Below are 144,179 nucleotides of genomic sequence, written 5' to 3' on the forward strand. Positions count from 1 at the left end.
AGTCCAGTGGCCCGTGAAGTCAGGCGCCGGTAAAATGTCAGTCTCCATTCCCATAGAGTCCTATAGGACACGGAAGCACCAGCACCGTTTCTAACAGTGCCGATGCTTCCTTGATCAGTCTGCCTACCATGGCCGCTGGGACCAGCAGGGTCAGACCTGTCGGGCACAGCGGTTCTGGCAGGCAGATTCATAGTTTGCCATTCCGGAAACAAGGGTGCCAGTGAGCTTATCGGCATCCTTGTTTCCAGACCGGCAAACTTATAATGAGGCCCTATGTTTAAAGACAGAATACGTCATGTATGTTCACGTAGTTCCGCTATTTTTACAATACAATAAATGCATAAAAATGTATCTGAAACAAAAATAAGATTGAATTCACCTAGAATTTGAGAAAAGCAGCAAAACTCCTGGAAGTGGAACGAAGCAGCACAGCGAAGAACACCTAGATTTGAAACATAGGAGTAGTATGTAAACACCTAGAACCCGGGGATTCACCCCTCTTCCAGGTTGGAGCAAGAGAGTAGTCTCCTCTGCTATTCCCATGTAATTGTATTAAGTTCCATTCTTTTAAAAACGAGAAATATATTTTGCCTTAGCAGACCATGCCCTTCTCCATTTCATTTGATCCATCTCTAAGTCCAAAATTAAATTTTACAATGTCAGAAAAGAAACAATTAAACCCTGCCCAGTAAAATATTATTCTCGTTTCCATCTAGAAATGCATTGATGAAAATATCACATAAATTGTTCAATACACCCTCCAGGACATATCTATTTGGATTGCATTACACATTACTTACTAATGTGGAACTACCGGCTAGACCACCAAACCTACTCAATTGTATTGACAAAAAGGAGTTTTATTTGGTTAGTAACTCTGCAGTGAAAATATTGCGATTTGTTGCAAATGCTTTTATTAACCGACCACCATGCCTTCCGAAGGGACCCTGCCGGGATGGTTTGCCAAATACATTGTACCCCTCCTTGAACCTTTGTGTCTTGGGAATGTACTTGCTTTTCCCTCATTACTGAAAGGTCTAAAGAGAAAGTAACAGAGCCTCTTCAATCTCTGCATGGTATTTTGCTACATGCAAACCGAACCGTTCATGTGCAAGGTATCGGACCATGAGCACATGCTGACACTTACAGATGTACCTAACTGTTTTAACGCAAAGCTATGCTGCTAAAGGCTTCATGGTCGTAGGAATGGTTGTTAAGTGGTTTGGCTGCTCACCCTTTGATTTGCTGGTTTTGTATTTCGATGCACAAAATCACTATATAACAGAGCTAGACACTAATGGGTTGTAGCTTTTGTCTGCTTGCAGCATGAATTAAACTCCCTACTTGGTAGGCAAGAGAATCTGTTGCCACCTCTGGAACAGTGATGAATACATTCAGGTTGTCCATCCATGGATCAAAGTTCCCAGGTTCAGAAATCCTTGAAAACCAATACCATTTTTTTTGTTCTAACAACATACTAATACATGGAAGTGTATGTTGTATTTGTTTTTAGAAACCTTTACTTTCAATGCCCTGCATTTTATATTGTGTATGTTAATTATTTAGGACTACATGTCCCATAATGTGTTTAGCAGAAACAAGAAAGCCTAAGTAGCTAATGTGTTTGTGATTTGCCAAGATGGCACTTAATGCATGGTGGCATTCAGGGCATTGTTAAATATTATGTACAATATGTACAATATGTGGTTGAGTGCCATGAAGTGCGGAAATGGGGTAGAAGACGGGATCACAAACAGTGTATAATGAATGGCCAACTAATAATCATTGGTACCATACTCTTTCCTCTCCAGCAGCACCCTGCCAGGCACCAAGCAGTGCATACTGTGTATTGTCTAGTGGAATTTCTTTCTATAATACGGGTCTTTTCTAATACTGACAAGGGGGCGCATCTCAAATGGTGCCGTCTTTTAACCTTCACAAAAGCTCCCTTACTTGAAGCTCGTGTCATCTGCCATTTTGTCTCTTGAAAAGGTGAGAATTTGCACATGTTCAAAGGCTGATATCTGTCTATGTAAGATACGTAGACTGCTTCTATTCCACTATATTTCCTGTGGTGGGTTTAGATCATTATGTAGGATGCAAACCTTATCAATACAGCACCAAGCAGTTACACATAAACCAGTCACACATTAAAAACACAATAATTCTGTGGGACCATTTAAGCACATCCCACACCATTAATATGATGTGGATCCCTAGGCCAGCGGTTTCTTTACAGCAAGATTATTGCGTTACAGGCCAAGCCAGGTTTACATGTAAAACAAAACTAATGATTACAGGCCTAGACATTGTTGTTTTATGATCTGCATTCTCCGATTTTGTGATGAGGTGCATGCTAAATTACGTACCATTAAAATACTATTACCCCGTGATGATATGCACAAAACAGTAAGATGCAACTTACTTTTCAATTTTTTCCGTTCCTTAACAATTACAAATTGAAGATGGCATCTGCCCTGGCCATCTTACCATCACATTTAGTGTAAGGATTCCTTTACTGACCGTGAAATACAGTACATTATATAGAACCCTCGTGATGAAAAGAAAATGAATACGTGTTGTCACATTGAAGATTCTCTTGTTCTTCTAACGATGTTGCAGAATTACCATGATTGACAATGACATCTATCACCCAGTGTTACTTTGGTAGATGACTACAAGACACCCGTTAGTTCTGCTAGCTCCAGAATGGAAATGGATGTATGGCTGCAGACCACACTCATTCTGGTAAGGCACACTCGAATTGTCAACTCTGACCACACTCTGTGTATTGTGCAATTATTATGGATGGGAACACTATGGGCCTCATTATGAGTCTGGCGGAAACCCTGCTGGTGCAATCAGCGGGTTGCCGCTGGATTCGTATAATGTTACTGGTGCCAGTCAAATGTAAGTTCACCTTCCCAGAGAATCACATCGGACTCTATGCGAGTAGGGACTCAGAAGTGCCTGCACCGTTGCTAACAATGCCATCGCTTACGCGAAGAGTCTGCATAATGTGGCCGCTGCATCCGGCAGGGTCAGACCTGCTCAATGCAGCAGCCACGGCAGGCAAACACGTAGTTTGCTGGTCCGAAAACAAGGGTGCCAGTGAGCTTATGGCACCCTTGTTTGTAGACCACACACTTGCAATGAGACCCAATTTGTGTGTTCTTTACATTTAGAGGACAGCACAGTAGGTGTGGGGCATTTACCTTTACTGTATTATGGTTTTTGAGTTATGAATGGATATGAAGTAGGGAACTGGAACTGTGAACATTGCGTTCTTTTCCAGGCTGCTGTAAACCACAGTTTCACTGTATTGTTCGCCTTTTGTACCACTGTCATCCAACCACACTGTTATATAATTTTGCTTTTATAAAGCTTAATACCAGAGATTGGTTTCTAAGTGAGGGATCGGGATTCAAACCTGTGCTTTCTTGCATGGAAGACAAACACGTTGCCCTTCATTGATGCTACTCACTGGGGTTGATGTGAATTGTGGGAGCTGTTAGAAAATTCCTTGATCTGAAACTCACATTCGACCTAACCAGCATAGTCAATGTAGTTGACAACGTCCGGGAAGGCACATGTTGCTAGTTCTGGATTGTGAGCTTTGTAGTGTGCTCCCCGATTAGTAGTGTTTAGAAATGTCAACTAATGCAAAGATGTTTGTGTTCCTACATACCTACCTTGACGTGCAGTATGGTATATTTTCCATCTTTATTTGTAGAGCATGGGCCTCATTACGAGAATGGAGGTAGCCATGGAGCTATTAGCTCCATGGCTGCATCCGTTCCAGGCTCCATTACCAGGTTCGTGCAATGGGGACTGACTGGGTTACTCCGACATAGGAGGACCCAGTAATTCATCCTTAGAGGAGCACATCCCCATTTCCATTTGAGCCCCCATAGGGCTCAATGGGAACGGGGAGGGAGGTAATAACCGGCAGATTACATCTGGCCCGTTATTGCCTCTCTCTTCCCCTCGCGGGACCCGGAAAGCCTGCCTTGTTTTACCAGGCGTGCGATCCGGGTCCCGCGATGGGAAGCTCGTAATCGGCACTCCCGTAATGAAGGGGCCCGGTCCCGTACCGGCCCCCTTCATTACGGGAACACCAGCCTTATAATGAGGACCCATGACTCCACAGGAACGCATAAATTAATTAATAAATATACACATAACACATACATAGATAAATAGATACATAGGTGATAAATACATTAACAAATGTCTCTCCATTCATCTGGGCGTTCATGTCAGGGAGAGATTGGGGTATGTCGGGATAATTGTTCAGCATTTAAGAATGTTGTGTCTTGGGCGAGGAGGATGAGAGGGTGTATTTCTTGACCAAGAATGCAGTTAAGATGGAAGAGGTGCTGACAAGGGCATTTGGAAATTGTATGTTGTATTTTTATATGTATTTATAAAGCACATTCACCAAAACCATTAAACAAAAATCAGCCAGTTAAATATGTTACGCGACATGTGGAATAATGACAATTAAAAAAATGGGTCCTCAAGAAGTTGCAGACAGAGAGATAAAATGGTCCTTTAACAGTGTTTGCATCATATTATCTCCTGTCAGTCGCCAAGTACCAATTAACAACTGCTCATGTGGTGTTGGCAGCTCAAAGATCCAGACATTTGAAGTAATGTATATAGCCAAGTTGTGATTTTTAGATTTAGAACTGCCACCCACCATAAAATACTCCTCTGCCATTCAGAATAATAATAATAATAATAATAATAATAATAATAATAATAATAATAATAATAATAATAATAATAATAATAATAATAATAATAATAATAATAATGCAGAAATGGTCCTGCCACTGTAGGCTGCATTGGTGATTAAACATCTGATGCCTTTAGATTGTTTCCACAAAGTATGACACAAGTTGGCAATGATTGCCTTTAGCACTCTGGCATATATGCAGGTGCGTTTATAGATTTTGCTGAATAAACTGCAAGCATAAAATGCGGTAGTGTGTGACCATAAAGATGGATGCCCTGGAAATGGAGAAGGCAGCTCACTGAGTCCCTTCATGTCATCTCCATGTTGATGAAAGAAGAACGGAATCGGGCAGCATTGTGCAACCAGTAAAATTGGGTGTGGGGGATGAATCTGTCCTGGAAAACTTGTTTTTTTACCAGTGAATAATACATCCAGTGTTCCTGGGCAATCCGATAGGAAGTACCCTCCCCTGTGCTAGCAAATTCTTGGCAATTCCAAAGATCCTGATGGCCCATGGGTTCCCACTATGATGTTGTGTGTCCTTGAGTGCCTTTGTCACTTAACCTCAGGGTCGGCATCAGGGCCTTTTGAACTTTTTTCATATTAAAGTGGCCTCAAAGACGCGTGGGCAGCAACAACCACTCCCAGGTTGCCAGTCAGCAGTCTTATAAAAAAGTACTATATCCCAAAGGATACAATAGTTTTCAAAAATGGATTAGGAGAGTTTTCTAATAAAAAATGTTCCTGATTAGCAAACAAACACATTTGATTAGCAATGGTATTTTAATATGTTTTATGTCACAAGAAGTTGTTTGAACTGAAGACATAAAACAAGCAAGAATGCCAGATTTTTGTGTACCACTGAAGTAAGACATTAGTGACAAAGGGACAAAGTGAGGCCTTGCAAATTCTTTACAATTCCACAAGACCTGTAATAACTTAGTTTACCTACTCGATCTAAGAGAAATGAACTCGAACCTTGGCAACTGATGCCAATAAATGTAAATGCGCTTTCTGGAAAATGGTGCATTTCACTGAAAACCCACTTTGTTTGGCACGCTGCTGCCACCCAGAGGCTAGCCATACACAGTGAAACTTATTTGACATTTACTGCAAACAAAGTAAATATTAAATACAAGTTTCAAACGTCCCCTGAAAATGGCAATCGTCCTTCATAAAATCTACTCAAATATGTGAGTGGGCGAGCAGATTTTGCGTGCCGTGGATGAGTGTCTGTAAAAGGTTAGCTGCATGAATGGACACAAATAGATACAATAAAAAGGCTCTGAAAACAGTGTGGCTGCCTCTCTCATGTTTGTCATATTATACACGGCAATCATAATCGTAGAGGAAAGTGAGCTCTGGGAGGCTAACTATGGTCGAAGGTATTGCAGCAGATCTGTAGATGTACAAGCTGGATGGAACTATCACTACTTTGTGTAGTTTTGTGTAATCATTATGTGAGAGGAAGCAAAGTAAGAGACTAAGAAAACTGGACGTCATAGCAGGGAGAGAACTGGACAAACAGTCTGCAAAATTGTACTTTGTTGCAATCTCACTTCCAGGGTAGCTAGTATAAAGCAGGGTGATATGATAGAGTTACCAGGAGTATGGGTTCAGCTCATGGGTTGAGCACCGGTTGCAGACGTATGCAACCAGTAGGTCGGTCACAAAACTAGGTTTGCCATGAAAAGTATTTGGCCGGGTAATCATGTATATTTTTAAAAGTGTTCCCTTGTCAATATGATGCATCTTCCCCAATAAAATGAAATCTAGGTGGCACAGAGATTCAGATATACTAACCTCCACTTTACTGTAAAGCAAGGAGACAGTGCCTTTTTTACAGTAGGAATACTGCAATTATGCAAGAAATGGAATTGCATGACTGTCTTTTAAAAAAAAACATAAAGTTAACAAATACTGGTCTTTGCCATACAGGATATAGTTTGCTTAACAAAAGCATCATCCTAATTACTTCTGGCTTGCAATTATTTGAGGATAAAAACTCTTCACTAAGACTCTCACACAGGCCTTTGGCATGTAAGAATGGAAGAGATGATTACTGCAGTGAACAGAGGAAAAAAAGGGCATAGAGAGGCGTGAGGGCAAGAGAGAAATAGAGGGTAAGTTGTGCTTTCTATGAACATGGTAACTTAAATAGCTATCTTTGCTACATAAGTGTGCATTTGCACACCTAGAGAATTGCACACTTGTGTACAGGTGTGTTATAAATGACTTATAATATAATATATCATATCTATACAACACTGCTTATTGTATGCCTTGTATCCCTTTATATATTTCATCCTGGGCCTTTTAATGTGCACTTGCAAGCTGCTTTTGCTGGAGCCCTCACTTCCCTCGGGGAATAGATCATTGTTATCACCTTGTTGCCTTTGGTGACTCAATATAACCCACTTGCTGACAAAGGAGGCTTTATAACTTTCCAGTGGGCATTTAGTGTTTCACCTCCCTGCTGGCTGGCCGTCTCGTGATAATCGGCAGCTATTAACCTTTTCTCTGTCACCATTATAATGTATGCACAACACGGGTGCCTCAGACCATTTTCGCTATAAGCAAGGGGGGAGGGCACCAACCATCATGTTTAAATTGGCCTGCACACATCTTAAGCCAGGCCTGCTTAACCGCCTTGCTGGAGTCTGCTTCTACCATTGCTCTACTACTCGGGCTGTCTTGCTATATTCTGTCTTGGCTCCGGGTCGCTTTGATAGCATTCCATACACACCCCTCTTTCCAGGAGCCAGATTCGAACTGAGGCATAAAATTGTTTCAGGCAACAATTAAAAATTGTCCCGAAGTTCCAAATGGCAATTAATTCCTTTCGAGACAGACTGTTTGAGTAGTACCCAAAGGGGAGGTTTTTGATAAAATGTGATGTAAGTTGTGCATTTAAAAGAATATTTATTTAGTTACACGGGTCAAAACTACTATCCACAATGTGAAATAATTCATCAAACTGGCGTATGTGGGACAAAAAAGTAGCCCACTTTGAGTAAAAAGACTGGCCCAAACTAGCATTTTGGGTTTTTGGTTCGTGCATTGCCCTATAGACCTATACAAGCCAGCGGCCTGTTCTAAATGTATATATATTACACAGCCACAGTAGTGGCTGTGTAGTTATGGTTAAGTTGCTGTTTCCATAGGAAGAGCCCTTTTTGGGTGGCTTATAACTTCGCTCTCCCTGGACGTATCATTACCAAACCTTGCAAAAAAAGTATGTGGATCACTCTGCAAAAGTTTGGTGAGGTTTGGTCCAGGGGGGCAAAGTTATTGAGGGTTCCCAAAACTTCTTTTTTTCCCATAGACTGAATGGGGAAAAAACTTTGCTCACGCCTACAGCCCAAACCGCTCAAATTTGGTGAAAATCCGTCCAGTAGTTTTTGTTTAAATGACCAAAAAAGTAGGTCACCAAAAATTAGTGATATCTATGTTCGGTCCACGGACACACTTCCCTGTTCGCTCCGCGAACAGTGTCCTGATTGGCCAACCGGCTTGCGTCATGTCTCCGGACATGCAACGTGTTCGCTGTTTGGACAGTGAAGAGCGTGAAGCGTGTCAGATTTTCGGGAACGCCCGCCATCTTGGATTTGCAGACGTCCGCGGACAGCGCAGTGAAACCTGGTGGAAAAATACTATTAGTAGAGTTTGTTGGTGTGTAAAACTGTTTGGGGAGAGTGGGGGAGTAAGAGATGGGTTAAATGTTGTATTTATTTAGGTGGTAGACCCTCCTGTTGTGTTTGCTTTGTCCGCGGACAACACAGATGTCCTGAAATGTTCTAAATAAACAAAATGGGGGTGTCCTGAGGACACTACGCCTGTATGTATGGTTCGTAGGCAAGTTGAAACTGTTCTAAGAACACATGCGGTGTCCTGAAATGTTCGAAAATAAACAAAATGAGTGTGTCCGGAGGACAGTAAGCCTGTCCGTTTTGTTCGCAGGCAAGTTGAATCTGTTCTAAGAACACATCAAGTGTCCTGGGATGTTCATCAATAAACAAAATGGGGGTGTCCTGAGGACAGTGGATGTTCATCAATAAACAAAATGGGGGTGTCCTGAGGACGGTATGCCTGTCCGTACTGTTCGCAAGCAAGTTCAAATTGTTCTAAGAACACATGAAGTGTCCTGGTATGTTTGTAAATAAACAAAATGGGGGTGTTCTGAGGACACTACGCCTGTATGTATTGTTCACAAGCAAGCTGAAACTGTTCTAAGAACACTTGCGGTGTCCTGAAATGTTCGAAAATAAATGAAATGGGTGTGTCCTGAGGACGCTGTCTTTATTGTTCGCTGGCAAGTTGAAATTGTTCTAATAACACATCATGTGTCCTGGGATGTTCATAAATAAACAAAATGGGGGTGTCGTGAGTACGCTATACCTGTCCGTACTGTGTCCTAAGAACGCACGCGGTGTCCTGAAATGTTTGAAAAAAAATGAAATGGGGGTGTCCTGAGGACGCTGTCTGAATTGTTCGCTGGCAAGATTAAAGTATTTTAAGAACACATCATGTGTCCTGGGATGTTCGTAAATAAACAAAATGGGGGTGTCCTGAGGACGCTATGCCTGTCTGTACTGTTTGTAGGCAAGAACACTCATCATGTCTGCGGACATTAAAAGTGCCCATATGGCATAGTTAAAATGTTTGACTCTATGGGTGTGATATGCTGTGGAGGTTGTGGCCAGGGCAAAGAGTCTTGGGTTCATGGCCGTATGGCTATGCACCCAAGACTCTATGCCCTGGCCACAACCACCGCGCATATCACACCCAAGGTGGCTTATAACTTTGGGATCCAAGAACACCTTTATACGCAACAAAGCTATAAGCCACTATGGGTGTTATATGCTGTGGTGGTTGTACTTATTATAATATACTTACTGTTTGGTTTAGTAACTGGAGAACATGTATTTCTTGTTCATTTCTGTGATAAAAGAAAAGATCATGTTAGTATTGGTATTTTGTAACGACTTATAACATTGAATAATCATTTTTTTTTGTTAATCTCATATTTAGTAGATTACAAACCAGTGTACTGTGCAATTTGCTATGTTTTTGTGTTTGTTGCTAAAATCATTGGGTCTGTGGGAGAAAAAGAAAATCATGTTGGATTAAAAAAAAAAAAACTTTTTTTGTATGCAAAATTTGTTTGTTTGTTTTCAGTGTTCACTTCTTGTTTCTGGCTAATACTCTATATATTGGTTTGTTTTGGAGCAGTTAGATACCTGTTGACATATTCTAATAGATCTATTTTTTGTTATAATGAAGTGGTATTGATTTATCTGTTTGGATATTGTAAAATTTTGTGGCAGTTAGAAACCAGTTGGCGTATTCTAACTGTCTATTTTTTTGTTGTAATGTAGTGGTATTGATTTATCTGTTTGGTTATTGACAATCTAGGGGTAGTTAGATACCAGTTGGGGTATTCTAACTGTTTATTGTTTGATATAACTTAGTAGTATTCATGTATCTGTTTAGTTGTTGTAGAATCTCGGGGCAGTTAGATAGCTGTTGGCATATTGTAACAGTGTATAGTATTTTAATAGAGGTTTAGTTAATGTTTAAGTACAGTTTAGTTAATAAATGTTGGTTTTAAGAACATTATATAAGTGTTTGTAAGATTTGCAGGTAATCTCTGCTTTAGAGTAATGGTACTATCATTACATTTGAACCATCCACATTTTTTTTATATATATGCAGTATAGTGACCTGCATTGGTTGTGGCTTCTGTGTGGTAGATTATACCTATTGTTGTGAAGGTTTTCTTACCAAGTGATACTTGACCATGTGTGAATCCAGTCAGCTTGCAGTTGTTTTTGGTACCATCTGCATTGTAACATAGAAGCATTAGTATTACATATTTACTATGTGTTTGTATTAGTAACGTGGAGCGATTATCCGAATTGCAGGTAGTACATAATGTGCCATAGTTTGCATTTTGTACAAGATGCTGAAATGGAATGGATTCACAATTAGGTATTGATACATACACACAGTGCTCATTGGGGATTTGTTCTTGTGTCACATTGTTGCAGAGAGTGCATGCATGTTTCCACATGTATGAAAGCTGGAATATTTCATTTATAGGTATGTTTTTGTATTCCAGTACTTGTAGTAAGTACATTAGAAATTCTTGTGGATCTTCCTGTAAGTTTATAGTGAATTTCACCATTCCAGCACAGTAGTCCAATTGTTGTCGTATTCCATAAACACTATACTTGGTGTCAGGATTGTTTGTTGCGTTTCTATAAAGTACTAACATTTGCAAACACAATTGGTCTGTACTGTGTAAGTAAATGTTGTCAACAATTGGTAGTAATAGAAATAGAATATTCATTGCTACATTTGCGTAGCAACTTACACCAATTACATTTGAAAGTTTAAATGGACCAGGTAGTTCTGTATCTGAGTGCTTTTTTTTTAGTTTGTCTTCCTTCTTTGAAGAAGTATCTGGTTTACTTTGTCTAATAGGTTCTTTTTTGATTGTGGTACTTGATGAAGTATTAGTTTCTTTTAATCTCTTTGGAGGATTTGCAATGACATCCTGTTCCATTTCTGTTTGATTTAGTTTTCTTTTAGAACATTTTACTTTTTGTGGAACAGGATATGTTTTTAGATGTGGGGTGTATAGTGAGCCAAGTCGATTGTATTCTAAAGTGCAAGGAATATCAGTGTTTACTTTACTTGTGTCAAAGTTGATTAGAAATAGACCGTCAAGTGTACGTAAGCTTGATAGTGCTACGTAGCTCATGCCCTCTTAAAGACTGTGTTACCAATGTCTATCAATGCTTTGTCTAGGATAAGACCTTGTGATTTATGAATAGTGACTGCGTATGCAAGAGTTAGAGAAAATTGTTCTCTGCGTACATACATGTCTTTGAAGAGAAGGAATCGAGGTGTTGAGCATCCTATCCTTTTCACTTCTGAAAGTTTGTCATAGAGAATATTGACAAACTGAATGTTGTTGTCACGTGGGTATGTTTGAAAGCCAACAACTGTACCCAGTGCTCCATTAACTAGTCCTTGATCCACGTCAAGGTTACGTTTAAGCATTATTCTGCAATTTAAGGATAATTTTAATATTTTTTCAAATCCAGCTGTGTTGGAGATTGAATTTTCTAAACTATTTAGTCTTGTTGTGGCTTGTTCACACATGGGTAGTGTCATACCATGCATGTCTAGTTTGTCTGTGGCGCTAATTTCAGTTATTGGTTGCATTTCTTTTTTTAACATTGGTTCATTGAATTTGAAACAGCTTGCAAGAATTGGCATTAATGCCATAAAATTGATATTTTTGTGGGCTAATTGTTCCATAACATCCGTAGCACATGCATTATCGCCATAAAGTGCATGAATGTGCCGAGTTTTCAATATTGCTTGTGCTTCTTGAGATAATATACCAACTCTAATACTTTTTAAGATGTTGGCATAAGGGAGATCTGCAGATTGCCGCATGTTTTCTGTTAATTCTCTGTATTGGAAATGTTGCCAAAGATTGAAATTTCCAATGCTGCCAACAGTTTTATGGCAGAGTTTGTGTTTAAAAATAGGCTCTTCTTTCACTGGTGTCAATTGAAGATCTCTGAAAATAATAATGTGTTTTCCTCCAAGGAGGTCTTTGTAGTTTGTTTTGAGTACTTCTTGTAATCTGAGGTGAATCAAAGCCAACATTAGGTTGGAGACCATGCTCACTTCATCTATTAGTAGCATTTTCATTTGTTTTAATACTCTGCATAATTCCATTGCAGCTTCTGTAGAAAGCTTGTAATAGTCTAATTAGTTTTGGTGTTCTACTGGCAGGAGTAGTAATCGGTACAAAGAGACACCGACTATGTTGTAGGCAGCTAAACCTGTGGGGGCAGTGACAACAGCTGACAGTTTGTTGTTTTTCAATTGTTGATGGAATTAACTGATGATTTTGATTAAGAATGTTTTGCCAGAACCAGCTTCACCACTGACGTACAGTAGTATAGGTTTGTAATTTTGGCAGGTGCATTCTTTGTTTTCATGTTGTACACCATGTGCAATTTCTTTTGTTACTTCTTCAAAAATGCTATGTTGCTCATTGTTTAGTTTTGATTGTATATAGTTAAGTCTTCTTTATCTTCATACTGACACATGGTGTTTTCTACTTCCATCATAGCCAATTCTGCCTCATTTGTTATTAGTGGCTCTACCAGTGGTTCTTGGCTTCCTGTTACAGAAGGTTGACTACTGTCAGGAGTGTCCTTGTCTAGTTGGGCCTGGTGTTCTTCTTCCTGTTGCTGTTCATTGTGCAACATTGTTTTGTACTGTGTAAAGTTTACATTGGTTATAGTGCTTTCATTTGCTTTGAAAGTGTCTTCATAGGAGTCATAGTTATCTTGTATTTCTTCTTCTTTTCCCCATGGTTTAACGAGTTGTAGCAGGGAGATGTAATATAGTTCTTTATGTTGAGGAGTCTTTAATGGCAATGTGTTATGATTAATTAAATTTGGTTTGGTGACTTTTACTAAGCTGCCTTCAAAATTTGACACTCTGTATTTACCTTTTTTTTCATCAGGTTTTATATTATTTTTGTATGTGAAGTTTTGGGCTATGTGGTATAGACATATGGTTTCCAAAGTGGTACTTCTGTTTGGGTAGTATGTGTCCAGTAAATAGTTTTTTAAAATGTCTTGGCTGTTGGGATCATGTTTGGCTATTGTTTCTATATCTTCATATGATTTTAGAACTCTAGATTTAGCAGGACCAAGACTTAGCCATACTATATTTTCAGATTTTCCATACAAAGCAGTACCAGTTAAATGATCTGCTGCATCATAGGAGCCACATTCTCTATGGGAGAGCATTTTTATGCCCAAGCTGTATAATTTCTGAGACAGTGTTTTGTCTGATGACAGGTCATTCCAGAGGTCTTGGAGCTCTGTTTTTTCTGCTTTGGTTAAGTATGCTGTAACATATCGTGCAACTGCAGTGGAGTTGTCTGCAATGTACTGCACATCTATGTTTGCACTCGATAAGTGGGCAATGGTTGCATTGTAATCATTGGTATATTTTTCTTTTTTTTTATGTAATATGTTTTTAGGTGATTTACCTTTAACACTATGTCTACCTGAAGACATGAAGTTGTTCACTTGACCTGTTTTTGTAACCGGTCTAGGAAAACCAAAGCAGCATTTGGTGTAGTATTTCCCTTTGTTTTTGTATTTGCGACAAGAACATTTGCCACATTTGTGTCTTTGAAATTGTAAAATTTGTGCATGAACATCACTATTTGTTATTTCCGAGGGAATTTCACAAGTGACATATTTTCCGATAAACTGTAAAACAGTGGCATCACTGTCTTGACCAAATTTAGGAGCATCTTTAACCCATAAAAGCATGTGGATATGTGGTGCTCCTCTAGCTTGGTATTATTTTCTTCAAAAGTAGTATTGCACTTCTCTGAGGAGAGGAACAGTTTTATTACAAATAAAGTGTAGCATAGCAATGAAGCGATGGTGAAAATATCTTGAAACATTAACAGGATCTAGAGAACAACCTTCTCTAGGTGTTAATATATCTATGTTTGTTTTGTTTTTGTTTGATATGCATAGAAAATCATGTAAATCTTCCCATGCATATTCTGCACAACTTAATGTAACAAACCAAGTGGGTGGGCCAAGGTTTCTTATCATACAACGTACATCTCCATGACGTTGAAACCAGTACTCTTTAGTACCACGCATGTTTGCTAATAGATTTGTAATATTTGATTGTAAAACCTCATCTTTTGTTTGCACTTTTTGTAATAATTGCGTAGCTGACATATTTTGAAAGTGGGATCCTGATTTTAATGTGTGTGCAACTCTGTAACATAAAGTTGCTAGTTCACTTTCAAAGAGTAGGTGGAATATGTATTCCACATTATGTCTAAATCTGGGATCTTCAGAGTACATCCTCAATGAGCAGTATTCTGATGCTGTTATTTGAATAGGTCTATTATCGTACCTTCCTCCTTTGCCAGTAGGAAAGAGTAGAGGAAAACCACATGCTTCTTTCCTTTTTTCCCATATGCTGATTGGTGATCCTTTTGTTTGTCGCATTTGGTACGTTTCTAGTGCATCTTCTACGGTGTCCTTAGAGTGCAATGGATGAATTGTATAATGGTCTAAAGTATTGGATACTGTAGCAGGATCTAGGAGCTCAAATTGACCAGCTTCTTGTGACTCTTGAATTATTTCAGTGGTATCCTTCAAGTTTTCTTCAATATTAATTTCTTTGTAGTATTCATTATTGTCTTTTAGATATTGCAAGGCTTGTCTAACTTTATGTAAATCTACCAGTTGTTGCCAATTTTTTTTTATCTTTTGTAGGTACACCATTTACTAAGATAATTAAAGATTGATCCATTGGACTTTGCACTCCTAGAGTGTGCACATTTTGTTTTTAGATCTAATGGTAAATACACTACTTTTCCACGAATACCTTTCACTAATTGAGAGGGAGGTAATTTTGCTGTTTTTGGTTGAAGGCGTATTATTGTTTGAAAGCGGTGCACTGTTTGAATTATGATGCTCTCATATAAATTGAGTTGTTGTAGGGGTTTTGGTAGTGGAAATAATTCCAAATTATTTGTGATAGTACGTGAAGGAGTTTGGTTGTTGTCAAGTTTTGTAGTGCAGTAACTGCAAAGTATTAGGAGGTCAGTTATTTCATATTTGATTTCTGCTATAAGGTAGAGAACTAATTCAAACCCTTTAGAATCTTCATTGTCTTCTATTTTGTATGTTAGGTTTACAGTTTTTGTGTTACTTTTATAAAATGTTCTGCGGCAACACACACACACATGGTTTGGTACTTCAGCAGATGTACTTTTAAATTTCAGTATTTCTTTTTTGTATGTGTGTAGTAGAAGGTTGCCATGCATAGAATTGCTGCTAATTTGCTTTAAAGCTATTTCATTCTGTAAGTGGCTTTCACTTCCAAAATATTTCTTCTGGATATAGTCGATTTCTTCAAGTAGGTCTTTTGCTGTACCATGTAGAAGAATGTTATTTAAATTGGCTAGTGCTAAAGCAGGACTTTTATCACAGTACAGTTTATAGACTAGATTTCTTAAAGTTGAATGATGTATTGATATAATTGTGATGTAATGGAAGGTAGTTTTGCAAGTAGGTCCCGAAATGCAGGCCAATGAATGTCCTTGTAGTCCTGTGTACTTGCGCACTGGACAGGTATCCATATTTTGCAGTAGTTTAATTTTGATGTTGTCTTTGCCTTTCACATATTGATTGAGGAATTGGCGTAAAGACTTGAAAGAGTTTTTGGAAATGTTACACATTGACGTGCATGGCCATTTGTATACTAAACTTTTTGATTCAGTTGAATGGAGAGGTAATTCTAAGTTTTCTGGGGATATTTTTGTAAGCAGTATTTCTTGTTCCATTATGGTATTATTAACATTTTCATAACCTCGTCCACTGCTATGTATGGCAATTGTATTTGTTTGCTTTTGTTTGTATGCTTCTTCATTAAAATATGGTTCTGTGCTTGTAGTGTGACCCCACTCACCTCCACAGATATTTAAGAAGTTATTCCTGTTGACATTTCGTTTATTGAGAAGTCTTTTTTGTAATTTAGTCATTGGTTTTGTTAGTGGTTTCATTTTGTTTAACACTAAAATAAATACATTTCTTTTGAGAGGGATTGCACTGTCTATCAACGCTTCTAAGATTAATTTCCTACGATAGGTTTTAAGGGTTGTGCCTGATTTCTCTCCTGTTTTTATAAGATTTTGAAGGACTCTGTGACGGTAACATTTTTGCTAAAATACTTTTTTTTGGTATGCTTACTTGGCACTATATCAAGATTTATAGGAGCAGTTTTATCTGTAGTGGTAGCTGAATTTTTGGTAATTGTTTTCTGGTTCATTTTACATTTTGATAGAGGAGGCACAGTTTCTGTACTTGAAGCTTGTTTTGTTTTGCTAAATGACTGTATTAGCTATTTTGTTTGCACTTTTTTTTTCAAATTCTGCTAGAGATGGATGCTTACTTTGGACACTTCTATTTTCATTTGCTCTGCTTCTGCGTTGCTTTCTACGGACTTGATTTTCGGTAGGCATTCTTTAGGGTCTGTTGAAAAAAATAAAGAAGGTATGGGTTGGGGTGTTCTGAAATGTATGTGTGCAGTGTGCATGAATGTCTGAGTATGATGATAAAGATGTATGTGATGGTGTGTGATTGTGCATTGGGCAAATACAACGAGTTGGGATGGGTATTCTTGAATTTATGTGCTACTAAACTGGGGTTCAGATGACAGTAGAAAGTAAGCTAGTGGTGTGGAGAAGTACAAATAGTAAATCTAATGGTACACAATTAAAACAGTTGTTTGTTCTATAATATAAAAATTCTAGGGGCTGAGTTCGGTCATTTGTGTGCTAAAAAAAAGGAATTTGTGCGCCATTCTGCCTGTAAATCTCTCTTTAAGAAATGGGGGTTTCTGGACAGAATGGTGCACAATCTCTATTTTTAGGCACAGAAATAGCATGATTTAACCTTCCAGTGTGTTTGAGTAATAGTACAAATATGATGGTGGTATTTAACTTACTTTTCTTCTGGAATGAACAGGTTCCTTCTTAGTTGTTCTTTGTACTTCAAATGTGGCTGCTTCTTTTCAGGAGAGTGGTCTTCACTGCAATTGTAAAGGAAACAAATCAATAATTTTGTTTGTATATAGCACTGATTTTAATTTAGACATTGATTTTTTATGTTTTTGTACAAGTATTGTTGTTTGATATTTGAACATACTGTGTGCATGAAATTTTGATTGAGTATGTTAACTCTTTATATTGTACTTTAAATATGTTAGTTCAACATGCTTTGCAAATGTGTGTGTAAAAAGAAATTAAACAGCAGATAGGTTTGGAAGTGAAAGCTGATTTTTGGAGATGAAAAAAATGACAGTACGTTCATTTTATAGGTTATACAAGCTAAAAGTCAGTTAATCTGTTTATATAAATCTATAAGAATTGTACATCTACTATACAGAAAATGTGCATACCTGTAGTTTGTGTTCATGGATATGCATGCAGCTGCAAGTAGAAATTTTGGAGACTTGTACAGTATTTCCTGTAGAAGGTGCTTTCCAATAATATGACACTTGTACTCAGAAAGATTAACAGTACATTTGAAGTGCTGATCTATGATGATGCAGTTAGATGTAGCGGTCTTGGATGTGATTGGTGGATGGTTGTGTGACTGCTTAGCTATATCCAATGAGGGAATGGCACAGAAAGTGAAATGGAAATGGTAGAAGGACTGTCCATGTTACGATATGTCCGCGGACATGGCGGTAGTCCGCGGACATCGCGTGTTACATCCGGGGATTTTGGGGTTGGGAGGCATGCAAATGAGAATGAGCAGAGCAAGGGATTGGTCAGTAAAGTTTAGTGGGTGTGTTGTGCCAGGAGAGAGTTTCTCAGATACTCTTTTTGCTAAGAGAAGAACAGATAGCTATGGCTGTGTGTTTCAGAAAACAGATTGTTTGGATTTTGGGAGACTCGTGGATAAATTGGTTGAAGGTGCATGCAGAAAGATGTGGAGTAGCTGTAGTTCTTGGATTCGCACATGTGGTAGTGCACTGGCATGGAGTACGTGGAATGAAGTGGTTGGACTTGCTACCTCTCTGTGCTACTTTGGCGACAGAGCAGCATCCAGACGTAATTTTAATTCATTGTGGAGGGAACAGTTTAGGACATGTGTCTGGAATATCTTTGCAATTTGCAATGAAAGAAGGACTTGGGAAGGTAATGAACATGTTTCCAGATTCTCAAGTAATTTTTTCACGGATTGCGCAGAGACAAATGTGGCTTCGTTCTTCTTCATTTGGTCCACAAATGGAGAAAGCAAGGCGCAATGTCAATAAGGCTGTTTGTGCCTTTCTAATAGATGTTGACATGTCCTCTTTTCACAATGAAAATATTATGTTTTGTAGCACATAGATTTTTCGCAGAGATGGGGTCCATCTTACTTCTGCTGGTAATCAGATTTTTCTGAGAAATGTACAAAATGCAGTGTGACCTTTTTTGGAATTACAGCATCCATTTTGTAGTAGGTGTTGAGCATTTCAGATTTTTCAAACACAAACAAACACCACCAAAAGGCTCTTTTCAGAACCACCACTTCCTCCCAGACAGAACTGCAATGGTTATGATAGGGCAGCACCTCAAAATTTTAGATGTTCGCGGACTGTCCGCTGACTTCTACAAAACACACTGAGCCCTACTTCATTTATTTTCACTTCTATTTTTAAACTGTGAAAGGCGGCTCTGAAAAGAGCCTTTTTTTATTTTTGTTGTTTTATATTGTTTTGGTTTTTTTATACACGACACACTAGGAGAGGAGGGAAAAGGAGGGTAAAGGGGGACACCAACCATGGGGATAAGGGCGGGTGGAGAGAGGAAGATGTAGAGTGGGTCTTACTTGGTTAGTGAGCAGATCTTTCCGTGCTCTGCGACCAGAGCCTAAAAAGCACTTTGAAGAATCTCCCCCCTGCAGAGTACTGCATTGCAGTACATACACACAACTGTGACCCTCAAAAGGTAAGGGTCATCAGTATTGTGTATGGCTTGTGAGGCAGTTTGAGGAATACGCTGTCCCACAGGAGTGTTCCTTGTGGTGACAGGATCAGAAATGGAGGATGTAGTAGAGGAAGTCAACCTACTACGTCCTCGCAAGGTACAACCTTGCGAATGGCCCCAGTGTGGAATTACTTTAGGTGTCGCTTCATGGTAGTTGTCCCAAAGCTGTATTAACCAGGCCTTCTATGACTGAGTACCATTTTGCACTTGTTGCAGGTGACTCGGTTTGCACATGCCTTAGGTACATTACCATGAATGGTAAATACCCGCCACACCCAAGACTCACGCCGAGTGCTGGTAGTAGGGAGTTCCTCTACCTCATTCTCGTCATCCTCTTCATTCTCCTCTGCATCCTCACTCCTGTTCCCCTCTTCAGGCCCTTGGGGAGGTGGTGGTGGTGGAGGGGGTGGAGGTGGTGCTGAGGCAGATGTAGCACCAGGTGGCAGTACTGCAGCCATGGATGCCATCAGGTTTCAGATGAAAATCTGGAAAACTAGCAGCAAAATGCACTGTGTTCTGTAAGATAGCCAGAAACACAAAGAGAATGAGCTCTAGGGTGTGGCCTTTTATAGGGGTGCTTGTGTGCGGTTCGCGGACAAGTGCGGTGTCCGCGGACAGATCGAACACCAAAATAAGATTCAAAAAGTCCCAAAAAGTATTTAGAAACTCAGGATTACTATGTGGGACTTGTGCTATGGTGAGTTATAAATTGTTCGGGGACACAAACAGTGTTTGCAGTCAGAACACACGCTCAGCGTGTGTGCGGTCATATGATAGCTTCGCGAACATGTCCGCGAAAGGAGCGGGTGTCCGCATGACATCAAATGCACTGAAACTGTTTTGCGCATTCGCGTTGGTGTTCTACGGACACTGTTCGTGTCCTGAAACTAATTAAAAGTACGTCACAAGTGAAACGAACAGTTATGAACAGGCGTTTGTTCTTAGAACAGTTTCAACTCGCTTGCGAACAATACAGACAAGCATAGAATCCTCAGGACACCCCCATTTTGTTTATTTGCGAACATCCCGGGACACTTGATGTGTTCTTAGAACAGTTTGAACATGCTTACGAACAGCACAAACAGGTCTAGCTTCCTCAGGACAACCACATTTTGTTTGTTTACGAATATTTTAGGACACTGTGTGTGTTCTTAGGACAGTTTCAGCTTGCCTCGGAACAATACGGACAGGTATAGTCTCCTCAGGACACCCCCACTTTGTTTATTTACGAACATTTCAGGATACTGCCTGTGTTCTTAGAACAGTTTCAACTCACCTGCAAAGAATACGGACAGGTCTAGGGTCCTCAGGACACTCCCGTTTTGTTTATTTACGAACATTTCAGGACACAGCGTTTGTTCTTAGGACAGTTTCAGTTTGCCTCTGAACAATACAGACAGGCATAGCGTCCTCAGGACACACCCATTTTGGTTATTTACGAACATTTCAGGACACAGCGTGTGTTCCTAGAACAGTTTCAGCTTGCCTCCGAACAATACGGACAGGTCTAGCGTCCTTAGGACACCCCCATTTTGTTTATTGACGAACATTTCAGGACACTGCATGTGGTAGTTTGATTGCAGACACCCCGAACACCAGCTGTGTTCTTAGAACAGTTTCAACTTGCATGCGAACAGTACGGACAGATATAGTGTCCTTAGGATGCCCCCATTTTCGTTTCTTTATGGACATTCCGTACTGCTTTTTTAAAAAAAGACAAGAAATGAATTAGGACACAATATAATAATTTTACTTTATATTATTTGGATGTTAAATTTATGACAGAGAAGCTGAGGCAGAAACTGAAACAAAAACAGGAGAATTGGGGGTTTCAATAGGATTTATATGAGGTGAAGAAGGGATGGAAGTCTCATCAAAACGTTTTGGTTCATGGAGAGGGTTTGGGGATAATTGACTGGGATATGGTGAGGGGGGACAGGTACATGTGGGACAATGGTATGTAGTTTTTTGTTTCAAGTGATCCTCCACAAAGTTTTTTAAATTGTTGAAATTTGCCATGAATAGGTCAATTTTTTCTTCCATGTTCTGGAGAGTCTTATCCAATAACTCTTTTTCTTTATTATTTAAAAAAAAAATGTATATGTTAAATGTATATAAAATAATATTTATTATTTGGTTTATATAGTAAAGTGTCTACCATTAGGTTCACTATCTTCAGACATTTCCTCACATGGGAAATGCTACTCTAGCCACTCCAGTGTACTAGACATTTCTGTGAGAAAAAAAAACATATCACTTTTTTTGTATCTAATACAGAAAGTTAAGAAATATATGAGCAAAATGCAGTACACTTACTAGCTTCTGGTAAGGTGTGTTCTTACTGGTCTGTAGATCTGCTCTTGCTCTTAGTGTGGAGTTTCTGTGAGGTAATCATGTTGGAAGACTATCTTTCTTCTTTTGATATGTTCCATTTTAGAACATATTGTATTTAAATTAATGGTTAATGTGTTATATATATGGGTTACACTTCTTATTTATTACTACATATAATGTGTATTTGTGCTTGTTTGTGAATTTGTAAAATGTTCATATGTTATGATATAACAATTAAACATACCCCCTAGACTTTTTGGGTAGTGGTGCTGTTGTCCGCGGACATTTGAAGAGTTTGCGGATATCAAATTTAGTATAGGGGGTTCAGTATGTTCCATGTTACATGTACATAAAGTCAGAGATATTATTGTTAAGTTGCGCTACTAAAAACCTATGAAATTCAGTAAACAACTTTGCTAAAGGAACGTTATGGTTAAGTTGCGCTACTAAAAACCTATGAAATTCAGTAAAAAAACTTTTTTTAAAGGGACGTTATGGTTCCAAGTAAAACCGAAAAACCCCTGAAATTCGCCAGTTATGGTAAGTTAAACAACCATAACTCGCGCCACCACTGTGCACTGCTAAGACTACCACCCAGGACATCAAAGATGACATTACAAATGTCATTGATGACATCACTGATGACATCACATGTCTGGCTCCTTTTTTCCTTTAGTGATATACCTTAGCCAGTAATACTTAGGAACAAAAAAAGTACTATATTTGTAGACTTATACTTCAAATATGTTCTTACAGTAATTCATTTGGGGTTCACACACAGCATATGAAACATATATATAGGGAGAATACACACTTGAAAGATAGCAATGCTTTCTGTGTATCAAGAAAATCAGTAAGGTTATCAACACGTTCTTATTGTTCTGCTGTTTTTTTATTACTGTACTTTCTCTGGATATGCCCATATTTGTATTCACATTACTTTCTTTAGGGTGCAGTCACATCATGTGAGTTATGGGGAAGTAGCACGTTTGAAGCAGAACAATATTTTCTGTGCGTAGAGATAATGAGGAAGGTTATGAACACCTGCTGGTTCTACTGCTGCTTGTTTGCGCACGTCAATTTCCCTGTATATACTCATATTTGTATGTGTTGTTGTGTCTTTATGTTTTGTATGTAATAATAAAATTATATAGGAAGTGGGTTTCATTAGCTACTTATTACATGTTGCACAGTACACAAAACTCTAATAAGAAAGCATTTACAATGTCACTATTCAACATGGGAAGATTATGAATATTGCACCTCCATCATGTATGCTGCACACAATGCTTATGTTTATACATGAGTAGATTATTATACTGTGAAGAACTTCATAATAGAATGCTACTTATATCAATGCATTGCTTAATGCACTACATAGCTTCTCACATCTATTCCACTGATCCTTGACACTTTTTTGTCAACATTATAATAAGAATCCCTTGTACAGACTTTTCATGAAAAGTACATGCACATGTGAAGTCATCAGTGATGTCATCAATGGCATTTTTGATATCATCTTTGATGTCCTGGGTGTTAGTCTTAGCAATGCACGGTGGTGGCGCGAGTTATGGTTGCTTAGCTTACCATAACCAGCGAATTTCAGGGGGTTTTCGGTTTTACTTGGAGCCATAACGTCCTTTTAACCAAGTTTTTTTACTGAATTTCATGGGTTTTTAGTAGTGCAACTTAACCATAATGACCCTTTAACAAAGTTTTTTTACTGAATTTCATAGGTTTTAATAGTGCTACTTAACCATAACCTCCCTTTATCAAAGTTTTTTTTTACTGAATATACATATTCATAATGTGAATTTGACAGATGTTTACTAGGATTCTATTACTATATATACATGTAACATAGAATATACTGAACCCCCTGCTAGTGATTTGATGTCCGCGGACTGTGCGTTTGTCTGTGGACCGGCGGGGACAACATCAACACTAACCAAAAACTCAGGGGATATGTTAAATTGTTCTATCATACCATATAAACACTGAACAAGTTCAAAAAGCAGCACATAAACACATTATATGTAATAATAAATAAGAAGTGGAACCTATATATGTAACACATCAGCCGTCCATTTAAATAGCATATGTATTAAAATGGAATATACCAAAACAACAATATTAACTCACAGAAACTGTACAGCAAGAAGCAACAGCAGATCTACACAACAGTAACAATAAAATGTACTAGAAACTAGTAAGTAAACTTCATTTTTCTTATATATTTCTAAACTTTCTGTATTAGGTATTGTAAAAGTAATATATATATATATATTTTACACAGAAATGTCCAGTACTTTGGAATGGCTTGAAGAAAATTTCCCACGTGAGGAAATGACTGACGACAGTGATACTAATGGTAGACATTTCTCTATATAAGCACATTAATAATCATTACTTTATGTGTACTTAACATATATTTTTTTTTTTAACAGACACATACAAACATTGAAAATAATATAGCAAAAGAGACATTAGAAAATATTCTGCAGCACATGGAACAAAAAATGTTTATGCTTATGGAAAATTTCAATCTTTTAAAACATTTTGTGGAGGACCACATAAAAGAAAAAAATAAATATCACCATCCCACATGCACCTGTTCCCCCTCTCCATGTCCCAGTCAACTATCCCCAAACCCTCAGTACCTAGAAAAACATTATGATGAGACTTACATCCCTTCATCCCCTCCCATACATTCTCTCCAAACCCCTAATTCCCCTGTATTTGTGTCAGTTTCTGCTTCCGCCTCTCTTTCAGAAATTTTATATCTGTATATAATAAAAAATATATTATGTGTTTTTTAATTTAGTCCTTTGTGTCTTATTTATTTTTAAAAAAGGCTGTTAGGGTGTCTGCAGACAGTGCCGATGTCCGTTATGTCTGCAATTAACCAAAATGGGGGTGTCCTAAGGACACTATACCTGTCCGTACTGTCCGCAAGCAAAATGGAACTGTTCTTAGAACACACTTGGTGTCCGGAATGTTCGCAATTACCCAAAATGGAGGTGCCTAAGGATACTATACCTGTCCGTACTGTCCGCAAGCAAGATGGAACTGTTCTTAGAACATACTCGGTGTCCGGAATGTCCGCAATTAAACAAAATGCAGGTGTCCTAAGGACACTATACCTGTCCGTACTGTTCGCAAGCAAGATGGAACTGTTCTTAGAACACACTCGGTGTCTGGAATGTCTGCAATTACACAAAATGGCGTTGTCCTAAGGACACTATACCTGTCCGTACTGTCCGCAAGCAAGATGGAACTGTTCTTAGAACACACTCGGTGTCTGGAATGTCCTCAATTAAACAAAATGGAGGTGTCCTAAGGACACTATACCTGTCCGTAATGTCCGCAAGCAAGATCAAACTGTTCTTAGAACACACTCAGTGTCCAGAATGTCCGCAATTAACCAAAATGGAGGTGTCCTAAGGACACTATACCTGTCCATACTGTCTGTAGAACATCTACGCACATGCGCACCACACCATAGGTCCTTTGAACATCGCGCCTGTCCGTAACTGTCCATCTCACATGTGTCGCACTTTTAATTAGTTTGAGGACCTGAACACTGTCCGTAGAACACCCGCGCGCATGCGCACAACCGTTCCTGCGCATTTACACCCGTCCCATTCGCGGACGTGTTTGCGACGTCATCATGTGACCGCACCCATGCTGAGCATGTGCCCTGATTTGCGGAAAGTACTTTTTTTGGACAATCCAAAGTATTTTACAGTAAAAAAATTCACCATTGCACATGTCCCAGACAATATCCTTGGCATTCTACATACTTTCTGGAACTTTTTGAGCCTTTTTTGAGTGTCTGATCAGTCCATGGACAGGGCGGCTGTCCGCGGAGCGCGCACCTGCACCCCTATAAAAGGCCACACCCCAGAGCTCATCTTCATTCCGTCTTTCTACTATTGAAGATTGACCTGCTTTGCTGCCTTTGCTGCTCTTGCTGTGATTGCTACATCAAACCTGATGGCATCCATGGTTGCTGCTGTTCCCAGCTGGTGCTACTTCTGCCTCAGCACCACCCCCACCCCCTCCACCACCACCACCTCCCAATGGCCTGCAGAGGGGAACAGGCATGAGGATGTAGAATAGGAGGATGAAGAGGATGAGGTAGTGGAAGTCTGGTTGTTTACCACTCTTGGTGGAGTGTCAAAAGCATGTGCGAATGAGGTCACCTGCAATCAGTGCCACATGGTGCTGAGTCGTTGAAGGCCTGGTTCGTACAGCTTTGGTACGACATCAATGAAGCAACACCTAAAGTCGTTCAAAGGTGGGGCTATTCGCAAGGTTGTACCTTGTGATAAACGTAGTAGGTTGAGTTCCTCTACAACATCCTCCGTTTCCGCTCCTGTCACCACAAGAGACTCCTGTGGGACTGTGTATCTCTCCAGCTGCCTCACAGGCCATTCAAATTCCATAATTCAGCCCCTAGAATGTTAGTATTGCATAACAAAGAACTGTTTTAATTGTATACCATTAGATATAGTATTAGTGCTTCTCCTCACCACTAGCTTACTTTCTACTGTCATCTGAACCCCAGTATAGTAACACACAAATAGAAAAATATCCGCCCAACTAGTTGTAGCTGCCCAATGCACAATCACACACCACCACATACATCCTTACCATCATACTCAGAGACTCATGCACACAGCAAACATGCATTGCAGAACAGCCCAACCCATACCTTCTTTTTTTTTCAACAGACCCCAAAGAATGACTACCAAAAAGGAAGTCCGTAGAAAACAACACAGAAGTAGAGCAAATGAAAATAAAAGTGTCCAAAATAAGCATTCATCTCTAGCAGAATTTGTACAAAAAGTTCAAACAAAAGTTCTAATAGAGTCATTAAGCGAAACAAAACAAGCTTCCAGTACAAAAATGTTGCCTCCTCTTTCAAAATGTAAAACAAATCAGAAACTGATTAACAAGAATTCAGCTAGCACTACTGCTAACACTGTTCCTATAAATCTTGATGTAGTGGCAAGTAACCAAAGCAAAAAAAGTATTTTACAAAAAATGTTCTGCCACAGAGTCTTTCACAATCTTATAAAAACAGAAGAGAAATCATGCACAACCCTTAAAACCTACCGTAGAAAATTAATCTTAGAATCTCTCATATACTCTGTCAAGTCTAATGAGGGATGAAAGGGTTTCAACACCCACTCCTGAACCACAGAAGCCGAATAGATCGACCCTCCCACCGTGGTAGGCACAGGTGTCTGGATGTAAATACACAAATAACCACGTGGCAGCCAATGGGGGGAAGACAGAGTCAAGGAAAAGTGGTGGAATGACAAAGGGAAGGTAGGGAAGAGAGAACATGCATATATATATATAGACACCTAATACTAAAACTCCTGCCTTGCCTGTCCAACTCCTGAGTACACCTAAGTAGGGATTAGGGTTCTTAATTACCCTACACCATACCCTTGACCCCGACCAAGTGAGTCTCATATATATCAGACATGAAGCAACACAAACTGTATGGCACATACAAGAGAATCTTCCCTACATGAATTCAAAATGACACATGGGCTCGTGGGCTGACAGTTAACATGAGCAAATGGAAGCAAAAACATAAACTCGTGACTTTCCTGTCGTGATAGGACCGAACAACCTTGTCCCTTCCCATTAGTAAAGATTCCTCTCTTTACAGCGAGTATTGCCTCATACTCCGGGTATTACCGATGCTACTCACACCGGTTTACCTAACATCAATAACTCATGAATTCTCTCAAAATGTAACACATAACATAATGCTCGCAAAATTCACATGAATACTTGGATTTACTTATCTTAGGGTCCAGGTGCCTCGGGTTACCCAAACTGAGAACGAGTTGGGGAAACTTTGGGATGAGTACGCTCGTACACATGATAAGGCCATACTAGCTGGAATACAACAATACCTCCAGGAATTTGGCAGACTTGCTGCTAGGGAAGTACAGTATATGGCGGCCCCGGTCCAAGCCGGTAAATATGGGGAAGGTAACAAAGCGGGTAGGACGCTGTCTAAATTACTGAAACAGGACAGGCACCCTAATCGAATATACAAATAATATACAAACGCCTGGCGGGGAGGTTGTGCTGAATGAGAGTGGGATAAATGCTGAGTTTGCAAAATTTTACCAACAACTGTATAGTAACAGAGACACTAAGACGATCAGGGAAATCAGGGCATATTTGGAGACGCTGACAATACCGAAACTCCCTGAAGAGACCCTCCTGGCAATGGACCAACCTCTCACTACTGACGAGCTCACTGAGGCGATTAAGCACTTGGCATCCAATGAAGCCCCAGGGCTAGACGGCCTGGGAGCCGAGTTTTACAAGGAGTTTAGTGCGGAACTTGTTCCATTGTTATTAGGGGTTTGGGAGGAATCCCTCCAATGCAAAATACTGCCCCCCTCCATGAGAGAGGCCCTTATAACTGTTCTCCCCAAACCACAGCACCCGCCCCAGGACATGTCGTCATATAGGCCACTATCTCTGATCAACACAGATGCTAAAATATTCACCAAAGTACTGGCCAGTAGGCTTTTGCCGGCAGTTCCTAAACTTGTACACCCCGACCAGAATGGGTTTATCCCCACTAGATCTACGGCTCTTAACCTCCGTAGGCTCTTTGGTATTATGGCCCAAATAGACCCGGGCAGAAGCGCTGTGGCTGTATCATTAGACGCGGAAAAGGCCTTCGATTCTGTGTCATGGGCTTACTTGCTGGCAGTGCTGGAGGTGTTTGGTGTTGGTCCTAACTTCATTAGCTATGTGAAATTACTCAACACGGAACCTGGGGCGCGGGTATTGACCAACCAGTCAATTTCGGATTTGTTCTTATTGGAAAGGGGCACCGGGCAAGGCTGCCCGTTCTCGCCCATACTATTTGCCTTGACAATAGAGCCAATGCTATAGCTATCCGACTGCAACATTCTAACAGGGGCATCAACCTTAAGGGGGCTACCCATCTTATCTCACTATATGTGGACGACGCGCTTTTATATATTCGTGAACCAGAAAACAGTTTGGCACCCATTATGGCTGAGATGCAACAGTTCACCGCACACTCAGGATACTCTATAAACAGAGACAAGTCGGAGGTTTTCCCCCTCACACCGTCAACCTGCAGTCCCGACTCCTTGTGTGGTTTGAAGTGGTCTGGGGTGTCCATACGATATGTGGGGATACTTGTCTCACGGGGGAAACACACGTTGTACATAGACAACTACGATGCCACACTGCAGGCCTTGAAGACCAAGTTGCTATTATGGGACCGCTTGCCGATGTCTCTGCATGGTAGGGTAGCAGTCCTAAAAATGATAGTCCTGCTCAAATTGCTATACTTATTCTTGAACATCCCGATATGGCCAGGGAGACTCTTCTTTAATAACCTCAAATCCATGGCGACGACCTTTCTTTGGAATGGGAAGACTCCAAGAATAGGGTGGGAAAAACTGACTGAACTGTACTCCACAGGCGTCTTAGCAGTACCCAACTTTGAACTTTACTATTATGTGTCCCAGGCCCAGTTTTCGAAATATTGGTATTCCAAGGATGAGGGTCCCCCACATGTGGAGGTAGAGGAGCTCGCAACTTCCCCCACAAACATACAGTCTGTAATCTTTGATGCAAACTACAGGGACTAATGCGACTTCAATCCGGTGAGCTGTACAATTGGCACATGGAAGGCTATATTTAAAAGACTGGGAGTACTGGCCCCATACAACCCCAAGGTTTCCCTCTGGAACTACCCTGACATGACACCAACACATGACACCAGCCCACGAGAGGCCTGGGATTCCATGGGAGAAATGAGACTGGGAGATATGTTTATAGATGGGAAGTTTGCGACCCTTCAGCTGATCATGGGGGCTCTTGGTGGAGGCCCTCTTAGGACACTACAGTACTATCTTATGAGATCGGCCTTCCAGAAATGCTGGGTGTCCTTCCCTGATGAACCCCCTACTCACCCATGCGTACAGATGATAACAACGGGCGACAAACTGGGGGTGGCCAGTCTTTACAATGCAAAACAGGCACACACACCCTCGACCAACCTGATCAAAGGAAAATAGGAGAATGACCTACAAATCCCCATAGACGATAAGACCTGGGAAAGGTACTGTTCCCTTACCAAGAGGGTTTCCCTGAACGCTGGGCTACGCCTTATACAATTCAAAATTATAAACAGATTGCATTACACTCCGGCCAAGATAGCAACGTTTTTTCCGGACAGTCCAGGCAAATGTCCCAAATGTAATGCCAATCAGGCTGGTTCATTCCACATGTACTGGGGCTGTCCGGTGGTGACTGGCTTCTGGAGGGAGGTGGCAGAGTTCCTTGAGGAGGTTACACAAATCTCCCCGGCATTGACCCCAAAGAAATATTTATTCGGAGATATAGGCAAGTGCTCTGAAAAAAACAGAAGATTATTCAATGTCTCGTGCGCAGTTGCCAAAAAAGGTATACTACAACAATGGAAAAGTGCTGCGCCACCCACTGTGAAGCAGTTCCTCCGGGAATTGACATACGTGAATGAGGCTGAAGAACAATTTGTCCTCTCCCGCCCATCGGCTAGTAGACCTAAAGATATTTGGGGACCCTTCAGAATGTTTCTATGCGATATGATCTCTGATGAAGATGAAGCTATGTAAGCGTACCACCTTGATGAGATGTATGATGTCTGTACCGATTTTCTTTTTGTCATGTTTATTGCTAACTTTAAGGCAAAGCTGTAGCTGTGTTATGTATCTTCTGGACCACTAATAAAAAAGAGTGTTAAAAAAAAATAACAATCTTCTACATGGTACAGCAAAAGACCTAATCGAAGAAATAGAGCATATCCAGAAAAAATATTTTGGAAGTGAAAGCCACTTACAAAATGCAATAGCTTTACAACAGACTAGGAACAATTCTACAAATGACAACCTTCTACTACACACATACAACAAAGAAATACTAACATTTAAAAGTACATCCGCTGAAGTACCAATCCATGTGTGTGTTGCCACAGACTTTTTTTTATAAAAGTAGCACAAAAACTGTAGACATAACATACAAAATAGAAGACAATGAAGATTCCAAATGGTTTGAATTAGTTCTCTACCTTATAGCAGAAAACAAACATGAAATAAATCACCCCTTAATTCTTTGCAGTCACTGCACTGCAAAACTTGACAATTACTTTGAATTATTCCCACTACCAAAACCCTTGCCACAACTCAATGTATATGAGAGCATCATCATTCAAACAGTGCATACTTTTCAAGCAATAATACAGCTTTAACCAAAAACAGTGAAATTACCTCCCCCAGAATTAGTGAAAGACATTTGTGGCAAAGTAGTTTATTTACCATTAGATCTGAAAGAAAATGTACACACTTTAGGAGTGCAACAGCAACATCCAATAGAACAATCTTTAATTGTCTTAGGGAATGGTGTACCTACAAAAGACAAAATAGTGTGGCAACATCTCGTAGACTTACATAAAGTTAGTCAAGCCATGCAATATCTAAAAGACAATAATGAATACTACAAAGAAATTAATATTGAAGAACCTGAGGGAAACCACTGAAATAATTCAAGAGTCACCAGAAACTGGTCAATTTGAACTTCTAGATCCTGCTACAATATCCAATCTTTAAGACCATTATAAAATTCATCCATTGCACTCTAAAGACACCATAGATGATGCACTAGAAACATACCAAATGCGACAAACCAAAGGATCACCAATCAGCATATGGGAAAAAAGTATAGACGCACATGCTTTTCCTCTACTCTTTCCTACTGGGAAAGGAGGAAGGTACGATGATAGACCCACTCAGATAACAGCATCAGAATTCTGCTTTTTACAAATGTGTTCTGAATATCCCAGATTTAGACAAAATGTGGAATATATATTCCACCTACTCTTTGAAAGTGATCTAGCAACTCTATGCTATGGAGTTGCACACACATTGAAAACAGGTACCCGTTTTCAAAACATGTCAGCTACACAATTACTACAAAAAGTGCTAGAAAAAGATGAGGTTTTACAATCAAGCATTACAAATCTGTTAGAGAACATGTGTGGTACTAAAGAATACTGGTTCTGATGTCACAGAGACGTACATTGTATGATAAGAAACCTTGGCCCACCCACTTGGTTTGTTACATTACGTTGTACAGAATATGCATGGGGAGATTTACATGATTTCCTACTTATATCAAACAAAAACAAAACAAACATAGATATACTTCCACCTGGAGAACTTTGCTCTCTAGATCCTGTTGATGTTTCAAGATATTTCCATCATCGCTTCATTGCTATGCTGCACTTTATTTGTAATAAAACTGTCCCTCCCCTTGGAGAAGTGCAACCACATGATTTTATGGATTAAAGATGGTCCTAAATTTGGTCAAGACAGTGATGCCACTGTTTTACAGTTTATCGAAAAATATGTCACTTGTGAAATTCCTTCAGAAGCAACAAATAGTGATCTTCATGCACACATTTTACAATTTCAAAGACACAAATGTGGGAAATATTGTCATTGCAAATACAAAAACAAAGGGAAATACTACAAATGCTGCTTTGGTTTCCCTAGACCAGTTACAACAACAGGTCAGTAAACAACTTCATGTCTTCAGGTAGACATAGTGTTAAAGGTAAATCACCTAAAAATACATATTACATAAAAAGAACAGAAGAAGCAAAATATATCAATGATTACAATGCAATCATTGCCCTCTTATGGAATGCAAACATAGATGTGCAGTACATTGCAGACGATTCCACTTCAGTTGCACGATATGTTACAGCCTACGTAACCAGAGCAGAAAAAACGGAGCTTCAAGACCTCTGGGATGACCTATCATCAGAAAAACATGTCTCAGAAATTGTACAGTTTAGGCATAAAAATGCTCTCTCATAGAGAATGTGGCTCCTATGAAGCTGCAGACTGTTTAACCGGTACTGCTTTATATGGAACTCTGAAAATATAGTATGGCTAAGTCTCGGTCCTGCTAAATCTAGAAAAAGAGTTCTCAAATCATATGACAACATAGAAACAATAGACAAAAATGATCCCAACAGCCAAGACATTTTGAAAAACATACTAGACACATACTACCCAAACAGGCGTACCACTTTGGAAACCATGTGTCTATACCACATAGCGCAAAACTTCACATACAAAAATAATATAAAACCAGATGAAAACAAAGGTAGATACAGAGTGACAAATTGTGAAGGCAGCTTAGTGAAACTTTCCAAACAAAGCTTAATTAATAATATAAAATTGTCATTAAAAACTGCTCAACATAAAGAACTATATTACATGTCCCTGCTCCAACTTTTTGAAACCATGGAAAAAAAAGAAGAGTTACTAAATATCTATGAATCCTATGAAGATGCTTTCAAAGCAAATGAAAGCACTATAACCAATGTAAACTTTACACAGTATCAAACAATGTTGCACAATGAACAGAAACACGAAGAAGAACTTCATGCCCAACTAGATAAGGACACTCCCGATAGTAATCAACCTTCTGTAACAGGAATCCAAGAACCACGGGGACAGCCACTAATAGCAAATGAGGTAGAATTAGCTATGGCAAAAGTATAAAACACCATGTGTCACGATGAAGAAGATACAGAAGACTTAACTGTACTGAACAATGAGCAGCGTAGCATTTATCAAGAAGTAACACAAGAAATTGAACATGGTGTGAAACATGAAAATAAAGAATGTACCTGCCAAAATTACAAACCTATACTACTATACGTCAAGCTGGTTCAGACAAAACATCTTAATCAAAATCATTAGCAAGTTCCTTCAACAATTGACAAACGACAAAATGTCAGTTGTTGTAACTGCCCCCACAGGTTTAGCTGCTTACAACATAGGCAGTTCACTTTACAGCAATTACGACTCCTTCCAGTAGAACACCAAAACAAATCAGAATATTACAAACTTTCTTCAGGAGCTGCAATGGAACTACGCAGAGAGTTAAAACAAAAAAAATGCTACTAATAGATGAAGTGAGCATGGTCTCCAACCTAATGTTGGCTTTGATTCACCTCAGATTACAAGAAGTACTCAAAACCAAACTACGAAGAGCTCTTGAAGGTAAACACATTATTGTTTTCGGAGATCTTATTCAATTGACACCAGTGAACGATGAACCTATTTTTAAAACCTTAGAATACAAACTCTGCCATAAAACTGTTGGCAGCATAGGAAATGTCAACCTTCGGCAACATTTCCAATACAGAGAATTAACATAAAACATGCACCAGTCTGTAGACCTCACATACGCCAACTTTTAAAAAAGTATTAGAGTTGGTTTACTACCTCAAGAAGCACAATCAATATTAAAAACCCAGGCCAACCATGCACTGTATGGCCATTACTCATGTGCTACTGATGTCATGGAAAAATTAGCACACAAAAATGTCAATTGTATGTCCTTGATGCCAACTCTGGCAAGCTGTTCAAAATTCAATGAAACAATGTTGAAAAATGAAATGCATCCAATAATTGAAATGTTCTCCACATACAAACTGGACGTACATGGTATGACACTACCCATGTGTCAACAAGCCACAACAAGATTAAATACTTTAGACAACTATATCTCCAAATCAGCTGGTTTGGAGAAAATATTAAAATTATCTTTAAACTGTAGAGTAATGCTTAAACATAATCTTGATGTGGAGCAAGGACTAGTTAATGGAGCACTTGGTACAGTTGTTGGCTTTCAAACATACCCACGTGACAACAACATTCATTTTGTCAATATTCTCCTTGACAAACTATCAGACGTAAAAAGGATAGGATGCTCAACAGCTCGATTCCTTTCTTTTCAAAGACATGTATGTACGCAGAGAGCAATTTTCTCTAAGTCTAGCATATGCAGTCACCATTCACAAATCACAAGGTCTTACACTAGATAAAGCATTGATAGATATTGGGAACACAGTCTTTAAAGAAGGCATGAGCTACATAGCACTATCACGCTTACGTACAGTTGACGATCTTTTTCTAATCAACTTTGATGCAAGTAAAATAAACACTGATATTCCTTGCATTTTAGAATACAATAGACTATGTTCACTGTACACAACCATCTAAAAACCTATCCTGTTCCACAAAAAGCAAAACGTTTTAAAAGAAAACTACTTCAAAAAGAAATGCAACAGGATCTCACTGCAAATACTCCAAAGAGAGTAAAAGAAGCTAGTACTTCATCAATTATTACAACCAAAGAAGAATCTACTGCTCAAAGTAACTCAGGTACTTCTTCAAAGAAGCAACACACACTCCGAAGAAATGACTTGGACACAGAACTATCTCTTCCATTCAAATTTTCAAATATAACTGATGTAAATTGCTACACAAATGTAGTAATGAATATTCCATTCCAATTGCCACCAATTGTTGACAACATTTACTTACACAATACAGACCAATTGTGTTTGCAAACGTTAGTCCTTCTTAGAAATGCAAGCAACGATCCAGACAACACATACAGTGTTCATGGAATAAGACGAGAATTGGACTACTGTGCTGGAATGGAGAAATTCACTATAAACTTACAAGAAGATCCACAAGAATTTCTAATGTACTTACTACAAGTACTGGAAAACAAAAACATACCTATAAATGAAATCTTTCCAATTTCATACATGTGGAAACATACATGCGCTCTCTATAACATTGTGGCACAGGAACAAATCCCTGATGAACGGTTCATGTATGTATCCATATCTAACTGTGAATCCGTTCCATTTCAGCAACTTGTACAAAATGCAAACCATGGCAGATTATGTACTACCTGCAATTCAGATAATCGCTCCACCTTACAAATACAAACACATAGTAAATACGTAATACTAATGCTTCTACGTTACAATGCAGATGCTACCAAAAACAACTTCAAGCTGACTGGATTCACACATGGTCAAGTATCACTTGGTAAGAAAACCTTCACAACAATAGGTATAATCTACCACACAGGAGCCACAACCAATGCAGATCACTACACTGCATATATAAAAATGAATTGTGGATGGTTTGAATGTAATGATAGTACCATTACTCTAAAGCAGAGATTACCAGCAAATCTTATAAACGCTTATTTAATATTCTTAAAACCAAAATTTAATAAGTAATCTGTTCATAAACATTAATGAAACTTCAATTAGAAAACTATAAAGAGTTAAAATACGCCAACGGGTATATAACTGGCCCAAGATTCTGCAACAACCAAACAGATAAAACAATAACACTACATTATAAGAAGAAATAAACAGTTAGAATACGCCAGCAGGTATCTAACTGCCCCAAGATTTTGCAACAACCAAACAGATAAATCAATACCACTAACATATAAGAAGAAAGAAACAGTTAGAATACACCAACATGTATCTAACTACCCCACAAATCTGCAACAACCCAGCAGATAGATGAGTAACTTGAAAATATAAATAGAAAACTATAACCAGTTAAAATACACCAACTGATATCTAACTGCCCCAAGATCTTGCAACAACCAAACAGATAAATCAATACCACTAAAATATAAGAAGAAATAAATATTAAAATACACCAACAGATATCTAACAATCTGCAACAAGCCAACAGATAGAACATTAGCCAGAAACAACACTGAAAACAAAGAAAGAAGTGTATTGTACCATAACAAAAAAAGTTTTTTTTTAATCGAACATGCATTTTCTTTTCCACAGGCCCAATGATTTAAGAACCAAATACAGAAACTGAGCAAATTGCACAGTACACTGGTTTGTAAACTACTAAATATGAGGATCAAAATAATGCAGAAAAGTCTATTATGCAATGCAATAACTCTTTATGAACTACCTACACTAACATGATCTTTTCTTTTATCACAGAAATTGAAAAAGAATATCTGCTCCAGATACCCAAGTCATGAACAAAATATATCCAATCACACAAAATCAAACAGTAAGTATATTATAATACAACTCAGAAATACTGCTCCATATCACAACCATTGAAGCAAACATCTAACCATACACCACAATCCAAAATGTTACTTCCATGGATATGTTATACTGCAGTGCGCTTTACCAAACTCTACAATCTTAATTACATGACGAAGCCAAAACCTCACATACAAACTATGCAAATCAAACAGTACACAAACTGTAGATTTGTGGATATTTGATGGATGTTTGATTCTATGGGTGTGTAAGAGATGGGTGAAATGCTGTATTTGTTTGGGTGGCAGGCGCCCCTGATGTGTTTTTCATTTGTGATGTCATCTTTGATGTCCTGGGTGTTAGTGTTAGCAGTGCACGGTGGCACGAGTTATGGTTGCTTATCTTACCATAACTGCCGAATTTCAGGGGTTTTTCGGTTTTACTTTGAACCATAACGTCCCTTTATCAAAGTTTTTTCACTGAATTTCATAGGTTTTTAGTAGCACAACTTAACCATAACGTCCCTTTAACAAAGTTTTTTTTACTGAATTTCATAGGTTTTTAGTAGCGAAAATTAACCATAACGTCCCTTTAACAAAGTTTTTTTACTGAATTTCATAGGTTTTTAGTAACCATAACATCCCTGTTAACGTAACCATAATATCCCTGACTTTAAATACATCTAACATAGAACATACTGAGCCCCTAGCTAGTGATTTCGATGTCCGCGGACTACCGCCATGTCCGCGGACATATCGAAAATCTGAGCGTGGTGAATGTAAATTTAAATAGTGTGCCCCATTTCCCCTTTGAGATTGGCTCTGAAAAGAGACGTTTTTTTTGCAGATGCTTGACAGACACCTGTTATTTTGTATTTTTTTTTCTTTTTTCTTACTTTACTCCTAAAATCTTCACATAACCTTCTCCAAAGCAACCCTTACATTCCAAAACAGCATGGCATTTCCCATAAAAGATAAGGAAATGCCATCTTCTTTAAAATAAACAGTATTACTGGAATCAATATTCTCATTATTACAGAAGAACATAGCAGCTCTAAGCATGAAGGCACACATGCCTCGGTTGATTACACACCTAGCATTGTTTTGCTGAGGACAAAAAACGGAACTATTGTCCCATATTGCCCTAGGTAGTAATCCAGAAAAAATTACTTTGGCATTTGGAAGGATGATCATTACTGCTTGAACCAAGTGTTCCAAATCTGCCAACAAAGTAGGGGCACTGACATAGCCCAAACGGAAAGCACCATAGTGCAAAACTACCACATGGGGACTGTTGATCTTGCCCATATCTTCAAAAACTTGTACAATTCCCTGTACATTGCAATCAGGCACAGTGCTCCACACGACGTCCACTCCTTTAACATCAAAATTGTTTGCAACATGCCTGCAATGAGCATACTGTTGTAAACCATGCACAAACATATCTCCGAGTACCAACACCCTGACTTTCTCCACTTCTGCCAACTTCACTACACACAGTCTCTTTCAACACAAATCCACAACCCCAACATCTGATTGGCTGATCCCTACAGTCTTCTTTCCATGCTGGATTTGCTGGAAAACCCCGGATGTAGCACGCCCTCTCCAAGGACAGCCGCGGTGTCTGCGGACCGCGTAACTCTTGGACAGCCCTTCAACCATTTCCACTTCACTCTCTGTGCCGTTCCCTCATTGCATGCAGCTAAGCAGTCACACAATACGGAGAACGTCCTCAGAACACCCCCATTGTGTTTATTTCGAACATTTCAAGACACCACGAGTGTTCTTATAACACATGCAACTTGCCAGCGAACAATACGGACAACGTCCTCAGAACACCCCCATTTTCTTTATGTACGAACATTTCAGGACACCGCAAGTGTTCTTCTGGCTCACTCTTTTTTCTTTTGCTGACATATCTAGTCCAAATGGTTTTCTTCAGTAACAGTCAGAAACTAAAAATTGTATTTTATTTGTAGACGTATCCTACAAGTAGGTTCTTATAGTAATTGCCTTAGAGTCCAGTCACATCATATGAAACATATACATAGGGGAAGACACTAGCTTTAAAGACAGCATTATTTTCAAGCAAATAAATGATGATTTATCTGTTTCAAAGCTGCTATTTACCCTATGTATATGTATATTGGTATGTGTTCTTGTCTCTTTGTGTTTTCTCTATAGTAATGCAATTATGTAAATCATGGGTTTTATTAGCTACTTATTACATATTTCACAGTACACAAAAATCTATTAAGAAAACAATTATCTTTTCATTATTCAACATATTAACATTACGAATATTATACCTTCATCTTGTACGCTGCACACAATGCTATTTTTCTGCATTAGTAGCTTAGTATACTAGATAGAACCCCATAATAGAATGCTATTTATATCAATGCATCGTTCAAAGCACTAATTAGGGTATGATATTTATTGCAATGATCCTTGACACTTTTTTCGCAACATTATAATAAGAATCCCTTGTACACATATTTCATGAAAAGTACATACACATGTGATGTCATCAGTGATGCCATCAATGACATTTGTGATGTCATCTTTGATGTTGTGGGTGTTAGTCTTAGCAGTGCACAGTGGTGGCGCGAGTTATGGTTGCTTAGCTTACCATAACTGGCGAATTTCAAGGGTTTTTCGGTTTTAATTGGAACCATAACGTCCCTTTAACATAGTTTTTTTGTTAGCACACAAACAAAATACAAAGATGGAGTGTAAAAAGCAATTTCTCAGAGATGGCTGTACACAGAATGTTGCAAACTAAGAATTTATGGTCGTTTACAGTGAAGGTCAGCTGCTTCCATTTTTTGCTCGTGTGCCGGAGAGGCCCACGACTCGCACTATAAGGTTCTATTGTTTTTTGACCTTGACAGACAGGGATTGTGCTAAAAGACTTCTTTTGAAGGAGTGTTGCAAAAACGTAAGACACGATAAGGATGAAATTTCTGAAACGAAACCACTTTTATATATTATATCACTATGAGAAAGATCGTTGGCACAGACAGAGTCGTATTTTGGGACTACACTACGCTTAGACAATGGAAAATGCCAATATAATGTAAGTAACCCTTTAGATTATTTTATACCGAAATATAATAACACTAGCGTGGCGTTAAAGCCCGGTTAAGTTGTACTTGTTCGTTCAATGTGGCATAGTGTTTTCTACCGCGCACTATCACCGCCGAATTGGTCCCCTGTCGCTTAGAGGGCTCTGAAAAAGGCTGAGGACAGAGGGTGGGTTAATGGGAATAAGTTAACATACTCCGTTGCACTATCCTCGCTCGCAATTAGTTTCACACCCTAATAAATAAAATGAATATTTTTAATGAAGATCGGCTGGTGAGACTAATTTATGTTTTTTAAAACAGGTACGTCCTTCCATACTGTCAATGCCACGATTTTCAGACCCCGGCAGACGGATTTTTTAACTGCCAGGTGCAGCTACTTCTAAACAACTTCATAACCCTCACCATTTTATGGGACAATCGCCAAGGACCAATATGCACTTACGCGGTACTAGCGGCTAGAAGCAACATACCAACCATTATGGTGGTCTAATGCCTCGTCTTTGGAACAGCCTTCCGATTATCAGTGCGACCATAGTGCTTCTTTTATCATAAACCAACACCCTGTGTACCGCAAAGGAACAGCGCGTGACTCAAGATGAACTTTTGCGGATCGACAGCAAAGACAAATGCAAATCGCTGAATATTCTCTAAACATTTGATGTGAAATAAATGTTCTCCAGCATGGGGTCTGGCATGGATTCACATGCTCATGAATATTCCCCGTCGTCAGGCTGGGAATCCTCGGTAAAGAAAAAACCAGTATCAGTTTTGTTTCTGATCTGTCTTTCGTAGTAATAACCAATCACTGATCTCTGCGTCATACTGACCACAGCCAATGACAAACGTGCGCCGAAAATCCATGTGCAAGCAGGCGCAAGGGAGCACAAGCGTGAGAAACGCAGCGCATGCGCACTCGTGCGATTCAAGGAAGACGCTGCGCGTGTTTCCCGCTGTCCATGCGCCCAATCCAGCCATGGCACACGCAGGCATACATGGCGTGCGCTACGCGCACAGCAAAAGCGCACACAACCAATGTGGGCGGAACAGTGGGTGTAACACGCGGAATGGGGAACAACGCGTGAAAAAGAAGGCGTAACTGGGGAAGTACTGCAGGGAACTACACGGAACGCCCACACGCACGTGAACAACCCGTATTCATGGATCCGAATACGGGAAACCCGCGCACCGCAAAAGACGCACACAGGCGTCAACGCGTCCGCCACACGAAGGCAGGCGGAAGCGTCCCAGCGCACAGTACAAAAGTGCACGCAAACAACAAACACGTATATACAGCTACGATGAATGCTCCATTTGTCGCAGCACTGATCGTGGGACACCGCAGGAGGAGGAGAATAGCCAGGGCACGCATTTTCGCACCACGGGCAAGCCTTTTTGGGATGCCTGACGACCAGGTCTATGGCAGGTATAGGTTTCCACCCCACATCATCCTAGACCTGGTCAGGGAGTGGGAAGATGACCTTACATCCCCCACCCTTTGCTCCCAAGCATTGAGCCCCTTGGAGAAGGTGCTCAATGTCCTGCATTTTTTGTCCACTGGGTCATTTCAGCGGACTACTGCCATAGTGGGGGGTCTCACAGGCCACGCAGTCACGCTGCCTACACCAGGTACTGGCAATCATGACAGCGCGCCCCACAGTCCGCAGGCACATATACATGCCCAGAACACCCGCAGAAAGGCAGGCCGTTGTCCTGGATTTTTTCAGGGTGGCACACTTCCCCAAAGTGCTCGGTGCCATAGATTGCACCCATGTGGCCCTACGTCCACCTAGGGCCACTGAGCACATCTACCGAAACTGCAAGCACTGGCATTCCATCAATGTACAGGTGGTATGCGATGCAAAGGGAATCATCACCTCTGTCTATGCAAACTACCCTGGCTCCACCCATGACAGTTTCATATACAGAATGTCCGCCCTGAGCCGGGCCCTGGAAGCTGGGCAGCATGGCGACACATGGCTCCTAGGTGAGTACAAATACCCTTGCACATGCATGCAAGTCACACACAGACAAATACCCAAGCCCTAATAATCTCAACTATTATCACCTCCCCAGGGGACAGTGCCTACCCTCTGAGCAACCACATGATGACGCCAATCCGGAACCCCACCACACCACCCCAGGTAAGATACAACGCTGCCCATATTGCAACCAGGCCATAGTGGAGCGCACATTCGGAGTGCTCAAGTCACGTTTCCGCTCCCTTGACCGCTCTGGCAGGCAACTACTCTATGCACCACCAGTAGTGTGCAAGATCATTGTGGCAGCATGTGTCCTGCACAATGTTGCAACACGGCAGGGCGTCCCGGTGGACATGGTGGTGCCCCCACATCCCAAACCACAGGCACAGGCGCTGCCCATGGGAGGGGACAGGGCACGTGGCGAGGAAGCCCGGACCCAGCTTGTGGCCACATTTTTCACCTAAACTCCCACCCCTGCGGAGTGCACACAGGCCTGGCACATACCAGGTGACAATCGATGATGACAAAGAGACAGTCAACTGTCACAACCCTACCACCCTGAGATAGTTGCCATGGAAGTGCTACATCGTCTGCATCCCTAGCTACTTAAACACAAGCTATCCTGTGTGACCAAAAGGCACACATATGACATATGACAAGATATGGGCCATACAAAAGTATTCCAAGGCGCAATGAGGCAGGGAGGCGGGAACAAGGGAACACAGAGAACGGTACTACTAGGCCAGGTGTCACCACCATTACAATGTCAGGGTTCCCATCACACTGCAGGGCAAGGCAACTATCAACAACAACCCCCCCCCTCCCTCACAAATGACCATGACCCACTGAACAACTGCACCTGGGTCATGGAGCCTTCAACCCTCAATTCCACCTGGCCACAGGATCACCTTTCCCCTTCGCCACCATCTCCCACCTTGTGTGTAAAAAGGTGCCTGCACCCTCAGAATCCACACTCATTTCCAAAATCACAAAATCCAAGCCATAAAAACGAACCAGAACACCCTCCAGTAGATGACTTGACGTAGCAGTACCTCACAAAGGCCAAGTACTACCACAATGATGCAACAACCAAGGTAGCACAGTAAAACAATGTCACAACAGGATGTGAACCATGTGTGGTACATAACATAGGATGATGCACCATGAACGGATGTGTTCTGTCACAGGTCCCGTGTACAGGGACGGGAGTGTCATGAAACAACCACCCCCACCGTGTCCCTGGTGCCTGCAAGGTCAAACTCACACAGGCCCCTGAGACCCTGGTGGGGAAGGAGGTTCAGGGATATGCAGTCGGGACAGGTGTTGGCACACTGGATAACTGGAATGAGTGGCAGGAGAGGGGAGGAGGAATGACACATGAAAGTAGGGAATGCACGAAAATGTACTACCTGCATGAACACATGCACAATCCAAACAAACTTGGACATCATTGTCATGGCCTTCTGTAGTCCAGGCTTAGGAGTGGTACAAACCAACCACTCCCTCTAGGGTTTTGGCGCCTGCAAGTTCGGGGCTTACACAGGCATCCGTAACCCCAGCGGGGAAAGAGGGTTAGGGAACGTTGCTTGGATAGGTACGGGAAGCAGGAACACCGGGTAGAGGGTACAGGGTTCAAAATTGCATAGGGTTCCGGGTGATTAGGGGGAAATAAACATACCAAATTGAATCACACATACATCCATGCATTAGTGCACCCCCCAGCAAGCCTATGCAGAGCAGTTTGAAAAAAAAACAACAAGACAATTAGCTCTGGTTTTGAGTGCTAGCCTCCTGCCTGCGCACTCTCAGGTCCGGTTACAGGAGCACTGCAATGCTGCAAAGAGAGCCACAGTCAACAACCTGTACGTGCCAATTACACAAAAACACACCACCAAACATGCCCCATAGCAACAAACTACTCTACAAACAGACAATCTGGTGTAGATGCTTTGTACCCATATATAACATTACCCCTCTGACGGGTCATACACAGTCAATGCAGTAAGTCAGCCGCCGGTGGGTGCGTGGCAAATGGAACACCAATGTGTCACAATTCACACAACATGTAATGTTCCCTGGGTAAGCAGACAGACCCATATAGCAAGCCATGACTTCAGAGCAAGTTGCGTACCACCATGACCGAAACAAAGTTGGCAGTGCATTTATCATAAAATACATGGAAATGAAATGCACTGCACCCGAGTATGTCCCTTGCTGTATGTCCCTGTGAGCTGCCCCTTTCCATGTCTCGGAAGGCTACATGGTTGATACAAGTGCCTCAATGGACCTTGGTGTACTGGAGGGTATGTGCCACTGCCCCTGCAGGTGTGCCAGACAACCTTACAATCAACAGCCATCAGTCCACCAACACATCTGAGCTGCAATGTGTGCTGCAACACCAATATTCGTCCAAGCTCACCCTCAGTGCTATGGCTAAGCCTGCATGTGCAACTCGCCTGGTGCAAGCTTTGCTGTGTTGTGGCCACCCTGTGCTGCTCACCTTGCCTGGAGTTCCTTGGAACACGTCAGCAGTTCTAGGATTTAGGTCTGCAATCCCTGTGCCTCTGCTTGTGCACACATGTGCATGTGGGCACCAACAAACGTGTTCAGAATTCCATCGTCCAATGGGCCATGTCTGCTGGCAAAGGTGCTCTGGAGGCTCATCCCCCTGCAGAAAGGGCATGAAACACATGATTAATGCTTCAAAGTCATCTGTGTGTGTCTCTTCAGGCATCTCATTACTTGACCATGTCAGAGAGTCACATCATAAATCACACCATCAGTCCGTCTTTCACATCCAAAGTGTGGAACACTATCTACAGCATGAATTGCAACAAGCACGTGTACACTAAAGATAAGAAACATACTACACAATGCATAGCAATGAATGTACACATTAATCATGAAACACCCCATCTAGCAAAAGCTGAACAGTGGGCAATAACACCAAAATCATGCCTACTAGGGGTGTAAACACAAGTCACACAGCACCAGACATGCCACAGATATGACAGTCCAAAGCCCTTGTGTAAAAGTTTGTGTAACCGAACCATCCTTGCGAGCCCATGGATAAGGGAGGCAGGAGTGGCATATGTGAGTCAAGGACCCCGAGCAGCAAACACATACACAAGACAAGCCTGAAGGGCCCAGCTGGAACAGACAGTGGATGCCTTCAAAAGCCACAAAGCACCACACTGTCACATGAAAGCACAATAGACAAGCAATTTTAAACTATATTAACTATTAACTAATTACACTAACTATGGAAAACCTACATTACCTAATTAAACTAACTATCAAACAGAAACTTAACTAACTAAACTAAAAGAAAAATCAAAAATGGCCTGAAGGGCCCAGCTGGAACAGACAGTGGATGCCTTCAAAAGCCACAAAGCACCACACTGTCACATGAAAGCACAATAGACAAGCAATTTTAAACTATATTAACTATTAACTAATTACACTAACTATGGAAAACCTACATTACCTAATTAAACTAACTATCAAACAGAAACTTAACTAACTAAACTAAAAGAAAAATCAAAAATGGCCACATACGACCTGGGGGGCAGGGGAGGTACGCAGGAGGGGCAAGGTACAGGGTGCTGCTCAACATCCACATGCGATGATGCTGAGCCAAAAAAAAAACCTCCATGGGCTCAACACCTGCACAGCCCGACCCTCTGTGGGAGATAGATAGTCGTCCGAGTCTGGCTCATCCTGTAAAGGAGGACGTGGCACAGTAGCCTGGCCACTCCTAGCCGCAGCTTTCCCCTCGTCGGCAGCAAGTCTGCCGGACGGGTGAGCCTGGTTCTGTGTGGCGATGTGATGTAGGTCTGCATGCAGAACCTCACGTGATACACGTGCTTCCTCTTGCAAGGTAGCACGTGTAACACGGAGTTCCTCCTGCAAGGCCTGGCTGGACAACCGCTGCACCTCCCGGCAAGCCTGTAGCTCAGCCGAGATGGTACGCTCAAGCTGTGCAAACCTCTCCTCTGCCTGCTGCCTCTGGGACATCATAAGAACACCCAGAGTGGATCTGAGGGAAGCATACTCCTCCCTCGGGGCATCCATGTGCGCCTCTGCGTGAGCAGCAATTGCTTGATGCAGAGACGACATTTCAGCCTGGCGTGCCCTGTCTGAGGCCACCATGCCCAGCCTGAGCGAGCGGGCCGTGGACCGTGCCGCCTGCTGCTGGAGAAGCACCTGCCTAGCAGGGGGAGCACAGATCGGGCCACACGCTCCATGCTCTCAGCGATGTTCTCCATTGCTGCCCCTGCCGTTCTGAATTGGCAGTCATGTCTTGCTCCCACTCAGTATACTGCGGTTGCGCGCGGCGACCGCCTTGCCGGGCTTCACCCCTGTGGGACCCAAGGACCGGGGGTCCTCGCTGTGTTGGCACCGCCCGCAGCTGCACGACTACATGCCCCCGTCGACGTGATGTCCAAGGCACATCAGTGACTAGTGTGGAGGGTGACCCTGCGTCCCGATCCACCACGGGCGGAGGAACCAAGACTGTCTGATCCCTCAGTGCAGGTGTCGCAGACAGAGGAGTGTCCACATCAGAATCACTCACCCCTGACACATGGACTTGATGCTCATCCAACTCAACATGGACGTCAGAGTCGTCATCAAGGCTGGACTCATAGGCAGCCAGAGACAAGATGGACTGTAGCACTTGGGGGTTTTCGTGGCCTACCACCCCATGACCCCCACTAGTGCCGTGTTGAAGTAGTGGTAACAACCCTGTGTCTGGCATGACAACACCATCCTCCGCCTCCATTGCGTCATCACCTGAAAAATAGAGAGAAAAAAGGTCACTACACATGTCAGAAGCACACAACACACACACACTGACAGCAAACGCATCAGGCAGACATGTGACACACAACATATAACCTGGCATGCATGCTGGGTCAACTTTGAATTGCTTCTGTGATCAGACCTGTTGAAAGATGGCAGTTTCCATGGAAGTGGGTCTATGCAGTGCAGAAAATGTGTACGCCACTCACTACCTACATGTACAAGGACTCCATGGTGTGTGCCAGGAAATGTGAAGGCAGTGCAATGTCAAATTCAGACATCACGTGCATTGTGCATTGTGCATTCAATGTGTACCATATCTAGAAGCCAAGCACCCCTCCACCCCAGTACCAAAGCAGGGATGCCTAGCATGGTATCAAAAGGCTGACCATACACCTGTGTATTGACAGGCAGTGTTGACTGGCATTAACAGCTTAATGTGATTCAAGTGACAACACTGCAAATGATGCTGGGACAGTAAGCAGGACACATGATGAAAACTCTGAATCCCGCCCATGTGTGAAGAAGACACAACAACAGTTGGACAGAGTCATTGGCCATTGAACAGGCAGAGGCCTGTGAGCCACACAGATTGTCAGACCCTAAACATGTGTGCAACGCAGGACTTAGCCACAGTTGACATGGGAAGGCTGATGAGATGGCAGGCAATGTATGTAACCAAGGACTTGTATTACAGTGATCATCCAGTCAAGGACACATAGGGGCATACGTGCAATGCACATGGAGCATGAATGGGCACTCATGTCCCTGCGGGACATCTTACCTATGCACAGTACAAGTGAGATACCCTGCATCAAGTACTAAGGCTGTACCACACGGCATATGTTTGGCAGATTCTACGCTGGAAGTTAGCATCTACACAGGACGCATGAACAGGAAAGTACACATTGGCAAGATTGAAGAGCACCAGTGCAAAGGTGGAACTGGGGTGCAGAGTGGCGGAGGAGGGGCAAGGGAGCATGCCTACATGGAGTCCCCGCATGCAGGCAGAGGAGACATGCATGACGGAAGCATTGCATTACTTACACATCAGAACCATGTACACGTCACATGTAGCGGCAATCATGCACAACACATTCCACAAGTGAAACACACGTCCTCAACAAACACGCATCAACACTCACTGGACTGGGCAGTCCAGGATCTCTCCCACTCCTTCGGTGGTATGAACTCCGCAACGAGTGCCTCATGCGGAGTGAGCTCTTCCTCCTCTGGTGCAGGCCCACCGCCAGTCACCAGAGTCAAGTTGTAATTAGAGGCACGCTTAGCCTTAGTGCTGCGTTTGATGTCATTCCAACGCTTTTTGCACTCTTGCGCCGTGTGCACCTCATGGCCGAATGAACTGACATGTTCCGCAACATGCTTCCAATGGGTGTCACGTTGGGCAGCCGTAGTCTGACTATTGGCACCCACTAGCATGTCACGGCTGTGGCCCCGCACGTAGTCCACGAGGAAGTCCAGTTCCTGCTTACAGAAAGGCTTCTTCCTCGACGTGCAGGAGGTCGTGGCTGTGTGTGGGGTCCCAGCTTGTGCGGCAGGTGCAACCTTCCTCCTCTTGGACTGTGGCGCAGACCCTGGCTGGCTAATGCCGCCCTGACCAGTATGGCCAGTGGGTTCAGTGGATTGAGCCAAGGGAGTGGCAGGTGGAGGGATGACCAAAGGCCTGACTTGTGTCAGTGGCAGCTGGGTGCCCACTAATGGACCCTGCGCAGCAACATCAGCTGTGGCAGGGTCATTGACCGCAACGGTCCTGGTTGGCAGACTCACAACCGGGGTGCTGTTGGGTGCATCTGCCCTGCACTTGCCAACACCCGGCTGTTCGGGGCAGCAGATGACATGACTGCCCCAGGGACACGTGTCTTGGTCTGAGCAGCCCGGCCTGCCCCTATGGTTTCCCCCTGGCCTGTTGGAGATCTACCAAGGGCTCTTCAAGTGCCAACGCAGCCTGCGCTGGCAGACCCCGAGCCTGGACTGGAAGACTGCTGGGTCCCACGGGCGCCAGTGCCATATGCAGAAGCTGCATCCCCCGGAACCACAGGGGGTGGTGCCATGACTGCACCGACACATGGCACAACATTGTGCTCAAGTGGCGCACCCCTGCCTCTTCCCCCTCTGTGGCCGCCCTGGACACCCTGGAGTCCCCCTACTCCCTGGTCACCACGGCCACGTCCCCGACCACGCCCGCCACGAGGAGTACGCCCAGCTGAGGCGCCCCTCACCTTTGGTGGCCTCCCAACCATGGCACAGATGTAGTAGTGCCGGCACAGATGGAGTGGTGCCAATGGGAGGTGTACACCACAATTGACCTGGACAATTGGGGTGAAGGGGGTGGGAAGCAAGATATTAACAGCCCCCCTGCACCTGCAAGGCTGTATGTGACCCCGGTGATGTAGTGACAGGTCACGCAATGCTCAGGCGCCCCAAAACTGCAGTAAAACTGTGCACGCAACCCTGCAGCCTACGTGCGTGGATTCAACCTCCTGCAGTACGTGGTGGCACCCAGTAACACGAATAACGCGTACGCGTGGGACACGCAGGCTACTATGACATCGAAAATGTGTGCGATACACAGGGGCACCCGCAGTGGGAAAAAGAGCGTGTGCGACTCACCGTCTGACTAGCGCGATGCAGAATAACACGCGTAGCCAATACCCCCGCCAAAAGAAGAGATATGTCCTTGATAGCTGTGAAGTTGTGATAGCGCGCGAAACAACAGGAAGCAGCAACACACGTCGGTCTCCATGAAAGGCACGTACCGCGAACTGCTGGGCCTGCTCACCTTTAACCCATGCTGAGGGAAAGGTGTCACTTACGCGCATGGGCCCTTTCCTCATATTACACGCTGACGTGCCGAATTTTCACGTGCCAAATCACTCCGTATCAAGCTAGCCACGCGTAAGCACACGGAAGACCAGGCTCCTGCCCAGAAGGCTGAACTACTGCCCCCCAGAGCCCCGAGCACGCTCCCACCTGCCATCTGCTGCTGCCTGACTGCCTGCTGCCCACGTGCCCTGCCATTTGCTGCCTGCACATCAGCCAGGGGTGCTGTTGCTGTGACCACCCCTGCTGGAACCGAAGACTCCCGACTGGGATTCCATCGCTCCACAGCCCAGCCCCAGGACCCAGTTGCCCACCCACTCCTGCCTCTGGGGTTGTCATGTCGGGCACTGCAACATCTGGCACCACTGACAACCCCCGACGGAGAGGCAGAGGGGCACTAGCTTCAGTGCCAGGGAAGTTGGTGTCCTGGTGGAGCTAGTCCTGGGGCAATATGATGCCCTCTTCGGAGGTTCCCGCGCCGACAAGGAAGGACAGACTCGGATCTGGACTGACATCGTGACTGCCATCAACGCGGAGGGGGTGGCAGTCTGCGACTTCCAACATGTCAAGAAGCGCTGGGAGGACTTCAGGTCCAGGACCATGAACAAGGCCCGGCGCCTCTTGAAGGCAGCGGATGCCAAGGGGCGCCAAGGCCACTTGTCGGAAGATCAGATGAGGGTCCTGGAACGCATATCCCCAGCGCTCGACGTCCTGGTGCTTGAGAGGCAGACCCGTCTGGAGTCGAGCGGTAAGTGTACATGCATCTTGATTGTGAGCTGTGCGTGTGGTGATGTTTCAGTAGTGTGCAGGTTGCACATCTGTTTGTATGGGGTCGAGTATGGGTGGGGGTGTACAGGGCCGTGAGGCTAACACATGCGAGGGATGTAATGTGTGAGACATGGATGGTGCTTGTGTGTTTAGGCTTGCATGCCAAATGCAGTTTGGATGAATGTTTATGTAAGTAGACATGTTCGTGATGTCACGCATGTATGTTGTTTTCAGCTGCATGTATCAGCACTGTGTACATGTGCATTTGTGTGTATTTGACAAGGGTGCAACAGTGATGCAACATGGATGCATGTGACAGCGGGATGTGGAAGCCTGATTGGCAGATGTGACATGGATGCCCATCTGAACACTGCGACACTTGGTAGAGGTGTACACATGCATGCAAGTGTGGTGGTGTGTGGACATGTGTGGTGCACTTCCTGTGTTGCATGTGATGTCTGGCTCAGCTGTGCCTGCTCATGCTGTTGTATGTGTATGGATGGTGCTGGCAGTTTCAATATGGCTGTGGTATGGCTCATGTGTGCTAGTTGAAATGACATGTGTGTTGGGGATTGTGATGGCATGTCTGAGGTTTGCCAATGCCACTCATGTACAACTGTCATGTGTGTATGTGTCCATTGTACAGTGCCCTGATGCCTATGTTTTATTTCTCCCTGTCTGCAGCGTCAACTGATGAAGAGGGCAGAGAAGGTGCTGTGGAGCACAGCAGCGGGGATCCCACCGCCAGCCGGAGACGCAATGCCCGGCTCCCCTCCCATGTTGTCATCGCGTCGGGGAGTGAGGAGTCCGGTGCCGCGTCCCAGGCCGCAGCTGCCGGGGGGAGGTCCATGAGGCGGAGGTTGGAGTTGGACTCCTCGGCAGCAGAAGGGGCAGCTGGGACCCCACAGGGCCCAAAGGGGGAAGATGGCACGGAGTCATCCAGGTTGGTGGGGGGTTTGGTGGAGGAGGAGGCCGTGGAAGCAACAGAGACGGGGTCTGGAGGTGGGGATCCCACTGGTGCTAGTGGTGCAGTGCAGGACCAGGGACAGGAGGCAGCACAGGCTGCCGCGGAGGTGCCTGTGTGCAATCCTGTCCCTGATCCTGTCCCTGCATCATCTTGCACCAGCAGGGATGCCTACGTCCAGACCCGTTTTCACGCAGGGGATGAGCTCACGACAACTGGCCTTCCTCTGCCTGCGGACGTGGCTATCCGGGTCCGGGTTGAGCCTGTCCTGACTGGTGTGGCGTTGGGTCAACGGGCCATGCGAGGTGACCTGCAGTATTTTCATGAGGAGACTGCACGTCATCTCGAATGGCTCGTTGACCACGTCAGCCTACTGGGACAGGTCACCCAGGCCGGATTCCTCCGTTTGGTGGGGCTTGCTACGACCCCCTCCTCAACTGAACCCCCTACGTGCCAGTCGTCCTCCGTGCCATCTTCCCACCCATCAGTCACCTGAGTGCCCTGTGGAGCTGCCTCTGACGGTGCGGCCAGGCTGAGGAGGAGGCATCCCTGCCACAGTCGGGAGTCGGACGTCCAGCAGGGGTGGCCACATCAACGACTGCACCCCAGCCGGCGGAGGATGTGCAGGCAGCAGGAGGCAGTGCACGGGCAGAGGCACAGCAGCAGCAGCAACGTGGTGGGAGCCATGAAGGCTCTTCAACATCGGAGGGGCAGGCATCGGCCGGAGGGCAGGAGGACCCAGGACAGAGAGTTTCTTTCGTGTGGCAGCAGTTGGGCCACGCCATAGATGCGGAGCAGCAGCGGGCGGAAGAGGCACGGCTCACAATGGTCAGGGCGGAGAACTCCATGCGGAGGGTCCTGAGGCGGGCCAAGTGCCTCGAGGCAATCCGCAGGGGGTTGGAGGTGGACACGTCGACGGCCCTGTGGACCCTCGGGGCCATGGAGGAGGACCGCCTCCGGGACATTGAGCAGGAGTTCGATGATGCCCTGGGCCGGGACATCCAAAAGTGAGCCGTCAGACTAGCCCGCTGCCCTTGTACATAGTTATCTAGTTAGTGTTAGGTTTCCTTTGTTTTTGGATGTATTTTGGACCTTTTGGACATTGGCCACATTTTTGTATATAGTTTATTTTATTAGTTAGTGTTGTTAGATAGGTTTCATTTCTTTTGTTGGGATAATGGACCCTGGCTTGTTCGTCTGTACATAGTTCACTGTTGGATTTTATTTTTCTTTCACAATTTACCCATGGAGCAATGGCTTTCAATTATTATTTCCCATTGGATTTTCTTTTGTGGACTGTGACTTTGGACACCATTCCTTTGGAATATGATTTTTGGATTTGCTTTTTTTCACGGATATGCTTCTTTTCATTTTTGTACATTCCCATTTCCGTTTCTTTATTTTTGAATCTATTTATGTTTCCTTTAATACATATTTTTTGATCAAACTTCAATGTGTAGTATCATCTCATTGGTTTCATGCATATCATGATATGGGTTTTGAGATTCACTGACACCCATTGGGTGTATGTGAGGGACATGTGTTTGTTTCGAAATTTGCAATTGATGTTCTGTCATGTAATTGCCATTTCTGAGTGGGTGGATGCAATACTCGGGTGGGTGTTTTGCATTTGGAGGCTGACCATAGGGACCAAGGATCTAGATTGTGATGACATGTTGGCTGGGGAACATGAGCTGGAGCCTGCTGGCAGGTGCCCCACAGTGCTGGGTGGTGGGGGTGGTGGGGAACATGAGTTGGACATGGGTGGGTGCCTGCTGGCAGGTGCCCCACAGTGCTGGGGGGTAGGGGTGGCGGGGAACATGAGTTGGACATGGGTGGGGGCCTGCTGGCAGGTGCCCCACAGTGCTAGGGGGTGGGGGTGGTGGGGAACATGAGTTGGACATGGGTGGGTGCTTGGTGGAGGGTGCCCCTGCACTGCTGGGGGGCGGGGGTGGTGGGGAACATGAGTTGGACATGGGTGGGGGCCTGCTGGCAGGTGCCCCACAGTGCTGGGTGGTGGGGGTGGTGGGGAACATGAGTTGGACATGGGTGGGGGCCTGGTGGAGGCTGCCCCTGCACTGCTGGGGGGTCGGAGTGGTGGTGAACATGAGTTGGACATGGGTGGGGGCCTGGTGGAGGCTGCCCCTGCACTGCTGGGGGGTGGGGGTGGTGGTGAACATGGGTTGGACATGGGTGGGGGCCTGCTGGCAGGTGCCCCACAGTGCTGGGGGGTGAGGGTGGTGGGGACATGAATTGGACATGGGTGGGGGCCTGGTGGAGGCTGCCCCTGCACTGCTGGGGGGTGGGGGTGGTGAGGAACATGAGTTGGACATGGGTGGGGGTCTGCTGGCAGGTGCCCCACAGTGCTGGGGGGTGGGGGTGGTGGGGAACATGAGTTGGACATGGGTGGGGGCCTGGTGGAGGCTGCCCCTGCACTGCTGAGGGGTGGGGGTGGTGGGAGACATGGGTGGGGGCCTGGTGGAGGGTGCCCCTGCACTGCTGGGGGGTGGGGGTGGTGGGGAATATGAGTTGGACATGGGTGGGGGCCTGCTGGCAGGTACCCCACAGTGCTGGGGGGTGGGGGTGGTGGGGAACATGAGTTGGACATGGGTGGGGGCCTGGTGCAGGCTGCCCCTGCACTGCTGGGGGGTGGGGGTGGTGGTGAACATGAGTTGGACATGGGTGGGGGCCTGCTGGCAGGTGCCCCACAGTGCTGGGGGTGGGGGTGGTGGGGACATGAGTTGGACATGGGTGGGGGCCTGTTGGAGGCTTCCCCTGCACTGCTGGGGGGTGGGGGTGGTGGGAGACATGGGTGGGGGCCTGGTGGAGGCTGCTCCTGCACTGCTGGGGGGTGGGGGTGGTGGCTGACATGGGTGGGGGCCTGGTGGAGGGTGCCCCTGCACTGCTGGGGGGTGGGGGTGGTGGGAGACATGGGTGGGGGCCTGGTGGAGGGTGCCCCTGCACTGCTGGGGAGTGGGGGTGGTGGGGAACATGAGTTGGACATGGGTGGGGGCCTGCTGGCAGGTGCCCCACAGTGCTGGGGGGTGGGGGTGGTGGGGAACATGAGTTGTACATGGGTGGGGGCCTGCTGGCAGGTGCCCCACAGTGCTGGGGGTGGGGGTGGTGGGGAACATGAGTTGGACATGGGTGGAGGCCTGGTGGAGGCTGCCCCTGCACTGCTGGGGGGTGGGGGTGGTGGTGAACATGAGTTGGACATGGGTGGGGGCCTGCTGGCAGGTGCCCCACAGTGCTGGGGGTGGGGGTGGTGGGGACATGAGTTGGACATGGGTGGGGGCCTGATCGAGGCTGCCCCTGCACTGCTGGGGGGTGGGGTGGTGGGAGACATGGGTGGGGGCCTGGTGGAGGCTGTTCCTGCACTGCTTGGGGGTGGTGGGAGACATGGGTGAGGGCCTGGTGGAGGGTGCCCCTGCACTGCTGGGGGGTGGTGGGAGACATGGGTGGGGGCCTGGTAGAGGGTGCCCCTGTACTGCTGGGGGTGGGGGTGGTGGGGAACATGAGTTGGACATGGGTGGGGGCCTGCTGGCAGGTGCCCCACAGTGCTGGGGGGTGGGGGTGGTGGGGAACATGAGTTGGACATGGGTGGGGGCCTGCTAGCAGGTGCCCCACAGTGCTGGGGGGTGGGGGTGGTGGGGAACATGAGTTGGACATGGGTGGGGGCCTGCTGGCAGGTGCCCCACAGTGCTGGGGGGTGGGGGTGGTGGGGCACATGAGTTGGACATGGGTGGGGGCCTGGTGGAGGCTGCCCCTGCACTGCTGGGGGGTAGGGATGGTGGGGAACATAAGTTGGTCATGGGTGGGGGCCTGCTGGCAGGTGCGGCACAGTGCTGGGGGGTGGGGGTGGTGGGGAACATGAGTTGGACATGGGTGGGGGCCTGCTGGCAGGTGCCCCACAGTGCTGGGGGTGGTGGGGAACATGAGTTGGACATGGGTGGGGGCCTGGTGGAGGCTGCCCCTGCACTGCTGGGGGGTAGGGATGGTGGGGAACATAAGTTGGTCATGGGTGGGGGCCTGCTGGCAGGTGCGGCACGGTGCTGGGGGGTGGGGGTGGTGGGGAACATGAGTTGGACATGGTTGGGGACCTGCTGGCAGGTGCCCCACAGTGCTGGGGGGTGGGGGTGGTGGGGAACATGAGTTGGACATGGGTGGGGGCCTGGTGGAGGCTGCCCCTGCACTGCTGGGGGGTGGGGGTGGTGGGGAACATGTGTTGGACATGGGTGGAGGCCTGCAGGGGGGGGTGGTGGGGAACATGAGTTGGACATGGGTGGGGGTCTGGGGGAGGCTGCCCCTGCACTGCTGGGGGGTGGGGGTGGTGGGGAACATGAGTTGGACATGGGTGGGCGCCTGCTGGCAGGTGCCCCACAGTGGTGGGGGGTGGGGGTGGTGGGGAACATGAGTTGGACATGGGTGGGGGCCTGGTGGAGGCTGCCCCTGCACTGCTGGGGGGTGGGGGTGGTGGGAGACATGGGTGGGGGCCTGGTGGAGGGTGCCCCTGCACTGCTGGGGGGTGGGGGTGGTGGGGAACATGAGTTGGACATGGGTGGGGGCCTGCTGGTAGGTGCCCCACAGTGCTGGGGGGTGAGGGTGGTGGGGAACATGAGTTGGACATGGGTGGGGGCCTGGTGGAGGCTGCCCCTGCACTGCTGGGGGGTGGGGGTGGTGGTGAACATGAGTTGGACATGGGTGGGGTCCTGCTGGAAGGTGCCCCACAGTGCTGGGGGGTGGGGGTGGTGGGGGCATGAGTTGGTCATGGGTGGGGGCCTGGTGGAGGGTGCCCCTGCACTTCTGGGGGTTGGAGGTGGTGGGGAACATGAGTTGGAAATGGGTGGGGGCCTGCTGGCAGGTGCCCCACAGTGCTGGGGGGTGGGGGTGGTGGGGAACATGAGTTGGACATGGGTGTGGGCCTGGTGGTGGCTGCCCCTGCACTGCTGGGGGGTGGGGGTGGTGGGGAACATGAGTTGGACATGGGTGGGGGCCTGCTGGCAGGTGCCCCACAGTACTGGGGGGTGGTGGTGGTGGGGATCATGAGTTGGACATGGGTGGGGGCCTGCTGGCAGGCGCCCCACAGTGCTGGGGGTGGGGGTGGTGGGGAACATGAGTTGGACATGGGTTGGGGCCTGGTGGAGGCTGCCCCTGCACTGCTGGGGGGTGGGGGTGGTGGGGAACATGAGTTGGACATGGATGGGGGCCTGCTGGCAGGTGCCCCACAGTGCTGGGGGATGTTGGTGGTGGGGAACATGAGCTGGACATGGGTGGGGGCCTGCTGGCAGGTGCCCCACAGTGCTGGGGGGTGGGGGTGGTGGGGGACATGAGTTGGACATGGGTGGGGGCCTTCTGGCAGGTGCCCCACAGTGCTGGGGGGTGGGGGTGGTGGGGACATGAGTTGGACATGGGTGGAGGCCTGGTGGAGGCTGCCCCTGCACGGCTGGGGGGTGGGGGTGATGGGAGACATGGGTGGGGTCCTGGTGGAGGCTGCTCCTGCACTGCTGGGGGGTGGGGGTGGTGGGAGACATGGGTGGGGGCCTGGTGGAGGCTGCCCCTGGTGGCGGGGGGTGGAGGGGGACATGCGTTGGTGGGCAGTAGTGCAAGTTGACATGTGGGTTGGCTGGGGGGCATGGCCATGGTGGATGGGGTGCCTGCAGGACATGTGCAGGGTAGGCCCCTGTGGTGTGAGCTACCTGCAGGGGCCGTGGAGGGTGTAGAGGGAACACCTGGGAGGACCCACACGTGCAATTCGCGTGTGATACTTTCCGCGCACCCCTGATATACACGTACCCTGCTGATATTGCGTGTGAAACTTCCCGCGCACCCCGAAATACACGTAGCCAGGACATTCGCGTGTGGAACTTCCCGCGCACCCCTGATATACATGTACCCTGCTGACTTCGCGTGTGAAACTTCCCACGCACCCCAAGATACACGTAGCCAGGAGATTTGCGTGTGTAACTTCCCGCACACCCCTGATATACATGTACCCTGCTGACTTCGCGTGTGAAACTTCCCACACACCCCAAGATACATGTAGCCAGGAGATCCGCGTGTGTAACTTCCCGCGCACCCCGAAATACACGTAGCCAGGAGATTCGCGTGTGGAACGTCCCGCGCACCCCGAAATACACGTAGCCAGGTCATTCGCGTGTGGAACTTCCCGCGCACCCCTGGAATACACGTACCCTGCTGATATCGCGTGTGAAACTTCCCGCGCACCCCGAAATACGCGTAGCCTGGACATTCGCGTGTGGAACTTCCCGCGCACCCCTGGAATACACGTGCCCTGCTGATATCTCGTGTGAAACTTCCCACGCACCCCGAAATACACGTAGCCAGGACATTCGCTTGTGGAACTTCCCGCGCACCCCTGATATACACGTACCCTGCTGAATTCACGTGTGAAAATTCCCGCGCACCCCTGATGTACACGTACCCTGATGGAATTGCGTGTGGAACTTCAAGCGCACCCCTGTAATACACATACCCTGCTGAAATTGCATGTGGAACTTCCCGCGCACCCCTGAAATACACGTACCCTGCTGAAATTGCGTGTGGAACTTCCTGCGCACCCCTGAAATACACGTACCCTGATGGAATCGCGTGTGAAACTTCCCGCGCACCCCTGAAATGCACGTACCCAGCTGAAATGACGTGAGGTACTTTCCGCGCACCCCAGTGATACACGTAGCTCGCTTGCCGTGCTGGTACAGGGTTAGCGCAGCCCTTTGCTCTGGATTGGGGATTTTGATGGCTTTTCCCTGCGCGAGAGGCGTTCTTGGGGGCGTAACTGGCGCTGCTGCAGGGTCGCTGCGCCACTGTGCGCCACTGCTGGTTTTGGTAGCTGGAATCCATGAATACGCTGTGCGCGGAAATGGGTTTTGGCGCACGTGGCTGGCACAGGGATTCGCACGCGCACACTGTGCACCAGCCGCGTGCGCCACTTGTGCGCTGAATTCTATGAATTACCCCCTTGATGTCAAATAAAAGTACTTTACGAAATGTACAATCTTGCTGTTTGCTTTTAAATCACAGTTTCATATTCCGAATTGTGGCGCGCTGTGTTGTGAGATGATCTGTGTTGTTTTCCGGGTTCTGTGTAAAGTCGCGTAGGACTGGAGATGACTGGGCGTTACGCGGTACTAGCAGCTAGAAGCAACATACCAACCATTATGGTGATCTAATGCCTTGTTGTTGGAACAGCCTTCCGATTATCAGTGCGACCATAGTGCTTCTTTTATCATAAACCAACACCCTGTGTACCGCAAAGGAACAGCGCGTGACTCAAGATGAACTTTTGCGGATCGACAGCAAAGACAAATGCAAATCGCTGAATAGTCTCTAAACATTTGATGTCAAATAAAAGTACTTTACGAAATGTACAATCTTGCAGTTTGCTTTTAAATCACAGTTTCATATTCCGAATTGTGGCACGCTGTGTTGTGAGATGATCTGTGTTGTTTTCCGGGTTCTGTGTAAAGTCGCGTAGGACTGGAGACGACTGGGCCTTACGCGGTACTAGCGGCTAGAAGCAACATACCAACCATTATGGCGATCTAATGCCTCGTTGTTGGAACAGCCTTCCGATTATCAGTGTGACCATAGTGCTTCTTTTATCATAAACCAACACCCTGTGTACCGCAAAGGAACAGCGCGTGACTCAAGATGAACTTTTGCGGATCGACAGCAAAGACAAATGCAAGTCGCTGAAAATTCTCTAAACATTTGATGTCAAATAAAAGTAATTTACGAAATGTACAATCTTGCTGTTTGCTTTTAAATCACATTTTCATATTCCGAATTGTTGCGCACTGTATTGTGAGATGATCTGTGTTGTTCTCTGGGTTCTGTGTAAAGTCGCGTAGGACTGGAGACGACTGGGCGCGTTTGGCTACGCACCCTGTACCGTCACGGAGAGAGACGGGGAATATGAATGCTTTGATAATGTCAGGCTTAGGGGCGGGAGATATAATTTAGTGTCACAAAAGCAGGTCAGCCAGGTTGATGGGGCAAGTGATAGGATTATCACATAATGTCGGCGCACAGCAGCCTGATTTATCATTTGTTTAGTGGACAAAAAGTCGGGTAAGGCCCATAGGAAATTTTAATGTCAATGGACATAAGGAGGGTTCTTAGAACACTTTCAACCTGACAACGAACAATACGAACAGCGTTCTCAGAACACCCCATTTTGTTTAATTGCAAACATTACCTCCACGTCCACTCTTCCTCGTCCCAGTACTTACTTCATGAGGCCCCTGCCTCCGACACAGGACCTTCTTCTATTTCTTTAAATTCCTATAACTCCTCCCCCACATCCACATCACTCAGTTTCATAATACCAAGCCAGAGCATGGGACCTTGCCCGCAGGGAGGGTGAGGAGGGACGTCAGTACTGTGACGAGGAAGAGTAGGACTAGGAATAATGATGATTACTGGTAAGTAATCAGAGCATTTCAGGACACTGCGAGTGTTCTTAGAACACATTCAACTTGCCAGAGTACAATACGGACAGCGTCCTCAGGACACCCCCATTTTTTTATGTATGAACATTTAAGGACACCGCAAGTGTTCTTAGCTCAATTTTGGCTTGCTTGCGAACAAAACGGACACATACTCCATCCTCAGAACACCCCACTATTTAGTTTATATAGAACATTTCGGAACAGCCGTGGTGTCCGCAGACAAATCGAACACAACAAAACTGTATAGCATATAAAAAAAACAGAACATTGAACCTATCTCATACTCCCCCACCCCCCCCAAACACTCTTACACACCAACACACTCCACTAAATACAATTTTTAATCCATGTTTCACCGCGCTGTCCGCGGTCGTCCGCGAATGCAAGATGGCGGGCGCCACAGAAAATCTGACGCGCTTCACGCACCAAGCCATCCAATCACCGAACACGTCGCATGTCCGTGGACATCACGCAAGCCGCTCGGCCAATCAGGGCACTGTCCGCGGAGCGAACCGGGAAGTCCGTCCGCGGAGCAAACAGAGATATCACTAGTTTTTTTTCCTTACATTTTGGTCATTTAAAAAAAAAACTACTGGATGGATTTACACCAAATCTGCAAAAGCACGCTTTCGGGACCAAGCCCCCGCTCCTGCCTCAAATTTGGTGTAAATCCGTCCAGCGGTTTTGGCTGTAGGCGTGCGCAAAGGTTTTTTCCCATTATGTCTATGGGAAAAAACAAACGTTTTGGGACCCCCCCTATAACTTTGCCCCCCTGGACCAAACCTCTCCAAACTTTGCAAAACAATTCAGAGTGGGCCATATACTTTTTTTGCAAAGTTTGGTGAGGATTCGTCCAGAGGGAGCGAAGTTGTAGGCCACCCACAAATGCTCTTCCTATGGAAACACCAACTTAACCATAACTACATGGATGCTTCTGCGTCCATGTAATATTATATATATATATATATATATATATATTTATTTATTTTTTCTTCCCCAGCACTTTAGGGGCACCTACTTGAAAGGCATTGCAAGCTGCTGACGAACATCAGCATTTCGTTGCTTGCACCTTAACTGCTCTCGCTTTGCAAGGGGAAATGATCTAGGTTTGTAGTTAATTAAGAGCTGCTACTGCCTGCAAAGCATACCATGGAAACCTCTTTCTGCATCAGGAAGATGGGCTAGCATGGGGGAAGTGCTCGAAAAACAGTACTCATTACCTGATCGAAACTTTTTCTGTTTGGTTTGCTAAGCTTCATATGAACCAAACCAGCATTGGCAATGCCAATGTGGGCTTTAATGTAGGCATGGGAAGGCATTTGCCATAGTGGTATTTAGCTGGCCAATGATGGAAACTAGTGCAAAATGGTACAAATAGTGCCTGGCAAATGAATAATACTTGCACACAAGCCAAAACTGCTGGCTTTGCCAATGCTTGTTTTTTCTAGCTTTCAAGTGACAAACCATTTCTAATGTGTTGTTTGAAGCAACCCATAGTGCCCACCCACATTTAGAATCATATTACTTTTATAAATTAATTATGCATCCTAATGAGGGTGAAAAATATACTGAGAGATGTCTGTCTTGGGTTGAACATACTATAGCTCATACAGATACAATTCCCTTCAGTGGAAGGCTTGCATTTGAGCTAATGTGTATCCCCACAATCTATGTGTCCTTTGGTTATGAACTAGAGGTGAATTTCCAGTGATTGCTACCTGGTGGCACTGTGTGACTTAGTTGAAATGGTTTATTCTGCTTTCACGTTTCAGGCTTCCAATAATTTACAAAGCAACCATAATTGTATAGGTATTTGCCAAACACACCTCAATGCTCAACCACTAGGATGTCAAGCTATGCTACTTTTATGATCTCTAGTAACGGCGAAACATACATTCATTTCCCGGAATCTTTGGAAGCTCCCTGCTTTGGGATACACTTCGTTGATTAAAATATCTACTTTTCTGGATTTAAAGGATTTCTATACCGACTATGCATTGCTCATGTAGTTCAGAAATGGAGATAAACTTCCCTTGATGGTTACTAGATGGCATTGTGTTTTGTGTGACTCATCTGAAATGACTTATCCCACTTCCTGCATTCTAAAATAAATAAACATGATTCTAGAAAACCACACATTGCCAGGACTGAGTTATTTTTCCAATGTATGACCAATAACCCCAAATGTAGGGCAAGACATAGGTTCTAAACTGCCAAACAACATCCTTTAGGTAACATGTCTTAAGCACCTATAAATTCAGCAATGATTTGAACATAATTCTGGCTGGTCTTCTCGGAATATCCACCTCTGATAATGTCATGCTGTAGCATGGCCATGTCCTCTTTTGTACATTAAACCCCATATATCAGAATTGTTTAAAAAAAAAAAGTTAGGTCGCTTCTTCTTTTAGTTTCTTTTTCTATCATAACTTGCCAGACCTGGATGTGAAAAGGCATTTCCTATCTCTGTATATTTGAGGTTGGGATATGTAAAGAGTGGGAAATAAATATGATGTATTTAATGTCATCGGGTTACAGTTGTTTTGGGAGAGGTTAAAATGGGTTCTATGTGTACAAGTATCTTGTGCCAGTATCTTACTCAGCAACTGTTTCTTCTCTCAGAAGCATAATGTGAGAGGAATTGTATTGCAGGAGGGTGTTTGTGTCTAGTGAACGTGAATTATATATGAGGTGACATGTGTTGTTCCTGTCAGGAACTGCGTGTTTCTTCTGGTGGCAGTGTTGTCGGCAGTTTTATATTTGATCTGCACTTGTCATCTTTCTCATTGGGATTTGTGTTGAGTTGTTAAGTCATATTAATTAATATATCTGGAGAAGAACACTTAAAAGAAAGTCATGAGTGATGTTAGTGTAACCGTGAATGGCACAGACTGTATTCCTGCATAGGAAAGCAGCGGGGTGGACATCCATTGAAGAATCAGTTGAAAAATATTTAATTGCTGATTGATTGGTCAGATCCTTCCTGAGTTAGCACGTTCATGTGCCCCCTTCTTCTGTCCAGAATACCATATTGAGCTGATAAAAAATATTGGAGGAACATATCAACAATGAGGGTTGATTTGAATCGGGAGGCATTTCCTTACCTTGTTTGGTACCAGAGGCTACTAGGTTTAGAGTTGGTTAAAGATTGATTGTAGAAGACACTATGATGGTTAATATTCAAATCTTATTTTTAGCAGTTTGTCAGATAGATGTGTGAGACCAAGAGAAGCGACTAAATATTGATTATCAATGTAATATGGGAACTTGGAAGAAAAGTGCCACAGTAAGGATAGATTACATAAAGTAACAAAGTGTCAGGTTTAGAGCTGTGCCTGGTCCTCACTGGGCCTCTTCATACATTTTCTTATCTTTCAAGTCCTCCTGGGATCATCAGCTCAAACACAGTTCACTCACCCGTTTTGGCTGCCCCAAATGTTTAAAGTGTCTAAATTGATAATGTAGTATTCTCATGGCTATGCAAACCTGGTACAAAGTATTTACCTAGTTGTGGGCTTCCAATGACTTATACCTCTCTATCCATTATAGGTGAGTTCATGCACAGGCCAACGGAGGAAGGCACTTTGTGATTGGTGCAGAATCTGATGAAGAGAGCTCTTTGTCAGTCTTCCTGATTCTGTTCTTTTTTCAAGCAATCTCCTGTTACATCATGACTCTTCAATAACCTACATGACCTGCTGTTGTGCCTCCCTCTGCAATTTTGTCCTGTCTATGCACGAGTTGGCTTGGTGGAAACTACTGGTGCAAACGTTTGATGACCCCTCTTCTTTCCAGTAACTGTTCCCACCACAAAGCCTGGTCCTACTTTGTTGCCTAAAAATAGGTTGTCTACACAAATCTCCAATCATCCCTGCTGCCACCACCTTAAGGCATTCTTTAAATTCCTTCTCCCCTTCTGACTCTTCACATCAACTTTCAATCATTGATATTGGATTTCAAATCACCTTAGCCAATTCCCTTAACCCCATTGGTGCCTTTCCTCTGATATTGCTCTTGTAGGGTTTTGTTCTAAGTGGCACCCCATTCCCTAGTTTAGCTACTCTCTCGTTCAACCTTGAGACCATCCTTCCTTATATTTACCAACTTCCTCCATCAAATGTTTTCCAACCTTCCCTTCAAAATATTTCCTTTCTATTTGATAAGTACATTCCCTTCAATATCTTCATCTGGCTCTTTCATATTCACACTTGACTCCATCTTGCAAACTCCTCCTAATATAACTACAACCTTCTCCATATTCATGCCATGCCCCTCTGATTTAACAACCTCCTCATACTCCATACCACCGCTCCTGATTTGAACACCCCTCCTCCTACTTAACCACACCTCATCCTCCAAATACAAACTTCCCCTGTCTTCACCCTTCTTAACAGCACAACCTCCTCCCAATATAACATAATCTACCAATCTCTTCTAACCCCTCAACTCATCTGTTTCTCCAGTCCCCTCTGTCTCTCCTGCTTTAGCTCTTCAAAAATCGTTGTGCCAATTTGAGGCTTGAAGCTCATACCTCATGCTCAAGCATCCCACACTCAGTGACTGTGGGGTAAACCTTTTATAGTGATTCAGACTGGCACATGTACACAGTGCTGTAGTCCATGTCACCAAATTGAAGTTTGAGCAAGTGGCAACACTTTTGTTACAGGTATGGAAAGAGGATTTGACTGGCTATGGCATTTTAACTCACTTGAGTTCAGTTGAAGCAGAGGGAGTGGCCTAAACCTATATCAGGGCTGTTGGCCATTTTGAATGTTCTGTGTGAGTCACAAGGATCTGGCAGAGCTATGTGTGGGAGGAACACGTTTGTGCCCTGTCACCCTGGGAAAGTCAAATCTGGGTGTTTTGTATTGTGCTGTGCTAAAACATGTGCCTTTTTCCCCCTTTTGGGTAAACTGAATCTGGGTATTTTCACATTCCAGTAACTTTGCCAGGGTTGCTGGTTCTCTTCAGGTCCCCACATAGATCCCCCCAAAAAGGCGTGACATTCATTGTTGTCAGTTACTTGTTCTCCTCATGTGTCTTCCTTTGTTGTGACCCTGTCCCTCCTCCTCCCCTGTGCATTCTAAATTGTGTGCCACAGGACTGTGTTTCTCTCTGTCTACTTTCACCTCTTTCTGCTACACCTACTTCCTTTGCCCCTTCTATTGTTCTCTCTGTCTCTCCCTACTTCTGTAACTGCTACTCTATCTCTTACACTATCCCTCTCATTGAGTCTGGAAGGAAGAAGTTCATGAACAACATCCAGTTCTCCAATCTAGCCTCCCTATCACTGATAAATGCACCAGTGTTTCCTCCAGACAGACTCTCACTGGCATGCTCTTTGTTGTACCCTCTCCAGACCTATGGGCCCTTCATATGGTTTCCCTTCTCTCTCCTTTCTCCTGCTCTCCCACTAATGATGGCATTAGGTGGGAGGACCTCTTGGCCCCCTTCCACTCCTCCAACAACCATCATTAATGTCTATCTGAACGGCACCATCTTGGTTAAGGGCCCTCAGCCCAATCTCCTTTTCGATAGGCGTTTCCCGCATCTTATCAACTTCCTGGATGATCCTGCTACTCCTTCCACCACCTCTCTGACACCCTCATCTTCTTTTCTTCCTATGCCACCCTCAGGCCCCTCTATCACCTCTGCATGGTGTACCAAAAGCCTGAACCCATCCACTGAGGATTTTCAAATGTGGCAACCTGCTCCACGTCACTACTCTCAACTCACATTCTGCTGTCAAACACGACTCTGACATATGGTTTTCGGCAAGTTCCGTCTGTCCTTCCTGTGGTCTACAAGATCCTCTCCAAACCCAAAACCAACCATTGTGGAGGTGGAGTAGCCCTGATATTTCTGGAGTGGGTCCAGGCCTCTGTCATCCTAGTGCTGGCCTACACCTCCTTTGAATGTCTGGTCTGCAGGCTGTATATCTCTCCTGAGCTTTCTCTAACTGTGGCCATTGACAGGTCACCTGGCCAGGTCACCCTCTTTCTCGCTGAATGGGCCAACCTCTCCTCTTCTCTTCCGCAATGTCTGCAACATTCTCTCTCTTTACATTCTTCCCTCTGGCTCGACACACTCTGCCGGACATACTTTGGGTGCACCGCCTCAATGGGACTCTTCCTTTTCTCACTTTCCCCCAGAAGCTCACTTTCTCCAGAGACCTGGTTCTTTCTAGGCTGAACTACTGCAGCAGCCTCTTTCTCAATCTACCTTCCTCTATTCTACGCCCTCTGGAAATAGTCCAGAGCAGGACTGCAAGGCTTATCCTTGCCTCAAGCCCAGGGACTGTTTCTCTCCAGCCCTGAAATCTCTCCATTGGCTTCCAATGGCTGCAAGGATCAAGTTCAAGACCCTTTGTATAGTCTACAAGGCCCACACTACATCTTGCGCTCACTTCCAAAATACCTTCTTTCTTGAGTCCTTCACTCAGCTACCTCCAACTCTCTAAGGCAGCGAGTGGAGGAGAGAGATCTACCCCCCAGGTTCTTCCCTCTGGAATGGCCTCCCTTCCCCTCTCAAACTTGAGCCAGACAACCTGAAATTCCGGAAGTAGCTCAAAGCGTTCATTTTCATCTCTGCTTTCTCTCTCTCCCTCCCCTGCTGACTTACCTGACCTACCTGTCTACCTGTCTGCTGTACCGACTGGTTGCTTGGCTACCCTGAGATTCTCACTGGGTACCAGAATCTTTCTTGATCAGTCACCCTTGCACTGCCTCCGGCCTAACATGCACTTAGGGTATAACTGGAGGGACAGCCCCAACAAGTGGGAGGACTATGGGATAGGTAGAATTTAAATAAAAGAGTGTGTGTCCTGCCACATAGAATCACGTATTAACTAACATTTATGTAAATAATACTCATGTAGTCATGTTTTAAACTTAACAGGAATAACACTGTGTCTAATATTATCATCATGAAAAGTAGAGGAGTACAATACTGAATTGAGTTCACACAGCTTTTATTATTTGGCTAGTGAAACTGTTTTTTTTGTCTTTTTCAAAACATTTCTTTTTTTCTCTCATGAAGAATATTTTCTAATTACTATTCAAATCTGTCTTTATCAGATCTTAGACAGTGCATATAGTAGTGCATCAACATAAATGTACAGACAGCAAATGATATAACACAAATCTCAAAAACAGCTGTGTGTTTAACAAGAACAAAAACATAAAAATCATTACACATAGAGCATACAAAATCGAGGCTTTTGTTTGATTAGGTGTTATGCTCTTTTCTCTGGACCTTTATATGGTCAAATATGTCAGACGGAAGGGTGATTTAGCCATCGGTCTACGTCTAGAGGTGAATCAACAGCAATTGTTATTGTGAGGGGAATGCTATAACACTCTAAGTGTATCGTCCTCTGACGTTTCGGCTGGTTGGTCAATTAGCCTTCTTCCTGGGCACATATAAAGGAACTCAATTAGTGGGCGGCTCTACTAAAGTGCACTTGGGTGCCACAATGTAAAAACTGTAAAAAATATATAAAGTTGAAAACTGTAGACTGAGAAACAAGAGTTATTATCTTTTTCTCAGAAGCATGACAGCAATTCACTGACCTTGGCTGTATCGCTCTATGGGGCTCTCTCTGATGCAAGAGGCTTCTAAGTCTCTATTTGTGTCTTCCTCAGGGCTCCCACCATGAGATACTAATATGGAGTACTGGGTGAGAGAAGGGTGAGCATTAACATACAATCTAATGTCTCTCAGGGTTGTAGTTGCCAGATTAACATAGTATACAGCTTTTACTGTATCAAATAACAGAATGGCCTTTACCTGCTCATCCTATGTGCAACGTCTGTTCACATAAGAGGTAAATCTGGAATAAGGACCTCTAATTACTCTGGGTTATTGAATGCGGCGGCTCCCTGCATGAGTGAAATGGCAGTATTATTGCTTGGGTTATGGTAGAAGTAACAAACTATATCCATGTGCAGTAAGGAGCCCAACAACTAAGGTTGAATGATAGGCGGGATCCTGCAATGCAGCCTACCTGAATCGCAGGCCATCAAATGGATCTCTGACCAGAGCCAGTGAATGGCATCTGTTGTCTCCTCAGTAGCACCACCATGAGCAGGCTCGACGTATCCAAGCTGTTTATTGTGCCCAATGCGCATTCGTGGAGGAGCAGTGTCTCTTCGGGTCGCGCAAGTGGCTCGTCCAGGGCATCCAGTTGCCCGCAGTAACCTGTATCCTCTGCGGTGGAAAGATTGTGGAGCACGGGGGCAGCTGGGACCTGGGTGAATGCCTGTGAGAATTGCTCATAGGCTCAAAAAGAAAGAAGAGAGACCTACACTAGAACCCTAGTGGTGTGTTGGTGCTTTGTCATTGCTGGATCAGCAGTGACTTGAGACGCTGGCAACAGAACACAGAGTGAGGTAAAATTGCTGCTTAGTTGAGTTGTTAGAGTACGTTATCTTGGCTAAAGATGGTGTTAATGTCTATAACCTTTACATTAGGGCTTGGCTTAAGATGTAAGATGGGAAATGAGATGCAGTCAATGCTGGAATCAAGTAAGGCTGTCCCAAAGGCATGGGATCTACGGACTGCGCTCCTAGGGTGTCATCTAATATACAGTTTTATGTCATCTTTACAGGTGGTGTAAGATGACAAATGAATTGAGCGGGGAGCAGGTATGGATATGAATATGCATACTGGGTGTGCGTAGGCTAGGGTATCCAAGTCTGTGAATGAAGAACTGGACTGTGGGCCTCATTACGAGTCTGGCGGTAACCGTGCCTGAAAATTCGGCAGGTTACTGCCAGACTCGTATTAGCATTCCACCTCAGTGATTCCTGGAATTACCGGGGCATTACGACCCCAGTGACCCGGGAATTCCGGAGGCGGAATTCGGTAAATCCCAATTCCGATTCAGTCGCATAGGATTCAATGGGAAAGGGGAAGTGGAAACAATCGCACCATCTCGTGATGGTGCCGGAGTTTCCACTTCCGCCTTCAGGCGGGTGGTGTTAAACCCGCCAATCAGACCTGGCGGGAATGACACCTCCGCCTGCAGGACTCGAGATCACCCGGTATGGAAGCAACGGTGGCGGCGGCTTTACCGCCACCTTTATTTCCATACCGGGTGACTCGTAGTGAGGCCCTATGTGTTCCTAGGTATACACATGATGTATCAATTGTGTATGGGGTTCAAAAATTGGTGTTAAGACCTATCATGTTCTTGCATTAAGTGTAGTACTTGTAGTATTTCTAATGGTGATCAAAGGGTAGTGCTTCAGTGAGGCGCTTGGTAGTGGTAGTTGATTTGAGTTTAAAAATCCACCAGGATTCTTTGTGGTTTAATGCGCTTGTGGCATTGGTGGTATTGAGAACTTTGTCTACTACCCACCAAAGCATATCATCCGGGCCATGTAGGTAGTGGGAGACTAAAGGGGCAGATTGTGTTCTGCATCTAATGCGGGATCTATGTTCCCCATTTCTTTTGTTTACTTGCCTCCTGGTCTGACCCACATACCGTAGGCCACATGGACATTCAATTATGTAGACCACAATTGATGTTTTACAATTGGAGAAATGCTTGATGTGCCATTCCTTTTTTTCTTCCATAAAGGAAGTAGTTTTCTTCGTCAGTCTGCATACATTGCATTGGTGGTGCCCTCTAATCTCTCTCATGTTCCATATTTCGGTTCTTCTGGTTTTCTTGTTTATTTTGGCTTGAGTAAGGACATCTTTGAGGTTTTTTGCATGTTTAAATGGCATTCTGGATAGAGGTTCTTCCGGAAGGCTCAATTGTATGAGGGGCCATAATTTTTTAATCAGTCCATTTAGTTTAGTCATGGTTGGTCCAAAGGTAGTCACACAGGTCATCATTTGTTCTTTTACTGTGTTATGTACTTTCGTTGTAAGTAGAGATTCCCTGGGTGTGTAACAGGTTCTCTTTCTGGTGTTCTTCACAAGCTTTTTAGGATATCTCCTAGTTTGGAGTTTTGTCTGTAGATCATTGGCATGTTTTTTATACTGTTCTAGTTCTATGCAATGTCTGCGTATCCAAAGGATCTGGCCATATGGTAAATTGAACCTTATGTTTTTGGGGTGGTTGCTCCTGTAATGCATGAGGATGTTGCGATCAGGTTTTTCTTATACAATGAACAAGATAATGTATTCTCTTGGACCAATGGAGAGGTCTAGAAAGTTGATTTCCAAGTTGCTCTGGTTTAATGTGAATTTAATTTCCTGGGTCTGTTGGTTAATCCAGTTAAGGAAGTTGTCCAAGGTTGCACTGTCATCTTTCCAAATAAAGATAATATCATCTACGTACCAGAAAAATTGGGAGATTTTGTCCAAAAAGGGATTGTTGATGTTCAAGACAAATGTCTGCTTGTACTCTGACAGGTAGATCACTGCCATACTCAGCGCAAAACCTTCCCCCATGGGGATGCCACATATGTGTGTTGGTAAAAAACATCATCAAATGTGAACACGTTTTTGGTCAGTGCCAGTTCCAGGAGTTCCACAATGAAGTTAGTTGGGAACCTTTTCTGTGTCATGTGATGTGTTAGGTGGTGGCGTATGCACTGCTGAATCTTGCAGTATGCTAGTGTATAGACTTGTTATGTCCATTGTACCCAACATTTCTTCAGCTTGAATGAATGGTTGTTTTTCAGATATCGCTATTGTGGCCATTGTGTCCCTTAGGTAGGTATGTGTCTGTTGGCTAAGCGGTTTAAGAAAATAGTCTACACATTTGCAAATAGGTTCTAGCATTGACCCACAACCCGAGACTATGGGTCTTCCTGGTGGATTGGATCTATTCTAATTCAACTTCCGGAGGGCATAGAAAGCTGGGGGTGTACCTTCTGAGGTGTTGAGAAAGAGTTCTTCTTTCTCTGTAATCCAGTTACATCCGAAGGCGAATCTCATTATCTCCTGAATCTTCACCTTAATTCCTTCTGTTGGATCTTTTTTCCATTTCTTGTAGTTCAGTTCCTCATTGAGAAGGCTCATGACCATATCTTTTTATTGGTTGAGGTTTTGAACAACAATGCCTCCACCTTTTTCCGCTGTTTTGATGACAATTTGTTTATTAGCTGCCAGATTTTTTAAGGCTCTTCGCTCTTCCGACGTTAAGTTGTGTCTCAGTTTCTGTGGTGTTTCTTGCAGTTTACTCATTTCTTTTCTAATTAATTTTTCGAGGGAGACTATAGAGGGTGGTACTTCGTTCTCGTTGGGGTTAAAGTTGGATTTGACCCTCAGGCCTGAGTCTTCTTCCTGAGTCGGTGGTTCACTCTCTTTAAAGTATGATTTAAGTTGTATTGTTCTAAAGATATTAGATAGTTCCTGGTCAAGCTTGTACCAGTCAGTAAAATTGGTGGGCACAAAAGAAAGTCCTTTTGCCAGTATGGATATCTCTTCTTTGGTCATCTTGATTCAGGGAAAGGTTGAAGATAGGAATGTTGTTCAATATCTCCATTGGTTCTGTCGTTTACTGTAGGGTTGCCTCCATTGTTGGTAGTTGTAGAGGGTCATGGTTGCCGTGGGGGTGGTGGTGGGCCTCAGTACCCTCCTCTGGGGCCCTCTCTCCCTAAAAAAGGAACCTGAGGTGTTGGTGGCTGGTACTGTCCCTGGTGTGGGTATCTTCCTCGATTTTGGGACTGGTCGTTGGAGGAGCCCGAACTTGATGCATCTGAAAATGACACCCATTTACGTCTATTCCTTTTAGGGTCTGTCTGGCTAGCTGCCCTCTCCTTCTATTTATTGTCTTTATATTCTGGTGCCACATATCGGTATACATGCTCTATCTTGAAGTTTTTTATATCTTTAGCAAGTTTTTTAAATATTTTTTCTACCATGCACCTAGGGGATGTAACTGTAACCCAACAGTCTCTTATTCTCAGTGCACTACCCAGAGCCATGCTAACCTGGCTGCACTTTCTCAGAGCATTGCTGCCCTGTTTTCTGTCCCCTTCAGTCCCCTCACCCTAGCACTTCCCCACTCCCTTTCCCCTTGGACGTCTTGTTCTCACACTTACACGATCTGAATAACACCAGGCCTATTAAGATTGTTTGTGTTGTCCTCCCTCTGTCTTCCCCCACTTGTCTTGTTGTGCCTAGAAACACTTGTATACAGGCATGTTATAAATTACTTATCATATCATCTCATGCAGATAGGTAAGGTTTAAGAGGAGTTAATGATGTTCTCAGCATTAGTTTACTGTTTCCCAGGGTGCATGTGGGTGTTGTGCATGTCTACGGGGATTTCAGAGGTTTTTGCAGGTGAGCTTGTGGTCAAGGCAGCCAAAGTGGATAAGGGAAAAAGGTGGTCTCACTAGTCACCTCCTTGGAGGTTATAAGAACATTGGAGGTGTGTTTGACTTCCTGACATGGATAAGGGATCTTGTGGGTTAAAATTGGTGGTTCCCAGCAAGGCAAACCTTAGGGGCGGTATGATGCTTGGTTACTAACCCTTTTCATGTGAAGGGACCATGTAAGGGCAGCCAGGGTATCCTCCCCAACCATCCCTGTCCCTGTGACTATGATCCACTCATTCAGGAAGTACCCAGGTCCTTGAGACATACCTTTCATGGGTGTGAGGATTAGCCACCTGGAAAGGGTGCAAAGCACTGGCTTTTACATTTATTTTTAGTACATACAATGATGCAGGTGATTCCTTCTCGAAAGTGGTAATCTGCTATCCAGACCCACCTTTGTTGCAACTCCATGCCAAAAGCATATTGAACTTGTACACTAATGCATCAGTAACTTGATCTGCAGCCCCTGCTCTGCTCATGGCACAGAGCAGGATCAAAGGTCACAATATGACTACTTAACTGCCACAGGGACATCAATGTCACTGCAGCACAGTGGTGACTTTTATGATATGACCTCTGTACACAAACTAGGATGATCATGAGTATCCCCATGCCGGTGGCAGGGTAATCTCTAAGAAAGAAGTTGTGCCTGAGTTAAGGCATAGTGCATGGCGATACTTATGATCATGGCCACCACATCCCAATTGATATTGCTCATGTGTCAGCTCCTGTGAGTCAGCTGCGCTGTTTAGGGTTATGTGTATTCTGGTCAGACTGGCTGATAGGGCCAAAATGGTGGGACAGAAACCCAGAGTACCCATTTTCTCTTTGATTATCCTTGCGAGGGCTGGTAACCCACTCCCCCAGAGACAGCCGCAGAGCAGGCAGCTGTCCTGGGCCCAGGTATCACAGGAGCACACCCATTCTCGAGGAGTAGCCTCACATCAAGGTGCTGCATATCCAAAGGTCTTGGTTCCAAGTAGGAGGGAATGTGTGGGAGTAGAATAGGCAGGAGTGTTCGGACACTGGAGGAAGCCTTCCCCCATCTTTATTCTCACTGTATCGCTTTCCCCTTACTGTCACCTCCACTTTCTCTGGAGCAAAGCAGTTTGGGTGCATGATCAAGAGGGAAACGTCCACTCCAGCCAGGAGAGGGATTAGGGATTAGTACCATAAAGCAGGCTAGCTTTAGAGCAATCACCTGAGGATTTGTGCCCTTAAAAGATAGAGGAGTTCAGTTGAAGCAGAGGGAGTGGCCTAAACCTATATCAGGGCTGTTATCAGGGCTGTTGGCCATTTTGAATGTTCTGTGTGAGTCACAAGGATCTGGCAGAGCTATGTGTGGGAGGAACACGTTTGTGCCCTGTCACCCTGGGAAAGTCAAATCTGGGTGTTTTGTATTGTGCTGTGCTAAAACATGTGCCTTTTCCCCCCTTTTGGGTAAACTGAATCTGGGTATTTTCACATTCCAGTAACTTTGCCAAGGTTGCTGGTTCTCTTCAGGTCCCCACATAGATCCCCCCAAAAAGGCGTGACATTCATTGTTGTCAGTTACTTGTTCTCCTCATGTGTCTTCCTTTGTTGTGACCCTGTCCCTCCTCCTCCCCTGTGCATTCTAAATTGTGTGCCACAGGACTGTGTTTCTCTCTGTCTACTTTCACCTCTTTCTGCTACACCTACTTCCTTTGCCCCTTCTATTGTTCTCTCTGTCTCTCCCTACTTCTCTAACTGCTACTCTATCTCTTACACTATCCCTCTCATTGAGTCTGGAAGGAAGAAGTTCATGAACAACATCCAGTTCTCCAATCTAGCCTCCCTATCACTGATAAATGCACCAGTGTTTCCTCCAGACAGACTCTCACTGGCATGCTCTTTGTTGTACCCTCTCCAGACCTATGGGCCCTTCATATGGTTTCCCTTCTCTCTCCTTTCTCCTGCTCTCCCACTAATGATGGCATTAGGTGGGAGGACCTCTTGGCCCCTTCCACTCCTCCAACAACCATCATTAATGTCTATCTGAACGGCACCATCTTGGTTAAGGGCCCTCAGCCCAATCTCCTTTTCGATAGGCGTTTCCCGCATCTTATCAACTTCCTGGATGATCCTGCTACTCCTTCCACCACCTCTCTGACACCCTCATCTTCTTTTCTTCCTATGCCACCCTCAGGCCCCTCTATCACCTCTGCATGGTGTACCAAAAGCCTGTACCCATCCACTGAGGATTTTCAAATGTGGCAACCTGCTCCACGTCACTACTCTCAACTCACATACTGCTGTCAAACACGACTCTGACATATGGTTTTCGGCAAGTTCCGTCTGTCCTTCCTGTGGTCTACAAGATCCTCTCCAAACCCAAAACCAACCATTGTGGAGGTGGAGTAGCCCTGATATTTCTGGAGTGGGTCCAGGCCTCTGTCATCCTAGTGCTGGCCTACACCTCCTTTGAATGTCTGGTCTGCAGGCTGTATATCTCTCCTGAGCTTTCTCTAACTGTGGCCATTGACAGGTCACCTGGCCAGGTCACCCTCTTTCTCGCTGAATGGGCCAACCTCTCCTCTTCTCTTCCGCAATGTCTGCAACATTCTCTCTCTTTACATTCTTCCCTCTGGCTCGACACACTCTGCCGGACATACTTTGGGTGCACCGCCTCAATGGGACTCTTCCTTTTCTCACTTTCCCCCAGAAGCTCACTTTCTCCAGAGACCTGGTTCTTTCTAGGCTGAACTACTGCAGCAGCCTCTTTCTCAATCTACCTTCCTCTATTCTACGCCCTCTGGAAATAGTCCAGAGCAGGACTGCAAGGCTTATCCTTGCCTCAAGCCCAGGGACTGTTTCTCTCCAGCCCTGAAATCTCTCCATTGGCTTCCAATGGCTGCAAGGATCAAGTTCAAGACCCTTTGTATAGTCTACAAGGCCCACACTACATCTTGCGCTCACTTCCAAAATACCTTCTTTCTTGAGTCCTTCACTCAGCTACCTCCAACTCTCTAAGGCAGCGAGTGGAGGAGAGAGATCTACCCCCCAGGTTCTTCCCTCTGGAATGGCCTCCCTTCCCCTCTCAAACTTGAGCCAGACAACCTGAAATTCCGGAAGTAGCTCAAAGCGTTCATTTTCATCTCTGCTTTCTCTCTCTCCCTCCCCTGCTGACTTACCTGACCTACCTGTCTACCTGTCGGCTGTACCGACTGGTTGCTTGGCTACCCTGAGATTCTCACTGGGTACCAGAATCTTTCTTGATCAGTCACCCTTGCACTGCCTCCGGCCTAACATGCACTTAGGGTATAACTGGAGGGACAGCCCCAACAAGTGGGAGGACTATGGGATAGGTAGAATTGAAATAAAAGAGTGTGTGTCCTGCCACATACAATCACGTATTTACTAACATTTATGTAAATAATACTCATGTAGTCATGTTTTAAACTTAACAGGAATAACACTGTGTCTAATATTATCATCATGAAAAGTAGAGGAGTACAATACTGAATTGAGTTCACACAGCTTTTATTATTTGGCTAGTGAAACTGTTTTTTTTGTCTTTTTCAAAACATTTCTTTTTTTCTCTCATGAAGAATATTTTCTAATTACTATTCAAATCTGTCTTTATCAGATCTTAGACAGTGCATATAGTAGTGCATCAACATAAATGTACAGACAGCAAATGATATAACACAAATCTCAAAAACAGCTGTGTGTTTAACAAGAACAAAAACATAAAAATCATTACACATAGAGCATACAAAATCGAGGCTTTTGTTTGATTAGGTGTTATGCTCTTTTCTCTGGACCTTTATATGGTCAAATATGTCAGACGGAAGGGTGATTTAGCCATCGGTCTACGTCTAGAGGTGAATCAACAGCAATTGTTATTGTGAGGGGAATGCTATAACACTCTAAGTGTATCGTCCTCTGACGTTTCGGCTGGTTGGTCAATTAGCCTTCTTCCTGGGCACATATAAAGGAACTCAATTAGTAGGCGGCTCTACTAAAGTGCACTTGGGTGCCACAATGTAAAAACAGTAAAAAATATATAAAGTTGAAAACTGTAGACTGAGAAACAAGAGTTATTATCTTTTTCTCAGAAGCATGACAGCAATTCACTGACCTTGGCTGTATCACTCTATGGGGCTCTCTCTGATGCAAGAGGCTTCTAAATCTCTATTTGTGTCTTCCTCAGGGCTCCCACCATGAGATACTAATATGGAGTACTGGGTGAGAGAAGGGTGAGCATTAACATACAATCTAATGTCTCTCAGGGTTGTAGTTGCCAGATTAACATAGTATACAGCTTTTACTGTATCAAATAACAGAATTGCCTTTACCTGCTCATCCTATGTGCAACGTCTGTTCACATAAGAGGTAAATCTGGAATAAGGACCTCTAATTACTCTGGGTTATTGAATGCGGCGGCTCCCTGCATGAGTGAAATGGCAGTATTATTGCTTGGGTTATGGTAGAAGTAACAAACTATATCCATGTGCAGTAAGGAGCCCAACAACTAAGGTTGAATGATAGGCGGGATCCTGCAATGCAGCCTACCTGAATCGCAGGCCATCAAATGGATCTCTGACCAGAGCCAGTGAATGGCATCTGTTGTCTCCTCAGTAGCACCACCATGAGCAGGCTCGACGTATCCAAGCTGTTTATTGTGCCCAATGCGCATTCGTGGAGGAGCAGTGTCTCTTCGGGTCGCGCAAGTGGCTCGTCCAGGGCATCCAGTTGCCCGCAGTAACCTGTATCCTCTGCGGTGGAAAGATTGTGGAGCACGGGGGCAGCTGGTACCTGGGTGAATGCCTGTGAGAATTGCTCATAGGCTCAAAAAGAAAGAAGAGAGACCTACACTAGAACCCTAGTGGTGTGTTGGTGCTTTGTCATTGCTGGATCAGCAGTGACTTGAGACGCTGGCAACAGAACACAGAGTGAGGTAAAATTGCTGCTTAGTTGAGTTGTTAGAGTACGTTATCTTGGCTAAAGATGGTGTTAATGTCTATAACCTTTACATTAGGGCTTGGCTTAAGATGTAAGATGGGAAATGAGATGCAGTCAATGCTGGAATCAAGTAAGGCTGTCCCAAAGGCATGGGATCTACGGACTGCGCTCCTAGGGTGTCATCTAATATACAGTTTTATGTCATCTTTACAGGTGGTGTAAGATGACAAATGAATTGAGCGGGGAGCTGGTATGGATATGAATATGCATACTGGGTGTGCGTAGGCTAGGGTATCCAAGTCTGTGAATGAAGAACTGGACTGTGGGCCTCATTACGAGTCTGGCGGTAACCGTGCCTGAAAATTCGGCAGGTTACTGCCAGACTCGTATTAGCATTCCACCTCAGTGATTCCTGGAATTACCGGGGCATTACGACCCCAGTGACCCGGGAATTCCGGAGGCGGAATTCGGTAAATCCCAATTCCGATTCAGTCGCATAGGATTCAATGGGAAAGGGGAAGTGGAAACAATCGCACCATCTCGTGATGGTGCCGGAGTTTCCACTTCCGCCTTCAGGCGGGTGGTGTTAAACCCGCCAATCAGACCTGGCGGGAATGACACCTCCGCCTGCAGGAATCGAGATCACCCGGTATGGAAGCAACGGTGGCGGCGGCTTTACCGCCACCTTTATTTCCATACCGGGTGACTCGTAGTGAGGCCCTATGTGTTCCTAGGTATACACATGATGTATCAATTGTGTATGGGGTTCAAAAATTGGTGTTAAGACCTATCATGTTCTTGCATTAAGTGTAGTACTTGTAGTATTTCTAATGGTGATCAAAGGGTAGTGCTTCAGTGAGGCGCTTGGTAGTGGTAGTTGATTTGAGTTTAAAAATCCACCAGGATTCTTTGTGGTTTAATGCGCTTGTGGCATTGGTGGTATTGAGAACTTTGTCTACTACCCACCAAAGCATATCATCCGGGCCATGTAGGTAGTGGGAGACTAAAGGGGCAGATTGTGTTCTGCATCTAATGCGGGATCTATGTTCCCCATTTCTTTTGTTTACTTGCCTCCTGGTCTGACCCACATACCGTAGGCCACATGGACATTCAATTATGTAGACCACAATTGATGTTTTACAATTGGAGAAATGCTTGATGTGCCATTCCTTTTTTTCTTCCATAAAGGAAGTAGTTTTCTTCGTCAGTCTGCATACATTGCATTGGTGGTGCCCTCTAATCTCTCTCATGTTCCATATTTCGGTTCTTCTGGTTTTCTTGTTTATTTTGGCTTGAGTAAGGACATCTTTGAGGTTTTTTGCATGTTTAAATGGCATTCTGGATAGAGGTTCTTCCGGAAGGCTCAATTGTATGAGGGGCCATAATTTTTTAATCAGTCCATTTAGTTTAGTCATGGTTGGTCCAAAGGTAGTCACACAGGTCATCATTTGTTCTTTTACTGTGTTATGTACTTTCGTTGTAAGTAGAGATTCCCTGGGTGTGTAACAGGTTCTCTTTCTGGTGTTCTTCACAAGCTTTTTAGGATATCTCCTAGTTTGGAGTTTTGTCTGTAGATCATTGGCATGTTTTTTATACTGTTCTAGTTCTATGCAATGTCTGCGCATCCAAAGGATCTGGCCATATGGTAAATTGAACCTTATGTTTTTGGGGTGGTTGCTCCTGTAATGCATGAGGATGTTGCGATCAGTGTTTTTCTTATACAATGAACAAGATAATGTATTCTCTTGGACCAATGGAGAGGTCTAGAAAGTTGATTTCCAAGTTGCTCTGGTTTAATGTGAATTTAATTTCCTGGGTCTGTTGGTTAATCCAGTTAAGGAAGTTGTCCAAGGTTGCACTGTCATCTTTCCAAATAAAGATAATATCATCTACGTACCAGAAAAATTGGGAGATTTTGTCCAAAAAGGGATTGTTGATGTTCAAGACAAATGTCTGCTTGTACTCTGACAGGTAGATCACTGCCATACTCAGCGCAAAACCTTCCCCCATGGGGATGCCACATATGTGTGTTGGTAAAAAACATCATCAAATGTGAACACGTTTTTGGTCAGTGCCAGTTCCAGGAGTTCCACAATGAAGTTAGTTGGGAACCTTTTCTGTGCCATGTGATGTGTTAGGTGGTGGCGTATGCACTGCTGAATCTTGCAGTATGCTAGTGTATAGACTTGTTATGTCCATTGTACCCAACATTTCTTCAGCTTGAATGAATGGTTGTTTTTCAGATATCGCTATTGTGGCCATTGTGTCCCTTAGGTAGGTATGTGTCTGTTGGCTAAGCGGTTTAAGAAAATAGTCTACACATTTGCAAATAGGTTCTAGCATTGACCCACAACCCGAGACTATGGGTATTCCTGGTGGGTTGGATCTATTCTAATTCAACTTCCGGAGGGCATAGAAAGCTGGGGGTGTACCTTCTGAGGTGTTGAGAAAGAGTTCTTCTTTCTCTGTAATCCAGTTACATCCGAAGGCGAATCTCATTATCTCCTGAATCTTCACCTTAATTCCTTCTGTTGGATCTTTTTTCCATTTCTTGTAGTTCAGTTCCTCATTGAGAAGGCTCATGACCATATCTTTTTATTGGTTGAGGTTTTGAACAACAATGCCTCCACCTTTTTCCGCTGTTTTGATGACAATTTGTTTATTAGCTGCCAGATTTTTTAAGGCTCTTCGCTCTTCCGACGTTAAGTTGTGTCTCAGTTTCTGTGGTGTTTCTTGCAGTTTACTCATTTCTTTTCTAATTAATTTTTCGAGGGAGACTATAGAGGGTGGTACTTCGTTCTCGTTGGGGTTAAAGTTGGATTTGACCCTCAGGCCTGAGTCTTCTTCCTGAGTCGGTGGTTCACTCTCTTTAAAGTATGATTTAAGTTGTATTGTTCTAAAGATATTAGATAGTTCCTGGTCAAGCTTGTACCAGTCAGTAAAATTGGTGGGCACAAAAGAAAGTCCTTTTGCCAGTATGGATATCTCTTCTTTGGTCATCTTGATTCAGGGAAAGGTTGAAGATAGGAATGTTGTTCAATATCTCCATTGGTTCTGTCGTTTACTGTAGGGTTGCCTCCATTGTTGGTAGTTGTAGAGGGTCATGGTTGCCGTGGGGGTGGTGGTGGGCCTCAGTACCCTCCTCTGGGGCCCACTCTCCCTAAAAAAGGAACCTGAGGTGTTGGTGGCTGGTACTGTCCCTGGTGTGGGTATCTTCCTCGATTTTGGGACTGGTCGTTGGAGGAGCCCGAACTTGATGCATCTGAAAATGACACCCATTTACGTCTATTCCTTTTAGGGTCTGTCTGGCTAGCTGCTCTCTCCTTCTATTTATTGTCTTTATATTCTGGTGCCACATATCGGTATACATGCTCTATCTTGAAGTTTTTTATATCTTTAGCAAGTTTTTTAAATATTTTTTCTACCATGCACCTAGGGGCTGTAACTGTAACCCAACAGTCTCTTATTCTCAGTGCACTACCCAGAGCCATGCTGCCCTGGCTGCACTTTCTCAGAGCATTGCTGCCCTGTTTTCTGTCCCCTTCAGTCCCCTCACCCTAGCACTTCCCCACTCCCTTTCCCCTTGGACGTCTTGTTCTCACACTTACATGATCTGAATAACACCAGGCCTATTAAGATTGTTTGTGTTGTCCTCCCTCTGTCTTCCCCCACTTGTCTTGTTGTGCCTAGAAACACTTGTATACAGGCATGTTATAAATTACTTATCATATCATCTCATGCAGATAGGTAAGGTTTAAGAGGAGTTAATGATGTTCTCAGCATTAGTTTACTGTTTCCCAGGGTGCATGTGGGTGTTGTGCATGTCTACGGGGATTTCAGAGGTTTTTGCAGGTGAGCTTGTGGTCAAGGCAGCCAAAGTGGATAAGGGAAAAAGGTGGTCTCACTAGTCACCTCCTTGGAGGTTATAAGAACATTGGAGGTGTGTTTGACTTCCTGACATGGATAAGGGATCTTGTGGGTTAAAATTGGTGGTTCCCAGCAAGGCAAACCTTAGGGGCGGTATGATGCTTGGTTACTAACCCTTTTCATGTGAAGGGACCATGTAAGGGCAGCCAGGGTATCCTCCCCAACCATCCCTGTCCCTGTGACTATGATCCACTCATTCAGGAAGTACCCAGGTCCTTGAGACATACCTTTCATGGGTGTGAGGATTAGCCACCTGGAAAGGGTGCAAAGCACTGGCTTTTACATTTATTTTTAGTACATACAATGATGCAGGTGATTCCTTCTCGAAAGTGGTAATCTGCTATCCAGACCCACCTTTGTTGCAACTCCATGCCAAAAGCATATTGAACTTGTACACTAATGCATCAGTAACCTGATCTGCAGCCCCTGCTCTGCTCATGGCACAGAGCAGGATCAAAGGTCACAATATGACTACTTAACTGCCACAGGGACATCAATGTCACTGCAGCACAGTGGTGACTTTTATGATATGACCTCTGTACACAAACTAGGATGATCATGAGTATCCCCATGCCGGTGGCAGGGTAATCTCTAAGAAATAAGTTGTGCCTGAGTTAAGGCATAGTGCATGGCGATACTTATGATCATGGCCACCACATCCCAATTGATATTGCTCATGTGTCAGCTCCTGTGAGTCAGCTGCGCTGTTTAGGGTTATGTGTATTCTGGTCAGACTGGCTGATAGGGCCAAACGGTGGGACAGAAACCCAGAGTACCCATTTTCTCTTTGATTATCCTTGCGAGGGCTGGTAACCCACTCCCCCAGAGACAGCCGCAGAGCAGGCAGCTGTCCTGGGCCCAGGTATCACAGGAGCACACCCATTCTCGAGGAGTAGCCTCACATCAAGGTGCTGCATATCCAAAGGTCTTGGTTCCAAGTAGGAGGGAATGTGTGGGAGTAGAATAGGCAGGAGTGTTCGGACACTGGAGGAAGCCTTCCCCCATCTTTATTCTCACTGTATCGCTTTCCCCTTCCTGTCACCTCCACTTTCTCTGGAGCAAAGCAGTTTGGGTGCATGATCAAGAGGGAGACGTCCACTCCAGCCAGGAGAGGGATTAGTACCATAAAGCAGGCTAGCTTTAGAGCAATCACCTGAGGATTTGTGCCCTTAAAAGATAGAGGGGGTCATTACAACCCAGGCGCTAATTGCGCCAACTTTACCACCATGGTGTAAACTACGTTTACACCATGGTGGATGGCGGATTTACCGCCCCATTCCAAGGTGAGTGGGGCGGTAAATCCCCATTTCCCATTTTCCATTCCCCATTCCCATTCTTTCCCCATAGGGCATAATGGGAGTTTGGAAGGCGCTAATTACGCCACCGTAAATTACAGTGGCGTAATTAGCATCATGGCAGGTTAGCGCCATGGATTTTAACGGCTGCTAAAAGCAGCCGTTAAAATCAAAATAGGCGTTAAGGGTTAACGACGGCGTTAACCCTTAACGCCTGGGTCGTAATGAGGCCCAGAGTCTCATACCCCTTCATCAGAATTTCCTCAGTTTCTCAAGGATCCTTTAAGGTCAAAGAGACGTTCTGAACATTCTCACCTCAAATTCCTTTGGGACAGTTTAACTGTCCAAAGCCCTCCACCGGAACGTGAAGAAGGAGCTGTCCAAGACAGAAAGAAGACATATCCTCTAAGTACCATCGATCAAGACCAACCAATCTGCATTGGATCTTCTCTGCCAGAAGGGCGGACCCTTATCTGGACTATCGTGTCCTTGAGTCCTTTACGAAGACCTCCCAGCAATGAGAGGGCCAGACCAGCCGAAGCTCCCTGTTCTTTAGCACCGAACCTGCCTCTCCATGTTCTTCACATCCTGAACAATAAGGGAGGTGGTTGTGTCTGTATTCCTCTAACCAGCCAAATAATTGCACTATATCTAAACCAGCTCTATACTGAATTGTTTTCTAGTGAAGCATATCACCTGCTGGGCCTGAAGCATCTGCTCAACACTGGACCCCAAACTGATTAACTAGAGGGTAATTTTCTGACTCTAACCGGGGCTTACAACCATGGCTTGGCCCAGCTAGCCCAAGAACCAACTCCTGATTCAAAGCTCAATGGCGCGTCCTCGATCACCACTACAATGACCATTGGACCATGATCAGCCTACTTGAACCACTGAAGCGTCACTCAACAACCTCTCCCAGTGGCCAAAGCACCATTTGGCCGGGCCAACAGTGAAGCGTTCTTGTGACCACCCCGACCTGCATCAGTGGACCGCCACAGTTCGACTGCACAGAACACCTGCATTTGACCCTAATCGATGTCCGCTTGCTGCCAGGGCCTCCACGATCCTATGTGCCTGAATGAGCCTGATCAGCTTGCATCAACGTTCGATCCTGGCTGTGATGTGTCAGTCCACCAAGTACTGAATCAAGGTACTGTGACATTGAACTGCTCCCACGGTCCACTTGGGCCCTCGAGAATGGTTAGGACACGATCGGCCCTGTTTTCATCCCAATATCGTTTTATGGTAGTACCTTACCTACCACCCCTGGAATTACACTCAGAGTGCTACTTTGTCCAGCCTGTTGCATTGTCTCTGTTATTTCCTTTGGGCTGGGTTTCTGTATAGAAATCTCTTTTTGTTCTACATGCAGATGGTGTGTTTTATTAAAATGTTTATATTTTTATAAAACCTTTATTTTGGACTGTGATAGTATGTTGGTTGGTTAACTACTGGTTCACCTTCACACCACTTTCAAGAGTATAGCCTTCCGTCGGCCTGCATTACCACAAAAGGCAAAGGAGGGACCTCTTGATAGACCATATTTTACCTTTATGATTGCGTTGTGTTTTGGTTTATAGAAGTTTGAGGACTGAGTGGGACAGTTTACCCCTACTCATGCTGGCAGAATCCAATTTGGCACAATGGGCCCTTGGTTGAAGTGAAACCACATGCAGCGCACATCAACTGTCAGAAAAGCAGTTCTACTGGCACAAGCTTGCACATTGTCCTGCTCAAGAATTCTATTCTCAGTACATTACATGTAGTTAAGAATGAGTGATCGTCACCCTATTAGGATGCCTTGAATTCAAAATAGTTTAATTTTTCAACTTTGCCAGTGATACGGGGGTGCATTTGTGACAATCATGCGCAAATTGTAAACAAAAACAAACAAAAAAGTAACGCTTGTCATGCCCTTGTTAGTGATCCAGTACCTGGTTGGCTAGTTCAAAAGCAGAGCCATCCAATATAAAACTCTCTTAAGAATATCAATGCGTACTGGTTGTGCTAAAAATATATATCCCTTGCCTACTTTCTTAAATGTTACCTCAGAATAATGAGCTCATTGAAGCAATTAAAAAGAAGGCAGTTTAATCATTGAATTCTTGACAACCTGCCCATATGTTCTTAAATGGAAGTGTCAGAGAAAGTTTGAGAAAGGTCAGTGCATAAGAAGAAACCAGCCCAGTTGAAACATGCAGAAAGAAAAGCCTGAGAGGTGGATTGTAGGATAGGAGAACGTTGGTGGGTTAGGTGTGTGAAGCTCACCCAGTTACACAACTAAAATCACATTTGCAAAAAGGAAAAAATCACCAAATGGGACTTTCTACTCAATGCTTTCAGAAATAGCAAATCAACATTTTATCAAAGAACCACGTTAGCTGCCTTGGCATTAAATCTAAATAATGTCTTAGAGGCCAAACCCGGGTTTTGCCTATTATACAGCTGAACACAAAAGACAACGTCTATATCTCTGTGCTACGAAACCTCTGGCTGTAATACTTGGTGTCTAGGGGTTGACACTTTGTATTTGGGGCCAATTTCTAAATAAAACCTTGTTTGCCAAAGGCGCAGAAAAAAAAATCTGCTTAAAAAGTGCTTGTATCATCTTGTGATTCATTAAACTTCCAAACCAGGGGTCAATGAGCTGATTCTGAATGATACCCATGATATGAACAGGCCGTATCTGCCAAAAACATGGACATTCAAGGGCTTTGAAACTATCGGTCTGATTCATAGAATTTCGAGCAGAAATCATGCAAGGGCGGCATCTCGAAAAGGCCACTCCACAAGCCTGCGCGATTGAGTAAATCAGTGCGCAAAGCATATTCATGGAATTGTTGGTGCAAAGTAAACATATTTGCAAGTCCTGGCTGGTACGACCTCGACACGCCCACACACAAAGCAGGAAACTCCCAGATCAGCTACCATTACACGGCCCCCCAGGCGTGAATACACGCACCCTACAAACAGTGTGCTGCGTCCCCTGTAAGCAGGCCTGTGACTTGGGGAGCATGCATGGAGACCCCCGTAACTGTGTCCTGCACCCCGCCAACATGCGCTTGAAAAATCGTCATTCGGCAATAAAGCGGGAAATCTGCGTGCACACCATGTAAAACGTTCCTGTACCCGGTGAAACAGTGTAAGCGCACGTCTATGTTACATCAGAATCTGATTTAGTACACGCACCCCGAAAAACGACATGCAATCTCACCTGCACACTGAAAATCCTACTCGCAATTGTACTTACGCCAGCTTTCGGGTGGCAGATCCTATGAAGGACTTGCATGGGCATTTCCCAGCCGAGACTTTGCGTGACCCATTCCATGAATAGGTCTCTTGCCTAGCAATAGTGGGCCTGTGAGGGGCTGCCTGCAGGCCTTCCCTTGGAACGCCCACTTCTTTGCAACGTATTCCCCATTTATGGCGTTCAGCCCCATTCCCCGCCCTCTACGCAGGCCATGCCCACCCACTGCTCGGCGTCTCGCGCAAGGCCCTCGATGGCTCTCACAGGTGTGGCAGGACAGCGTGAAATCCATGCAAGTCCAGGAAAAGTCCAGGGCATTTGATTTCATGAATTGACAGAGAGTAGACTATTTTACAAATTCCATGAATCGGCCCCACATCAACAAGATCAAGATGGGCATTTCAACCCTGATTTTAAGATTAAGGGGGTCATTTCTTTTCTCCCCACCCTCCCCAAGCACTCTTCAACATAACCAGAAATGTATTTTTGTAAAGCTTTTTATATATACAAAGCACAATGTTCACAGACTCAAGATGGCAACCACTTCAAAAACTTTGAAGCACCTCACGGTTCTCAATTGACCAATCAGAGACGGATCAGTATTTTTATTTTCAAACTCCTATCATGCTAAATCCTACCTTACATACAGAAACATGCTTTTTAAAAGTTGCATCTCTCGTTTTTGCATCTGTGATTTGCTGTACCAGTGATGCCACTTGTGATGCCATACGTGATATCACCAGTTCTGTAATTTATGACATCACCAGTTTGCTTAGGTGGCACAGCTTCAGCACCAGACACATTTCGAGGTTTTGCTGCATTACATTGACACCTTAACAGGTTCCATGTAATAATGTCGCCACAAAAATATCACTATGCAAAAATATCGCCGAAAAATGTTTTTTGTGGCGACATTGTTGCATGGAACATGCGGGGGACACCCCCGCAACCCCCAAATTGTTTTTTTTTGCCCTTGTCGCCATATATATGGTCACCCAAATAATATCGCCACAACATTTTCCCGGCGATATTATTTACGGCAACCATACATGTGGCGATATTATTACCTGATACCCCTTAAAATCACTTTAACAAAAGTTGTTTCACTGAATTGCAAGGTTTTGTTGCACCAGATTTTTTCACCATAACAATGCTTCAACTGAAGTTTCTTCATAGAATTTCAAAAGTTTAGATGCACTGAACTTCTTCACCTTAACTGTCCCTTAACTAAAATTGTTTCACTGAATAAACATATATGTAGTACAAGGTTGACGAAGAACAGTTTCTGGACAGCTTGTAACGTTGGTACCGTTCCATGAATCTGCATGAAACATTGTCAAAACCATATAGACCTGATGTTGATTATCTATGCAAAGTTTGGTACAGATTGTTTAAGGGGGGGGGCAATGTTGTAGGGGAGGGCAGGATTGGCACAGAGCAGTTTTTGGGTGGCTTATGTATGTGGCTCTGTTGAGAAACTTTGAGAAAATAATACAGACCAGACTTTGAAAATGATTGCAAAGTTTGGTGTGGTTATGATATGATATGATATGGTATTTATAATGCGCCTATACACAAGTGTTTCAAGGGGGCAAAGTTGTAGGGGTGGTCAAAAATGTAAGAAATCTGGATAGACTTGAATGGGAACGAAGCTACAGCCAGAAAAGCTGGCCGGATTTGCACCAAACTTGTGTGAATAGCTTTGGCCAGGAAGCATGCTTTTGGAAATGTGGATTTCATCTATCCTGTGTTTAATTTCTGTTTAAATGTGCCAAAAAGTAGGTACAGAAAATAGTGATATAACTTTGGTGCCTGAGGCATGGCAAGTGGCCAGATTGTTTGGTGCTTCACTGAAGGCCATGCACCGGACATTTTGGCCACTGGGCATGCCCACTAATGGACCGACAATGGGTTTAAAGTGGGCACTGGGGCTAGCCTCCGGCAATGCATAATGTCTACTCTGAGATGTATACCAGGGGCTGCAAAATGGCTGAAGCCCATGCCCTTGGGATTGAGGACACTGGCCATGGCCACAAGTCATGAACAGTGGCCTACTTTCACATTATTGATGAATATTGGCCCCTAGGCCATGCTAAAGGCAAAGGACACTGTTACTGATGACCCTGACTGTGGCCATTGGCCTCCTATTTCACATACCACACAGACAATGCAAAAGAAATACATGGTACTCTATTGGAGTAATGTTTGGTTCAATTATGTGCCCAACATGTGTTTTAAGACATGACATAACATTTCTGAATGTAAGGATGTATTTAGTAATACAAGTAAAGCACACATTAGCATTGGGAAAGAAAAAATAATAGGAAATTGCACAGTTATGTAGAGTATAGATCAGGAGAAATGAGTGCAGTAAGTAATTGGAACACATAACAAAATGTACTTTACATATGCAGGGTAAATGAAGAATAGTTCAAAATGTGTTATTTAGTTCTTATTTATTTACATGACAAGTATTTTATTTATTTTCTAACACGGTATTTGATATAAATTGAAATATTGTTATCAATCATTTTGAAAAACGCAAGATATTCTCCTACTTTTTTCGTTAATAGTCCAAGATAGGTTCACCCTGCTTCATATTAACACTATATAAATCAATTTATCTAAAACGTTGATAACAATATTAATAACAATAGTGTGCCTTCCTTACACATGACACCTTACACATGACACATAGCTTATGATTGATGTGTCTAGAAAACTAGAAACGCCACAATCATGTTCGGCGAGGGAAACTAAGAAATAGCCGCATGACGCAGCTGTTAGACCTTCAAATAGAAATGCTTGAAATGCAAAACTTCTTTGAAAATACTGCCACCAAACTGAAGTTCCTGCGCAGTCTACTAACGCTGACTAATGGAAAACAATTAACTTTAAATTAAGTGTTGAATTTAATTAAGTGTCAGATTTAGTTATAAAGTGTATTTCAAAAGACACTTTTAAGCACAGTCACGAATCAATTACATAGAAATGTTGCACTTTATCTACTTCAGAAGTGATGTATTAATTGTTGTAAGGTACTGTTCATAAAAGAGCTAGAATCCATTTCCAGGCACATCATGTATAATTCTTCCAGGAAATGTTTGCAATCATTTTTCTTTTATGTATTTTCAATTTCAGAAAACCTGACTTAGAAGCCTTTCATTCAAAATGTTGAACGAATCATCAGCGACGAGATTCAGCAAGTTCTATATTTTCACATTCATAAACATACACCGTGTCACTCTCTTGTAGACCCGAAGTTCCTCTCTACACATGAAAACCCCATATATGTGGGGACTTTCTATATTTCCCTTTTGGGCCCTTATAATCCAATGCTTTGGGGTGGTACTAATTGTGTGGTTTTGCTGCATGGGACACATGTCTTGCACGACAAGCATGTTAATTATCTGTCTCATTGAGTTCTAATCCCATTCCTAATTGTTTTTGTTTTTTCAGGATATGGAGAATGTTTCGAGGGCACTCGCTCTGCCGCCACATTAACACAATTTGGATCGGGAGCCAAGGATACTGAGGAGAAGGGTTCAGCATTTCTGTAAATTAATATTCTTTGTAGAAGTAGTACAGTACACTGAAACAGCAAACAAAAAAAGGATCACTCAGTCCTATCATGGATCTTGTGGACAAGCATGTTTTGCAACGCAGTTTCATGCTACGATTAGTAACCAAGCAGGTTTGGAATCGGGTGGATAGGGATATTCTCCTCTCCATCTTCCCTTTTGTGCCTTGTGTGTGCCCACATTTTGTGACACTAGAACTTCTTCTCAGATAGCTTTGCATCCCCAGATTAATCTCGGTGTTCACCAGGATTGATGTGTCATTACTTTATCAGGTGATGAAGTCTCCACTCTACAAGGGCACACTTGAACACATCTCGACGCCATCATCCAACCACACTCTGTCAGATTCTAGTCGTAATCATGTGTTGTGATAGAAAAAGCCCTCTGTGAAACATGGTTTGCATTGTGGCGAGCACTTTCAGTTTTCTTTCCATCATCTTGAATGTGATCAGTTTACTAATGCCTACACGTAGATCCCTGCTGCAGTTAACATGCAACCCTGACTTTCATAGAACTTGTACATATCCTTCCGTTCTTATGTTGTTTTTTTTTTCTCTCTTCTAAGGGCCTCATTACGAGTCAGGCGTTAAGGGTTTTACGACGCCGTAAACGGCGCCGACCCTTAACGCCTGATTACAAGGTCCCTTTGCGGGATGGTGATTTTAACGCCTGCTTTTTGCAGGCGTTAAAAACCATGCAGCAAAGGGACCTTGGTGCTAAGTACGGTGCCGCAATTTGCCATGGGCCATGGTGGAAGGGGGAATTACCAGTCCGCCAACCTCGGAATGGGGTGGTAATTCCCCATTCTGCCATGGCGGAGTCGGAAAGTTACCGCCATGGACCATGGTGCTATTAGTACCATGGTCCATCCGCCAGGGTCGTAATGAGGCCCTTTTCCTCCATCCAACACAACATTTTTCCCTTTTTGCTTTTCCTCTTTGACCACAATCTGGATTTCCACTGGCCTGCATACAATAGCCTATTTTCCAGACATGGCTCATTTCTCAGTGGTTTCTCACTCACCATAGGCACTCTCTTTTGTACACCCACCGTTTCAGGGCTCACCATGGCTTCCAACCAGGGCTTCTAATTTTGTACGTGGTTCCTGCCTTTCAAACTTCCTATATCAGCCTGCTTCATTGCTAGGATTTGTCAGTCTCCCCAAGTGTCTCTGAGCCGTTCACTGTCCAATGTGAGGAAGTTGGGAGACAAATTCCACAGAATTATCCTATTGTTAACCCACCTGAAAATAAGTAGCATGTACTAGGCCACCACTCACTTATAAAACATCTTATGCCATCTACCACCATCAGGAGTTGAGCATTCACCTTGTGGATCCACCTTTGTTCAAATGTGGGTTCCCAGCTCAACATGACCATCAGTCTGGTCCACTAGCAAAAAAACAAGCACAGGTTTCTGAATGCCCTGCTGACGGCCTTGACGAGCAGCGGCACAAGGTTTGTCCCGTCTGTCCACGTGTTTCTGAGCTGACCACTGGCCCACATGCAGATGTTTGGATCCACATATAATAGAACACTTCTTTTGTTACCCTCCTTTCAGTCTGAAGAATTGTCCAAAGCACCCGAAATTCCACTCCCTTTTGAAGCATCTCCCACGTTCTACCACTATCCAGGATAACAACTCACCCTTGTAACCCATTTTTGTTAATCTGTATTTTCCCAGCTCAACTGCACAAACTGGCTGTCAACTACAGCCCCTAACTCTTGGCCTCCCAGGCCTTCTACTATTGTGCCTTACTACAGTGCCATGATAGACCATTCTACCCATGCATCTGTGTCCCTCATGACGAAAAACATTTTTGTATCTGGCAGGGCTCATGCAAGTGCTGCATTCGTCCTCTTTGGCGCCTTACCAAGAGAACTCTTTGTTCCCTTTCAAATGCTACTCTTGCCTCTTCCAACTCGAACTATTACTCCCTTGCTTCTCGTTACTGTGCTTCCTACTCTCTTTTACCCTTATTCTGATCCCCCCATATATTTATTTTAGCCCTGGGTGTTGCTAGGGGGGGTTGAGGGGGCTATATCCCCGGGTCTTATGGTTGTAGCCCCAGATAGAAGCTCAGGGGTTACAACCAAAAAGGCTAGCTAGCCCCCAGTCCCGACGGTCCCAAAATTAGCATAGCCCCAGATCTTTTCTAGACCTAGCAACACCTAGGCCTTTCCCCATAGTGTATTTCTGTGGCCCTTCCAGGGCGATCTTGGTATGTCTGCGGTACAGCGTCTGACTTTTCTTACCTGCTCTCCTTCTCCTCTCCCAGGCTCGCTGCTTCTCGCCTCCTAACTGGGCTTGTTTTTTTTGGTTCTCAGGTATAATTGTACATCTGTTCTCTTGACATATTCTCTCTCTCTCTGTCTGCTGTGACTTTTCTTGGGAGTGTCCTCGTGTGACTGGGTTCAACGGACTGATTACTACTAATTGAGGTTCAAGGCTGCTTCACCCCACAGTAAATTCACTAGTGAGCTCCCCTATTTTCCTTCGCTCCTCTCCACCATCTACATGCCCACAGCTGTTTCTCATTTAAAAGCCACATTACATTCCTGGTGTTTTGTACACTTTTTTCATTTACATCTATGTGCCCCTGGAAGGTTGGCTCAACATTAGTATATATGAACATGTGCATTTAATTATTACAGTGTTTTCAAATGTGGATCTCCCTAAAATATTGTGTTGGCATTGTTTGCGCTTCATGCTATCCACATTAAATTAACCCATAGGGCAAAAAAAAGAATCACCTTACACATTGTAAACTATCGCTAAGAAAGAGTGTGGCATAATCCCTTACCTGTGCTCTGCCAGGCTCACATATCTTCCGTTTCACATCTGAATGCCCCTGGAATTGGGCTTTGAGTTGTTTTTAAAGGCTTGGGTGCATGTTGATCCATCAAAGTTGATAGTGGATCTGCAATTCAGAAAATAAAACTGCAGACTCTATTTGAGGGTATCTGCAGTAGAAAAGCGTATTTACTTGAAGGGAGATTTAACAAAGGCCATCAAGTATTATTAACTGCAGCATGTGGCAGTGCGATAGAGTCAAGATAATCTCCAGTGAAGCATGGGTATTTATTGTGTTCAGGGTATGTGTTTTATTTCTCTGACTGCAGAGTAACTGAAGAATCTGCAGAGTAGCAATTCTGGGTCTGACAAGTCTTGAAGTCAATAGTAACTCATTCAACAATAGATTGTGTGATAGATGAATGTACATACCACAGTGCTTCAAATGTTAACACTGCTGTGAAAAGTGCTGAACTATGTTGTTCCATGTTGCTCACACTGATGTTCCCATATTAAACGTGTGATATAGTTTTAGATATTACACTGGACTTAATCATTTCTGCTTTGCATCTAAGTCATGCTCTGCTGAGATCTCATATAGGCTCACTTGAGGGGCAAATTACACCACTTCACCTTGTGTCCAGTTGAGCTCTGTAAGAGATATTGGGCCTCATTACGACCCAGGCGCTAATGGGTTAACGGCGCCGTAAAAGGCTGCGGCAGCGTTAACCTATTAGCACCTAATTACAAGGTCCCTTTGCGGGACCTGACCTTAACGGCTGGTTTTACCAGCCGTTAAAGTAGGGACCCGCAAAGGGACATTGGTGCTAAGTACGGTGCCGCAATTTGCGGCACCGTACATAGCGCCTTCCCCATTCCCATTGAGCCCTATGGAGCAAAAATGGGAATGGGGAAGGGCCATGGATGAAGGGGGAATTACTGCCCCGCCAACCTTGTAATGGGGTGGTAATTCCCCCTTTCTCCATGGCGGAGTCGGTAACTTACCGGCATGGACCATGGTGCTAATAGCACCATGGTCTTCCGCCAGGGTCGTAATGAGGCCCATTGTCTTATTGGGGTAAATTTGGGATTTGACTGTATTTTTATTATTGTAACATTTTGGTGGTAAACTGGCTGTAAACTGGCCTTACATTTAGAGTGGGTTTGGTATTTCTCTATTTTGATGATTAAATATTGTTAGCTTGTGGTAATTTTAGAGGTATCTTACTTTGTGGTATGTTCAAATTATCTTATTTCTGTGGTATAGTGGTGAGCATGTTTTTTTTATACTACAACCCATCATAAAACACCCTTCCTTTCTATTAGCATGTATTTTAGTCGCCTGTAGAGAAATCCCAGACTTAAGGCACTTGAGAGAACCCAATGAGTTTATTCAGACCACCACCTATAGTTTGTGGCTGTCATTACTGGCTTATGTACGGCCAGTGATCTATGTGTCAGATTAGGCATCCCTTCCTTTCAACATGCAAGGAAGGAATCACTCATTATATTTTAAACACACACATCTTTTACTTGTAGATATTTACTACTGACTTTCTTTTGTTTGCTATTTTATCTACAGTGGTAAATTGGTAAATGCACTACTGCACTGATATAAACATCACCTCTGTGCTTCACATATATAAATGATTCACAGATGCATGAATAACACCAAAGTCTCAATTTTTTCTATCTGTGCTTTGTATTACATGACAGTTACAAACCACAAAATATTTTACCACATGATATTTACAGCATCACCTGCAAGATATAAAAGAACAACATAAACTCAATGAATGAATTTGAACTCAATATTTTGCAAACACAAATTTATGGTCTCACACTTTGAACATAGAGAAAAAAATAAACATAATTTTTCTAACCTCCCCGCACTGCCAATAAATTCTAGCAACACACGTACATCATGCTATTTTTTCATCACTTGGTACTATTCTTACCAAGGCCAGTGAAATCTGAAGTCCCCGCACAATCTCACTGCCTTTGCAGACCAAGACTCAGTGTCAAACCCCCTCGTATGTGTGGGGAGCTGCCAGCTGATTATTCTCGTAGCCAGCGCTCAACCCACTTGGAGTTCAACAGATATGGCACCGTCTGACTCCTGGTCTCAGCACAAACTGCCAACTCCCTTCTCCTCATTCCTTAAATAAACTCTGATTCAGTCCTGTGTTGACGTGACTTATCCACCTACAATCCCTACCAATCAGAATAAAAAGAATGTGCCCTCTGCCAGCCTTCGTTTTTAAAGACAATGAAGACTTAATTTACAACGCAAATGTTTCATTTTCCTTCCTGCATTTTACATATTTCTGTTCTCCAAAAGATGAAGAAAACGCTAGCGTGCATTTCCTAATGAAAAATACATTTCAAACAGTGCACCGAAAACATGGACTGTATTTCATTGTGCACAGAAGACTGCATTATAATGTTAGAGAAGTTGAAATTGGTACTTTAGTAATGTTAGTGCAAGGTTAATCAGTTATGTATTCTAATGCAGTTTCCATACATGAAACATCCAATATAAAATTGTGCACCTCTTTATTTTAACTGGCAGCACACTGTGTTTTTATGCGTTCTGACAACTTCGCCTGCTGGCTGTTACTGAAATAATGGCTGCATTTTCAAACTGGGCCTGGCTGCCGTTCCTTGCTGCATGTTGCATGTTGGCAATAAAACCCCATATATACCCTTATATATTCCCTCCTTTTTCTGACAATTCTGGCTAACAAACCCATAATTGGAGGAAACCATTTAACATGTACATCTCTCTTTTTCCATCATATGAATCCCAATTGAAATAATAGCATCTTAATAAATGAACATTTAAACATTTCACAACAAACCATTGCTCAATCATAATAAAATAATAAAAGTAAAGCAAATACCAAATATGGCACATCAGTCCTCACACGCATGTGCATGTGCAAGTATAATGTAATATTGTGCACATATTTTCCACTTGAAGTGTCCCCATATGTTTGAATGTCTTTTCAATCATAGTCTTTATATATGTGTGAAATCAACATTTCATATATGACAATAAAAAATAAAGTAAAATAAATAGATAAAATAAATGACCAACATAATTAATTAAAACAAATAAATAAAATAACAAACTTGTGAATCTCCATTACTCCCATTTTCTGTCAAATATGATAATACTATGCTTCATCAGGAACACTGCAAAATTAAGTTAATCTCACTACTGTTCCATTGATGGCATTCACCATCTTCATGATCGCACCTCTGAGATGTCCTGATCACCAGATTTTCATCATATTGTTCGCTCGGTGGAAATCTTTCATCCTGGCATTCTTGGGTGTTTTTCCACAGAAATCATCTTTTTTGGCATCCCAGTCCCTTTATCTTCACTTCCATAGTTCGGTGCGGAGGCTTTACTTGGGCTTCATCCTGTGGACTCCAGGACTCCATCATCTCTTGCGTCCTCCGGTCTTGCGGCCTCTGACCCCAACCAATGTTAGTATTTTATTTCTAAATCAAATAGAAAGGAACAGATTAAGTACATAGCACAAAACCAATTTCATCCCTTCTACTAATTTGCCAAAAACAAAATGTGGTCCAAAACATTATGCTCTATTCTTCCGAATATCTGCAAATGAGCACATGTTAGAGAGAAAACAATAACATATAAATCTCACATTATTATACATCAAAAAATGTTCATGTAGAGCATTTCAGCACATTGTACTATAGTAAGTTAACCTCATTCAGCAACTTCTATCAATATATATATTACCACACTTTTCCCAAATGTGGTACTTTCATTTGCATTTATCTCCACACTAAACATTATATCCAGTTTTTTTCAATTTTTTTATGGCAAATAGTCACTGCATCTTTTTTTCCATGTAATCAGTACACTTAAACTGTCTCTAACTGCTCCAATCTCCTGACTTTGTGTTTAGGATGACAGGGCTTAATCTGGTTAACATGAACAAATTGTTCTGTCACCATTTCACCCTCTGTGTTTAATATCTTACATGCTACCGGGGACACTTTATCCACTATCTCAAATGGACCTTGCCATGCTGCCAGATGTTTACCTTTTCCAAAATGAAACGTATATACCCGATCACCTACTTTATACTCTTTCACAGGTGTTTTTTTTAATCATAAAATGACTTTGCGCTATCAGCAGCTCTTTCCAGCTCTTTCCAAATTTCGCTGCACAAATTCAAATTCATATTGTAAATGCTTCCTCAGTTCTTCCATATATTCGTGAACTGTAGATGCACTCACAAGTGTCTGCTCATGTGTCCTGTATAATAAATGTTGTGGCAGTAGCATTTTCCTTCCTGTTAACACCTCTAGGGACCGATACGTGTCACTTTAGCAGGAGTCAATCTAATGGCCATCAATACCAGAGGTAATCGTAAATCCCAACTAGAACCTGCCTCTGTTACAAACTTCTTTAATATCTCCACTACAGATCTGTTGCAACGTTCAACATTTCCAGAAGAGGCAGGTCGATATGTGATATGCAGTTTCCTTTTTACCCCCAATATCTGCCACACCTTGCTCATTAAGGTGCTTGTGAAATGACTTCCTCTGTCTGACTCTATTCTTTGTGGTAGTCCAAATCTTGAAAATATGTGATTTACTATCAATGTAGCTGCTGTTTGCACACTACAATCTGGTGCAGGAATACATTCTACCAATTTTGACCTCAAACAAACCACTGTCAAAAGATAACAGTTTCCCCTACTCGATCTCTTTACAGGCCCTACATAGTCAATTTGTAAATCCGACCATGGAAGAGTTAAACGTCTTTTCATAAATGGAGCTCTATGCATTGGTGAAGCAGGTTTAAATTGTGCATATACGAGACACCCCCTGGTATATAATTCCACATCTTGGGACATGTGTGGCCAGTAAGCATATTCTTTCAGTATCTCTAAAGTCTTTTGTGAACCCCTGTGTCCTGCAGTTATTGCATCATGAGCATGGTGTAACATTAGCCCTCTGAAGGAAAGAGGTACCACCCACTGTATCTGTCCTGTTATGGATTCCCTGATCATCAGTCCATCCTGTAGTTTAATCCATGTTTTATTCTTTAATAACACTCTCAATTCTTCCTTTCATGTACAGTAATTTTCAGTTAAAGGATTTTGTTCAGGGTCCAGCAAATAATTATAATAGATCCCCGATATTGGATCATATTTTCGTGCCTTAATCAGATCTTGATCTGGTGTATCATAACTCCATTGCACTACGGGTTATTCGACTTCTTTTGGAGCTTTAGAGCGTGTAACTGCATCTATTTGTATTTCACCAATTAAGTGTTCAATGGGCAACAACTCTCCCTTAACAGCCCCAATCTTGGCTAATTGATCTGCTTTATCATTCCTCCTTATCCTCTCCTGGTGTTTTCAAATGTGCACATATTTTCCTCTAGTATACTATTAAATCATTCTCTGACACTACTTTGTCTACAGCTTGCATCATTTTCCCATGTTTGAGGGGCTTTTTGTTATATGTGAGCATGCCTCTTGCTTTCCAGCCAGGCAGATATTCTACAAAGCTATTTCGTGCATAATCAGAGTCAGTCACTAGGACAATTTCACTGAAATTGTTCTCAACTGCAGTAGTGATTGCTCCATAAATGGCTGCTAACTGTGCTACCTGGCTACTGCTAGCCCCAATTCTCATGCCTATACTAGGAATATCCTCACATCTCAACCAGACATTTCCTATCCCTGACACCAACTGCTTATTGCTGTCATTTTCAATGTAAAAAGCACATCCATCAACATATACAGTTTGCAATTCTTGACATGTATTTTCATCAAAAGCTTTGTGTGGCGATTGTTCAAACTCCTGCAAACTGGACTCCATCTCTACTTCATCTGATACACATTCAGCTGCACAGTCATGTAAATCTGCTAACCCTTGAGCAATTGGGTTCTTTTTATTTTGGCCATATCTTACTTCCACAGGAAAGCCCTGCAATGTCAATGTCCATGAAGTAATTCTGGACTGTGCTAGATTCCCTGATCTAATCCTTTTACTCTGTAAAAACTGCAATGGTTGATGATTTGTCTCAATGATTACTTTCTCCCCTTGAACAATTGGACGAAAATGTTGCAGCGCCCACACAGTGGTCAGAAGAGCCTTTTCACATTCACTGAATTTTATTTCAACCTGAGAAAATGCCTTACTTACATAAGCAATAGTTTTATGGTTCAAATCATGTTGTTGAGATAACACTGCTGACATACAATGCTCAGTGAATCCTATTTCTATAAAGAAATGTCTGCTCTTCACAGGATACGCCAAGCATGGTGCCTTTATGAGGCATTCTTTCAATTTAGCAACTGCCTCAGATTGCTCCTTTTCCCATTTCCAGGGTGTTTTCATCTTCAATAGTTTAGTCAATGGTTGAGTGATTTCTGCATAATTGTCAATACATTTCCTGTTATATCCCGTCATTCCTAATAAACTTTTTAAACCTTTCATATTTCTAGGATCTTTCAATTTCTGTATGGCCCCCACCTTTTTCTTCTGTGGATTTAACCTGTGTTCACTTATTTCATGGCCTAGGAAATTTACCTTTTTCTTACACCATTGGCCTTTCTGTAAAGGTACTTTGGCACCCACCTTTTGCAATTGGTTAAGTGCATGTCTAATTTCATCGAAGTGACTTTTTAAGTTTTCATTTTTTATCAGGACATCATCTACATAAAGTATGGTTCCTCTTTCCTCTGCATCTGGCATAGACTTTATCAAAAATATGCCAAATTTGCTTCCACTATTGCGTTTTATCAAATGAAAATGCAAATACATTCTGAATGTCCTCTGCCAATGGCACACACCAGTACACAGATGTGAGATCTAATGTGGTAAAAACCTTTGACCCATGCACCTGAGCAAGGCCTTGATCAATGAATGGCAGTGGCCATCTTGACACTGGCACTCTTTTATTGAATTCCCACAGGTCTGCACACAGAAGCCATTGAAGCCATTGTCCATTTGGCTTTAATACACCTAAAAAGGAGTGTTGGAGGTATATGAATGGGTCTGATAATTCCTCTAGACTCCAAGTTTTTAATTTTCTCTGCCAATGACTCTAAGTATGCCAGTGGCAATCGATATTGGCGCACAAATACTGGAGTTCTACCACACCCTCCTGGTAATGTGGCAACATGTAAATCAGTTAGGCCACAATCATATGCGTCTTTGGCAAAAACCTCCTTAAATTCCATAAATATTTTCCCAATTCATTCTTATCCTCTTCGCTCTCACAGGCATCTGCTGACAGAATCTGCTCCTCTAGCATTTTTGAAAATTCTGGGAAATTCTCCAGTGGAGGAACCTCTGTGCTTTCTTCCAACTCTGTGGCTGTATCTTTCTGCAAAGCGGCCACTTTTTAATATTTTGGCATATCATCCTCCATTTCAATGTGCTGATTTCCTATTTCATTTTCATTGAAGTCAAATACTATACAATTCTCCTGGTGACAGCACGCTGTCTCATTGGGATCATATGGGTACACAGATTGAATCTTGAAGATTCCTTTGGGTTGATAATTCAGGTTCTCTGGCAATGCACCCTGTGCATCTCCATATCTCTCTGGGATATTTCCAATCACCATGTTATTGAAATATGTAGTATAATGTGATTTTTGTATGGCCATTCCTAGTAAGGAATTTTCTTCTAAATGAATACCTTGACATCCTTTATTATCCACCATAATTTTGACTGACCCCTCCCCAACATCTATAAATGGGGTATATTCATAATCCAGGCCTTGCTGTTTCATGGACTTATTCAAGCACACAAATGCATCAGAATCCTTCATTTGCTGTCCATTTTTGCACTTTAGTGTTATAGCAACCTGTTTGGTGAATGCAGGGATAGTAATATCCTTCTTCACCTGTAGTTCAATTGCATATGGCACTAATTGTGCACAATGATAGGCCTTTCTTTTGTCTTCAAATTTGGGTGCAGGCCCGCCTAGCCGGGTCCATATTTTTTGGTTAAGGAAATCTACCACAATGCACATCCTGTGCATGATATCATTGCCGAAATAAAAATCATTTTGTGTTCCACTCACTACACATATTATGGTAGATGGTTTTTTGTCCAACATTAATCTTTAACATGCACCTTCCTGCAATTCGATTTTCAAAAACTGGATTGTCTAAACCAGAGATGTATTGGTTTTCAATTCTAAATTTCGGGATCTCATCCTTTTCCATCATTCTTTGCAGTAGTTTATCATTAATAAAATGTCTTTCCTGTTCAAGCGCCAAAGTGGCTTTTATCATTTTAGAATGGCCATTTATTCCAATGTGAATCCATGGCTGCTCATCCTCCATATGTATTTCGGTAAGGGTGGTGATGTGTTTTTCTGTGTCTGCTTTAGGGATGGTGTTCTGTTTGCACTTCTTCTCTTTTAGATAGAAGCGCAATGTGTGTTCATCTATTTCAGTTTGCCATTTCTTCCTCTTCCTAGGGTCCAAATAAATCTGCACAGATTGTTTTTCTCTTTCATTTTTTCATTTTATCCTGACACATCAAAATACCGGTGACACTAGGCACACAGCTATTCTGTTGGTACACCTCCACTGCATCATCCGATTTGGCAACAGTATGGCATTCATTTACACTGCTGTTTTGTGACTTTATTTTCTTAGACCTTAATGTTTTTTTGGCTAAAGACCACAGGGCCACATTTACCCCATCAATGAGAGGAGACAATCTTTTCAGGCAATCTGTTCCCATCAAGAATGGAATTTCACAAATAGTTGTGATCAATACTTCCTGTTTCATTCTGTGTTTTCCTATCTTTATGTCAAGTTCAGTGACACCCTCGATAGGCACATCCTCACCGTTAAAGTTATGAAATGGGCCTTCACTCTGTCTCACTTTGATCTGATTCTGTGGAGATCTCCCTTCATTGATACTTTTTACCAATTCCTTGGACATAATAGTGGCCTGTGCGTCTGTGTCAATCATTGCAAATGTATTGCACTTCTCTTCCACAGTAATGGGAGCATAATATCTGTCTTCAACTTCCTCTAATACACACAAAATTGCAAATTCCTACTGAACTCAGGATTCACTTTTCTCAGACCCTTCTCACTCTTGGCTAAGCACATCAGTAAATGAAGGGACATTTTTCCCTCCTTTCTGTTCATTTCTGTTTAGCCTTACCCATCTCCCCATATTCAGAGGTCATTTGGATTGTGGCCACTGTTCGCCCTTCCATCCGGGGATCATCAGAGTTCACACTGCAATTCTCCAACTGAATATGTATAACCATCACCTGATAATTTGTCATTTTCTAATTCTGGGCATTTGTGGGTATTTGGCATGATACCAGTCTTTTTATTTGTTCAAAAAATCTGTGGTTCAAAGAACTCTTCATGTGACTGATCTGTACCCTCCTTTTGAGTACTTATTCTTCCTGCCTGTATTTTATTAGCCTCTTGATTGTCTAGGGAGGGTGTTCTAATATTCACATGTACTGCCTCATCAATTATTTTATCCGTGCATGAGTTGTCTTTCTTAAATCTGTCTCTTTGTTCCTTTGGAATTTCATGTTCTCCTTGTTTTCCTTTTTCATTTGTACAAATTTCCAAATGAAAGTTAAATTCAACTCCAGGTTAAACCAAACCTCTTTTTTCAATGTATTTGCAATTTCTGCCTCATGTTCAATTGCAGGTATTTTCATTTTTAAATCATTAAACAGTTCAGAGTCATTATGCAAAACCGGATCAGGGAAATCTATCTTTGTATCATTGCAGGGGTCATGAATATTTATTATCTTATGAGCTTCTGCCCCCTCCTTTGAAGACTGTTTTTTGAGCCTTACAGTGTTTTCCTATTTGTTCAGCCAACATTTTTAGTTTAGTTTAGTTTAGTTTATTATTTGTATAGGGCCACCTGGCCCTGGCCATCCAGGTGCTTGTCAATGTTACAAAGTTGCAAAAAACATTGCATAATAGCATTACAGATAGTAAAGACAATGTTCAACAATATATACATGCGGTTACATAGAATTAGGTATATACATTTGGGTGGCTAAAACGTTAGTATTGAGTTGGCGTTTGGGCTTCTTTTTTTAATTGGGCCTCGAGACACTGGAATCTTTCCATCTCTCTAGAATCTTCTCTCTGCGGACGATGCCGATATTGGTATTCTCCCCCTGGTTAAATCTATTCTGGTATCTCTCAGGAGAGTAATTCCTATTTGAGTTGTTTCTGAACTCTTGATTCATGTAGGGCGGGGAGCGGGGTGTACATCTTCTTTCGTTGTAATACCCTGATGGCGGTGATTGATTGTAATGACGTGGAGCATAATCCATATTCTGCCTCATGTCCTGTCTCTTATTTTGTGAGTATGGTCTCCTATGCTGATTCTCATTTTCAGTAAATCGATTCACATACCAGGGTCTGTCCTGGTTACCATATATCATGGTGTTGGGGTCAAATCTGCTCTGTGTTCCCAACGTCTGGTAGGGACTATTACTTTTTTGATCTTGATTTTGTCTCTGATTATTGTTCATACCTGACATATCGGGCCGATATCCTGCCCGGGGCCTGTCTCCTAAATACCTAGGGCTATTGTAGCTCTCCCTATTACTAGGATCATGTGACTGAAACATCGGTGCAGAGGGTGGCAACCTCTGTGGCGTAGCCCTCTGTTCGGGTGTCACATTATTTTTGCCTTTGAGCGTACTCAAGTGACAATTTAGCTGACCTGATCTCCATTACTAGAAAATAAAGATGACTCCAGGACTCAGCGCCAGTAGATAAGTGAACAATTATTTTAATGTTGAATCAAAAACAATGAGTTTGCCCTCTTCTTGGTGATTACACGTGTTTCGGCTCGCATGAGCCTTTATCAAATCAGGGCTGACATGTATGAGCAAAAAATGTATAAAATATTATAATCAATAACAATGATCAAAATGTATGTAGAAAGACAAGAAAAACAATTCATAAATGTAATTTTCCATTGCAAAACCATGGTACCATCATACCCCATGGTATGGCAAAATTACAAAAGACAGAAACATGAGGCTTGGCAAAGGGAAGGATTGGAGGGGGTTGAGAAAACATAAAAATAAAAAAATATTGCAAAAAGGAAAACGAACATGACAAAGCCATTAGTTCAGTTGCTAATATATCTGATTCTCAGCACTGTATGCAGTGTTGCGTTTCAAGAAAGTGCTTGTATATTAGCTTACCTGCAAGAAACACGAAAAAGTCCATATGACTGTTGTCAGGTGAGTAATAGCTGGGACAAATCCCAAGATTCAGTAATCTGTAACAAAACATTTAGCAAGTTCCTATATTAATGTGTACACATAATTAACCACTAATATGCTCAAAAAAAGGGAAAAGTCATCCCATGTCGTGTAGGGAGTAGGAAACATTTAAAACGTTGATAATCACACAGTAAATACTGGAGTCTGACGAGATTAGGTTTGTAAAGAGTTCCCATCCTAATTATATAAACATCCCGTAGGTCGTCATTTTCATAAATAAAATGGAATTCCAAGTAAAACTGAAACGTTTTCTGTTGTAATACTATTAAATACAAGATGCACTTAATGTGTGTAATCTGTGTTACTATCTCTATAAATCAAGAACATTACTGTTCTGCAGATTGCCAATGTGTGCAATCTGTGTTGCTATCTCAATAAAGCACGAACATTACTGAGCTGCAGATCGCCATCAGAAAAGTCAGATTACACGTTATGACAAGCCATTAATAACATATCCGTTACATGTACAAGTAGCTACAAGTACACAAAGAACCTGTTTGATCGGCTTGCCAACCTCAATATCTCTTACACAAATTTTGCTGATGACACTCATATCCTACTCAAACTCTCTGGCACCTATGAACTTGACTGCGCAAACATTAATCACATTTACAACATCATACAGGCCCGGATGACTAACCCCCACCTCTGCCTCAATGATGATAAAACCGAGATACTCATTGTCGGCTCCCCCCACCACCTCAAACATCTTGATTCTGCCCACTCCTCCTTCTTCATTGACAGAAACAGTATCCCTGTCTACCCCATGTGAAAATACTAGGAGTCTACCTAGATGCCGAACTCAACCTGAACAAACACGTAAAAGAAATTACCCAATTGCCGCATACTCCAGTAAACTGCCCACTCTCTCTAGAAAATTCCTCACCCTTAGCAACTGCCTCACTCTTGCTAGAGCAACCATCAACAGCAAACTTGACTACTGCAATGTTATCTTAGTAGGGACCTCCGACAAAAATCTCAACAAACTACAAGTTGCAAGAATAACGTTCAGAGCAGTTTGGGGCCTCAAATGCACAGAACACATATCCCATATAGGGCACGAAGCCCACTGTCTTCCCATCAAAGCACGCATTGATTTTAATTTACTCTCCACTACTCAACGCTGCCTATACAACACAACACCCCCTATCTCATGCACCGCATCTCCAAGAAACCAAACCTGCGAACCCTACATTCAACTTCCGGCATCTCACTTACTATACCTAGATTCACCAGAAAAAAATCAGGGGGCTCCTGCTTCTCAGTCATTGCTCCCACATTATGAAACACGCTGCCTCCCGCAATCAGGAACAAACCCTCCTATCCGGCATTCCGCAAACACATCAAAACTGCACTTTTCAACAAATATGAATGATTACCTCTATAACTACTGCTGAACCAAAACCCTGGACTGTACTGTAACTACCTATGCTTTACTGTATGTAATCTAGCGCTGTGGTACCTCGGGGTCCTGGGCACGAATAACAAATGAAATAAATAAAATAAAATGTATAAATATTATACTTCATGTTGTTCACATCTTGATACTCTATCTAAAGCCTTGCATTGGGCCCCATTACAAGTACAGTAGTGCAGGTAAAAATGCCAATAAAGCAGTGGTAATTCCATTACTGCTGCAATACCGCTGGATTACCAAACCACCATACTACAAGTTTCAATTGAGCTTCTCATGACACTGTTTGAAAGTGTACTGAGTAGGAGGAAGATTTCTATTTTCAATTAATTCATTCATTTTTATTTTTATTTTTGTATTTGTGAAGCGCCTAAGCCGAGAGGCATCAAAGCGCTGTTTCAACCAGTTACACAAAAAAGACAAGTTACATACATTTTAGGGTGCCGCGGAGGGAATACGGTCCTTTGAGGCATGTGAAGCAATGTTCAGAGTTAGGTGAACAGCAGGGTTTTGAGGGATTTGCGGAAGGACCAATAAGATTCCTCAGTGCGTAAGTTAGGTGGGAGGGAGTTCCAGTACTTGGCTGCTAAGGCAAGAAAGCTTGAGCGTCCTCCATTGATCTTGTTGAATTTAGGTATCACCAGAGGATTTGCATGCATTGATCTCTCTGATTTTAAGGTTTTGGCTCTCACAATTTTTCGTGCAAGGTAGACTGGTGCTGTGTCAGACAGGCATTTGTGAGTAATGACGAGCAATTTGAAAATGATCCTCTCACGAATGCGGAGCCAGTGGGCTTGCTTTCAGGCTGAGAAAATGTGATCTTTTTTGGTGATGTTTAGTGCAGAGCGTAGGACATTGTTTTGGATGATCTGCATTTTGTTTATGTTTTTTTTGGAGGTGCCAGTGAAGAGAATGTTGCAATAATCCAGCCTTGTACCTATCATTTATTGTGCAATGCTGATGGAGCTGGAGGGTGTAGTGAATTGTCTGGCAGCATTGAATAGTTTTGTTGTGTAGGCTGCTGATGATGCAATAGCATTCACTTGTCGTGTGAGCAGGAGAGCGATGTCTAAATAGACCCCAAGTGTTTTACGGAGGGTGAGACTGGGATCTAAATTCGATCAATGGTGAAGGATGTGAATAGTGGGTCAAGCTTACTGAGCGTTGCAGGGCTACCTACCAATAATATCTCGGTCTTGTCATCATTGAGGCATAAGTAGTTAGTTGCTATCCATGTGTGAATTGTCGAGTAGATCTTGTTGATGGTCAGGGAGTCATAGGCCCTCATTCCGAGTAGGGCGGTAAGGGATACCGGGCACCAGTAAGGAGACCGGTGCCGGTAATCCCTTACCGCCCTACTACGAGGTCCCTAAGTGGGTCCCTTCCTTAAGGCCTGGTCTGACCAGGTGTTAAGGACAGGACCTGTTAAGGGACCTGGGCGCAAATAATGGGCTTGGCATACGCCGGCCCGTTATTTGCAGCCTCCCCATTCCCATTGAGCATTATGGGGGCTCAAATGGGAATGGGGAATGGTTTGGTAAATGGGGATTTACTGGTCCCTCCAAGGTCGGAATTGACTGGTAAGTCCCCATTGAACCAAACATGAGTCGGTACCGGTATGGGAGGCAGACATGGTGCAAATAGCGCCATGACTACCACCATACTCGGAATGAGGGCCATTGTCATAGTTGCCGGTCAGGGGAGGAGGTTCTAGTGTCGTCGGCATAATTTGTGTAAGTGATGCCAATGCAGTTGAGGAGGTTGAAGAGGGGCTTGGTGAAAATGTTGTAGAGGATGGGTGAGACACTGTAACCTGGGGGATCACCAAAAGGGATGGGGATAGGAGGTGCGCAACTTGTTTCTGAGAATACTCTCATTGATATGCCTTCAAGGAAGGAGGCCTTCCAAATGGTAGCTTCTTATGAGAAGTTGCCAGCCTGTGAGAGGTGGTGGCAAAGAATTGTATGGTTACCAGGTCAAAAGCCGCCAAGAGGTCAAGGAGGAGGAGATGTGCAAGTTTTTTCCTGGTCTTTGAGATTGTCGAGTTGGTTTTTGAGGTCAAGTAGTGCTGTTTCTGTGCTATGGCCAGGTCTGAAACCTGATTGTCGTGAACCTAAGATATGGTGAATTTTCAGGAAGTGTTGTATTTGTGTATAGGCTCTCCTGTCTAGTATCTTAAGGAGGAAATGGATAGTGGTGATGGGGCAGTAGTTGTTCGGAATTTCTGGGTCTAGGGTAGGTTTTTTTTAGTAGGCGTTGGACCCATGATTCTTTTAGGTTGGTGGGTACCAGGCTTGCAGTGAAGTAGGCATTGATGAATTTGGTGATGAAGGGAGATAGAGTTTCGCAGCAGTCTTTGATAACTGCAACTGGGCAGATGTCCTCCTTGCATCTAGAAGACTTAAGGCTTGAGGGATGTTTCTACTTATGTGATTTCTATGAATTGAAAGCTGGAGGTCAGAGGAAGGTGGCACAGCAGGAGGGCTGCTGTTGACTTTGATGTTAGCTTGTCTGATGGTCATTTTGAATTGTATGTTAGCACACCACTGCTCATCTTTGATAATAGTGGAAGGGGGAGCTGAGGGTGTTTCCAGTTCCCTGAGAATTGTGAAGATTTTTTGGGAGTTGGACTTGGCGATTAGGATTGTAAAGCTGCTGATTTGGCTGAGATGATGGCCTGTTTCTAGTCTCTTGCAATGTTGTTCTATGTAGGGTGACTTGGGATTTTCTCCTGGTGTCTTCAGCTAAGCGGGGTTTAGATTGTAGGACTTGGAGCTCAAGGGTGAACCATGCATTGATATGGCTTGTCTGTTTTGTCTTGTGGATGCTAGGGGGGGCTACCTTGTTTACGGCTTTAGTCAGGGTGTTTATGTAGAGGTCTGCCAGGGAGTTGGGATCATCAAAGAGGATGTGGTGAGGGTGGAGTGGGGCAAGGAGGAGCAAGATGGTGTCTTTGGATATTTTTGGGACGCTGCAGGACCATGTGGATGGCAGTATGGGTTGCTGGGTTGGCCAAGTTTGGTTGTGCAGAAGATGAAGGTGAGGATGTGATGGTCAGACCAAGGGCAAGGATAGTTAGCAGAGAGGGTGACCTGGCCATTAAGGTCCACTACCCAATGCAGTGTGCGGCCTTTCATGTGTGTAGGTGCAGCAATGCAATGTTTAAAGCCTATGGTAGTGAGAGTATTAGCCATGGATGAGGTGTGGGGGTCTGATGGGTCGTTGAGTCCTAAGTTAAGATCCGCGAGTAGGATAACTCTAGAGGTAGGTTTGAGGTTGTCCCCTATATTGTGGGTGAGGTTTTCTTCAAAGGAGGCCGGTGGACCTGGCGGTAGATAAATAACATGGATAGTCATAGTGTCATTAGGCCTGGCAGTGTATTTGATGGAGAGGAGCTCATAGTTGCCCTCCATAACATTGTTGGTGGGTCTTATCTGCAGGGTCTCTTTATGGATGAAGGTGACACCTCCTCCTCTAGAGTCAGGCCTGTCACTTCTAAGTATCATGAAGCCGGGTGGTAGAGCAAGTGACAGGGCAGGCCTAGAGGCTTGGTCTAGCAATGTTTCTGTTATGGCCAGCAGGTCTAGATTTTGGGAGAAATTAGGTTGTGGATGTCAAGAGTGTGGGCTGGGATGGACCTGGCATTTAGAAGGGCACCTTTTAGCTGGGGTAAGGCTAACAGGGTGTTAGCTTTAGTTGAAGGGTCAGTGCACAGCTGAGGTTCTGTACTGGAGGCACTGGAATGGGGTTTACTGCTGTGATTATGGGGAGAAGGGTTATGCTTCAAGCAGTCATAGTGGTTTAAATTAGTGATACGCTTAGTTGATTCTTTTATGGAGGGCTGGGGATTTGGGGTACTTGTGGGACCGCGGCCTGCAGGTGTGCTGTGGGTGGAGGGCTGATACTGCAAGTTTCGTTTGTGATCAGACAGGCTTTGGCGGGCCTGTTGGCATTGTGGAGTGGAAGTTGGCTTGAAAACGGGTGATGGAGGGGATGGCGTGCGTGAGAGCGGGTTTCAGGAAGGTAGACGGAGCAGGGAGGGGAATATTTGCATAATAGCATAGATTACATATAGGGCATGTATATAAACCATCACAGGGGCCTGTAGAATGCATGGCATCCGTATCTGGCTTATCTTCTGTGGAGAAGTATCTGGCATGGGCGTGGGTTGATGTCATCAAATGACGGAGACCGGCAAAGAGCTTCTGTGGCCTTAGAAATTGGCCTTTGGAAGTGGATGGCTCCGCCTGCCAGCTCCGTTTGACGGAGCTAGTTTATTCCAACGGTGCCCAATCGCATTTAGCCATTTTCTTCATGGCAACAGGGGAAGGTTTCTTTTCCTCGTGGCGGCGGCCATCTTATGGGATGTGGTCCCAATTGTAGCATGAAGGGGTTCATCTTGCATGGAGCCCTGCGTGAGCCCCATGCTGGACTGAGACTGTGCTGGATATGTATGTGGAGCAGCAGAGAGCCCCTGGGGTCTTAGTAATATCCCTTTGGAAGTGGCCAGCTCCGCCTTCCGGCTGAATGACAGAGCTTGTTTCATCCAATGGTGCCCAATCACATTTAGGCATTTTCTCCATGGCAACAGGAAGAAGGTTGCTTTTCTTCGCGGAGGCGGCCATCTTATGGGTTGCCATCCCAATTGTAGCATGAAGGGCTTCTTCTTTTTATGGAGCCTCATGTGAGTCCCATGCTGGACTGTGGCTGTGCTGGATATGTAGGTGTGGCAGAGAGCATCTGCCTTAGAAATGGGCACATTTTGGAAGCTGCAACAGGGGGAAGCTTGATTTTCCTCGCATCGGCCATCTTATTTAGCAACTAAGGCGAAGTAGAGAGAATTTGAATAGGTAGGGATGTCATTTAGTTCGTTTTTTTTTTTAAAGAAAGCCTAAAACTGGGCACATGCTTTTTCATCAATCTATGGTGCATGTTTGCTCAAGGCAAACAAAAGATATATAAGGGGATGTGTGTGTTACATGTGACATTGAACATTGAAGTGAGTAGTGTATTGAGGATGCTTCACCATTGACGTTGAAGTGCATAGTTTATAATTAATTCATATTTAAATTGATTCAATTACTTTTATTTTATTAAGAAAATAACTTATTTGCAACCCTGTGCGTTTCATATCCTGGAAGGAGAGGGTGTCTTTAGGGAATCAATATTGTTAAATTCGGCGTCCTAGGTTCACTAAAAGAATTTTATAAAATAAATGAAATTTGTGCACACCTGATTTGGGGCGGGTGCAAAATTCCTCTGAATTAGATGTCCCCCAATTAGTTGACCACCATTCATAATTACCTTTACTAATGGTTATAACAGAAACATGTTTTTGTGATTACAAGTTTTAGGCATTCAGCATTCTGAAGATCCATGCATACGAATTATTACCACTGGTGATAATACCTCTGCCTGTAACACAACCTTTATTATGTATGCAATACCTCCAAGTTGTGCTGGCAGTATCACCCCATGTTAGGCATTTTAAACTCATAACTCAGGCTGGAAATACAAGCAGTAATACTGTTAATACTTTTTTCCGGTAATCGCCATACTCGGCTCTCGTTGCACAGTATATTTCATATATACACCGATGCACATGAATTAAGTTGCAGCATTTTAAATATTAACAAAAGTTAGCTAGATCAACGAAATAATAGTTTTGAGTAGTCTCTTAAATGAGCAATCTACATGCAGACAAAATGTGTCTTTGTATGACTAGACACTTTAATCTGAATATCTTTGCAGTTATTTCAAACAGTTTACAATCACACCCATGTGCCATACCGCCCAATAAATGAATTACAAGCACAATTGCAGAGAGAACACATCAGATTGACGTGTTCAAAGGTCCTCTAAAACATATCCGAATTGTGTTTGTGTGTATTTTCCATAGAGAGCACTTGTAAACTTGCACCCAAGGAAAATAATCAGCATGTCTTTGAGTGACTTGAAGTAGGGGAAATCAATTGTAAACCCATCTCATTAGCTGATCTACCTCCTGGCATTTTGGTTGTTCTGTGATGATTAACACCACACACAGCGGGTAAATTATCAGAGTTATTTAATGGGTAAGGAGAGAAGGGAACGTTTCAAGCAAAGCATAAATAAATGTGAATGCGAGGCCAGAGATAAGAAGAGCGAGCAGGGAAAAAAACTGGAAATCTGATTTAGCATGTAGGGACATGAGACACAAGAGATGCTGGAAAGCAGTGGCAGATTAAAAATAAACAGCTGTTAAAAATCAGTGTTGTAGAAAAGAGAACAGCAGAAGAAAGACCAAGCAAAAAAGATGATCAATAGAAGATATGAGAACATATAAAGGGCATAGTAATGTATGTATGCATTTATTTATTTATGTATTGTTTGCTTGTTAGGCACTTTTACAATAGGAATATACTGTTTCAAAGCTGTTTCAAAGTGCCCACAGGGCAGAGACGGAGGGAGGGTGAGAAATACATTAAAAACAATATTAATAGTAGAGGGGGAAGATGAAGAAGGACGAACCTATTCAGAGCGTGCAAGTGCAGAAAGGAGAGGGAAAAGGGAATGAGTGCTGGGGGGTCCGAGCTCGTGGTAAAGCCATGGACAAAGTGCTAGAAATGTTCTGCTACACGGCCTGGGAAGCAGGTGGTGTAAGTGCGAGTCTCCAGGGTGGAGGGTGTGCAGATGCAAAGTGCTATGGAAGACAGGAGCTGGGAAGATTGGTGTGGGAAGTCAGGGGCGCAAAGATGCAGAAGGGCCAAGGACACCAATTCAGCAAATGAGGGATTATCAGAGGAGAGAATGAGGGAAGGAGGAGAAGAGGAAAGTCTTAAGGAGCTTCCAGAATTTGAAAAGATCCTGCTCAAGGCGCAGGTGGTGGGGGAGGCTACTCCAAAGGAGGGAGCCTGCAGAACAAAGTGATGGACCACATGCCCTCTTTTTGGCAAACTGCTTAACACACAATCAGTTGGTGCCAGGGGAGCAGACAGGTCTAGTGGTAGAGTATTTAGTGAGATAGAGTTGAAGATAGTGAGGTCCCTGGGTCCAGACAGCCTTGTGGATGAAGCAGTGGGATTTGAATGTAATCCCTGCAGCAACCGGGAGCCAGTGAAGATGTTTTTGTGCAGAAGGGATGCGGTCCCTGGGATTAGAGCCTAGGATAATTCGTGCTGCTCTATTCTGGATAAGCTGATGGGGTTGCAGAGTGGATGAAGGAGGAGGATATTACAGTAGTCAAGTCGAGAGAGTACTAGGGCTTTAGTCACACTGAGCCTCGGTGGGAAAGTGAGAAAAGGTAGAATTATTTTGAGAAGAAAGAGCTGATAGTTGGACTTCTTGGCAATTTCCTGAGTGTGAGGGAGGAAGGAGAGAGAGGAGTCGAAGATGACATCAAGGTTTCTGTCTTCAGTTAAAGGAAGGCTCTATTCTGGATAAGCTGATGGGGTTGCAGAGTGGATGAAGGAGGAGGATATTACAGTAGTCAAGTCGAGAGAGTACTAGGGCTTTAGTCACACTGAGCCTCGGTGGGAAAGTGAGAAAAGGTAGAATTATTTTGAGAAGAAAGAGCTGATAGTTGGACTTCTTGGCAATTTCCTGAGTGTGAGGGAGGAAGGAGAGAGAGGAGTCGAAGATGACATCAAGGTTTCTGTCTTCAGTTAAAGGAGCAGGGGCGGAGCCCAAGGAGGAAGGCCAGAGTGAGGGGAAGAAACAGGGAACAGGCATCCCAATGGGAAGGATCTCAGTTTTACAGGTGTTGAGGCAGAGATCACTGGAGGTGCACCAGGACTTAACGGCAGATAGGCAGTCAGGGATGATGGAGGATGCAAGAGAGTCAGCAGGGAACTGAAGAAGAGCTGTGTGTAACACTGGAAGTTGGAGGAGAAGGAGGATGAGGTGTGCAAGGAGATCAAGGTAGATGTTAACGAGCCAGGGGGAGAGTATTGAGCCCTATGGGACACCACAGGTGGAGATGCATGTAGGAGAGAGGGGCCCAGGATGACTTGGGAGGAGCGGTTAGTGAGGAAAGAGGACAGCCAATCCAGTGCCCGGTCTGATATACCAAGTGTATCATGTAGCCGTGGTATGTGGATGGAATAGTTAACTGTCAAATGAAGAGGAGACATCAAGAAGGATAAGGACAGCTGGGGAGTGTGAGTCCAGAGATGCAAGCAGTTCTTCACGGGTGTCCAGAAGAGCAGTTTCCACACCTCTGGATGGTGGGAATCCAGATTGACGGTCGTGGAGGCCACCAACAAGTTCAGTGTGGGGGTTAAGCTTGGGCAAGGCCAGCTTCTCAAAAAGCTTCCCCAGGAAAGTGGTGATGGAGATAGGGCAAACGTTGGCAGGGCATGTAGGGTCAGAGGAAGGTTTTTTCAGGAGTGGTTACACAAGGGAATGCATGAGCGAGGACAGAAAAGATCCAGTGGTGAAGGAGTGATTGCAGAAATCAGTGAGAGCAGGGGCAAGAGAGCCAATGTTATCCTTGATGGTCCTGCATGAGCAGGGGGAGACCTGTTTAGAAAATATCTTCATGGAGCAGACAAATCTGCTAACTTCCTCAGGTGTGACAGGAGTAGGAGGAAGTGGGGGCAGTGGGAGGTTGTGGAGTGGGGGGGTTTGGGATGGGTTATGCGGGAGTGTAGAAAGGGAGGTCAGAATATTTTGAGTTTTAGTGACAAAGTGAGAGGCCAGTGCATTTCAGAAGCCATGGGAAGCAGAAGGAAAGGAGGAGACTACGGAAGGGTTGTCTAGTTCCCTGCAGATTTTGAAAAGTGCTGAGTTATTAGATGCCCCAGAGACCCGTGCCTGAATGTGGACTCTTTTCTTTGCATGGATGGTAAATCTGCATTGCCTTTGGAGCAGGCGGCAGGCCAGTTTGTTAGAGGATGAGCCTGAAGTTAGCCACTTTCTTTCTGCTGCCTTGCACTTTCATTTCAGGGCTGCAAGTTTGGTGTTGTACCAAGGTTTACGCTTTGAGGCAGGTTTTAGATGGATCCTCATGAATGGGGCAAGAATGTCAAGACGGTTGGTGATAGACAGATGGAGGGTGGTTAGGGCAGAGTCAGAGGTGGGGGAGTCAGGGGAGATGAAGGTGGAGGAGAAAGCTGCCGCAGTTACTCATTTCATCGGGTGGATGTTAGTGAATGAGGTAGGTGGACTTTAGGGGGGCTTTCAGGGAGCGAATGGGACCCAGATGGGAGGAGAGAGTGGTCAGACCAGGAGAGAGGTGTGACAGATGAGGGGGAAAGAGAGAGGTCCAAGTTTATGAGGGCATCCATAGTGTGTCCGGTTGTGCGGGTGGGCCCAGAGGGGAGAATGAGGAGGGAGATTGAGGAGCAGAGATCAGTGAATAGAGTGGTTACAGAGCTAGATTGAATGTTGATGTCCCCCAGGAGTACAAGGTTAGAAGTGGAAGAAAGTAGAGAAGAGCAGAAGTCAGCCCATTCCGAGAGGAATAGGGAGGTGGCACCTGGAGGACGGTAGGTGGTGGCAATGGTCAGGGGGGAGCTGGGAGAGGTGACCAACTTGCAAATCATGCTTAAAAAGAGGAATTGGTCTGGGTAGGTAAAATGGAAGATCTTGAAGCCATCAGAGAGGAGGGAGTCAAAGGCAATGACTGACTGGCATTGAACCAAGTCTCGGTAAGAGCGAGAATGTCGAGGTCAGTGTTTTCAAGAAGGTGACAGATGTCAGAGGAGAGTTTGTTGGCTGAGCGGGTGTTAAGAGACGCCAGGTGGAGGTGGTACATGCTTTTGAAGGTTTTCTGAGGTGGGTTACAGGGGTGTGGTACACCATTCAGAGGAGGGGGAGAGAAAGCAGACAGTGGAGATGTAGGCAAAGAAAGGAAGTTAATGAGAGAACGCCGGATGCGGTCAAAGAGAACAAGGTTAGTTTGTGGACCCTGAACCAGAAATAGTGCCAGTGTGATAGATTTTAACGAAGCAACCAGTAGATGCAAAGACAGCCAAGAGGACTTCCCACTTGGTGCCACCATCAATAGAAGAGTGAGAGGAGGGTGAGAGAGTGGAGATGAGATGAAGGGGTCCAGAGATTGGAGAGGGGCCAGAGAAAAGGCTATCAGTGCAAACCTTTCTAGAGGAAGCACTGACATTGGTGTCTGCAATGGAAGTCCACGGTTTGTACTCAGGATATCTTTTTTGTGTTTTTCCTGCCGACTTGGAGAGAGAAGCTGGAGAAGTGATGGTGTAGCAGTTAGAGAATATGGGAGGAGAGTACTGCACAGTTCTAGCTAAACTCACTAGGAGTCATAGTAGATTGGGTCTGAGAGAATAGGTGAATCAAGAAGTAACATTGAAGAGTTGCACAGAGATTGAGTAAATGGTACACACAGCAGCAAACAGTGCAATGCAGTTGTTGCACAGGAAATCAAATACACCCAAAAGTGATTTTAAAAGCACACCCCACAATAGATTTATAATGAAACAGGAAACAGTGAAATGCACAGGAAATCAAATACACAGAAAAGCAATTTTACAAGGACACCACACAATCAATTTTAAATGAACTTGGAAACATTGCAATACAAATGGTGCACAGGAAATAAAATAAAAAAAAACACTCACAAGCGATTTGAAAAGCACAGCCCACAATCGATTTTAAAGGAAGCAGGAAAAAGTGCAATGCAGATGGTGCACAGGAAACAAAATTCAACCATAGAGAGTAATCCATGTAGAGAAAGGAATACAGATAGTTAAGGAGTTGATGGCAGAGGTGTACAGCACTGGAAAAATCTCAGGAGAGATCGATGTTGTGGAAAGCCAAACTCACATTCAGGACTGCAGTAATCATGGGTAGCAGTAAGTAAGAGTAAACTGTCCAGAATTTAATCCGGGCCCGGATGATGGTTTGAGACGTGAATCTGGCATGAATTCTTTGAGCCTGTAAAGTAGGTAAAGGATACAATTAATGTTATATATTTGGAACGTAGAATGGCGTGCAAGAGAAGAAATTATAGAACTAAAATAATAACGAAGGATCAACAAAGACATCAGATTTGCAAGCAGATGAAGAGAAGGGAAGTGAAGTGGGGGAAGGTAATATCTGAGGGGTTGTAATATGCGGAAACAACACCCACAAGGGAGGCACACATCCAAACTATGGGAGTGATGTTGTGACCATGTGGGCAGTGATTTCACACATATATTTTATTTAAGTATTTATTTATTTAGTGGACATTTATATGGCACCTATAAAAAGGAGTTTCCAGGTGCCACAAGACAAGATGGGGGGGGGGGGGGCATGGGAATTACAAAAGTGACAATACTACCATCCAAGTGCATGACAAGGTGGTCAGTGCAAGGGGGAGGGGGTAGAGGGTGAAGTGTGGGAGCGGGGAATACCGAAAGGTGGGGGCGAGCAAGTGCTGGGATGGTCAAGGAAGCAAGTGCCAACTGAAGAGGAGCGGAGGGAGGATGAGTGCTGTGGATATTTTTTCTTTTTTTATATATTTGTGTTTGGTTTACAAAATATAAACCTTTACAAAAAGAACACAAAATACATTTTTTTTTACAAAAGGAAAAGATTCAAGATCAGTTAAAACAATTAAAACCCTATTTCTAACACAAAATATACATCCAAGCTGATGTCATGCCATTCCTATCTAAAACATACAAACATTTACATACATACATATAGAAATTATCTCTTCAGACAAGTTTTCCTTTTTACATTTGTTCAATTGTAGGAATTATTTGGCTGCAGGCAGATTACAGACTTCTTCCAAGAATTTCACAGTAGCCAATTTCAATGCATTCAGTTTACCATAAAGCATATTCCACCAAAAATCTTCAATATCTACTCTGGACAGATCATGAACAAATTTACCAAAGATTGCAAGTCTTTGGATTACCAGTGCCTGACAGTTTAATAACAAATGATTCAATGTTTCAGGTACATCTTTACTGTGACACAAACGACAGTTAATTCTCTGTGTAGTACCTGAGCGAATTTCTAAAATTTTCCCTGTCAGTAAAACATTAAAGCGGAATCTCATATAGGCAGCCCTCCTTCTAGGGTCAGGAAATTTAATGATAAATGATCAGATTATAGATCCTGGAGGACTCCACTCTTTCCATAGACTGCATCCAATCCAAAGATTGAAGTTTTTCCTTAACTCCCAAGGGGTTAAGAATCAACGTCTCCATTGTTAGACAAACTGAATCAAGACAATTGAAACAATCTATTTGAAGGTTCAACAACCACTTCGAAGTCGAAGAACCGGTTCTCAATCTACAACCCATCAGTGCATATAAGGTGTTCTCTTTAGCGATGATTAAATTACGATAGAGGTTTAGCCTTTTCAGCTTGATTTTATTGTCTAGTGACAGAATACTCAACTCAAAAAAGATAACTGACATTGGAACTCCCTTCAGTAGACAGTACAGTATTTTCCGCCAGATTTTGGATTCCAGTTTGGCGGCCAGTCGGTGTGTCAAAAATGGTAAGATTTCAAAACCATATAGTAATTTAGGTAAGACTTTAAGAGTGTAAAACTTGATTGCCAGAGTCATTGAATACTTACAGTATTTAGTAGCAACCTTTTGCATTTGATAGATCAGTTTGTCTGCTTTATCAAGGTAGTATTTCCAATACATGTGGACAGTGAACCCACAGAAGATAGGGGATGGTTAGCACTATCCCTGCGAGAATCTATCATTTCAACCAGTTTTTTTTTGCTTGTTTAATAGACCGGATTGCCATTAACTTTATATCCTGTTGTTGGTTGGATTTTTGGATTACTCTAATTTGTCGATTAGTGTCGTTTTTTTTCGCCCTTACCATAGGATCGTAAATATGAAAATGTTGGGGTCTTATATTTCCAGTTTTTTTAGGTTTTATGGAACTGTCAGTTAGACATTTAACATATTCACAAAAAAAGGGAACCGAACATAGTGTTTGTCTTGTGGAAAGTGTCGTACAGTGTTGCTCATAGAGAAAGATGGCATTTAATTTCCGTATGTTACCATCATGCCATCTAATCCTATTCCCCCTGCACGACGCTATCATAGGAGTTGGGATGGGATCCTGGGTCTGGTTGGCAGAATTCCAATACAGTTTAGCCTCCAAGGTTCTATGATCACTTGAGTAAGATTCACCCACACAAAAGTCAACACAGCGAGCTGCAAGTCGATCTGCTAGAAACATATGATCTATTGCTGATTTTTGTATGCCATCGACCATGTATGCTCATTTGCTGAGATTTCAAATACAGAGTTCATATGAGTGAGTCCCCAGGAATGGAAAAGTTTGGACCAGATGTGCCCCTGCATACTTTTACGGGAAGTGGAAAAGGGAGCCCCATCTATCGGTCCCGAAATTCCCATAGATCTAATGGAAATAGAACCCATCCTCTTATGCATTCCAACGCCATATTTGATTTCTGAGTTAAGATCACCCAATATTATGATATCAAGACCTCTATATTTGAGCAACATGTTCAAAAGGCAAGTATTAATGGATGGCAAGATTTTTTCCATTGCATTCTTTAGCGGATTATAGTAAATGTTCATTACTAACATAAGACTCAAACAATTCAAATTCCTATATTCTAATATAGTCACCAAGATACCTCTCACAATATTTAGAGATTCCATTATACGCGTTCCATTTGCTATTTTCACTGCTGTTAATAGGCCACCCGATGGTCTACCACGGGGCCCATTTGTAGCGTATTGGTATCTACATTCAAAACAATGCAAACGAAGCGTAACTCTCAACCAGGTTTCTTGGATACAAATTACATCCATGAATTTAAATTTGGTACATACCACATCTGAGGTCATCAAAATTGAATGGCCCCTGGAGTTCCATGAAAGAATTTGCCAGCTCTGCGTAAGGTCTATAAAACTAAAGTTTCTTTTACATGGTTTGGATTTGAGAGATAGATTCTCACAGGGATAGTGCTAACCATCTCCAATCTTGCTCATCTCCTCCCCTTGTCGGGATATTTACATCCCTACTCATGCGACCCTCCTCCCGCCTTGGTGGCGTGATGGGTTTCTGATCTTTGGTGTCCCTATCGCTGTCCCAACCATAACTGAAGATAAGGATATCGTATCCCATTTTATTAAAATGCTCTGTCTCCTGAATTATGAGGTCGAAGATGTTTTGAGACCTCGGGACTATCCTCATGTAATCCATCCACGAAGGGTGAATAAAGTCCACCAGACAGATATCTGCCGAGGAGATTAGTCTCAATTTTGGAATCCCATTAAACAGTGAGAGGACACAAGCCCTATTTAGGGAGGGCGGACCACCAATATCACATAGATTATATAGCGAAATGCTTGGATAATCTGGAAGTGCCGTAACCTCAGGTCATATTACGCAAGTCACTATCTTTAATGTGGATTGGTGGTATTGGCTGTTGAATAGAACTAGCATCCCCATCCTGATAATGTTTTGTTTGACTATTACTGGAATTAAAGGGTTGTTCAGATAAATTCCCTTGAACCCTTTGTGAGTTCTCCCCCGTACTTGGTTGGATTATCCGAGTATGGTATTTCAGAGACTGCTCGCCTTGCATGTTAACGGTGGAGGCCTCCTCGTGGTCCTGATGGCAGTTACTGTTTCCTTCCTCTTGACTTTCCCATTGTTCCTGATTTCTAAGCTTGGATGCATCTGATAACAGATCCAATAAAATGTTCTTAATAATCGTTGGGAGGTCACTATTATCTTTCCTCAGTACTTCTGCTGATTGTTGTGGGACAGTTTTTAAACCCAGTGTTACTTGGTCCATGTCCTCCCTTTTCTTTATGTTAGCTGTTTCCGTTTCTAAATTTGGTGCCTTCACCGGCAGAAGCCAGGAGACCACCTCCCTTGTTAGTAGGGGATCCAGATTGCCGACCCGTGATTGAGAGGTAAAGCCCAATCTATTAGATTCCAAAGATGTCGTTGAGACTTCCTCTTTCTGATTTCGGATCTCCTGCGGTAGGATTTGACTTGAGGAAGATTTTTCCAGTACTGTGTAAAAGTTACATCATTGGAGCTGTTTTACTTCTTTAGTGTCCTCCCTCTTCAAACTGGGTGGGAGTGATTTGTTTTCAGGCCCAGAGGTTGTGTTTCCACCTGTAACACTTTGTTCCCCCTTGTTCTATCTTTGTTTTTTTGTTTTTTGTGTTTTTTTATTTTTTTTATTATCCAGACAGGACTTGGAGGGTTTAGGACAGGAATAACATTATGCACCTGCAAAACCATTCGGCTTTCTTCATTAAGCTGTATTAAGTCTGACAGTGCCACCTCGTTTGTCAAATCTTTGCATTCTTTGGTTTTTATTTGTACCTTTTCCGGAAATTGGTTTTTCTTTAGCTGCCTTTTTTTTGCTTTCAGAGCCAATTGTTTTTTGGCGTCTTGAAAGCGAATAGCCCTCACATTCTTGCATTGATACATCTTCTGTATTTGAGAGCCCGCAAGTGAGTTCTTTACATCTTTGGACTTTTCAGAAGATCTGTTAAGACTGATGGGCTATCTGGAGGACCAGGAGGGGATTTTAGTATCACCATGTTCTTTTCACCCTCCCCACCAGTTGTTTTGAGGGAAGAGGACTGAATCAGAGTAGATACTCCCTGTTCTACTTTATTCATTTTTTGATAGAGTTCTTTCATTACCGTTAGAATTTGTATTTCTGTCATGATCTCTGCTTCCAAAAGATCAGGACTTGCCCGACTCCCTTGGAAGCAGACCCATAACCCCGGTTCCGAGTGCCAGCCAGTCCCAATTGGGACCTTTTGGACCCTGTCCTGGCACCAGTGGCACCAGGCTCATAAAGATGCCCAGTCCCAGTGCTGGAAGCGCCGGGCTCATAATGCTTGGGTGGACTTACCTGCAGCAGACCATGCTGCTTACTTACCTGCCAGTTGAGCCCCTGATCCTCTTCTGTTTGGGACTACTTTTCCTGTTGGGTGGGGCAGGAGCCACTCCCTAGGTTCAGAACACTGGAACTCTTCTGGAAAGCAGGAACTCTTTTCTTACCTAGGCGTGGCTGTGGAAGGAGACACTTAAGCACTACAGGAGGCTATTTAAACCACACCCGATGGATGAATCTTGCTTTGCGTTATTCTGCATTCTCTGCAGCAGAACGCTCATCGTGTCTTCTGCTTCTGATCCTGGGCCTAAGGAAACAAAGGCTTACCATCCTGGAATCCAGTCTTCAGCAGCACCTGTAAAGACAAAGAAAGAACAGGTTAGCACTACGGTCTTCAGTGGCAGCGCATCTCTTACCTGGTCCATCGGCTGTCACCAACGCCTCGCGCTGCATTCCGGCATCTGAAAGACAAAGGCTTACCTACTCTTCGCATGTTCCGGAGGTCTTCGCACTGCATTCCGGCATCTGAAAGACAAAAGCTTACCAGCTCTTCGCACGATCCGGAGGCCTTCGGCGCTGCATCCCGCATCTGAAAGACAAAAGAAGGTGCGTTTAAAGACATTGGGCAACTTTATTACTCACGTGCCATCACTCCTTCCCACGCCAAATCCAGTGGGTATTCCAGCACCCTTCAGCTTCTCTAAAGCTCCGAACTTGTACCTGCAAGATAAAAGGGACAGTTAGTGCGCATCGTGAAGCAGGCTACAAGCGCTTACCTACGTGCTTCCAGGCGCTTCTATTCCTCACGCGGGTTCGATCCTCAACTCTCATCAGCCCACCATCCGCCATCGCCGGAACTCTGCAAAACAAGAGATATCATTACAAAAGACTTTTAAGACATTTGAAGCGCCCAGAACTTACCGTTCGTGCAGTTAACGACGGACAGCAGTCCTCTGAGGTCAAGAGGCCTGCACCCTTATCCAGTGAACGAACTGGTTACGGCACCCTGCCCCGAGGCAGATGGAGAGCTCGGCGTTCACTTACCTAAGGTGAGGGCGTTAACCTTTGGGGTTCTACAGGAGAAGAGAAAGGGAAGAGGAGAGAGGCACCCAATAACCCCAGTTCATTAATCCCATATTTTCTATCTGCAGACATCTTACTCTTCGAGTCAGACATACAGTGCACAGAGGTCCAGCCCAAAGAGCCAACCGTGTGTTACACATCACCTTTGAAGATACGGCATTCACCCAGTCAAGACCGGCGCCTCTGCGGGAATCAGGTGAGCGTTACAATTTCCCCTTCATCACATGTTTTTAGAATGTTATTTGCAGAAGAAAAATCAGTCATTGTTGATTTAGTTGTTGTTGTTACTACTAAACTATAACTTGGTCGTTTGTTTAAGGATACACAAGTCTGAGAACTCTGGAATTTAGCTGTCACACGGAGGGGTTGAGTAAGTTTCCCCACTCCTGAGATATCGGTACCGATTTTGCCCATTAGGAAACCTTCCACCCGATAAAGTTTGGCTTGTGAGTCTAATACAACCCGTTTCAGATCTCTGATTTCCCAGTGAGTCAACTCATGTCCCTTATCCAGGAGATTTAATATCCTAGAGATTACTGGCAAGGATTCCTCAAAGTGGTCATCGTTCCCCGGTTTTGGGGAACTAGTCAAATAACCCTTAGGTGCACCCTTGGACCCATCTCACCCTCTTGTGTAAGCAAGTCCGTATTTTCCTCCAGAGACCATTTTTTCTCCCTATCCTCACAGAAAATTGATGCAGAGGGGAGAGGGAATTTCACATTGGCGGAGAATATTCTGAGTGGAGTTAGGGTCTGTATTCGAGGAAGGGTATTAAAGAGATGAACCTTGTCAACACCATTACATGCTGCGTTGACTGGGGTGGAAGGTCCTCTTGAGAGCATTACACGTTTGCTCAGTTCTAATTTCACAGTTTGTGACATCATTGATACATCCAGTTTTGTATCCTCCGACTCCACCAGTTGCTCCACAGACTGTTGTTCAGACTGAGTGTCTCGAATACTCAAGAAACTTGTCTGAATGGGAACTTGTGAGTCAAACGATAAACCCACTGGAGTAAATTTGTCATACTCATCTTCTGAATCATTTTCCCTGTCCCTTGCATGTACCTGTGCGATCCTGTGAGATAGTTCCACCTCCTGTATAATGGCAGTTTTTATGTCATTGTTTACTGCCTCATTCCCGAAAATGTCACGTCCTTAAAGCTCTCTTTTTGTTCATTTGTATCACATCCTGTTTCCCTCTCAGCCTCGAGTTTAGCCATATCACTTCCGTTATTTAATACCAGGGAGCATTTGGCCTCATTTCATGGATCAATGTTAGGGTTTTTTGGAATTGGGGTCGGAAGACACATTTTCCCATTTCCTAAAACTGTGGCCATGTCGGAAATTTACAGAAAACACACTTTTCCCATTAACCGGCACCTCACCTCCACACAGCCGCCCAAAGCCCACACCTCTGAATTCAAGCAGTGACTATAACAGGGGGAGGGCTGGGACCAAAAACTGGGAAGGGGGGATTCTATAAAATCAATAAATGGAAGGGAAAAAAGAGGGAAGGCAGAAAAAAAAAAAAAGGCTCACACTTTATCAATAATGGCGCTCTGAGAGAAAACTAGTCGTGCGCCAGCAGAAAATCAATAAAAGAGTTGTTAATGGCTGTATTTACCCGAGTTGTTTAGCCCACTCACCGCGCCTCAACCGCCCACACGAACAGCCAAACAGCACACTTGGCGACACTTGGATGCGTGCGCAGTATGCGCGTTCATGCAGGTTTTATAGGTATTTCTGGGAGTAGTTTGGTGAAGGGGCGTGTCTATGACACGCCGTGCATCTGGGGAAAAAGGAAAAAAAAAGGCAACTTGTCAGAGGGCGGGTGTTTAGAATCTAAAGGGCTTACGGGAGGGAAGAAGTCAACAGCCCAGCCCAGCCAAACTCACTACTAGCACACTGAAGCCCAGCCCACAGGCACGTAACAACACAGACTAATAATTGCTTGTATGGGTAATTACTGTTGTTGCTGAAGTCCAAGAAGCAGCGTTTCGCCGCAAGAGAAGAAAAAGGGCTTCCTCTTGCGCATACAGCTTTTTTGCTGATAGGAAAGTCCAGATTATTCACAATGTCCCATCAGAGTCCGGTCCAAACATCTCTGGGCTATGTCAAGCCACTCCTGCATCTCGACTATATTTGCGTATTTTGATCCCTTTCCTAACATGGACGTCTGCAAGTAACTGTACTGTTTGACACTGCATAATAAATCATCTCTCAAGAGTGAACCTTTCTTTGCTGTACCTCCTGAAATGCATCAAAGTTTGCCTTTAATATGCATTAACTGTAACAAAAAGTACACGTTAAGACCTCCTCTATGGCGAGCACTTGTACTGCATGTTGATTAAGCAAACAAAGGTTAGCGTGATGTGTGCTGTTGGTTTTTCACTACCATGCTGTTATTGCACGAGTTCTCATATGTATTTAAATCTGAATCTACTTGCTAATAATGGCTGTTTTAATGTGTTTCACACGCTAAGTGCCTTTTACAATCCCGGGAGCTTACAAGAAACGTATAGTACAGAGTGAAATGTATAACAAATGTGTGAGAGTGGCCTAGCGAACAAGTGGGCAAGACACTCCAATGACGTGGATTCTTGAGTTATTTCACTCGAAAATGTAGGCAGATATGAAAGTGGCTTCTGAACTGGATGTTGTATATCCCGGCTGCATCAGGCAGAGTTTACTTTACTGGATAGCTGAATGTGGGAAACAATGAGGAGGCTTACTTTTTAATATACTGGACCCAGATCGAAGAGAGCTTCTCAGAGTCACACACGCACACAAATAGATGGTTATGAATTGAGATTGGATCTAAGGGGGGGGTACTTTGTCTTTGTGTGGCTGCGGATTGAGTAACATCAGATGGGGGGATGGGCCTGTAGGGTTGGTATTGGTGTCCAAGAACCTAGTAAACAACATTGCACTATAACAAAAAAGTAATCATTTGTGCTAATGCCTTTTTCGCCGCACTATGTGGCAGAGTTCCGTCTTTCATGCAACAGGGCTGTCTCTGTTGGATAGTGATGATGGGTTGCATTTGATGGTGGGTTATTCTGGAATTGCAGGTATCTTGAGTGGAGTTGTGGTTGGGTTACAGCTTGACTACACATGTATCTGGCTCATGCGGTGGGGCAGTGGGACTTGGAACCTCTACTGGTGACTAAAGCTTGATGTTTGGAGTAGGTGATGGGTTACTGAGCCCCTCATGCAGTCTATTACATGCTGTGGCCATTTTTAATGAGCATGTTGGATGGTAGGGAGTTCTCCCCATAATACTAAACGTGATGAAGACAGATCCTCTGTGGTTACTTTGGGGGTCACACCCGCAAAGTGGATATGGGGGTCCAGCTCCCAGAGTGTGCCTCTGTAGTCTTGGATTTGACCTGGCCTTACAGCTGCGGGGGGACAGCCGGTCATGATCTAAAGAGTTCTGGACTTGGAGTTGACCATTACTTGTGGATTTTTCCAGCAGTAGGGGGTTTGTTCTTGAGGTGATGTGTGTGCAGGTTTACTGTGCAGAGCTAGCTCTGCAGCCTTAGGATTACAATACCGGGAGGGAAAGTGTAGTGAATCATGCCCTGACTTGTTAAATCTGAAATATATTTCCTAACCTTTTGCATCCTTGAGTGGTGCACAGTCTACCGCCACCCTGACCGTTAACCTCACAGCAGGGGGCCTGACATTCTTGGGTGCTGTAATTATGAACTAGCAAACATAATTCTTTAATTATTTGAGTTTCATAGGAATTGTGGGGTGCACTCTCAAGCATTGGACATCACAGGCATTCAGGGAGCCATCCAGGGCAGGGCAGGAGCCCCCCCTCACCTGTGGCACCATTGTTGGAACACAATTTCACTTTCGCAAGTTGAGCCACGCATCGGTGCATCCCAGCACCAGCACCTGCATTGTGCTTATTTCCCCAACGAAAGTATCTTTATTATTTTGTTTATGCTTGCAATACCTTCATGCAATAAGGATCATCTTAGCCATTCGAAGATGGCCGCTACGATCCCTCTGGAGAGCCTCTGAGCCCCTCTCCCCGCCCAGCACAGCTGATTGGTCTCGTGCCAATAGTTACGCTGCATCCCCATACCGGAGGCAGAAACCGGCCGCTCGCTCCAAGGGCCGCAACACTAAGGGCCTGTATGCAGCTGTATCTCCCATTCAGGCAGCCATCCAGGGTAGGGCAGGAGCCTCCCCTCACCTGTGGCACCATTGTTGGAATGCGATTTCACTTTCGCGAGGTGAGCCACGCATCGGTGCATCCGAGCACCAGCACCTGCACTGTGCTTATTTCCCCAACGAAAGTATCTTTATTATTTCGTGTATGCTTGCAATACCTCCATGCAACAAGGATCATCTTAGCCATTCGAAGATGGCCGCTCCGATCCCTCTGGAGAGCCTCTGAGCTCCTCTCCCCACCCAGCACAGCTGATTGGTCTCACACCAATACTTATGCCACATCCCCAGACCAGAGGCGGAAGCCGGCCGCTTTCTCGAGGGCCGCAACACTAAGGGCCTGTCTGCAGCTATCCGTGGTGTGGCCACGAAGGGGCCACTGTGCTACAGACCATCTACTCCCACTTATCCAAGGGGACCCATCCAGCATCAAGAGCACGTCCTGTGTAAGTAAATCCAGCCGTAGAATCTCCCGAACTCCTGGCTGATAACATCCACCACTCCACTTTGCTTTATGTACTTTACCTAACTGAGCTAATGAAGGAGTAACCCCTTGACTCTATTGCATTAACCCCTCCACTGTACTACCACCGTTCAGTAACGGCTAACCGAGATGTATCAAGAACGCTTTAGTTAAACTATGTTTTTCCTGTCAGACTTAACGTACTATGGGCCTCATTCCGAGTACGGCGCTAACCAACGGCGCTATTAACGCCTTGGTTGACGACGTACCCGGACCGGCAGCGCCTTGGTGGATGGCGGAATTACCGCCCCATTCCAAGGTTGGCGGGGCGGTAATTCCCCATTCACCAAAGCTCTTCCCCATTCCCAAATGAGCCCCCATAGGGCTCAATGGGAATGGGGAAGATGCAAATAACGGTGACCGTTCATTACGGTCACCGTTATTGGCTTGGAGGCCCCTTTGCGCCCTCGACTTTAACACCTGCTCAAAGCAGGCGTTAAGGGCGAGGGCGCAAAGGGAACTCGGAGTATGGCGGTAAGGGATTACCGCCACCGGTCTCGTTACCGGTGGCCGCTATCCCTTACCGCCATACTCGGAATGAGGCCCTATGTTTCTAAGAAATGTCAAACACACACTCTCTTCCATTTATCTGGGATGATTGCTTATATCTAAATTGTGCTTGCCCTTCACGCCCTTACACACCAACACCTTTGTGTGTTTTTCCCACCAATCTATTGCAGTGTCTGTAAAATACATAAAGGCAATCACTATTGCAATCAAAATTACAGACATGGACCTATATCGTGAGAAAATACACAACCCTGACCTTGAACGTTAGTACCAGTTTAGGTGTAGCTGACATATTTCCAGTCCAAAACTAGAAACAGTTATGCTTGCCTGGACTATATTCATCATGTTTCCCTTTTGCCTGGTACCTCCCGACCTACCCTGCACAGGATCTCATTTCCTTTTCCACCCCATCGGTCTTAGCAGGCCAGCATGTCCCAGACACCATCCTATCCCATGCCTCACCCCATTCCTACCCAACCTAAACCATTTTTCCAGCCCTCGATAATCAGATTTACCCCATTTCAGTTACCTGTAATACCCAAAAAGCAATGTGGACCACTGTCCCCTGCACTCCTACACTGAACATCAATCCCATCACGAACTCCTATCCAAGCGTAGGCACAATGAGACATAACCATCTCTGATCCAGAACACACACCACTTTGCCTCCTCTTAACACAGGTCCAAGCAAAAATAAAAGTAAACTCAAACCCTCTACTCCCACCACGCACATAACAACATCTCCCAACAACCAGCACACTGCCATCTCCAACGCCAACCCCCCACACACTCAACAATAAACCATATCAATCTACCACCAAAACAATCAAAGGCGCACTCATTAACTCAAGATCCTTAGTTGCCCATGCCGTAGCCATAGCCAACATCAACTCCCTCAATGATTTAGACTTCATAGCAATTACCGAGACTTGGCTCCACACTGCATCAGGTCCCACCCTAGCGCTAGCCATCCCAAATGACTACACCATCTACCGCATGGATAGACAAATAGCCAAAGGCGGAAAAGTAGCCATTATATCAAAAAGCTCCTTTAACATAAAACACATACTAAACCAAACTCTCCCATCTGCATAATTACTTACCATCAAACTATCTACAACTAGCACAAGGACAATCACCATTCATCTTATATACAGACCACCGGACCCCATATCCTCCTTTAATGTCGACATAGCTCTCTTACTCTCCAACAACACCAAAGCCAATTCACAGATACTTATTCTTGGTGACTTCAATCTGGGTTACAATGACAAAAAAGATGACCTAGCAAGCACAGTCGCTAACTCTATGTCAGAACTAGGACTCACCAACCATATTCCTCAACCTACACACAACAAAGGCTGCACCCTCGACTGGATAGCAGACTTCAATTGCAACACCACCATCTTATCCAACACACCCTGTGCCTGGACTGAACACCACCACCTCATCACCTTCACAATCAAAAAGATAAACAAACACCAGCGCCCCTTTCCAATGCCCCACCCACATTCACAAGAAATAGAAAAAACATCACAGTCGAGAAACTCATCCCCCTACTCCAACCCATTATCGACATCATACCTACAACTACCAACCCTACAGAATTAGTTGACCTCTATAACACAACCATCCTCAAGGCCATCAATACTGTAGCGCCACTCAAATCATGAAAAGCCAAACCACGTGCGCAACTCAACTCTTGGTTCACACCTGAATGAAAAACTCTCCATATGAATAAAATACAAGCCGAATCTGCGTGGAAACAGCTTCCTTCCACTAACAACAAAACATCCTATTCCTTAGCCTCCAATGTCTACAAGTCAGCTATCATCCAAACAAAAAAAACATGTAAAACGAGAGAATAGTAAAGCCAAATCCAACACCAAAGAGCTTTTCAACATCCTGAGAGACCTTGAATCCCCATCTCCCATTCCAGACACATGCACCAAAGACATTGCCTGGTGCACCAAGATACAAGAAGCACTCCTTGGCAGAATTGCTATGTTACAAACTAAAATTGAGTCAAAGAAAGAAAGCCTCTCCCTCGCAGACAATCCCATCTCAGCCCCCATACCAAGCAAATGGACAATGACAACCTATGCAAATTCTCCACCATCACTACCAAAGAGGTTGAAGATATCATAAACTCCCTTAAACCTTCCAAATGTCAAGGCGATATTTGCCCAGCTCCAGTTATCAAAGACGTGGCCAAACATCTTGCCCCTTTCATCACATCCCTTATAAACTCATCATTCACATCCAGCATAGTACCTAACAACTTAAAGGATTCCTGGGTTTTACCCCTATTCAAGAAACCCACTCTAGACCCCAGTGTCCCCACCAATTACAGACCCATCACTACCATGCCCTTCCTTCTAAAAATCCTTGACATAGCTGCCTACCTGCAGATTCAGAACCACCTAGAGAAAAATAACCTGCTAGGACTAAGACAATCGGGCTTCCGCCCCAAAGACGGCACAGAGACGGCTTTGTTCGATCTCAAGACACAAATATACAATCTTAAAGACAAAGGCAACATTGCCCTTCTTCTCCTCGACCTATTGGCCGCTTTTGACTTGGTAAACCACGATATTCTCTGCAAACATCTAGCCACAGCAGCTACATTTTCTGACAAGGCCAATGCCTGGATTCAGTCCTTCCTGAATAACAGATCCATGAGGGTCTTTACTCCCACTGCCGCTGCCGAACCAGCCCCTGTCACATGTGGCATCCCTCGGGGCTCTTGTGTTTCCCCCACATTATACAATGGGCCTCATTACGACCCAGGCGGTAAGTTACCGCCTGGGCCGTGACTTTACCACCATGGCGTAAACTACGTTTACGCCATGGTGGTTGGCGGACTTACCGCCCCATTCCGAGGTCGGCGGGGCGGTAAGTCCCCAATCCCCATTTACCCTTCCCCATTCCCATTTTTGCCCCATAGGGCATAATGGGAGTGGGGAAGGCGTTAATTACGCCACCGTAAATTACGGTGGCGTAATTAACTCCATGGTCCCTTAGCGCCATGGATTTTAACACCTGCTAAAAGCAGGTGTTAAAAGCACCATGGCGCTAGGGGACCTCTTAATTGGCGGTAAGGGGTCGGCGCAGCTAACGCTGGCGTTAACCCCTTACCGCCAGGGTCGTAATGAGGCCCAATGTGTTTACGAAACCTCTCTTCGACACACTGGACCATTTGGGTGTCATCTATATGAATTATGCAGATGACACTCAAATACTCATCCCTCTAACAGGTGATTTCTCCACCGACAACACAGTACTCAACAATATTTATTCCATTATTCAAGAATGGATGGCAAAACACGGACTATGTCTCAACGACGACAAGACCAAGCTTCTTCTCCTAGGATCCCAATCCAGACTCAACAACCTCGATAAACTTTACAAGACATTTAGCATTGACGGCAACAACATCTCTGTCTCCAACAGGGTTAAAACTCTTGGGATTTACCTTGACTCCTCCCTTACACTAACTAGACAAAAAACGCCATCTCTTCCGCCAGCGCCTACACATGCAAGCTCATCAATGCCAGCAGACCTTACCTCTCGACCGCTAACTGCACTACTATAGCTAGAGCTCTATTACTCTCTAAAATCGACTATTGTAATTCTCTCTACTTGGGCACCAACCAAGAGAACATTAACAAGCTTCAAGTCATCCAAAACAATGCACTAAGAGTAGCACTGAACATACCCAAACATGAGCACATCTCTGACACCAGACGTTCCACTCAATGGCTATCCATACCTCAGAGAATCGAGTATAAAACACTCTCTCTTACACACAAATGCCTGTCCAACCAAGCACCTAGATACCTCTTGGACAACTTCATGCACCACACCCTATCCCGCCCAACCAGATCAGCCCAAACACAATGCTTAATTATCTCCAGATTTAAGCTCCAAAAAGCAGGCGGCACAAGCTTCCCTGTGCTCGCCGCCAAACTTGGAATTCCCTACCAACCGATCTCAGATCCGAACCATCCTTTCACTGCTTCAGACACAGAGCAAAAACATGGCTGATAGCTAAAGAAGCCTAACATTCCAACTGCTTACTAATCACTCAGCCACACAAATGGATATATTTAATCCTATGTAACCTCCTGCACATACTGCTAAACCGTAACTTTCATGTAACATGTAAATACTTCTCAAAGTCCTATATAATGTCTATACTAATAGTAATGCTTTTTTACTGATGCTGATTGTACTATTTTTGCAACTTCGTAACCATGGCAAGCACCTGGATGCCCCAGGGCCAGGCGGTGATATACAAATAATAAACTATACTAAACTAAACAACCCAATACAAAATGTAATTGAAGAGAGCTGAATTCCGGGATTTGTAACCCTTTTGTCAATATTATCAAAATCTGCACTAAAAATAATGATGTGCGAATCTGGCAGCAAGCCTGCAGCCTTAAAATCACTCATAGTTCTTGGGGTGGGCATTTTATTACTGTTAAGGAGTCTATAATGTGCTCTAATGGTTAGATATTTAATGTGTCAGATGATAGTCATTCCCCCTTAATTGTCATTGTTAGGGAGCGTGGGAGGTTTAGGAATAAGAGCTAGGATGGGAGGATAAGAGTCGGCATGGACAATGTTATGGGGTTGTCTACAGAATTACTAAAACTGTCTGCATTTTCAAATGTGCCTTAATACTGTACCATGCTGATGATATGACATTTTGACAGAATTTACAATTTTAGGTTTTACAAGATAACATAGACTGAGGCCCTGATTCAGGGAATTATTTGCGTGTAAAACAGGGATTTGCGTGCCATTCTGCCGCCAAATCCCCATTGGTCAAACAGGGACCCTGTTTTAGATGAAAATAATTCCATGAATCAGGGCCTAAATATGTGCATGGTACTTACTTACTTTGAATTACTTTATTTTTTGTAAATCTTTGAATAGCTTATCTGTCTTAATCTGATCTTCTTCCTATACTGTCTCTATTCTTTCTTGTGTGTTCTTTCTTGTTTTTATCTTGTTTTTATCTATTCTGACGAGGAAACTATTTTCCAGATATTTGTTGAAAGTATTATAGATTGGTAATTTGCTTGTCACTATGCAACGGTAACAATTTAGGAATAATCTGGGATGCTCTACCTATGCTTCATACAAAAAAATAAAGCTGAGGCTGAGTATATAAAAGCAGAGTCTACTTATAAGCACAGTATAGAAGTTCATAATAACTCCCCATCTGGTGTGTCTCTGTCCACTATGTTGAAAGCCAAATGCGTTCTAGATAGTATAATACATGTAAAGGCAGAAAAAGATATATTCTAAACTAGATAAGCATTCTGGGAATGTGGTGACAGAGCTGGTGCTCTACTGGCTAATAGATTAAGAGGTAGGGAATCAGGAAGACAAGTGTTATCCATATTAGAGGATGACGAGCCACCCTTAAGGAGAAACACAGACATTTGCGAGGCGTTTATGAAGTTCTATGCGTCCTTATATCGTGATGAGGGAAGTATAGAAATGGAGAGAAATTACAAGATTGCTAGACCAGTCCCCAATCCAAAAGCTATGTAAAGACCACATGCTCTCCCTAAAAAGGGAAATAACAATGGAGTAGATTACAGACGCAATGAATCTTTTAGCCCCTGGGAAATGTCCAGGACTGGATGGTTTCCCGATGGAATTTTATGTGACATTTTGCTCCTCTCTAGCACCCTTCTTAGTAGACCTCTTCAGAAAGATCATCACCACTGAACAAGTGAGTGATGCCATGCGAGCAACAATAATATTTTTGATCCCCAAACTGGGTAAGAGCTAACTGATGTGTGGTAATTATAGACCAATTTCTCTTTTGAATGCTGACATCAAACTTCTAGCTAAAATCTTTGCAGTAAGGGTTAATCCTCTGCTCCCAAAATCAATGAATCAGAATTAGACGGGTATCATTATGGGTAGGAACAGTTATGACAATTTAAGGGAGCTTTCGAATATCATATTTATGAAGAATGACTTTCTAGAACAATACGCTGCTGTCAGCATTGATGCATAAACAGCTTTTGATGGAGTTAGGTGGGGTTATTTGCGACAAGTGCTAATTAAATTCAATTGTGGCCCATGTTTTCTGAACCTGTTTTGCTGCCCTTTATAAATATGCAAAAGCCAGGGTTACAGTGAATGGTTGTCTATCTGATCGTTTTCAAATCAGTCAGGGAACTAGGTAGGGATGTCAGTTGTCGCCACTTTTGTTTGCTCTTTTTATGGAATCATTGGCAATAGCAATTAGGGAAAACTCTAACATCAGCGGTATCCAAATGCGTAGTATAATTTCTAAGGTTCTTCTTTATGCAGATGATCTCCTGGTTTTGATTTCAGATCCTGAAGCTGACTTTAAAGAACTGATCTCAATTTTGACAAACTTTGGTAGAAACTCAGATTATAAAATGTATGTGCTCAAAACATTAGTCTTTCCAATTTCAAGCTCATGCCGCAGAGGTCTCTTTGGAATTGGGCGGGAGAGTTGGGCGGAAAATTAATTTTAGTATCTGGGTATACAGATATCAAGGAACATAAACTGTTGCCAATCACTATTAAAAAAAAACCCTACAAAAATAAAGATGCTATGCTTGAAATGAAAAAGATTAAATCTTACATTGTGTGGGAAAATAAATGTAATTAAGATGACTCTGCTTCCGATGTTAAATTATGTGTTCAGTACGCTACCCTTGCACTTAACAGGGGACCTAACTTGTGACATAAACAAAGTTCTGCAAAAATGTCTGTTGGGCGAGAGAGAGAAGGCTAGGATTCCAATGGACATGCTTGTGAAAGCGGTATGCTTGGGCAGTTTTGTTTTCCCTGACATTGTTTCTTATCATAGAGCATTCTCTTTACAAACCTTACATTTTTGGTTAAGGGAAGATGTTGTTGAAAACCCAAACTTGATAAGTATATAAAGGAGTCTGGTCCGACCGGTCCCCTTGCACAAAGTTCTGCTCAGTATGGAAAAAACAATGGCACCAGGTAAATCCACCCCATTTATCAGACATGTTCTGAAGGATTTGAAAAAGTGCTCTTTAGATTCTGGGACAAAATATCTGCTGAGTTCCATATCCTCGATTTGGTGGAACCCAGCGCTACGATTTAATAACCGTACCCTTTCATGGTCTTCCTGGAAGTCTGCTCGTATCTGGTGCTTGGGGCAAGTACATGATGGTGCTAAATGATGGTGCTTTGATGCTCTCATTTGATTTTCTTAAATTCAAATATAAGCTTGGTGCCTTGGCCTTGGAGATTTCTCGATACTGCGTACTCTGTGAGGTTTTTGGGAACATGCTTACACCTTTAAATGCCTTGCTGCATGACATCCCTCTGTTAATGCATCTTGCGAGGAGCTCTCGACTTTCAGCCTTATTGATGCAAACTAATAATAATGCTCCTCCGGAAGGGGGTAAGGCTTTATGGTCTCTAGAGTTAGGTTCCAAACTATTAGAATGGGATTGGAGTTGAATTTGCGCATAACCAGCTAGATACAAGGTTGATCTGAATCTGATGTTCATACAACAAAGAATTGTATATGGTACATACATGACGCCTTCGAAGATGTTGCAGTGCAAACTCATGCAAGTAGCCACATGTTGGAATTGCAAATTAGTAATTGGTAATTACTTGCACATGTTTTGGTCTTGTGTAAAAGTTGCAGGTTTTTGTGAGGAGGTCTTGCAGTGAATGGAGCATTTAGTAGATGCATCACTCCCTTTGCTACTTTTCTGTGTGTATTAGGACTGTTCCCAGTGGGTATTCAGTAATTTGGTCCTATAGAGTGTTTCTAATAGCAAATAAGCTGATTCTGAAGTGTTGGAAGAGTGATGCCAGACCAACAATTGATGATTGGCTACATGATCTAACAATTCTTTCGAGCAGAGAAAAGATAAGCTATAAGAGATTGAAAAGGGTAGATACGTATTCTGCAATTTGGAATGCCGTTAACAAATTGTACGTGTGAACTCCCTCTAAGCGTTTCTTTTTCCTTTTTTCTTCTTTCTCTCTTCTTCTTTTTTCCTGTATTCATCCATATTATCCCTTCCCTCTCCTTTTGTGTCTCTCCTTCCTCTCACTTTTCTTTCTTTCTTCCTTTGCCTCCTTTTTTCCCCTGTAAATATTTTATAAGAAATTGAATTGAAATTAATTATGTTTCCTTTTGTATTTATGAATTGTTATATTGTATCATTTTTGACTTCTATTATAACACTTTAATAAAGAATGTTAAAAAAAATCACTGCATTCGCTGCCATGAGCTAAATATGATATGAAATGATATGATATGGCTTTTGTAACACCCCTATACACAAGTGTCACAAGGCGCAATGAGGCAAGGGAGGGGGAAGAGAGGGAAGACAGAGACAACAATCTTACTCGGCCAGGTGACATTGAGAACAGCAAGTGCAGGGGAGGGGGAAAGGGAAAAGTGCAGGGGGACGGACACGTTGTGTGGTGACTAAGGAAACTGGTGTCCTAGAGTTCCTGTGGCGCATGCTGACTTCTAGTCACACATGTAGGTGCAATATTAGAATGGTCTTGGGCCACATCTTCACCCGTATGTGATAAATGCAGAAGGAATGATGGGCCATACCCTCTTGCATAATAGGGTCTCATAACGTATATGATGGATTATTTATTTATTTATTTATTTATTTATTTATTTATTTATTTATTTATTATATTTGTTACACGCCCAGACGCTGAGGTATCATGGCTAGGTTACAGACAGCTTGTTAAACATTAGTCAGATCATGTCAAAATCAACACATATGTACAATATTAGAGCTAAAAGTTGCAGTGCGCCTTTGTATATTAGTCAAAGCCGGTCAAGAACAACACGGTTATACACTATTGCAGCCACAAATTACAGTGTACCTTCATACAAGCATATGAAACATTTATACATTCTAAGATTTCAGAATTATTGGTATTGGTTAAATAACCAGGTTTTTAGCAGTTTTTTTTTAACCTAGTGAGGGAGCCCTCTTTTGTATGTTGAGCGGGAGGGAGTTCCAACGTTTGGGGGCCAGACTTTGGAAGCTACTGACCACGGCTCTGGTATTTCTGTAGCGGGGCGTTTCCATGAGTAGAAGGTTATTAGATCTTATGATCCCATTATCAACTGCGGTACACACTGATGTTAATGATGTGGTGATCATGTCTAAAATAAACATAATCATATGTCATGAACTATTAATATGATGTACCTATTGAGTAAGAAAATGTTCTCGTCGTGCAAAAACTGGAATGTTGAAGTGTTGTTAACGCCCATGTCCTAACAAGAGAGCATGCTGGTTCTATGAGGCCTCTTATTCTTCTTTATCATTGAGGCCTTGTCTGACTGTATCAGTTATATGGATCCATTACGCCTGTCTACTTTTGAGCATTAGTGTATGGTCTCCCTGTCTGCGACACAGGGCGAGTCTCTCGATGATAGTCCACTGTAGATCATTTGCACTATGCCCATAGTCTAAAATAAATTCTGTAATCCTGCTCAAGGCCGTCAGTGTCCTCATACTTGATCTGTGTTCAGATATCCTGATTGAGACGTTTCTACTCATTTGTCCAATGTAAATTTTGTTGCAAGAACAAGTTAATACATATATATTACATGGCTTGAATTACAATTAGAGTCGCACCTTAGTTCCCACTTAATGTTATTGTACAGTAAATATTTGCTAGCCTCTGTGGAGTCACATGCAGTGCAATTTCTGCATGTCTAGTTACCACATATTCTTGGCAACTTCCACATTTCTGGTAAAGAGATGTCTCGAGGTTCAGCATACGTTTTAACCAATTTCTCTCTGAGGTTACTTGTTTAAATGCAAACAGCACCCTCTTTTCTTCTATGCTGTCTTTGATGATTGGCAGGTTCTTTATCACATTTAGAAAAAGAACCAGTGCATTTTTGAACACCTGTGGAGTGGGCTGTAATATGCAAGACAATGTGCACCTTAACTTTCCCCTTACAGGTTGCCCAGTTGGAGGGATCCTCACATAGTATTGCCTATCTACTTAAAACAAAAAAAACACATTCTGCTAATGTTCTTAATCCAACTTGCCTTTCTACAGTAATGTCTATGCCATTATCCAATGTGTTATGTTTCCTAAGCTTGTTTATAACTGTCAGCAGTTGGAACATTCTAAATTGAATCTAAAGTATATTGTGGTACCACATATCTGTGTATATAGTTACTAATATCAGGATAATGTTGCCTGAGTACAATGTGTGTAATTTCTTGATGTATATATTTACTTGAACCTTATTTTATATACAAGAACTGTGTTATAACATAACATAGTGTGTGGACATTCCTTTGTGGGGGATTGGGGATTCACTGTACCTAAGAACCAGCCTGCATCTCCTCGCTTGTGTCTCAGCCTTGGGTGCACAACCATTGCTACCATATAGAAAACATTGGCTGGGGTGCCCTGTGCATATACCCCAACTGTACAAGTGGCAGCAATACAGACACCACCTTCAGTCTTTACACTGTTATGTTTTGTGGTCCAAGCAATGAGACGCCCACTACCAGGGGGTGATAAGTAGGGTTCGGTAGGGGCCTGATGAGGAGTGTTCAATCACCATGTTAGAACTACCACTGAAATGTAATATTTGATTTAGTCTAATGTGTATTTTACTTCCTTAAAATGCACCATTCGCTAGAAGAAGGTCAAGAAATGTCTGGCTAGTTCAGTTCTTTTGAGCTCTCTGTGTGTCCAAGCTGACATGTCAATAAAGCTGTGTCTTTTCATGCACTGAGGTGCTCTCATTTTTTGATTACTTTTGTACTTTTTCCTGTATTGCCCAACGAGAGGATCCCCTTTACATTTTGGAGGTCCTAGACAGATACTGAGGACTTCCTGCCACCCTCTTGGGGTGCGCTGGGATGGCCTGCTGGGACCAGATCGAGTGCACAAATGAGGAAGCCCTGCAGATGCTGAGTTCCGAAATGGCTGCCTGGTCCCGCTTGCTGCCCATGCCCAGGGGATTGAAAGAGAGAGGGGAAGCTCAGCAGCATGAAGACTTGAACATCTTAGAACACATGAGTATACCAGTGCACGAAAGCACAACATAGTGCATGCATTTGGCTTTTAATGGTGTATAGCTGACATTTAGGGGAGCTCTCCAGCGTGGAGAAAGATGGAGCTGTGTAGTATTGTCTTTGAAGGAGTGAAATATTGAGGGGATCTTCAAAACCTGGAAAAAAGGGTAAGAAGTTTTTACTTATAAGGGGTAATTGTCAGGGTGTGGGGTATAGGGACTACATAATAGGGAAGGGAGTGTGGGGGGAACCCCCAAATATATAAAAAATAATTGATGAGTTTTTTTGGCTGAAGATTTTCGGCAAACAATTTAGTGAAAAAAAGCCTGGCCATCTAAGAACATAGAACAGAAAAGATGGCAATGTCTAGTCATGTCATTTTATTTTGGGGTTATTTAAAAATGTATGTAGGTATGTGGCCTGCGATGTGTATACATATATGGTTTGGTGGAAATAGTGTGTGGGCTCAAGATTATTGTTGTTCGTGGAGAGGGTATTTGGGCCAGGGGCCCAGGAATATTGTAGTTTGTGACGATGCTGTGTGGACGGAGGATCTAAAGACATTGTTGTAGATTGAGGTGAGAGGGGTGTAGGGTATGGAGGTAGTCCTGGAAGTGAGTGAAGGAGAGAGTGGAGTTTGGCATTTGAAGTATGGTGGGTTAGAAAGTTGTCATAGTGTAAACTGATTGTATGTATGGGTTGTGTTTTATGCACATTTTTTGTTATCATTTATTTTTAGGCCAGTGCAAGCAAATGAGTTACAATTGGCAAGGGTAGAAATTGACAAAAGAGGGGGGAGTTTGAAAACACAGCTCTATTAGGTCAGTGTTGGCGTACTCGCAGTAGGAGGGATGGGGTTAATTGCTATGATGGATACTGCCCGCAAGCATTTATGTAACACATTGCCACAGTATAGAGATACAATTATTAACTATCACTATGAGTGGGTGCTCAACAAAGTAGGGCAATGTTTTAAGGAATGGCCCAGAGAAGGTACTTTTGTGAGTGATATTGTAGAAAATGTGTATGCACACCGCTTTGCTAAACACAAGGTGAAGAAATTGAAGAATAGACAAAGCATTGGAAAATGTTCAAAGAATGTGTAGAAAGGGTCCTAATGAAGTAGGAAAATAGACAGACACAAGCCCCGGTGCATCCGCTCCACTGCTTTATGGGTTCTATCCCCCATTACAACTAGCAGTGGAATATACCAATCCCTGCCATGTATCCCCAGTGGAGGACAATGCAGGGTGATGGGAAAAGAGAAGGGGACCAGTGGCATGATCGCAGCGAGCTCTACAAAACTACAAAAAGCACCCACCCACACAGACACGGTTAGGAATACACGACTATCAGAGATAGAGAAGAATGCTCACAGACAGATAGAGAAATTGGTGGAGGAAGCAGAAGGGGAGCTCCAAAGGGCAGCACGGGAGAAGGTGGAGGGATGGCGTACAGCGGTAATCCCAGAAACATGGATGATGGATGTCAGGGACGATTATGTTCAAATTAGACAATACTCCCTGCACATATGTAGGCTTACCCACAGAATCAGTGGCCAGTGACTCCAAAGACCCTGGCTGTTTGGTAGAAGAGGACAAGGAGGAGGATGAAGGAAGGGATTTAATGGACTGGGAAAAGGATTGTAGCACAGAATGGCAAAAAGAAAAAGAGAATGATGGAAAGAGGAAGAGAGAAAGAGAGAGAGGAAAAAAGCAGAGCTGTAAAGATTGGTTACCCACAATGGGGCGCCATTCAATAATTGGAAGGTATTGTGGACTATGTACCCAGACACATCAGATATGCAGGCCATTTTAACACACACAATTTTAGATGATGAAAGCCTGCATAGAACATTCAGTACATACAGGAGATGTGGATGTTAGAGATGCGACAGTCATGGGACACCTATGACCCGTTCTTCATCCACATATTGTCCAGGGGTCTCTCTGCAGACATACAGAATCATTGTTGAAGGTGGTGGAGATAGAAGCAAAAGGATGGCGTAAAATACAAGCACATATTGTACACTATTGTAGAGCACAAAAACAGAAGAAGATAGCAGAAACGCTAACAAAGCTTAAGCGAAGTTGGTACAGAGAAGCTATCTAAAATTTATGGAGTGAGCAGTACTCACAAACATTGTACCAGGGCTGCCCGAGCAGAGGCCAGCACAGGGAGAGGGAGCACTCCCGGTGAGTATCCAGCAAGAGTGGTTCCTGCAGCAAAAGTGGTTTCCTCAACAAAGGGGAGGGTAATTTCCACAAGGGGGTATTATCTACAGAGAAATTACTGGCAAGGGGGTATAGTCAACAGGGCAGATATTTGCCACATATGGGGTATTATCAACAAGGAAGGGGGTACAATCAAAGGGGAAGGGGATATGGATATGGGGACCAAGACCCAGGTTGGGGGAGGGCCATGTTTCCTTTGTGGGCAGATGGGTCACTTTGCATGGGAATGTAGGAACAGACCACAGACAGAGTATGACCAAGGAAAAGTGCCAATGTATCAGATCCCCTCATATCCCTCTCCACAATACATGCAGGTACTGCAGGTCCAGGTGCAGATCATACCACAACAAATGTCACACCCACAGATGCAGGTGATGTTCCCCCAAAATGTTCCAACAGGTTCCCCTCAGTGTAACGCTCGCCTGTAAATCTGCGGGAACGCCAGAAGGACTCCCTTGAACTTCAGTGAATCACTATCCCTGTAGAAAGGATGACAAGAAAACAACCCTCCTTAATAATGTTCCTTCCCTATTCTGAATAAACTCTCCAGTACTGAAAAGGAATAGATAACCAACAACAGGAAAAGCTCACCTAAGGTTATTTTTTAGTGAGCCCTCCATCCTGTATTCATACAGGGGCGCATGTCCTGAAGAAACGGTGTAGTCTGGATGCAATAAGAATTCTTATATAATGGAAAAAAAGGCGACTAAGTGGCGAGGAGAAAATAAATCCTATTAAGTCATGACCAATATGAGTGTTAGCTGTGAAAGAAAGCACATAAACTATGATGGTTCCTAAATAGGAAACGAACTGTGTAAGCCTCAATACATTCAAACTGGAGAGCAATAACGGAATTTCAGATGACACTCTGTTCCGTATAAGTAGTGCAGCGCTGTTCAAAAGGGAACTAACTAAACAACTACCAGCTGCGTGTAATGCGGAATGAGATGTAAACCCTTTTCTGCACTAGAGCGAGTCACAGGAAATAAATGAATGTTGAAGCAAGCAGCTGAGGGAAAAAAGGTAATAGCAACTCTACCACTGATAATGAAGTTTCAAAAGAGCGTGGAGCGCTAACCTACACAGCTTGGCAAAATTTATGGGCAGTGTGACAGCAACCTAGCACAGCTAATGAGTTTCTAACATTGGCGCGCGGAACAATGCGCATACAGCATAAACACAATATACGAAATGCACAGTAACTAGTCTGTTGCTAAAACACTCGCAACAAAAAACAACAAACACTGGTAACCCACGGAAAACCTTGAAAACAGGTACTTGCGTGTATGGAAGGTGTACTCCTCACGAAACTCTGAAAGGAACACTCTGGACTAGAACTATGGACACGGCAACTAGGGGACAACAAAATAATAAGGGAAACTACTGGCTGTGAGCAGAGGAGGAGACTATAGGACAGGACGAATACATTCTGACTGAAAATTGGGAAGGCAGGGAAACTTTGACTGGAATTCTACAGAGACCACGGTGAGCGTCCGTACTGCAAGGCAGTCAGCAACGCGAAGCGCGAGTCTCCTCAGGAAATGAGTACTTGTAACAGAGGTCGCAAAAGACTAGACCTGCAGATTAGTTCCTGGTTGACACCACTAGGTGGCCATTTTGGAATACCAATTTCCCCATGACTTACTATATGAATCTGAATGGGAACAATACCTTCTCTCAAATGCCAGAGCAATAATAACCTACGGAAACATGGGCTTAATCAGGGAACTAGTTGGGAATCATGACAGTACCCCCCCTCAAAGATTTCCTTCCCGGTTTGGTAGGGTGGTTACGATGACATCTTTTTAACAATCTTGGGGCATGAATGTTCTCCAAAGGTTCCCAAGATCTCTCAAGGGGACCATAACCCTTCCAATCTACCAGGTAAAATAATTTGTGACGGATTATCTTGGAGTCCAAAATCTCCCTGACTTCAAATTCTGGTTGATCGTCTTCAACTTCCACTGGGGGTGGGGCTGATGGCAAACATGTCTCTGCTTCTACCGGTTTTAATAGAGAAACATGAAAAACTGGATGTATTCTCATTTTCTTCGGAAGTGTCAACCTCATAGCCACTGGATTAATAACAGGTCCAATGACAAATGGTCCTAAATATCTGGGAAGAAACTTCTTAGAACCCTTTAAGGCCAGGTTTCTGGATGACAACCAGACACAGTCACCAACTTGGAAACTGGGAGGAGTACTTCTATGTCGACCATCGAACTTCTTTTGGGATTCCTTAGCTGCCACTAAGCTAGTTTGGGCCTCCCTAGTTGCGGTTAAGATCTTGTCATGAAGGTTCTTAACTGCCGGCATTTCTAGTGGACTTGGAGGGTCAAATGCAGATGTTCGAGGATGTCGACCATGCAAGGTATAGAACGGCGTGAGACCAGTAGAAGAGTGGATAGAATTGTTGTAAGCGTATTCAGCCAGCCACAAAATGTCTAACCAGGAATCATTGGTTTGATGAAGCATGCAGCGTAAGTACTGTTCCAGGGTCTGATTAGTGCGCTCTGTTTGTCCATCCGTTTGAGGGTGGTGACTAGTGGATAATCTAACATCAATCTGGGCCAGGTCACAACACTTTCTCCAGAATCTGGATACAGATTGACTACCCCTGTCAGAAACGACTATGGAAGGAAACCCGATTAGTTTAACAATATTTTCTAAAAAAACTCCTTGCCAGGCCAGCAGCGGTGGGAATCCCTTGTAGGGGCACAAAATGAGCCATCTTCAAAAATAAATCTACCACCACCAGGATGGTATTGTAACCCTCACATGACGGAAGATCGGTGATAAAATCCATAGATATGGTATGCCATGGATTGGGTGGAACATTCAAAGGTTGAAGAAGACCGGCCGGTTTCTTCTTTGAGTTCTTGTTTTGTGCACAAATTCCGCAAGTCTGAATGAAATGAGTCACATCCTTACGCCAAGTTGGCCACCAGTAGTACCTTTTGATCTTCTTCAAGGTCTTGGTCACTCCGGGATGACCCTCAATGAGGGAGCCATGGTAGTTGGAAATTACTTGGTTTCTCATTGTCTCAGTAGGTAGATACATTCGATCTTGATAGTAAGGCAATTCATCTTGGACCTTGAATGGATCTCCTCGATTAATCCATGTTAGCAGCTCTTCTCGAGTAACGGTTTCTTTAACTTCCTTCTTCAGGTTCTCGAAGAATGGTTCTTCATTGTGCAATAAACCCAGGACTCTTTCTCCTGCGATGACGTTCATGGGAGCAGAAGAGACAAACGCTTCCTCTCCATTGCCAATTCGAGATAACGCGTCAGCCTTTCCATTCCGCACTCCAGGTCTAAACGTGATGATGAAATCATATTCTGTGAAGAACAAGGCCCATCGCAGTTGTCAGGCAGATTGGGCCTTAATGGAACGTAAATACTGGAGGTTTCTATGATCAGTGAGGATGGTAATCGTGTGCTGAGCTCCCAAGAGATAGTGTCTCCACTCCTTCAGGGCACACTTGATGGCTAACAACTCCTTGTCTGTAATGGTGTAATTGCGTTCAGCTGGAGAGAGTTTCTTTGACCAGAATGCCACTGGGTGCAAGACCTGAGTTTCAGGATTGCGCTGCGACAGGACGGCACCCATAGCAACATTTGAGGCATCAGTTTCCACAACTAATGGTAAGTCAGCTTGAGGATGTTGTAGTACTGGAGCCTCAGTAAATTTGGTCTTTAGATTCTGAAAGGCTTCTTCTGCCTCCTTGGTCCATTCAAATTTTTTATTTTTCTTAAGCAAGGACTTAATGGGGTGTACCAATAGAGAGAAATTATCCACAAAGCGACGATAGAAATTAGCAAAACCCAAAAAACTTTGGACTCCCTTCACAGACGTTGGAGCCGGCCAGGTGAGTATAGCCTCCACTTTTTGCATGTCCATCTTGACTCCTTGAGAGGATAGTACAAAACCTAGAAATTCGACTTCGGAAACATGAAATGAACATTTTTCTAGCTTCACAAAAAGAGAATTCTCTTGTAGCTTCTGAAGAACTGCTGTCACACGTTTCACATGTTCTTGGTGGTTCCTGGAGAAAATCAGGATATCGTCAATATAGTCCACTGCACATACATCCAGTAGATCCCTTAAGACATCATTCATAAAACATTGAAATGCTGCCGGAGCATTGCACAATCCGAAGGGCATCACTTGGTACTCAAACAAGCCATATTTGGTGCGAAAAGCGGTCTTCCATTTGTCACCCTCCTTTATTCGAATGAGATGGTATGCACCTCGAAGATCTAATTTGGTAAAGATCTGGGTGCCCTTGATTTGATCTAACAAATTAGAAAAGAGGGGAATGGGGTACCGGTTTATTGACTGTAATCTGGTTTAAGGCACGATAATCAATACAGGTCCTGAGATCT

Source organism: Ambystoma mexicanum, chromosome 5p (assembly GCF_040938575.1).
Source record: "Ambystoma mexicanum isolate Mex_15411 chromosome 5p, UKY_AmexF1_1, whole genome shotgun sequence".
NCBI classification, from domain to species: Eukaryota; Metazoa; Chordata; class Amphibia; order Caudata; family Ambystomatidae; genus Ambystoma; species Ambystoma mexicanum.